The sequence below is a fragment of the Chiloscyllium punctatum genome, chromosome 30 (genome assembly GCF_047496795.1).
Source record: "Chiloscyllium punctatum isolate Juve2018m chromosome 30, sChiPun1.3, whole genome shotgun sequence".
In the NCBI taxonomy this organism is placed as follows: domain Eukaryota; kingdom Metazoa; phylum Chordata; class Chondrichthyes; order Orectolobiformes; family Hemiscylliidae; genus Chiloscyllium; species Chiloscyllium punctatum.
Window position 1 is genome coordinate 5,354,811 of NC_092768.1, and position 144,179 is coordinate 5,498,989.

Below are 144,179 nucleotides of genomic sequence, written 5' to 3' on the forward strand. Positions count from 1 at the left end.
TGTCTGTATTTTGTCTCTCCGTTATAAAGGAGACCACATTGTGAGCAGCCAATACGGTAGATTAGATTGAATGAAGTGCAGATAAATTGGGAGGTGTGAGATTGTATAGTCAAGGGAACTGTGAAACTTGGTGGATTTGTAATGGACATTGCCTTGTGTCCTGTGAATGTTTCTTGCCACTTGTCAACATAAGACTGCACGTTGTCCAGAAAGTCTTGGGCATGGACTGTTTCAGTATCTGAGGTAATGTGAATGGTGCTGAACGTTGTGCAATCATCAGCAAATACCTCCTTCTGACTTGATGATGGAGGGAAGGTCATTGATGATGCAGCTGAAGATGGTTGGGCCTAAAACTCGAGCCTGAGGTACTCCTGCCGAGATGTCCTGGACCTGAGATGACTGACCTCCAACAGCTCCAACCTTTGTGCCAGGAATGGTTCCAACTAGTTGGGAGTTTTCCCCGGATCCTATCGACTCTAGTTTTCCTAAAGCTCCTTCATGCTGTACCTCTTCAAGGGGACCGAAGGGTCTGTTTCTATGCTGTACATCTCTATGACTCTAAGACTCACGTCTGAAATTCAGCTTTTTTGTCCACATTTGAACCAAAGCCAAAATGAGGTCAGGAGCTGAATGGTGCTGGCAGAACTAAAACTGAGGGTCAGCATGTTAAATCCACCAAGTTTCACAGTTCCCTTGACTATACAATCTCACACCTCCCAATTTATCTGCACTTCATTCAATCTAATCTACTATATTGGCTGCTCACAATGTGGTCTCCTTTATAACAGAGAGACAAAATACAGACAGGGTGACTGCTTTGCCCAATACCTACACTCTGTCTGTAAAAATGACTCCAAAATGACATCAATAGTTAATGACACCTTCTATCACTTGACTGATGACTGGGAATATTGTGATGAAGACGGTAATTATGTACATTAGATTTTCCCTGAATTCTGTGAACAGGAAATATCTGGGGAAGTTTTCACATTATCCAGTGGTTGTAACTGCGATGGGGTGGCTCAGCTCGTAGTGTAGCAGGTTCAGGTTCTCTCTCCCTGTCAAGACCCAGAGTTTTGCAGTCACCAGCGCCTTCCAGTTGAATTGGCTGAAGACCAGGAACTGTGAAGCTGGGAAACTCAGGAGGAGATGGAGTAGATCATCCACTCAGCATTTCTGGTTGAAGATTGTTGCGCATATACATCAGCCTTCTCTTCTGCACTGATCTAGTGGATATTTATAGGCCCCCTCTTCCAGTAAGTTACTTAATTCAACTAGATATGGTAGAACTGCAGGGCTTAATTTAGATCTGTTGGTTACAGAGCCTCTGGCAAGATGGCGGCAGAGTAAGGCAATCCAGTCGGAGCTCCTCTGCTCCACCCACTCTTTTTCTTTCTTTTTCGCTCTTTTTTTCCCCAAACTTCTAACTTCAATTTACTGGAAGCAAATGGAGGAGACTGGAGGTCCTGGTGAGTTCTGGAGATAAGTCCGGAGGGTTAGCAAGCCCAGGTGAGTCTTGGAGGTGAGTCTGTGGGAGCAGACAGCCCAGGTGAGTCTTGGAGGTGAGTATGTGGGAGCAGAGAGCCCGGGCAAGTCCTGGAGGTGAGTCTCTGGCCAGGCCAGTGTGCCAGTCCCAAGGACTTGGTGTACCGACTAAAAATTGAGGGCTTTTAAAAAGAAAACATCTCTATTCTTGGTTCTAATGGTGAATGTTTATTTACGATTCTCTGTGCAACTCTGTAACAAACACTTCAATATTCTGTACCCAAGGTGGTGCTAAAGTGGCAACATTACAAACTTTTCACTGCACTCATTCTATTCTGATTTGGAGATGCCGGTGTTGGACTGGGGTGTACAAAGTTAAAAATCATACAACACCAGGTTATAGTCCAACAGGTTTAATTGGAAGCACTAGCTTTCGGAACGACACTCCTTCATCAGGTGATTGTGGAGAACACAATTGTAAGACACAGAATTTATAGCAAAAGTTTACAGTGTGGTGTAACTGAAATTATACATTGAAAAATACCTTGATTGTTTGTTAAATCTCTCATCTGTTAGAATGACCAAGTTAGTTTCACTTCTTTCATATGTAAACCACAAAAATCTTTTTAAAAAGTTACATTCTCAGGTTAACTCTAACAATTGGTGTCAGCAATAAGGTGTTACGCTGTTGAAGGTGTTAGCCCCCTGTGTTCCCTGTCTGTGCCATAATGTTTAGACTGATTCTAATCTAAAAAGTGAGTTAACAGAGTCTTACATGGATTCATGCAGTTTTTCAGCAAAGTACAATGTAACTCTGCAAGTACAAATTCACCTTACAAATGTATATGTGTGTTTGTGTGTGTCTGGGGTGGGGGTTTGTGAGTGTCTGTGAGAGAGAGTGTATGTGTGTCTGTGTGGTGTAAAGTGGTCTAAGCCTGTGAGAGAGTGCATGTGTGAGTGTGTGTCAGTGTAGGAGTGTGTGTGTCCAAAAGCTAGTGCTTCCAATTAAACCTGTTGGACTATAACCTGGTGTTATGTGATTTTTAACATTCTATTCTGAATCACTTAGCTCTGTCTTTCAATTGTTGTTTATGCAGCTTGTCATGCAAGTGGTCCCATATTCTGCTTTCTGCAGTTTGACACTATATTCTTAAGTTTGCTTGGCATGTCCTCCTGTACTCTTCATTGAAACAGGGTTGATTTCCTGGATTGATGGTGATAATAGAATATGGGATATACTGGGCCATAAGATGATGTAAATTCTGCTGATGATAATGGCCCAATAGTGTCTGATGGATGCCTAGGTTTGATCAAGGCTTATCCTATTTAGCATGGAGGTAGTGCCACACAACCCACAATGAGCAATATCCTCAATGTGAAGATGGGACTTAATTCCCAATAGGCTTGTGCAGTGGTTACCCTTACTAGTGCTGTTACGGACAGTTGCACTGCAGGGGGCAGATGAATGAGGATGAGATCAACTAAGTTTCTCATTTTTGTTGGTTCCCTCATCACCTGCTGCAGACTCAGTCTAACAGTCTAGGGCCCAACCAGTTCAGTCAGTCGTGATGTTATTGAGCTGCTCTTTAAACAAGCAGTCAAGTTCCCCACCAAGAGTACATTCTGCGCCCTTGCTACCCTCAGTACTTCCTCCAGGCTGTGTTCAACATGAAGGAGTGATGTGTAAACCTGGGGAGATGATATATTATAATCAGCTGGCAATGTCCTTCCCATGTTTAACCCAGTGCTATGAGACCGCATGGGTTTCCGAGTCAATGTTGGGGATTTCCAAGGCAACCCCCTCCCAACTGTACAACCATTGTGCTACCATCTCTGCTGGGCCTGTCCTGTTGATGGAACACGGCATACCCATAAAATGGAGAGTGTTGTGTCTGGGACAGTATCTGTAAGGTATGATTCCATGAGTCTGACTTTGCCAGTCTTTTGTTTGACTAATTTCTGACTCAGATCTCTCAATTTCAACACTAACCTCCAGAGTTGAGTAAGGAGAGCTTTGCAGGATTGACATTTTCAGTTTGCTATTCATGTTTCTGATGCCCAGGTCAAGATCTAGTAGTCTATCCAATGACATTTTTTTTTCAGATTTCTCTGTATTTTTGTAACTGAGCACCTTGCTAGGCCACTTCAAAAAGCAGGTAATAGACAACCATGTTGCAGTAGATGTCAATTCAGATGTAGACCAGACCAGGTAAGGACAGCAGATTGCCTTCTCTAAAGGTAAAAACAATGACTGCAGATGCTGGAAACCAGATTCTGGATTAGTGGTGCTGGAAGAGCACAGCAGTTCAGGCAGCATCCAAATAGCTTCGAAATCGACGTTTCGGGCAAAAGCCCTAAATCAGGAATAAAGGCAGTGAGCCTGAAGCGTGGAGAGATAAGCTAGAGGAGGGTGGGGGTGGGGAGAAAGCAGCATAGAGTACAATGGGTGAGTGGGGGAGGAGATGAAGGTGATAGGTCAAGGAGGAGAGGGTGGAGTGGATAGGTGGAAAAGAAGATAGGCAGGTAGGACAAGTCCGGAGAAGTTATGGGGACAGTTACTAAGCTGGAAGTTTAGAACTAGGGTGAGGTGGGGGAAGGGGAAATGAGGAAACTGTTGAAGTCTACATTGATGCCCTGGGGTTGAAGTGTTCCGAGGCAGAAGATGAGGCGTTCTTCCTCCAGGCGTCTGGTGATGAGGGAGCGGTGGTGAAGGAGGCCCACGGCCTCCATGTCCTCGGCAGAGTGGGAGGGGGAGTTGAAATGTTAGGCCACGGGGCGGTGTGGTTGATTGGTGCGGGTGTCCCGGAGATGTTGTGAACTGGGTGGGCTTTGATAACAACTGACATTAGTTTCACAGTCTTTTTTTTTCTTTTCTTTTTTGTGAGACACAGTGAAAGACACAAGGTGTGCGAATCTTTAATCAATTTCCACCACCAGGAAGATAGGAAAATACCTGAGTGGTCAGTGACAAGCACTACCCTTCACATCAAAGGGCAATGCTGTGTGAGCAAAACAGTGAAGGGGAGGGAAGGGACTAAATCAAAATAGAGTTGGAGGGGGGGTTTCACAGTCTTTTTTTTTCTTTTTTTCTCACAGTCATACTGATCTAATTCTCAAAAGGGAAAACACCTGAGTGGGCAGTGACAAGCAATGACCCTTCACATCAAAAGGGGCACTCCTGTTCTTTTTTTAAAAATTTAACCCCCCCACTCCCGCCTAACTGCGGTAGTGCTTATTTTTCCCCAGCACCCATGGTGTGTGTGTGTATAGATGTGAGACACAGTGAAAGACACAAAGTGCACAAATCTTTATTCAATTGCCACCACCAGGAAGATATAAAAAACACCCGAGTGGCCAGTGACAAGCACTGCCCTTCACATCAAAGGGCAATGCTGTGTGAGCAAAACAGTGAAGGGGTGGGTAGGGATTAAATCAAAATAGAGTTGGAGGGAGGAATAATACACTCCACTCCCTGCAGCGCCCACCTCTCCCTGAACAACTCCAGAGTGTTGGTGGACACCGCGTGCTCCTTCTCCAGAGACACCCGGGCTCGAACGTAACCCCGGAAGAGGGGCAGGCAGTCGGCCCTAACGACCCCCTCCACAGCCCGCTGCCTGGACCTGTTGATGGCCAGTTTGGCCAGGCCCAGGACCAGACCCACGAGGAGGTCCTCGGACCTGCCCTCCCTCCTCCGTACCGAATGCCCAAAGATCAGGAGCGTGGGACTGAAGTGCAGCCAGAAACAGAGGAGAAGGTTTTTGAGAAAACCAATAAGGGAGTGCAAATGCCCACACCCAATATATACATGGTCCACGGACTCCACAGTGCCACAGAACAAGCAGTTGGGCTGGGAGTCCGTGAACCACCGCAATCTGTGGTTGCAGGGGACTGCTGTGTGCAGCACCCTCCACCCCAGATCCCAGAAAGGGGGAGGACTCCCGCGTAGAGAGCCCTCCACTGGGGATCCCCACCGCCCGGTGGCAAATGGGCACGCCAAGGCGTGTCCGGATGGTGGATGAGGGAGAAGAGGTGGACGGTGTGCAGCAGCAGTCGATACAGGGCCCGCCTTTTTAAAAACCCCATGAAAGGGAACAAAATTAAAATTCCGGAGGCGGCTCAGGTTGTGGGGCACAGGCTCCCGCGGGAAGTACGGGACCTTGGGGCCAATGTGAAATTCCGTCCGGGCCGGGGTGAGCGCAGACGGGATCCCACCGCACACCTGAGCATCCTCCAACTGGTGCACTACGTCGGGTCCGAGCACCGCCGTTTTAAGGCGTCGGATGGTGGTGGCCACGTACCGGACGTCTACCGCTGCCCTGCTAGCTATGTCCTGCGGCAGCGTCCAGCCCAGGCCCCCGGCACCCAGCACGTCCCCGACCCTGGTCGCCCTCGCCGCCACGGCCCTCCCCTCCGACAGCCACTCGAACCCGCGAGTACGGAGGTGCGGATTCCTTAGCAACGGCTCCCTGACGACAGCCGCTACTCCAGCCGGAGGATAGGCGCGACGCGATTCGACCATGTTCCAGACAGTGATCAGGTCCTGGTAAAAGACAGGCAGCACCTTGAGGGCGACCTCCAAACCGTCACGGTCGACGAACAAGAGCTGCGTGTCGTAGTTGAGGTTACGCACCTGGCGGAAAAAATACGTCGCCAGGGCGCACCACCTAGGAAGAGGCTCGATGTAAAGGTATCGCCGCAAGGTCTGAAGGCGGAACGTCGCGACCTGGGTGCGGACGCACACCAGCGACTGACCGCCCTCCTCAATAGGGAGACTCAGAACCTGCGCGGCGACCCAGTGCATCTTTTTGTCCCAGAAGAAGTCGACCAACGTTCTCTGGATGTCAGCGACAAAGCCAGGAGGAGGGACCAAAGTGACCAGCCGGTACCACAGCATGGCGGCCACCAGCTGGTTTATGACCAGCACTCGACTCCTGTAAGATAGCACTCGGAGCAGTCCTGTCCAGCGGCCTAGGCGAGCCGAGACTTTGGCCTCCAGCTCCTGCCAGTTGGCCGGCCAGGATTCCTCAGCCGGGCTGAGGTAGACCCCCAGGTGGAGGAGATGGGTGGTACTCCAGCTGAACCCCCGTAACTCCTCCGGCAGAGAGTCCACCCGCCATGGACCGACCAGTAGTCCGGAACACTTGGCCCAGTTGATCCTGGCGGAAGACGCCGCCGAGTACACGGCCTGGCACTCGCGCATCCTCCCCAGGTCAGCCGGGTCAGTGAAAGTGAGGAGCACGTCGTCAGCGTAGGCAGAGAGGACCACCCCCGTGCCCGCGCCGCGCAGAACCAGCCCCGACAACCTCCTCCGCAAGAGGCGCAGGAAAGGCTCCACGCACAGGGAATACAGCTGGCCGGACAGGGGGCAGCCCTGACGCACTCCTCTCCCGAAGCGAAGGGGCGCCGTCAGGGACCCGTTAACTTTAACCAGACACTCTGCGGCGGCGTACAAAAGTCGGATCCGGGCAACGAACCGCGTCCCGAACCCGAACGCCCGCAGAGTCCCGAGCAGGTACTCGTGATCGACCCTGTCGAACGCCTTCTCCTGGTCGAAAGACAGGAAGGCGCTCGGCAGACCAGCCCGTCGACAGAAATGGATCAGGTCCCGGACCAGGTGGACGTTGTCGTGTATCCTCCGGCCCGGGACCGTGTAGGACTGGTCCGGGTGAATCATGTGGGCCAGCACGGAAGCCAGGCGAGAAGACAACACCTTGGCGAAGATTTTGTAGTCCGTGCTGAGGAGGGAGACCGGACGCCACTTCTTCAAAGAACGAAGGTCCCCCTTCTTCGGCAGCAGGACGATGACCGCCCTCCGCCAAGAAAGGGGCAGCTGTCCGGCATTTAGACACTCCCCCAGGACCTGTGCGTAGTCGTTCCCCAGGACGTCCCAGAATGCCCTGAAGAACTCCACAGTCAGCCCATCCGGCCCCGGGGTTTTGCCCCTCGAGTGCCGGTCGAGGGCGCCGGTCAGCTCCTCTAAAGTGACGGGAGCGTTGAGCCTTCCGGCGTCCTCCGGGCTGAGCTGCGGCAGGTCCTCCCACAGAACTCTGCGAGCATCCTCGCTGGACGGATCCGGAGAGAACAGAGCCATGTAATAGTTTCGGACGTGGGCCCGGATGCCCTCCGGATCAGAGACGAGGGACCCGTCGTCGGCCAGCAGCACAAGGAACTGCTGACGGGTGCCACGCCTTTTTTCCAAGCGAGTAGAAGGGGGAGCCGCGGTCCAGGTCCTGCAGGAGCTGGATCCGCGACCTCACGTACGCACCCCGAGCCCCGACGAGCTGCAGGTCCCGGAGCGCGGCCTTCTTCTCTTCGTACACCCCGCGCAGGGCCGGGTCCGCGTCGGGCTGACCGAGGCGTGACTCCAGGTCGAGCAACACCCTCTCCAACTCCACGATCCTGGATCTCCGCCTCTTGGTCGACCCCCTCGCGTACTCCTGACAGAAGACGCGGACGTGAGCCTTGCCCACGTCCCACCATAGCCTCAGGGAGGGGAAGCTTCCCCGCTTCCTTCTCCAGCCGGCCCAGAAACGACGAAACGAGTCCCGGAACCACTCGTCCTCCAGCAGCAGGTTGTTAAAGTGCCAGTACGCGGAGCCGAGCCTGGCGCCGAACGGAAGGAGTTCCGCCCACACCAGGTGATGGTCCGTGCACGACACCTGCCGCGTGGAGGCCTTCGGAAAACAGGAGGCGTACGCCCGCGAAACATACAGGCGGTCGATTCTGGACGCTCCAACCCCAGGCCTCACGAAGGTGAAGGCGATGGAGTCGGGATGGAGATTCACCAGGTCGAAGGACTTGACCAAGTCCCCCAACCTCTTCCCCGACGCACAGCCAGTGCGGGCACCGCCGTGGTCTTGCCCTCGAGGACGCAGTTAAAATCTCCCCCGAGGACGACACACTGGCTCTCGTCGATGGAAGCGAGATGAGCGGACAGTTCTTCGAAGAAGCTCACTTGCCTCGGCCCGGCCAGGGGAGCATATACGTTCACCAAGTGAAGCACCGCGCCCCCCAGCCGAACCGTCAGGTGAAGCAAACGGCCTGGCACCGGCTCCCTGACCCCCAAGATCTCCGGCTGAAAATGCGGGGCCAACAGGATAGCCACCCCGCCAGATCTGCGGGTGAGGTGACTCATGTAGACCCCCCCTCGCCACTCCAGGAGCCAGGTGGCTTCGTCTCCCGGGGTAGTGTGGGTTTCTTGCAGGAAGCACACCGCATACCTCCCGTCCCGAAGGACCGAGAGGGTCTGGAATCTGCGCTGTGACTCCCTGCTGCCGTTGATGTTGAGGCTGGCTATAGTTGTCTCCATGCCGGAAGCGTTGTGCTACCACCACCAGTACAGTTAAAAACAAATACAATTACTGGGAGGACGAGGGAGGGGCACAGGAGTCCCTTGCCCTCACCAGGAGTGCCCCCAGGAAGTTCCTGACTCGCTTTCGCTCATTGGAATTGAGCCCAGGCGCCTGGCGAGCAGCGTGGGCCGACCAATAAACTTGTTCGAAAGAGCTCCAGCGGTCGAGCGCCAGTTGGGCTCTATCCCGGCGACCTCGAGTTTCCTCGACAAATTCCCGGAGTTCCTCGAGGGGGATGAGGGGGAGATCGGCGAGGGGGAGATCGGCGAGGGGCACCTGGGACTCAAAAGTGTCGCTACAGACAGAGTCCACGTCATCCCCGGTGTCCGCCACCGATCCCGAACCCTCCTCCGGGAGGTCGCCGACCCCTCCCCCACCGAGAGGATGGGGGCTGGTCCGACGCTGCCAACAGGCCTCGAACCCCCGGCGACCCCACCCCCAGGGTCACCGGCGGTACCTTCCTCGGCGCACCCCGTCCCGGAACGCCCCGAGTTCAGGTCGTCGGGCGGCAGAGGTTTGGGGCCCCGCTCTCCTCCCAACACCGGGACGCCTGGCTCCTCGGGGAAAAGATCGTCCCCCAGCGCCAAGGCCCCCGGAAAAACAGTCTGGGAGGGAGGAGCGGGGATAACACCTACCTCCCCTCCGCCGCTCGGCGACCCAGTAAAGGGTCCTGTGTCGACGCCCGCACCGCGGCCCTCGTCGTTGTTATTGGGCAGGTCAGGCCGCGGTGCGGGATCGTTGGGGGGTACTGTGGGCCTGTCCCCTGGAGAGGAGCAGCGCGCTGCAGGACTGTCTCTCCCCTCCAAGGGCCAGCCCCTCTTCCCCAGAGAGACGGGGGGGGATTTATGGGCCCTTCCCCCCCCGCCCGCCCTGGTGGTCATGGGGCCTGAGGCCCCCCCCCCCCCCCCCCCCCCACCAGCCTTTCCCAGAATACGATTGGCTGGGGGAAGGCAGGGGGGCATGGCCAAGGTGGGGAGGGTCAGCCGTGTCACTTCCTGCCCCGCCCCTGGTTTATCAGGTGACGGCGGGCGGGGCAGGGGCCCAGTTCCCTCTCCGGGGCCCGGAGACACGGTCGCTGCGGGAGGTCGGGCAGCGGTGGTCCCCCCGAGGTTAGTGCCAGGGTGGGGCGGGGCTCGGGCTCCCCCGGGCCAGGTGTTGCAGTGCCCGGGGTGGGCGTCGCAGCCCCAGGGGTTTCTCCATCGGGGTGGGGGGTAGATGTGGGGTCTGTGGGGTCAGGGTCAGGTACGGGTTCAGGGGTTTGGGGGTCAGGGTTCCCGTGCCGGGGCGACACTGGCACGGCCGCAGGGGCATTGTCGTGCCGGGGCGGGGCAGGGCAGGTCGTGGGCTGGGTGTCGGGGAAGGGGATAGGGTGGTCTCCCCGCGGGCGGACTTGACGCGTCGCGTCTTCCTGAGCGCCTTCCGGCCGGCTGGACGCTCACCCCCCTCCCTGCCGGAGGCTGGAGGATCGGAAGCCTCCGGCTCAGGCTCCGGTGCCGGGGCCTGCGGTGTTGACTTTGGGGGAGGGGGAGTGGGTGCGGCGGCACCACCGTCAGCTGTTGGCGAGGGCTGGGCGGCCTTCTGGGTGGGGCAGTTTCTTCTAATGTGCCCCACCTCGCGGCACAGGTGGCACCGCACGCCGTCCAGAAGGCGCGGTAGGCCGCGCCCTCGTGGAGGAGGGTGAATGAGCCCTCAGTGATCTCCTCCCGGGCCAGGCAAATAAACACCTGGCGTCGGAAGGAGTAGATGTGCCGGAGGGCGGGGTCCTTCAGACCGAGCAGGAGCGGTTGGATCCCTGACCGGATCTCCCCCAAGGTGGTGAGGTGGGGGAGAAGGAGCTCACTGGCAATGAAGGGCAGGACGTTGGAGATCACAACCCTCTGGGCCGTAACCTCCAGAGGGTCGACGGGCAAATGTGTCCCGTCCACAGTGAGCCCCCTCTCCACGGCCAGGTGGACCGCCTGCTCGGTCTTCAGGAAGAATACGGCCTTTCCGTACATTCGGGCCGCAGCGACGATGGCCAGTGGGACGACCACACCGGCCATGGCCTTGCTGCAGGCCTCGATGGTCATGTTAGGATGGGGATAGGCCTTTACCCCCAGGAGTTTGGTCAGGTGCCTGAAGGGGGTTTCGGTTGCGGCCGGGGTTGGGACAGCCGAGCCTAAGGCAGCGGCTACCCCGGCATAAGAGCGGCTGGGCCCCACGACCTTCGGGCTCGCCATACTCTGCTGCTGGACATTGAGTTGGGCCTCTGGCAAGTCCTGGGCAGGCCATTGGTTGCAGTAGTGGGGGGCAGACCTGTTTGGGAGGGTCCCCAAGGCAAGTCCCAGGCAGCTGTAGTGGAGGTGGGCCTCCAGCGGCGGCAGTGGTGGAGGGGACAAGGCGAGTCTCGGGCAGCGGCGGTGGAGGCAGGCCTCTGACAAGTCCTAAGCCGCAGTGGTGGGGGCTGACCTGTTGGGGAGGGTCCCCAAGGAAAGTCCCAGGCAGCCCCGAAATTGAGTCCCAGGCAGCAGAAGTAGCAGTAGTGGTGGTGGAGGAGCTCAAGGAGAGTCCCAGGCAGCGGTGGTGGAAGGCAGGCCTCAGGCAACAGCAGTGGTGGAAAGCAGGCCTCTGGCAGGTCCTGGGCAGTTCCTTGGTAGCAGGAGTTGGGGGCAGACCTGTTGGGGAGGGTCCCCAAGGCAGGCCCCAGGCAGCAGTAGTGGTGGAGGTTGTAGGGAGGGGCCCAAGGCGAGTCCCAGGCAGTGGTGGTGGAGGAGGCAGGCCTCAGGCAGCAGTAGCAGTGGAGGCAGGCCTCTGCCAAGTCCTAGGCCGCAGCAGTGGGGGCAGACCTGTTGGGGAGAGTCCCCAAGGCAAGTCCCAGGCAGCCCCGAAATAGAGTCCCAGTCAGCAGCGGCAGTAGTGGTGGAGGTTGTGGGGAGGGGCCCAACGCAAGTCCCAGGCAGCGGTAGTGGAGGCAGGCCTCAGGCAGCAGCGGCAGTGGAGGCAGGCCTCTGGCAAGTCCTGGGTAGTTCCTCAGTCGAAGCAGTGGTGGGGGGCAGGCCTGTTGGGGAGGGTCCCCAAGGCGAGTCCCAGGCAGCAGCAGTGGAGGTGGGCCTCAGGCAACAGCAGCAGCAGTAGTGGAGGTCCTGGGGAGGGGCCCCAAGGCGAGTCCCAGGCAGCGATGGTGGAGGCAGGCCTCTCCTCAGGCAACAGCAGCAGTGGTGAAGGACCTGGGGAGGGACCCCAAGGCAAGTCCCAAACAGCAGCAGTGAGGCAGGCCCCAAGCTGCAACAGGAACAGTCCTTGCACGTGCATGCACACACACAGTCACACACTGATCCGATCTCCAAAAGGAAGGAAACACCTGAGTGGACAGTGACAAGCAGTGGCCCTTCACATCAAAGGGCAATGCTGTGTGATCAGTTTTTAAGATTTATTTATTTTTCTTTTTTTTTTATTTCCCTTTTTTTTGGCCCTTCACATCAAAGGGCAAGAATCTTCTGTTTTATTTTCTTTTTAAAATTTTTTTTTCCTTTTTTTTCGAGCACCCATGGCGTGTGTGTGTGTGTAGATGTGAGACACGGTGAAAGACGCAAAGTGCTCGAATCTTTATTCAATTTCCACCACCAGGAAGATATGAAAAACAAGTTTCACAGTCTTTTTTTTATTAAAGTTTCACAGTCTTCTTTGTTGACTGTAGCAATGGTATTGGCCACATCTAAAGCATGTGATTGTTGTTAGTTAACTACCAATTCACACCATCTGCAAGTTCCTCTGCCAGCCACTTACTACTTTGCAACTGTATAATGGAGAGCCAGTGGATGCAAAACGTCCATATTACAGAGGAGGAAGTGCTGGATGTGAAACGGGTAAAGGTGGATAAATCCCCAGGACCTGATCAGGTGTACCCCAGGACTCTGTGGGAAGCTAGAGAAGTGATTGCTGGGCCTCTCGCTAAGATATTTGTATCATCAATAGTCACAGGTGAGGTGCTGACAGACTGGAGGTTGGCAAACGTGGTGCCGCTGTTTAAGAAAGATGGTAAGGACAAGCCAGGGAACTATAGACCAGTGAGCCTGACGTCAGTGGTGGGCAAGATGTTGAAGGGAATCCTGAGGAACAGGATGTGCATGTATTTGGAAAAGCAAGGACTGATTAGGGATAGTCAACATGGTTTTGTGCATGGGAAATCGTGTCTCACAAACTTGATTGAGTTTTTTGAAGAAGTAACAAAGAGGATTGATGAGGGCAGAGTGGTAGATGTGATCTATATAAACTTCAGTAAGGCATTCGACAAGGTTCCCCATGGGAGACTGATTAGCAAGGTTAGATCTCATGGAATACAGGGAGAACTAGCCATTTGGATACAGAACTAGCTCAAAGGTAGAAGACAGAGGGTGGTGGTGGAGGGTTGTTTTTCAGACTGGAGGCCTGTGACCAGTGGAGTGCCACAAGGATCGGTGCTGGGCCCTCTCCTTTTTATCATTTACATAAATGATTTGGATGTGAGCATAAGAGGTACAGTTAGTAAGTGTGCAGATGACACCAAAATTGGAGGTGTAGTGGACAGCGAAGAGGGTTACCTCAGATTACAACAGTATCTGGACCAGATGGGCCAATGGGCTGAGAAGTGCCAGATGGAGTTAATTCAGATAAATGCAAGGTGCTGTATTTTGGGAAAGCAAATCAGTGCAGGACTTATACACTTAATGGTGAGGTCCTAGGGAGTGTTGCTGAACAAAGAGACCTTGGAGTGCAGGTTCATAGCTCCTTGAAAGTGGAGTCGCAGGTAGATTGGATAGTGAATAAGTCGTTTGGTATGCTTTCCTTTATTGGTCAGAGTATTGAGTACAGGAGTTGGGAGGTCATGTTGCGACTGTACAGGTCATTGGTTAGGCCACTGTTGGAATATTGCGTGCAATTCTGGTCTCCTTCCTATTGGAAAGATGTTGTGAAACTTGAAAGGTTTCAGAAAAGATTTACAAGGATGTTGCCAGTGTTGGAGGATCTGAACTACAGGGAGAGGCTGAAGAGGCTGAGGCTGTTTTCCTTGGAGTGTCGAGACTGAGGGGTGACCTTATAGAAGTTTGCAAAATTATGAGGGGCATGAATAGGATAAATAGACAAAGTCTTTTCCCTGGGGTCGGGGAGTCCAGAACCTAGAGGGCATAGGTTTAGGGTGAGAGGGTCAATATATAAAAGGGACTTTTTATCTCAGAGGGTGGTACGTTTATGGAATGAGCTCCCAGAGGATGTGGTGGAGGCTGGTACAATTGCAACATTTAAGAGGTGTTTGGATGGGTATATGAATAGGAAGGGTTTGGAGGGATATGGGCTGGTTGCTGGCAGGTGGGACTAGATTGGGTTGGGATATCTGGTCGGCATGGATGGGTTGGACCGAAGGGTCTATTTCCATGCTGTATATCTCTATGACTCTATGTGATTGACTTGGAATTTCAGAAGGTTTTAATAATACACATAAGAGATTAGTATGTAAAAATAAAGCACATAAAATCGGGGTCGTGTATTGACATTGATAGATAACTAGTTGGTCGACAGGAAACAGAATGTAGGAATAAATGGACCAACATTTAACACTATTTGGAATAGGTCATGAGATTATAGCACTTTGAATCACATCTGAAACATCAATTGAGTAGATCCTGCATATTTAGAGTCATAGAGCTGTACAGAATGGAAACAGACCCTTCGGTCCATCTCGCCCATGCTGATCAGCTATCCTAAATCAATCTAGTCTCATTTGTCATTGTTTGTTCTGGTGTTTCTCCTTTTGTTGTTTTTGTACCAATCCTCTTCACCTTTCAAATTTGTGAAAAGTATTTTTGTCCTTATCTCTCTGAGTATGAAAGACTTTGCATGTCATCTGTGCTCTATTACAGTTTGCCAGTTGCTAACATTGTATCTACAATTTTCAGTCATGCAGGGTGTGGCGATGTTGCTTCTTTAGCAAGGATATGTTGTCCAAAAGGGGTTGTAAGAGGCAGAGATTCCGATTTGTCTGGGTTTTGGCCACTTTGATGATAGCTAACAGATGCTGCCTTAGACAGTAATGATGGAAAAGAGATTTTAGAGTTTTTTTAAAAAATACTTGTACAATGAAACGGGAGTGGCCAGTTCTCCCAGTTCAGGTAGATTTCTAGTTTGGTTTAGTTTTAACTGGGGACCCAGAGAAGCTGCTCGGGAAGACAAGTTTCCATGTTTCAGCCATTGCTCCCTGGCTGATCCTCTCTGCCATCCCAGTGGTTAGCACCGCTGCCTCACAGCACCAGGGCCCTGGGTTCGATTTCTGCCTGTCTGTGTGGAGTTTGCACATTCTCCCCATATCTGCGTGGGTTTCCTCCAGGTGCTCCGGTTTCCTCCCACAGTCCAAAGATGTGCAGGTCAGGTGAATTAGCTGTGCTAAATTGCCCACTGTGTTAGTCGGGGTAAATATAGGGTAGGGGAATGGGTCTGGGTGGGCTTCTCTTTGGAGGGGGGTGTGGGGACTTGATGGGCCGAAAGGCCTGTTTCCACACTGTAGAGAATCTAATCTAATCTAAATTCTTGCATTGATTTCATTCAGTTTGGGCATCACACTCAGGGCCTAGATACTTTCTTACTAGGAGTTGAGAGTGTGACGCTGGAAAAGAACAGCAAGTCAGACAGCATCCGAGGAGCAGGAGAGTCGATGTTTCAGGCATAAGCCTTTCATCAGGAATGAGGGTGAGCCATGAGCATCGAATGAGTCGATTCTCCTGCTCCTCGGACGCTGCCTGACCTGCTGTGCTTTTCCAGCGCCACTCTCACCACTCTGACCTCCAGCATCTGCAGTCCTCACTTTCTCCTATTTCCTTCCTGGGTCTATTTCTTCTCGGATCATGTTAATACTTGTGCTTTGGTACCATTTTCTGACTTTGGTTGAGACTCTCTAAAGGGTAAATGGATATGGAGTGGGATATTGAAATTGCATGATCAGTCACGATCAAATAAAATGCTGAGACGGGCTTGAAGGGCCGAATGACCTACACTTACACCTATTTTCTGTGTTTCTATATTTCTGTTCACATGTTCAGTGCACGCTGAAAATCATAAATAGAAGTCTCAGTTTAATGATTTTCAATCTATTAACTTTAATAGAGTTAAAAAGTGGATCGGTCTGACAGTTTTTAACTTTTAACTTTATACTTTCTGGAGTGTGCTGGGAGGTGAAAGTCAGAGATGTATGAATAAATGATAAGGCATGAAGCTTATGAAGGAGAGAGGCTGAATTCTAATCAATAACATGTCAGTTATCTATTGGAAATAGAGGAAGCGATGACCAAATCGTATCAACACTATTAATCCAGAAAGTCAGTTGGAAAGTGGACCCAGCAGAAGTGGCGGCACAGTGATATACAGTTGGTGGGAGTTCCCTGGGAGTCCTTAACGTTGAATCCTTACCCCATGAAGTCTTGTGGCTTCAGGTTATACATGGGCAATGAAACCTCCTGCTGATTACCACGTACCATCCTTCCTCAGCTGATGGATTGGTACTCCGCCACATTGAATAGCACTTAGAGGAAGAACTGAAAGGCAGAAAATGTATGTTGGATGGGGGATTTCAATGTCCACCACCAAGAGTGATCACGTTGGCCAGGTCCTAAAGGATGTCGCTGCTAGACTGGTGAGAGAACCAACATGAGGAAAGACAATAGAAGGACATACTGGCAGTGGAACACGTCCAGCACAGACTTACATGGATGATCCCTGGAATGGTTGGCCTAACATATGATGATTGGCTGAGGATCCTGGGATTGTGTTCATTAGAGTTTAGAAGGTTGAGAGGAGATCTAATAGAACTTACAAGATAATGCATGGCTTAGAAAGGGTGGATGCTGGGAATTTGTTTCTGTTAGGTGGGGAGACTAGGACCTGTGGGCACAGCCTTAAAATTAGAGGGGGTCAATTTAGAACAGAAATATTGAACTGCAGAACATGATCAAAGGGGGGAGTGGGCCTACTCCTGCATCTGTTTTTTGTGTGTCTATGACTCTTTCCTTCTCATCCTTGACTTCACGGTTTCCTTTTCTGGGAGTAGGCTATCCGCCAATATACATGACAGACCCGACTCCTCCAGTCACCTTGGTGATGAGGCAGGGCCATTGTAACCTTGGACAGTGAGGGGAAGTGAATGGGCAACTGTTTGGCAATTGCATGAGAAAAGTTCCAATGTCCAATCTCCACTGCCTTCTGAGTCAGAGTGTTTCAAAGTCACACGACTTGCAAAGAAAAATATATTCCCTTATTTCTGACCTAAAAGGCCAACCCCTAATGTAAAACTACGTTCCCCAAGTTCTGGGCTCACCCCTAGTAGTAAGTGATTGGCTCAACAGTTGTTATCTATTGTAGCAAGAAGGTAACTAACAAATTATCAGAAGCTGTGTATGAAACATCATTTTCAAAAAAACACCAAATAATGTGATATACAGATGGTGAGCACAGCACACTTCAAAAGGGCAGCAGAGTAAGGGTTTTAAGCCTGGAGCTTGTCCACTTTTCTCTTTTCTTGTTGATTTTTTTCTTCTTTTTACTCAACCCTTAGCTCTTGTGAAGAGGTAAGCAGCGACGGCATTGGCTGTGAAGAGGGTAGTCCAGCACAGATTCCCATCAGCTACCAGGTGGGCCCACCACCAACTCAAGGCTGCTGTGGTGGAGGCAGGTTTGGGTTCCCCATGACATTCTGCATCCAGCGACAACTCATGGGGCCCAGCACAGGATATGGCAGCGTTGGCAAGGAGACTCATAGATGCCAGTGTCAGTGGAAGCGAGATGGCATTGGACAATGGCAACTCTTGTTCCCATACCAAGGGGACTCATGAATGGCCGCTGCACGCCTATGACTGAGCACTTAACCAGGAAGACTGCAATGTTGAACCTGATTTCTTCATTTTTTCCTGCTTTTATATTCTGTGTATTTTTTGTTTATTTTTGTGTATTTTAGGATGGAACAAAACAATGGCGATACTATACAAAATGTTTCACTGTATTTTGTACCAAAATACATTTGACAATAAATAAACAGAATCAATCATAGTACAGTTGGAAACTTTATTCATGAGAGAACTAGGTGCAGAGGGGAGTGAGACAAACTCATTTTGTTAGCTTTTCACCTAAATTAGAAGACACAAGTTGTCCGGAAGCGAAGAAGGTAACTGAAAGATAGGGGGAATGGTGGCTCAGTGGTTCGCACTGTTGCCTCTCAGTGCCAGGGACCCGGGTTCAATTCCAACCTCAGGTGACTGTCTGTGTGGAGTTTGCACGTTCTCCCCGTGTCTGCGTGGGTCCCCTCCGGGTGCTCTGGTTTCCTCCCACAGTCCAAAGATGTGCAGGTCAATGTGAATTGTCCAAGTTAAATTGCAAACGTCCTCGACTGTTCTTCATCCACAGAAGAATCCATACACTAAACATTCTGAGCCATATTGGAAATTAAAGACAGTAAGTACCAAAAACTTTCATGTACTTACCCCACACTCTGGGTTCCTTAACTGTTCCAGAATCTTCCATCGCCCTACAAACTCACTCAGGCGCCATTAACCACGCGGCCGCCGCCGTGAACAATGACGTCACTTCCGCCCCTGCCGACCATGCAGCCTCCGCGATCGCCAGGAAGACCATCGCCGACAGATTCGCGGCCTCCGCGGGTTCCACGTCTATCGGGAACAACACCGTTTCTGCCGTCGCCACAGACACTTCCACCCCCGGGGTTGCCGTTGACGCAGCCACTTCAGCCCCCAGTGACATCACTCACCTGCACAACGACCACGCCGCATGCGTCTCCGCCCCCACGCCGATCTCCATCCGCACGCCTAATCCCGCCCCCACGCCGATATCCGACACCACACCTAACCCCGCCCCCACGCCGATCTCCGACACCACACCTAACCCCGCCCCCACGCCGATATCCGACACCACACCTAACCCCGCCCCCACGCCGATCTCCGACACCACACCTAACCCCGCCCCCACGCCGATATCCGACACCACACCTAACCCCGCCCCCACGCCGATCTCCGACACCACACCTAACCCCGCCCCCACGCCGATATCCGACACCACACCTAACCCCGCCCCCACGCCGATCTCCGACACCACACCTAACCCCGCCCCCACGCCGATATCCGACACCACACCTAACCCCGCCCCCACGCCGATCTCCGACACCACACCTAACCCCGCCCCCACGCCGATATCCGACACCACACCTAACCCCGCCCCCACGCCGATCTCCGACACCACACCTAACCCCGCCCCCACGCCGATCTCCGACACCACACCTAACCCCGCCCCCACGCCGATCTCCGACACCACACCTAACCCCGCCCCCACGCCGATCTCCGACCCCACACCTAACCCCGCCCCCACGCCGATCTCCGACCCCACACCTAAGCCCGCCCCCACGCCGATCTCCGACCCCACACCTAACCCCGCCCCCACGCCGATCTCCGACACCACACCTAACCCCGCCCCCACGCCGATCTCCGACACCACACCTAACCCCGCCCCCACGCCGATCTCCGACACCACACCTAACCCCGCCCCCACGCCGATATCCGACACCACACCTAACCCCGCCCCCACGCCGATCTCCATCCGCACGCCTAATCCCGCCCCCACGCCGATATCCGACACCACACCTAACCCCGCCCCCACGCCGATCTCCGACACCACACCTAACCCCGCCCCCACGCCGATATCCGACACCACACCTAACCCCGCCCCCACGCCGGTCTCCGACACACCTAACCCCGCCCCCACGCCGATATCCGACACCGCACCTAACCCCGCCCCCACGCCGATCTCCGACACCACACCTAACCCCGCCCCCACGCCGATCTCCGACACCACACCTAACCCCGCCCCCACGCCGATATCCGACACCACACCTAACCCCGCCCCCACGCCGATCGCCAACACCACGCCTAACCCCGCCCCCACGCCGATATCCGACACCACACCTAATCCCGCCCCCACGCCGATCTCCGACACCACACCTAACCCCGCCCCCACGCCGATATCCGACACCACACCTAACCCCGCCCCCACGCCGATCTCCGACACCACACCTAACCCCGCCCCCACGCCGATCTCCGACACCACACCTAACCCCGCCCCCACGCCGATCTCCGACACCACACCTAACCCCGCCCCCACGCCGATCTCTGTCCGCATGCCTAACCCCGCCCCCCTGCCGATCACCGTCCGCACGCCTAACCCCGCCCCCACGCCGATTGCCGACACCACGCCTAACCCCGCCCCCACGCCGATATCCGACACCACACCTAATCCCGCCCCCACGCCGATCTCCGACACCACACCTAACCCCGCCCCCACGCCGATATCCGACACCACACCTAACCCCGCCCCCACGCCGATATCCGACACCACACCTAATCCCGCCCCCACGCCGATCTCCGACACCACACCTAACCCCGCCCCCACGCCGATATCCGACACCACACCTAACCCCGCCCCCACGCCGATCTCCGACACCACACCTAACCCCGCCCCCACGCCGATCTCCGACACCACACCTAACCCCGCCCCCACGCCGATATCCGACACCACACCTAACCCCGCCCCCACGCCGATCGCCAACACCACGCCTAACCCCGCCCCCACGCCGATATCCGACACCACACCTAATCCCGCCCCCACGCCGATATCCGACACCACACCTAACCCCGCCCCCACGCCGATCTCCGACACCACACCTAACCCCGCCCCCACGCCGATCTCCGACACCACACCTAACCCCGCCCCCACGCCGATATCCGACACCACACCTAACCCCGCCCCCACGCCGATCGCCAACACCACGCCTAACCCCGCCCCCACGCCGATATCCGACACCACACCTAATCCCGCCCCCACGCCGATCTCCGACACCACACCTAACCCCGCCCCCACGCCGATATCCGACACCACACCTAACCCCGCCCCCACGCCGATCTCCGACACCACACCTAACCCCGCCCCCACGCCGATATCCGACACCACGCCTAGCCCCGCCCCCACGCCGATCTCGGTCCGCAAGCCTAACCCCGCCCCCCCGCCGATCTCCGTCTGCACGCCTAACCCCGCCCCCACGCCGATGACCGACACCACGCCTAACCCCGCCCCCACGCCGATCTCCGACACCACACCTTAACCCCGCCCCCAAGCCGATCTCTGTCCGCATGCCTAACCCCGCCCCCCTGCCGATCACCGTCCGCACGCCTAACCCCGCCCCCACGCCGATTGCCGACACCACGCCTAACCCCGCCCCCACGCCGATCTCCGTCCGCACGCCTAACCCCGCCCCCCCCGCCGATCTCCGTCCGCACGCCTAACCCCGCCCCCAAGCCGATCGCTGAAACTAGAGCTAACTCCGCCCCCACGCCGATCTCCGGCGCCACACCTAAACCCCGCCCCCAAGCCGATCTCAGTCCGCATGCCTAACCCCGGCCCCAAGCCGAACTCCGTCCGCATGCCTAACCCCGCCCCCACACCGAACCCCGCCCACACGCCAAACTCCACCCCCACTCCCAGCTCCAGCCCCAACACCAGGTCCTAGGTCCCAGCTCTGCTGAGTTTTCACCATCCCTCCAGAACTCCCCCTCTCTGAGGATGAAAGATCAGTCCTCAGCAGAGGCCTCACCTTCATTCCCCTACGCTCTCGGATTAACAAGTTCAACACGCGGCGAGACATCAAACAATTCTTGCGCCGCCTTCGCCTCCGCGCCTACTTCTTCAACCAGGATTCTCGCCCACCCTCTGACGACCCCTTCTCCCGCCTCCAACACACCCCATCCCCCCCATGCTGGCCTCTTACCCGCCCTCGATCTCTTCATAGCCAACTGCTGCCGCGACATTAACCGCCTCAACCTCTCCACCCCTCTCACCCACTCCAACCTCTCACCCTCAGAACGTGCAGCCCTCCACTCCCTCCGTTACAACCCCAACCTCACTATCAAACCAGCAGACAAGGGAGGCGCGGTAGTAGTTTGGCGCACCGACGTTTACACCACTGAGGCTAAACACCAGCTCGAGGTCACCTCCTCCTACTGCCCCCTTGACCATGACCCCACCTCCCACCACTAAACCATCATCTCCCAGACCATCCATAACCTCATCACCTCAGGGGATCTCCCATCCACCGCCTCCAACCTCATAGTCCCACAACCCCGCACCGCTCGTTTCTACCTCCTGCCCAAAATCCAGAAACCCATTGTCTCAGCCTGCTCCTGCCCCACCGAACTCATCTCTGCATACCTCGACACGGTCCTGTCCCCCTTAGTCCAAGAACTCCCCACCTACATTCAGGACACTACCCACGCCCTCCACCTCCTCCATGATTTTCGCTTCCCTGGTCCCCAACGCCTTATCTTCACCATGGATATCCAGTCCCTGTACACCTCCATCCACCATCACGAAGAATTCAAAGCCCTCCGCTTCTTCCATTCCCGCCGTACCAACCAGTACCCTTCCATTGACATCCTCCTTCGACTGACTGAACTGGTCCTCACCCTGAACAACTTCTCCTTCCAATCCTCCCACTTCCTCCAAACCAAAGGAGTAGCCATGGGCACCCGCATGGGCCCCAGCTATGCCTGCCTCTTCATAGGATATGTGGAACAGTCCATCTTCCGCAGTTACACTGGCACCACACCCCACCTTTTTCGCCGCTACATTGATGACTGTATCGGCGCTGCCTCGTGCTCCCACGAGGAGGTTGAACAGTTCATCCACTTTACCAACACCTTCCACCCCGACCTCAAATTTACCTGGACCGTCTCAGACTCCTCCCTCCCCTTCTAGACCTCTCCATTTCTATCTCGGACAACCGAATCAACACGGACATTTACTATAAACCGACTGATTCCCACATCTACCTAGACTACATCTCCTCCCACCCTGCCCCCTGTAAAAACGCTATCCTATATTCCCAATTCCTTCGTCTCCGCCGCATCTGCTCCCAGGAGGACCAGTTCCAAAACCGAACAACCCAGATGACCTCCTTCTTCAAAGACCGCAATTTTTCCCCCTAGACGTGATTGACGATGCTCTCCACCGCATCTCCTCCACTTCCCACTCCTCCGACCTTGAGCCCTGCCCCTCCAATCGCCACCAGGACAGAACCTCACTGGTCCTCACCTACCACCCTACCAACCTCTATATACATCGTATCATCCGTCGTCAATTTCGCCACCTCCAAACGGACCCCACCACCAAGGATATATTTTCCTCCCCTCCTCTATCACCATTCCAAAAAGACCACTTCCCCCGTGACTCCCTTGTCAGGACCACACCCCCCACCAACCCAACCTCCACTCCCGGCACCTTCCCCTGCAACCGCAAGAAATGCAAAACGTGCGCCCACACCTCTCCCTCCTTACTTCCCTCCAAGGCCCCAAGGGATCCTTCCATATCCGCCACAAATTCACCTGCACCTCCACACACATCATTCACTGCATCCGCTGCACCCGATGTGACCTCCTCTATGTTGGGGAGACAGACCGCCTACTTGCGGAATGTTTCAGAGAACACCTCTGGGACACCCGGACCAACCAACCCAACCACCCTGTGGCTCAACACTTCAACTCCCCCTCCCACTCCACCAAGGACATGCAGGTCCTTGGACTCCTCCATCGCCAGACCATAGCAACACGACGGCTGGAGGAAGAGTGCCTCCTCTTCTGCCTAGGAACCCTCCAACCACAAGGGATGGACTCAGATTTCTCCAGTTTCCTCATTTCCCCTCCCCCCCAACCTTGTCTCAGTCAAATCCCTCGAACTCAGCACCACCTTCCTAACCTGCAATCTTCTTCCTGACCTCTCCGACCCACCCTCACTCCGGCCTATCACCCTCACCTTGATCTCCTTCCACCTATCGCATTTCCAACGCCCCTCCCCCAAGTTCCTCCTCCCTACCTTTTATCTTAGCCTGCTGGACACACTTTCCTCATTCCTGAAGAAGGGCTCATGCCCGAAACGTCGATTCTGCTGCCCCTTGGATGCTGCCCGACCTGTTGCGCTTTTCCAGCAACACATTTTTCAGCTCTGATCTCCAGTATCTGCAGTCCTCACCTTTTTCCTTCAGATTGGTGTGACAGGTCGGCGCAACATCGAGGGCTGAAGGGCCTGTACTGCGCTGTAATGTTCTATGTTCTATAACGGGCAACAGAAATGAAACAATTTGAATTATGATTAAAAGCAGAAAAGCAAAAAAGGAAAGCAAGAGAGAAGAGAGAGAACAAGAGAGAGAGGAAAGGAAGAAGGAGCGAGAAATTGGCATTTAGATTCGAGTTCAAAAATTCACTTCCTGACATAGTGAGAACTCATGTGGAAGAGCAGAGAGTTAAAACGGCTAGATTAGTTGTTGAAATGCCTGATGCTTATAATTTGGTCCATAAAGCAACGTTTGGCTTCCAAAATTAATTTCAATCCATAAGGAAAAAAACTGGGGAAAAGAGAAATCCTCAAGTGGAAAAGAAAGACAGAGCTTGGTGAAAATCATAAAGGATAACTTACCACAGGGTGAACAGGAAACCCTTGAAGAGGACAGAGATGTTAAAAGCTCCATTGTTTTCACTGCAGTAAATTAAAAATCACACACAACACCAGATTATAGTCCAACAGGTTTATTTGGAAGTACTAGCTTTTGGAGTGCCGCTCCTTCATCAGATGGTTGTGAAGTGATGCTCCGAAAGCTAGTGTTTCCAAATAAACCTGTTGGACTATAACCTGGTATTGTGTGACGTTTAACTTTGTACACCCCCATTCAAAACCGGCGCCTTCAAGTCACTACAATAAAATAGGCCACATGAAACCACAGTGTTGGTGGGTTAGGAAAAGCACTGGGAAGCCAGATGTAGGAGAACAGAGTAAGCCAGCGAATTTTGTTGGAGTGGTAACAGAAAACACAGTGGAGGCTAGAAAGCTGGACCAGAATGTACAAGCTGATGGGAGATTGGTTAAGGAGGAAGTGCCAGATCTTCTTAAACCATATGCCTGCAAAGGTAAAGTTTATTCGCATAGGCCAGGAGCAGCAGGCAAAGAGGTTACAATATTAAGAGACACAGGATCCTCTCAATCTGTGATGCTGAAAATTGAGGAGATATGTACACGTTGCCAGGAAAGGTACGAGTAATGGGAATTCACAGTGAGACAAGAAGCGCTCAATTAGAGTGAAGTTAGTGTCCAGAGAAGCGTGGGGAGATTGTGCTAGGAGTACTGGACAAACACTCAGCTCCATGAATACAATCTGCCCTTACTAATGATATAGCTGGTTCACAGGTAGGAGTGCTGCCCACTGTGGTTGAAAAGCCAGTGGAAACTCAGGCAACTGAGCAATTGCAGGACAAATTTCCTGGGATTTTTCCTGACTCTGTGGTAAATGAGATCACAAAGTCACCAGTTGAAACAGGAGAGATCAAAGAGTACAGATAAGAAAGTTGAAGTGGAATTAGCAGACACCCTGTTTGATCGGATGGTTGCGACAAAACAGGAGCAGCTGGATGACAATGCAGACATCTTTAGCCCAGATACACTAACTGAGTTACAGCAGAAAGATGAAAGCAGTTGTATCAAACGGCATACATGGAAAAACAATCCAAATGTATTCCTGAACATTACTATCTTAAAAATGATGTTTTAGTGAGGAAGTGGAGACCATCACATATTCAGCAGATGAAAACTGGACAGAAGATCATCAAATTGTATTAGCAGTTGGTTATAGAATGGAGGTGTAGCAAGTGGTGCATAAGCTACCCCTCGTGGCTCATTTAGAAGTGAGAAAAAAATCAAGCTAAAATACAAAAACATTTTTCCTGGCCTGGACTGCACAAGGTAGTAGTGGACTTTTGCCAGACATGTCATCCATGTCAGGTAATTGGAAAACCACAGGCAGTAATAAAACCTGCATCTTTAATAGGTATTCCTTTACAAGAGTCTTAATTGATTGCACAAGACCCCAACCTCAAACAAAAGGTGGGAATCTGTATTTGTTAACAATAATGGATGTGTTTCCAGACGGCATCCCATTATGCAATATCACAGCGAAAGGGTTGGAGAGGAGTTACTCAAATTCTTCACTAGATACGGACTACCCACAGAGATACAATCAGATCAAGGGTCAAACTTTACATCCAAATTATTCAAGGAAGTTATGGGCAGTTTAGGAACAAAACAATCTACACATACCATCCAGAATCTCAGGGAGCACTAGAAATGTGGCATTAGACATTAAAGACCATGGTGAGGGCTTACAGTCAATACTAGCCAGAAGACTGGGATAAGGGAATTCTGTTTGTACTTTTTGCGATCAGATATGCACCAAATGAATCGATCAAATTCAGTCTATTTGAATTAATTTTTGGGCATGAAGTGAGAGGACCATTAAAAAAAGAAATTGGCAAACCAGAATTCAGAGACCACATAGTCAGACAATGTGTCAAAGTTTAGCGAATGATTAAGTAGAGCTGGGGAGTTTGCTAGACAACGGGAAGCAGACAAAAAACATCAAAACTTCACAATTTTGTATCGAAGATCAGGCGTTAATATTACTTCCAATGATAGGTGAACCTTTAAAAGCAAGGTTTAGTGGACCTTATCAAGTCAAAAGGAAATTGAGTGAGGTGAACTATTTGATAAGGACTCCAGACAGAAAGAAATTTCACAGAACGTGTCATGTGAATATTCTTAAAAGGTACTTTGAAAGGGAAAAAAAGCCAAAGGAGACTGTGTGATTGGTGACAACACAGAGTGAAGAACCAAGTTCAGAGGAATCTGAATTGGACATTCCTTGTATTAAATTGGACGATGAGCAAGTTGTGAAAAATTGGGATAAATTATTGAGTTATTTTCCAGAGGAACATTGAAATGACCTGAAAGACTTATCACCATCACATGGGGAGATATGTGGAAATAAGCTGGGAAGTACTAACCTAATTGTGCATGATGTAGATATAGGAGATGCTGTTCTGATTAAGCAACATCCTTATGGACATAACTCTCTAAAGTTGGCAAAGGTTCAAAAGGAGATTGGATGCACACTCCAAGACAATATAATCAAAGTGAGTTATGGTGCCAAAACCAGGCGGGACCCAAAAGTTATGGACTATCGCAAAGTCAATGCAGTCACAAAAACCAATGCATGTCCGCTTCTGTGTTTGGAAGACTATGTTGAGAATGTGTGACAAGCGATTTATATTTCTAAGTTGGACTTGCTTATAGGATACTGACAGCTACCTTTGTCAGTAAGAACAAAGGCAATGTCTGCTTTGGTAATGCCAAATGGACTGTATTTGTTTAAAGTCATGCTATTTAGTATGAAAAGTGCACCAACCACGTTTCAATAAGGTCAATGCCAGATTACCCAGTTGTGTCCTATATATAGATGACCTGGTGATTTTAATCACATATGGAATGAATATCTGCCACATTTATCAGACTTGTTCGATCGACTTCGGAAGGTAGGTTTGGTGAGTTTGTGAATTTGCCAAAGCCCAAGTCACCTTCCTGGACCATGTTATTGGACATGGACAAATAGCCCCATGCAAAAACAAAGGTAATTGGGGAGTTTCCCATACCATCGACAAAAACAGCGGTACGATGGTTCCTGGGATTGGGTGGATTTTATCGAAAATTCCTACCAAACTTGAGCAGTGTGGCTGTTCACTGAATTGCTAAAGAAAGGCAAGTAGTTTCAGTGGACAGCTGACTGTCAGAAGGCATTTGACAGCCTCAAAGCTGTGTCAACCACTGCCCTGGTATGAGCCTAATTTATGCTAAGACATTCAAGGTGGCTATAGATGCGAGTGATCTGGGCATCAGTGCTGTGCTTTTACAGAAAGGTGACGAGATGATAGAAAGACCTAGCGGGTATTTCTCCAGGACATTGAACATTATTCAGCAGAAATATTCAACATTTGAAAAGGTCTCTCTGAGCTTGGTGTTGGTGTTACAACATTTCAATGTTTATGTTACCAGTAATGTATCTGAGACAATCATATATACTGATCCTAACGCATTGAAGTGTGTGGAGAAATTTAAGGACAAAAATGCCAGTCTGTTTAGATGGAGCTTGTTGTTACAGCCATTCAATTTGAAAACTGTGCCTGTGGCAGGATGAGAAAACGTGATTGCCGACACATTGTCAAGACTTGGATGAGAAACAGAAGTGTTCAGTGGCAGGAGTACAACAGACTGAAACAGAATGTAGTTGTGCATGTTTGCATGTTTATAGTCAGTGTAATGTATGTGCGTGTTATAGAGTACAAACATTTTAAGATTAAGGAGTTTTGAAATGAAGCCATCTTTGGATATGGATGGTTCTTTTTTTTAAGGGGGAGGAGTTATGATGATGCTGCTCGTTTAACAAGGTTATGGTGTCCTTGGCTTTTTTTCAGACAGGTCATAAAAGACACAGATGCTGGAAAGTCTACATTTGAAGGGCTTTAGGGCCAGTTTGATTATAGCTAACAGATACTGCCTCGAGCAAAAGGCAGATGTTTCCTCCTGTAAGATTTTTCCTCTTGTGCCAAGGGGTGTTTATGGGGATTGTTGCAAATATTTGACCAGCGTCATTAAGTTGGGATAATCTGTTGGGTTTTTGGATAGGTTAAGTTATACAGTATTCTGTTCTCTCTTGTTTGTGCTTCATTCGGTAATCTTGTAAATAAATTGTTTTGTTTAACCTAAGTGGTTTGACCAGCTGAATCCCTCCTCCAATATCCATGTTACACCTGCTCAAAACAACTAGCAAATTTAGAGTCGGGACCACTTTCTTGAAATATTTTGAGGGGGTCCATAACAGAATCTTAGATGACCATGAATCATCTGTCGGAAATACCCATCTGGTTCCCTAATGCCCCTTAGGGAAGGAAACTGCCATCCTCATCTGATAGGCATCCATGTGACTCCCAACCAACAGCAATGTGGTTGACTCTTAACTTTCCTCAGGGCAATTTGGATAGGCAATAAATGCTTGCTACCCTGCATTCTGTGAACGTGTAAGTATAAAAATTGCAATCGCTAATACCTATAACCTATTACTAGAGGAGAAGAATATAAAAGGTAGGATGACTATGCTTCAAATATACAGGGCAATGGCGAGACCAGATCTTGAATACTGTGTGCAGTTTGGTCTCCCTATTGAACACGCAAATGCATATAATGCAGTCCAGAAGAAGTTTACCAGACCAATACCTGATATAAGACCATAAGTGGTTTATATTAACAGGAAAGTATGGACAAGCTAAGTCTGTCTTCACTGGAGTTTAGAAAATTGGGGGATGACTTAATTAAAAAGTGTACATGATCCTCAATGATGTTGACGAGATATACATGCAAAGGATGTTCACAGAGATGGTCAGCTTAATGAGAAAGTGAGGATTGCAGATGCTGGAAAGTCAGAGTCGAGAAGTGCAGACGCTGGAAAAGCACAGCAGGCCAGGCAGCATCCGAGGAGCCGGAGAGTCGACGTTTCGGGCATGAGTCCTTCATCAGGAATGTGGGTCAGCAGTGTAACCGTCCAAAATTCAGGGATCAGCTTTGAGAGATGAGGACGTTTCTTTTTCCCTCAGAGAGACTTTGAAACTCCTAAGGAAATGTATCAGGTGGAGGGTGATGGATTGTTGGGAATTGGTTATGAGGGGACAAATGGGAATGTGGAAATTGGACTAGATGAGGGACAATGCAAATCTCACTGTTTATGTGTTTAAGGGAAATTCTGAAATTTTGCCGTGATGCCTGGAATTTGTTTTTTTTTCTCTCTCACCGTCAATGGTGGAGTAAAGCTGAATGCCCCCATTTCTACGTTGGAAAGTTGATATAGGAAACGATGTTTTGCATCCTCGAGGAAAGGGAGGACTCTATCTAAATCTCCTTCTCCGGACCCAACCCTGAATGTAAAGCCCCCTCCTGTCGCCAAGATTTATTTCATTTCTCCTTCCAGCCACATGCCAGGCTCACTGAAATCTCCGACAGTGCCCATAGGCAACTTCTACCAGTGTCGCCTTCCCCTCAGTATTCCTTATCTTCATCCATACGGATGTTTTGTTTACGTATTATTTACCATCTATGCCTCCAAACTATTTTATCTGCCTGTGTGGCTTGCAAGACAAAGCTTTTCACTCGGCACACGTGACAATCAATGCAATTCACTTCCCAAATTTTTGTGTTGTACTTATTTCATCTCATTCTAACAAAGTTCTTAGCTACCCTCCTTTCCTGCCTGCCTGTCCTTTCAAAAAGTCACAGAGCCCTGAATACATGTCTTTGTAAATGTTTCATGAATGATTATAATGTCAAAACCATGAACCTTTAGATTAGGTCCTTCGGCCCAACAAGTCCACACCGCTCCGCCGAAGCGCAACCCACCCATACCCCTACATTTACCCCTTACCTAACACTACGGGCAATTTAGCATGAATTAACATCTTTGGACTGTGAGAGGAAACCCACGCAGACACGGGGAGAATGTGCAAACTCCACACAGTCAGTCGCCTGAGGTGGGAATTGAACCCGGGTCCCTGTGAGGCAGCAGTGCTAACCACTGTGCCACCCACACGGTGCCATAAATTGTGCCATAAATTATTCTGTCTGCTTTGTGCATTCAAGAAATAGATCAGGGAAGAAACATGAGAACGGATAAGGGAAGGGAACAGAGAATGTAACTGCAAGGCAGAGTGCAAAAGCTTTAGTTAGTAAGTGAAAGAGGAAAGACTTAACGAGGAAGTCATTCGCTCAAGGCGTGTTTTCTGATGTTTAACTTCCTGTATATTTGGCCTGTGATCGTTGCAGCTTGTCGTTTGATTATTTCCATTTGAAGACTCAGCGGGGATTTCCTGCTCCCTCCCTCTACATTGCCACAGGATGGAGAACTAAATATGTTTTTTTAAAAAAGAAGTGTTTGCACTGAATTTAGATGGAGCGTGGATTCGAACTCCTTACTCTGCTCTTGATGCTCCACTCCCGGGTTCTGCAGACACAAGGTGGGTGACTGAGTTACTGGGGGGGAACAGAGTTCAAACGGTGTGGAGGAGCCTGGGCAAAGTTTTTTTTAAACACCAAGTCAAAGTCCAAGGTTTGTCTGGAAGTAACAGGGTTAAAATGGAGAGAGGACAGAGAGTGAAGCAGGGGGTGTGAGGCTTGCGGTCTGGGCTGAGGATTGGAGCCTGGAGCTCAGTTTTGACTTGGGGTCTGGATTCTCCACTGCTGCTGGGAGTGTCCGTTGCCTTCTGCGTCAAGGTACTGGGCCCTTTTGGTTTGGAGACCCGGGGTTTGAATGGCAACAACTGGCTAATAGTTTGTACACTCAGTCTAAACAAAGAAAAAAAAATCAGAAGATTTGAGAAAGTGAGGACTGCAGGTGCTGTAGGGATCAGAGTTGAAGAGCGTGGTGCTGGAAAAGCACAGCGTAGAACATAGAACAGTACAACAGATGTTGCGCCGACCCGTGAACTAATCTAAGCAGGTCGGGCAGCATCCAAGGAGCGGGACGATAGATGTTTCAGGCAAGAGCCCTTGATCAGGAATGAGGCTTGTGGGCCAAGGGAGCTGGGAGATAAGTGGGAGGGAGATGGGGTTAGGGGGAAGGTAGCTGAGAGGGCATTAGGTAGACGGAGGTGGGGCTGTGATGGTGATAGGTTGGAGAGGAGGGTGGAGCAGATAGGTGGGATGGAAGATGGACAGGTCACGAGAGCAGTGCCCAGTTGGAAGGTTGGATCTGGGATAAGGTGGGGCGAGAGGGAATGAGGAAACTGGTGAAATCCACATTGATGCCATGTGGTTAGAAGGTCCCAAAGCAGAAGGTGAGGTGTCCTTCCTCCTGGCATCAGATGGGGAAAGCCTAGGACCTGCATGTCATAGTCAGAGTGGGAGGGGGAGTTGAAATGTTTGGCGGTGGGGTTGGTTGGTGCAGATGTCCTGGAGATGTTCTCTGAAGCGCTCCGCAAGTAGGCGTCCTGCCTCCCCAATGTAGATTAGAATCCCTACAGTATGGCGATAGGCCCTTAGGCCCAAGAAGTTCACACCAACCCTCCGAAGAGTAACCCACCCAAACCCCCTACCCTATATTTACCCGTGACTAATGCACCTGACACTAAGGGCAATTTAGCACGGACAATCCACCTGAATCTACACATGTTTAGATTGTGGGAGGAAACCGGAGCACCCAGAGGAAACCAACACAGACATGGGGAGAATGTGCAAACTCCACACACACAGTCATCCAAGGCAGGAATTGAACCTGTGTCCCTGGTGCTGTGAAGCAGCAGTGCTAACCACTGTGCTGCCCAACATGCCAACTTGTAGATGAGACCTCATCAGGAGCAACAGAACAGTAAATGACATGGGTGGAAGTGCATCTGATGGATGTGGAAGGCTCCTTTCGGGCCTTGACGGAGGTGAGGGGGGAGGTGTGAGCATAGGTTTTGCAATTCCTGTGGTGGCAGGGGAAGGTGCCGGGAGATGAGGGTGAGTTGTTGGGGGGCATGGACCTGTCAAGGGATTCGCGAAGGGAATAGTTAAAAATCACACAACGCCAGGTTATAGACAAACCGGTTTGTTTGGAAGCACTAGCTTTCGGAGCGCTGCTCCTTCATCAGGTGGTTGTGAAGCAGGACCTACCATAAGACAGAAATATATCAGCAAAAGATTACAGTGTCGTGCAAGTAAAATGATATTTAACAAACCTAGATTGTTGTTAAGTCTTTCATCTTTTAGAATGGGTTACAGGTTTCGGTTCATTAATATGTAAATCCCAGAACTTCCTTTAAGTCACATTCTCAAGACAACAAGGCTTTATTTAAAAAAAAGTGACATCTCAGCTCAGACAATGCCTTAAAGGTGTAAGGCCAGAGTCTGTCTGTATCCCAATTTCGAGTCAGGCTAGTTCTATTTCCAAAGTGGAATTTACAAAATATTATATGGATTGACTGACTGGCTGCATTGACTGCCTATAGGTTGTGCATTTTCTGAGCAAAATAAAATGTATCTGCAAATATAATTCTGCAAGTCCAAATTCACCCCATAGACTTAGGTATGCGTGTGTGAGAGAGAGAGAGAGTGTGTGTGTGCATGTGAGAGAGTGTGTGCATGCTTGGTAAAGTGTGTGTGTGTGTGTGTGTGTGTGTCTCAGACAGAGAGAGAGAGAGAGAGAGAGAGAGAGAGTATAGTGCAGCAGGGTCACCTGCAGTGTGACATGAACTCAAGGACCCGATCGAGACCATCCCCATGGATACCGAACTTGGTTATCAGCCTCTGCTCGGCCACTTTGCATTGTTGCCTGTCCCAAAGTCCACCTTGGAGGATGATCACCCGAAGACCCAAGACCAAGTATCCCTGACTGCAGAGGTGTTCCCTGACTAGGAGTGAACATCCCTGTCTGGTGATTGTTGTGCGGTATCTGTTCATCTATTGTCATCGTGTCTGCTTGGTCTCACCAACGTATTGTGTCTCGGGGCAAACTTAGCTGGGGCATGTAAGATAGACAACACTGGCTGAGTCACCTGAGTACCTGCCGTGTGTATGCTCAGTGCTGTACCCATGTGGTATCTGTGTCGACACTCTGACAAGTCTTGCAGTGGTTGCCATGACAGGATTGTATGGTATTGTGGTCGATGTTATCCTGAAGGCTGGTCAGTTTGCTGCGAACAATGATCTGTTTCAGGTTTGTGTGACTGAGGGTGGTGTTGTCTGAAGAGCGAGTCTGGTGTGCAATGCTGAAAATACTTTGATTATTGCTCTTTGTAAAAGAAGTGGTGATCCTTTGTGGCCAAGGCAAACAGCAGGGCCATCAACAACATTTGTCAGGGGGGGGTGCAACTGCCACACCTCCTACTGCTCCTGTACCTCCTTGGGCCTTACTGCCTTTCTGCCATTTAACAAATGTAGCTCAGGGTGAAACATCACATCGACCCCCCCTCCCCCCCCCCCCACTTCCCCAGGCCCTTCACGAGATCTCAAACCTGTGGGGGTTGAACTAAAGGGAAAAGAACTATTGAAAAGGAAGGCTTGAGGCTGGGAAGTGAAGAGGTGGATGTTTGCCTCGATCCCCGCCATCCCAGACAAGGCACCATTACTCAGGCTCAGGAGATCCCGGAAATGTTGAAAGCCACAGTGGTGAAGAAGTGGTAGCCCCTCCTGAAAACCCCTGCCTCTGCCCCATTAGGGAGGAGGATCGGAATCCAAATCTGCCACGTCAGTCCCTCCTCAGGTGACTGGGCTGGCCACCTTGGAGACTGAGCTAGGCAAGGCTGCCGAGACCTGTCCCACACCTCGAAGACTTTGACCTTACTGCGGACTGCGGTGGGGAGAGTCAACCTGAGGGGTCCCTTATTGGTGGTACGGGAGGAGCAGGCCAGGCTCCCTCCCAGACTTTGTGCCTGTCATCTCTGACCTGACCGGGGATCTTTTCCCTGACATGGAGGGTGACCTGATCCTGGGTGGGGAGCAGGCTTCCAGTCCACTGTAAACCAGTGGGCCCAATGTTTTAATCAAATATCAGAAGTCCCTACAGAGGATCTTCCTGCTGCCTTGAGTGCGGTCAAGGCAGGGGTATGTTTGACCGGTGGCCTCAGGCCACCCTACATTCTGTGGAGGACGACAAAGACGACAAACCAGAAGAGGACTGATCATTGGTCATGAATACCACAGAATTAGACAAGGTCCTTGGGGATGGGATTCCCCTTGACTTGGTCACCGATAGAGAATCAGGTTGGTGTTGGACCAGTGAGATCCCTTACTGCTGCTGAACCTCATTGTTTGGTGGACTTGCGTCGTCCTGGGAGTGGACAGGAACACGCTGCAGCATTCTCGGGGAGTGGGGAGGGAGTTGTAGGAGCTTTAAAACCTCCCCCCCCCCCCGACCGGGGACAAAGACTCAGGACGAAGGTAGGATTCAGGCAAGAGATAGGAGAGGGCAGGCAGTCTCCCCCTCTTCCCCAGGCCCTTCACAAGATTTCAAACTTGTAGGGGTTCAACTGAAGGGAAGAACTAGTCAATGAAGTAAGAGGGCCAAAGACCTTCACCCAGTCTGACCTCAACATGACAACACAACTTTTCTGTTAATCTTTGGCTCAGATCAGATGAGAGATCAATGACACACTCTGATCGTTGCAGTGAAATCCAGCATTTTCAATCATTTTATGCTACGATAATCAGACAGTGTGGTCGCTGTGTCCTTTCCCCTCAATCCATATACACAATCTTGTGAAACACCTAATCAATGATGGGCAGTCATATGAATGGCTCCAGATTCCTATGATCCGCTGGTGTTTAACAGACATCTGGGGCTTTGGATCTTTCTATGTATCCTATTAATTTAGTATTCCAAAGTTATTGGTTCCAAACCTTCTGTCTGTCCCAGATTCGCTTAACTCTGAGGACTGTTTGAATTCTGTTATTCATTGTATTCCATGTGCTATCTCTATCAAGTGCGTTATTCCTCTTATACTATCCATTGTCCTAGTTAAGTATATAAAAAGACAGAAGACAGTTGGTTTTGACTAACCGCTATAACATTCATAATATTAATTTCTGTTATAAAATGCAGAGTTATACAGCTGCCTCTACTGTTAGCACTTTGTGATTAATAAGTTGCGACTAATCTGTTTCAGTGCATACGAGGCATCATCTTAACAATATGAGAAAACATTTCTTGAGACTAATTAAGTTTCATATCTATGTTTATAATGTTTTTCTCCTAATGCTTCTATTATACTTCAATTATACGTATATCTATACTTACGTTGAAATCTTCCTCCAGCATTATTTGAAGGATCTTTAGCGAGAGCCTATTTCTTAATGTTGTCAATACCTTCAAAGAAACAACCAATTACTACAAAATAACTTCACAGATGCTTAATGTGTTAGGCTGGCTAGTCCATGCTGGGAACTGCACCCCTTACTCTAACTGGTGCCGTTAACTCAATGGAACAACCTCCTTTCATTACTGAGGCTGTAATTAATCACTTGTCAATCCTTAGGCATTCTGTTACCAAACTGTCTTGGATGGTAGTTCCACGCCCCTCATGAGCATTGAAGTAGCCCTGTTCCAAGGTTTCACTTAAATGCTAGAGCAGGCTGTTCATTTTGTTTACCTCTCATTTACCTCATGTGTCTTAGTGCATGGAGCAGGCTGTCTCATTCTGTCTAACCCTTGTCGGCCATTTTGTGTCTTTCAAACAAAGGCCGCCTTACAGGGGTGAAGAAGGTTTCATTCCCCCCTGCCTCCCGTCAATAAGTTCTTTGCTGATGATGGTAGCATCTGTTTGTCACCATGAAGACATCCAAAACCAGTCTCAATGTCAACAGCAGCAGAGAGGCTAGTGCAGATTTCACATCCTCTCAATCCTCAGGAGACAGGATTACACAGTGAGTCTTCTGCAAGAAAACCACACCATTTCAGTCAACAATGTTATGTGGCTCCTGGAGTAGTAGGGAAGGGTCTACATGAGTCATCTGGATCCCAATTGCGGCGGGATGGCTATCTTGCTGGTCCCGTTTTTCTCACTGGAGATCTCGAGGGTCAAGGAGCATGTGCCGCGCCATCACACGATCAGGTTTGGGGGCATGGTGCTTCACTTTGTGAATGTAGATGCACATCACCTGGACCTGAGCAGACATGCTTCTTCCGGGAAGTGTCAACATCAATGAGAGTGAATCTCTTCCTCTCAGAGGCGGGAACGTGGCTGTGCCTGGATGAGCTCAGAGGAAGTTGAGGGACTTGTTTCTGACCTTTGTTTCTGTAAAGATGTGGCCAAAATCTCGATCTCGATTCCGTTGCCTTTGCCTTTCCGAGACCTGGCGTCGGAGCATCCAGAATTGATCACCTCTGCGTTTCCAAGGTGTATAAATTCCAATTGCCTCCATGCAGCCGGTGCTGTTCTCCAGTCGCAAGGTGGTGTGGGCAGAGTGCATTCTGCTGGGCACCAGAGTGAGATCCGTGTACTGACACTTCAACGACCTGCTGCTGGAGGATGAGCGGTTCTGGCATTTGTTTCGTCACTTCCGTTCCAGCCGGAGAAGGAAGCAAGAGGGCTTCCCCTCGAGTCTACTCTGGGACGTGGGCAAGACTCGCACCTGGGTCTTCTGTCGCCAATATGCTTGGAGGTTGACAAAGACAGAAATCCAGGATTGAAGGGTTGGAGAAGGAGGTAGTTGACCTGGAGTCATGTCTTGGTCATCCCAATGTGGGACCTGGGGGACGTACTTGAGATCGCAGGCCCAGTTCCTCTGGGATCTCATCTGGCTACCCTTATGCTGCTAGCCGGCAACAAATCCCTTGTCTCTGTCTCTGATTCAGAGGACATCCGGGCACAAGTTCAGGATTACTTTGCAGTTGTCTTCTCTCTCCAGATTAGTCCGGCAAAGAAGCTCACAGCTCAATGAGAGGACCTGCCACAGGTCAGCCGAGAGAGTGCCAAGAGGCTCAGAGCCCCCCTGAGCCTGAAGGAGGTGAGTGGCGCCCTCGATCTGCTCTCCAGAGGCAAGTTCCCAGGGCTAACCGTGGAATTCTTCAGTGCGTTCTGGGATGGCCTGGATGGGCAGCTATGCAGAGGTTCTTGGGAAATATATCGTGACCAGGGAGATGCCTCTCCTTTTGACTCAGGTTAATCATCACTCTGCCTCAGAAGCGGCTCTCCCTTTGGCGAAGGACTGTTGTTCGGTCGCCTTGCTCAGCACCGATTACAGAATCTTTGCCAGGGCGTTTCTCAACTTGCCTCTGCAATGTGCTGCACCACCTGATCCACCTAGACCAGTCCCAGGCTGGATCCGTCCACCTGGTCCGGGATGCGATCCATTGGTTCCCAGAGGGCTGGCCAATTGATCGCCCTTCTCTTCTTTTGATCAGGAAAAGGTGTTTGACAGCGTGGATCATGAGTATTTGCTTGGGATTCTGTGAGGTTTATGCGTTCAGGGCACAATTTGTTGCTTGGATCCGACCTCTGTAACCCGCCATGGAGTACCCAGTAAAGGTAACGGGTTCCTGATGGCGCTCCTATGCTTTGGGAGGGAAATGCGTCAGAGTTGCCCCATGTCTGGCCAGCTTCATTCTGCGTGGAGCTATTCCTGCGCCTCTTGCCTTAGCAGCTGTCGGTTTTGGCTTTGCGCGAGCTAGGGGTTGTTCTTTCATCATGTGCCAATGTTCACGGACCCAGCCATCTTGCAGAAGATGCGTGAGCGCTAGGAAGTCCAACCCACAGGGTCCCCGTGACGACTGGAGTGCATGTTTGGGACAGAGTTCTTCACCTGGAGTACCACTCAACACCTCTGCTTGGGAGTCCGTCTTTGCCCCGCCAAGGGAGCCTGACCAGCAAAGTGACGTGCGATGGAAACCAAGGTGACCGCTCGCTGGCCAGGATGGTTCTGAGTGCGGGGCCGACAGGGCGCGAGTACTGGTCCTAAACCAGCTGGTCCCATCGGTCCTTCCACCCCCCCCGGGTCTGTCACCGCCATCCAGAGAGTGCTCGTCGGGCCTAACTGGGCAAGAAGCAACACTGGGTCATCTGGCACCTGAGGAACATGCAAAATTGGGGCGGCTCAGGCACGTGGTGGGCACCCATCCAGAACTCCATGACGACATCCTCCTCATCATGGAGCACTCCAGAATGTGAGCCATCTTGGAGAGTTGCTCCCTGTACTCTTTCAGGCAGCACAGAGACCTCTCCTCTACAGGCTGCTGCTGTGTGCTCTCCACCTCTGCACTTCCAATCCACTTTTGCACTTGTGTTTGGTTTAACGCAGTGGCCCTGCAGGGCTGTTTGACTACAATGTTTTTGGAGTCCCTGGAACAATCGGGGGACTTCCTTTCAGTTTTTCCAACCCGTTGTGGTCCCTGCCCCGGGTGTGCTCGATGGGGGTGGTGTCAAGGGACCTCGTCTTCTTGTTTAAAAGGGTTGCGGACAAATTGAGCTTCTCCGAGCATAAAGCTAATTTTAAACTGGAATTGAAAAGTAAAGTTCATACTATTTCCAAACTTAATTTCTGCAGCAAACCAATTTTGAATCCAGGTAAACAATACCCTAATATTAGAATTGTGCTGGAAAAGCACAGGCAGCAGCCGAGGAGCAGGCAAATCGACGTTTTGGGCAAAAGCCCTTCATCAGGACATCAGGAATTGACTCTAATCTGCAGGACCCACTTCAGCCTAAGACCCTAATATTCGCTGGGCCTCAGTGTTTTCTATCCATAAATCCAGATCCCATGAAGGACGAAAACGAGTTTTTTTATTTACACATGGTACTGTGTAGCACAGCAGCATTTTACAGCAAGCCACCACTTTTTTTCTTTGCATATTATTTACTAACTCCCAGAACTCTTTATTTTCCTTTTATCCAGCTATAAAGCAAACAGATGTGCAGTGGAGATTAAATTATTCTGATCTGTTTTGAATGTTCCTTTAGAGATATCTTGAAAGCCTATTAAGGACATGCTCCCTCAAAGTGTCCACGACACATATTTCCGTTGCAACCCCCATGCTACTACCTTTTCTGTTAAATGCCAAACAGCTGCACTTTAAAGTGACTGCAGTTACTGATACAAGCATGTGTACTCAATGCAGCAGTCTGAACTGTGCATGTATAGTTAAACACTTCTGTAGAGTGAGGAGAGGATCAGAACGTGAGGTTCTTGAGGGTGACTTCTCTCTTCAATTCATTATTTTCCCCACCCCCCCATTCCTTGCTTCCCATCTCTTCTCCCCCCCAACAATGTTGTCCTCCACCCCTCCCCCATATCTTTCCTTTTCTCCCCCTCTCTCCCATCTCACTTCTCTCCTTCTGCCTCCCATCTCTCTGTCTGTCTGTCTGTCTGTCTCTCTCTGTCTGTCTGTCTGTCTGTCTCTCTGTCTGTCTGTCTGTCTGTCTCTCTGTCTGTCTGTCTGTCTCTCTGTCTCTCTGTCTGTCTGTCTGTCTGTCCCACTCTCTCTCTGTCTGTCTGTCTGTCTCTCTGTCTGTCTGTCTGTCTGTCTGTCTGTCTCTCTCTCTGTCTGTCTGTCCCACTCTCTCTCTGTCTGTCTGTCTGTCTCTCTGTCTATCTGTCCCACTCTCTCTCTGTCTGTCTGTCTGTCTGTCTGTCTGTCTGTCTGTCTCTCTGTCTGTCTGTCCCACTCTCTCTCTGTCTGTCTGTCTGTCTGTCCCACTCTCTCTCTGTCTGTCTGTCTCTCTGTCTGTCTGTCCGTCCCACTCTCTCTCTGTCTGTCCGTCCCACTCTCTCTCTGTCTGTCTGTCCCACTCTCTCTCTGTCTCTGTCTGTCTCTCTGTCTCTCTTTCTCACTCTCTCTCTGTCTCTGTCTGTCTCTCTGTTTTTCTCTCTGTTTTTCTCTCTCTCTCACACACACACACTCACTCTCTCTCTCTCTCTCTCTTGTCTTTGTCTGTCTGTCTGTCTGTCTCTCTGTCCCACTCTCTCTCTGTCTCTGTCTGTCTGTCTCTCTGTCCCACTCTCTCTCTGTCTCTGTCTGTCTCTCTGTTTTTCTCTCTGTTTTTCTCTCTCTCTCTCACACACACACACTCACTCTCTCTCTCTCTCTCTCTTGTCTTTGTCTGTCTGTCTGTCTCTGTCTTTGTCTGTCTCTTCCCCCCACCCCCTTCCCCCTTTCCTCATTCACTTTGTCCCCCTCATTCATTATGCTCCCACCTCCTCTTTTGGATTCATCTGGGATTTTTCCACAGTCTAAGCATTCCTAGAAGATTGCTACCAGTGCATCCACTTTTTCTCTAGTTGCTTCTTATAATATCATCGGTGTCCTGGATCTAATGGGATATGTTAGTATTTGACTCCATTATTTTTCCTGGCGCTTTTTCTCGAGTGCTAGTTATCATCTTCTTCCTTTCTTCCTTTATCCTCACTGATTAATTTTCTTTTTGGAATGCTGTTAGCAGCATTTCATGTGAAGACTGATCAAAAGTTTTTATTCAATCCAATGCCACTTCCTGTTTCCCTGTTGTTATCTCTCCAACCTTGTTTTATAAGGGGTCTGTGTTCACTGTGTCCCCTTCTTTGTTTTAATGTTTGAAAAAGCTCTTGCTGTTCATCTTATTTTTACTTGCAAGTTTACTTTCAAAGTTTATTTTCTCTCCTTTTTTTTAAAACTTGCCCTACCTGAGACTTACCAGTAATCCTGGCCACATTGTTGTTTGTAATTTCAATTTGATTCTATCCTTAACTTGGCTGGTTACCGTGATTGGCTTATCTCCTTCCGAGATTAGAGTGGTGCTGGAAAAGCACAGCGGGTCAGATCTGCTTTTCCAGCACCACTCTAATCTTGATTCTAATCTCCAGCGTCTGCAGTGCCTACTATAGAAAATAAAGAACATAAAAGCATGGGAAGGGTTAAAGCATGAAGACCACTGGCAATCTGTGTTCTGTAGAAGGCAAGATGGGATAACCGCAGTGGAACGCTCTTACAGCCATTAACAGAGTAAGGTTAAGGCTGAAAGGTCACTATGGCGAGATGAGATAACACAAGTAATAAAGCACATTTCTCTGTGAAGTGTTATTATGACAGGGTTGGGACAATAAATACTTGGGACGTGACATTAAAATATCAAATTAATAGTTACTAGAATCAGCTTGAGACAGGAGACTATTGTAACAGATGGAATAGCTAAATATCTATCATGACCGGTTGGTCTAGAATTGAAGATCACTGTAGCACAGTTAGCAATAAATATCTAACCATGATATTAGAATAACATTTAAGTAGAATGGACAACTAAAGAGATAATGGGAACTAACATCAGTGGTTTATTGTGTAGCTAGAGTGAGGTCCTTTAATTAATATAGTTGGACATGCTGATAAGCTAACAGAAACATGGTTAAAAAAAATATAAAAACCCACGGACCCTGAGGTTCGTGGGCATTCGAGAATCAGCTTTCTCAGTGTCACGGTTTTTTGTTTGCAAATAAAAGGCCTACTTCTTGAAGAACTCCCTGCGTCTCCTGGTGGTTCTCTATATTTACTCCACACCAAATTCTTTTGCCCTTCCGAGCATCTTCCTTTCACATGAAGATTGTTGTGAGCCACGAGCTATTTTCTTCAACATCTGCCATTGTTCTTCAACCATCTTTGCTGCTAAAATCCTGTCCAACTCTAGTTAGCTCTCCCCTCATTCCATTACGATTGTACGTAAGTTTCCTACTGTTGCTTCTGACCCAAGTTTCTCACTCTCAAGTAGTCATGCCATGCATCGGGTCAATTCAGCTTCACTTTTTTTTTAATGGAACCTTTTGGTTACTGTTTCCTCGGGGATCTTTTACTTTGAGATCATTCATTAAACCTGCCTCATTTCACATCTCGGGGATCTGGTTATCCACTTTGGTGGCAAGAACAGGAAGGCAGATTACTACCTCAATGGTATCAAATTAGGTAAAGGGGCTGTTCAGAGAGATCTGGGTGTTCTTGTCCACCAGTCAATGAAGGCAAGCATGCAGGTACAGCAGGTTGTGAAGAAGGCTAATAGCATACTGGCCTTCATAACAAGAGGAATTGAGTATAGAAGCAAAGAGGTGCTTCTGCAGCTGTACAGGGCCCTGGTGAGACCACACCTGGAGTACTGTGTACAGTTCTGGTCTCCAAATTTGAGGAAAGACATTCTGGCTATTGAGGGAGTGCAGCGTAGGTTCACGAGGTCAATTCCTGGAATGGCAGGATTGCCTTACACGGAAAGACTGAAGCGACTGGGCTTGTATACCCTTGAGTTTAGAAGACTGAGAGGGGATCTGATTGAAACGTATAGGATTATGAAAGGACTGGACACTCTGGCAGGAGGAAACATATTTCCGCTGATGGGGGAGTGCCGAACCAGAGGACACAACTTAAAAATACGGGGTAGACCATTTAGGACAGAGATGAGGAGAAACTACTTCACCCAGAGAGTGGTGGCTGTGTGGAATGCTCTGCCCCAGAGGGCAGTGGAGGCCCAGTCTCTGGATTCATTTAAGAAAGAATTGGATAGAGCTCTTAAAGATAGTGGAGTCAAGGGTTATGGAGATAAGGCTGGAACAGGATACTGATTGGGAATGATCAGCCATGATCATATTGAATGGCGGTGCAGGCTCGAAGGGCTGAATGGCCTACTCCTGCATCTATTGTCTATTGTCTATTATCTAACCAGAGATCTTAACAAAACATTGTTCAATAAAATTGATTCAAATCCACTCAAGAAATGTTATCAGGTATTGAAGTCCAACCCCACGGAAAATGCAGAGACAGCATTAACTTTAACGGTGATGACAACTGGGCTGTTCAGTCTCACCAGTTACGTTTTGATCAGCTAAACGATTTAACTTCCCACGTTGGACAGCTATTTGTATATTACATTAGAAAATAGTGATTTTTTTTTGCCTGAAAAAAGTCGTCATTTTAATCATGATTAACGGACTGAATTTTAAGATTTTCATCCTGCAGCTTCACTTTTATTTAATGGAACCCTTTGGTTACGGTTTCCTAGGCGATCTTTTACTTTGAGATCATTCATTAAACCTGCCTCATTACACATCTTGGGGCTATAACCAGGGATCTTAACAACACATTGTTCAAGAAAATTGATGCAAATCCACTCTAGAAATTCTACCTTGTGGCTACGTCTGCCAGTTTGACTTTTCCAACCGAAGCAAAGATTGAAGTCATCAATGATTTAGTGTATTGACTTTGACTGCGTGTTTTTACTATCTCCTGATTTGTTCTGAGGTCTAGCATATAGCTACTGACAGTGCCTATAGGCAGCTTCTGCCAGTGTCTCCTTCCCCTCACTGTTCCTTACCTTCACCCACATGGATTCTACATCTTCCCATCCAGATCTTTTCGTGTTATTGTACTTATTCCATCCCATTCTAACAAAGCTGTACACCACTATCCCTTTCTTCTTGGCTAACCTTTCAAAACATCACAAAGCCCTGGCAAGCTGTGTAAATGTTTCATTAATGACTATGATATCAAACCCATGAACCTTTATTTGTGCCGTAAATTAATGTATTTTATCCTGTCTACTAGGTACATTCAAGAAATAGATAAGATAAGGAAAGGGAATCGAGAATGTAGTTCCAAGCCAGTGGTGAACATCACGACAGGCTGTAAAAGCTTTAATCAATAAGTGAAAAAGGAAAGACTCATGAGAATAAATATGGCTTGTTATTGATCAGGACAGGAGACTTTATAGTGCAGAACAAAGTGTTCTGTGTTACTTAACACAAGCTACCTTTAATCTGGCTATTTATTAAGAAACTTCACAGATCATCAAATACTGAAGTAATTGCCTAAACTTTATTGCATGTAGTAACCAAAACACAACCCCACAAATAAACAAGTTAAATCTCAGAACTTAGCTTAGCCATTGTTCAATTAATGATGGAATTTAGCTGAGATTCTAACCGACTACTTCTGTCGCTAGACAGCAAGGGTTCGGTCTTTGTGCAGTGTTGTTCTTAGGTTCTGCTACTGAATAATCCTAAAGAGCACATTCTTACGAGAATGTGTCTCCTGTGTGAAGTTTCTGATGTGACATTGATGATCCTTTAGATCATTGACTTGCACTTTTGGAGTCATCAAGTCTGTAGCTTGCCACCTTATCACCTGTTCCTTGTTACATTCACCTTAACTGTCTGTTCAAAGCACAAATGTTCCTGAAATTAACCACTTCAGGACATTTCCTTCTGCAGGCAGTCTTAGTAGTTAATGTGTCCCACGGTAGCAGGTTATCAAACTGTGTGATCTCTCTTGCTGTCCAGGAAACAGCTCGTTTATGTTGCTTCGACAAGTCTTTCCCAGGGATGGGTAATTTGCATGTTGCTTTGAATTCCTTTATAACAGTTTCTCCTTGACCCTTTCATCTCAGGAAACCGTTTATTCCAAAGCGTTTATTCAATCCCTTAACAATTATTAAAATTTTGAAGTGTATAGTAGCACAAAGGAAATAGAGAAACAAAACAGTTAACTTAGGTCAGACATCATGAAAGGCTTTACAGAGAAGCACTCAGAAATACGAAGTTAAAAATCACACAACATCAGGTTATAGTCCAACAGGTTTAATTGGAAGCACTAGTTTTCAGAGTGCTGCTCCTTCATCAGGTGGTTGTGCAGTGTTCCAAAAGCTAGTGCTTCCAAATAAACCTGTTGGACTATAACCTGGTGTTGTGTGATTTTTAACTTTGTACACTCCAGTCCAACACCAGCATCTCCAAATCAGAAATACGAGGTGATGAAGGGACTTGTAGAATTAGAGTGTAAAAGTAATTATTATTCGTAAAGCAGTAGCACTTGAAAAATCAGTTAGGTGAGGATGATAAATTTTCTGAACTGTATCACAGCAATAGAGATAATGGATGCTTTGGTGAGTCTCTTTCACAATTCTATAGATTCTCAAAGGCTTCTGCTGTCTGGAAGTTATCAAATGCAACCAAATAAGAATGGAGGAACAGGGAGAGTGGGGATGTAACGATCAGTTAGCTTGACATTACTAATGCAAGTTATAAAGGATGTCATGACTGACCATTTAGAAAAGTAACAAAATTTGACAGTTAGCATCTATTTACGAAATGGAAGATATATTTAGAAAACTTGTTGGGAGGTTTTGAGGATCTTACTAACAGCAGAGACAAAAGCAAACCAGTGGATGGGTAATATTTGGATTTTCGGAATGCTTTTGATCGAGTCCGATACAGGAGAAAAATCATAAAATTAGATGGGATTGTGGGGAATATACTATTATAGTTTGAGCGTTACTGATAGACAAAGCAGGAATGCATGGATTCTTCTCAGGATGGCAGGCATTACTCGTGGGTAAGGGTTTACGCTGGGTCCACAGTTGTTCCCTGTAAATGATTTGAATGTGACGACTATTTGTAGTATTTCTAAATTTATGATAGCGTCAAACTGAATGAGAATGTAAGCTGGGGAAAGATGCAAGGAGGCTTCCAGAGAGCTTGGTCATGCTCAGTGAATAGGCTGTAACATGGTAAGTGGAATATTATATAAAAATGTGTGAAGTTAATCACTTTTGTAGAAAAATAGGCAGAATATTTCTTAAATTTCTTGGGAAGTATGGATGTCCAATCGTGGGAGTTCTGAATCACTAAAGGTTTGAGTGCAGAGCAGTAAGTGATATGAAGTGAAAATGGTGTGTTGCTATTCATTTCAAAAAGGTTTGAGTACAATAGTAAGTTGTCTTGCTGGGGTTGTATACAGGTTTAGTGAGACCTCACCTGGAAAATTGAGCACAGTTTTGAGCTCCTTAAAGGTAAGCTAAAAGGAAGACTGTACTTGACATTTAAGGGATTGAAATAGAGGTTCACCAAATTAATTCTAGGGTCGTAGGGTTGTCTGATAAGGAGAGATTGCGGAGAATGAGTCTGTATTTTCTAGAATTTTGAAGATTAAAAAATTATCAAAACTCATGCAAGGCATGACAAGGATAACGTAGGTTCAATATTTCCCCAGATTGATGAGTGTATAACCAGGAAAATAATAGACAGATAAGGGGCAGGCCACCGAAGACTGAGACAAGGAAGAAATCCGTCATTTGGAGGGTAGTGAATGGATGGAATTTGCGTTCATTCCTTTGCTCACACCAGATTCTAGACAGAACCTAATAGTCCCATTGGTATCCTGAAAGCTACAGGATCTGGAGATAATATGTGAAAGTGGCATTTGGAGATGATCAGTCATCATTTAGAATAGCAGGGCTCTTCCTACATTCTTATTACTTTGAAGGATGTACAGAGGACATCCCCAGCAACCCAACATTAAATCAACACTTAGAACACTGCAGGAACTGTTGTGGAGAAAATATAGAGAACCACCAGGAGACACAGAGAGTTCTTCAAGACGTAGGTCTTTTATTTGCAAATAAAAAACTGTGACACTGAGAAAGCAGATTCTTGAATGCGCACAAACCTCAAGGTCTGTGGATTTTTATATTTTTTTTATCATGTTTCTGTTTGCTTATCAGCATGTCCAACTATATTAATCAAAGTACCTTGCTCTAGCTACACAATAAACCAGTGATGTTAGTTCCCATTATCTCTTTAGTTGTCCATTCTATTTAATGTTATTCTAATGTCACGTTTAGATATTTATCGCTAACTCTGCTGCAGTGATCTTCCATTCCAGACTAACCTGTCATGATAGATATTTAGCTATTTCATCTATTACAATAGTCTCCTGTTTCAAGCTGACTCTACTATTAATTAGATATTTTAATGTCATGTCCCAAATATTTATTGTCCCAATCTTGTCACAATGATACTTAACAGAGAAACTTGCTTTATTACTTGTATTATCTCATCTTGCCATAGTGACCTTTCAGCCTTAACCTTACTCTGTTAATTGGTGTAAGAATGTTCCACTGCGGTTATCCCATCTAGCCTTCTACAGAACACAGATTGCCAGTGGTCTTCAGGCTTTCACCCTTCCCATGCTTTTATGTTCTTTATTTTCCATAGAAACTCAGTGTGATCGACGACTTGTCGATGTACAGTGAGCCGCCAGTGATTCTGAGGGCCATTTGACTTGATGCTTTGGGCATCGCCAAATGTTGGGACAGGGATCAGTGTGGTGTGCAGGTATTTCACATCCTCTTTTCGAGGATGTGGTCTGCAATTATTTCACTTGTGTCATTGTGATGAATGTTTATAATATCATCAGTATGTAAGAATTGGGATTTTAAATTGGCCATAAATGGGTGTTTGGTTTGAGTTCTGCGACTGTGACCTATTTTTAAAAAGGTCAGCAAATTATTTTGAGTAGTGTTGAAAGCAGCATTTCCAAGACTGCGTGTGTTTGAAGCTAAACGAACAGTTAAGGTGCCTTGCTGAAGGGTTAACAAAGTTGAACTTTGATAATGTACAGAAAGGGGAGACAAAATGTAGCAAGCAGGTTCTGTTCAGAAGGAGGGAAAACCCATACCAGCAGAGGGTCCGTTTTGATTTGTTTGGCAATCTTTAGGCTATTAAAGTTGAAAGGTGGTTGTAAGCTGTTAGAACAGCTGACGCAGACAGGGCTGTATCGCTGTGGAAAAGGTTGAATCTTTTTCTGTTTTTGATAAGATCATTCCAAATTGTCTTCCACACATATAGTTTTGTTTCTTCTCATTGTTTATGCACAGCAAACTTTTGTCCTTTTTGGAAGTACATTGGCAGACTCTTATGAATATGTGCAGTTAATGACTACTGTAATAAACAAATTGGAAGAATAAAACTTGTAGTGTCTCCAGCCAGATTTCAGACTGCATTCTGCCTTGTCTAGAATTACCATCGGCTGGGATTATAACACCATCGTCAGGCAGGAGCAGAAAGAAATATTTGTTTTCATTTCTGCCCAAGGCATGAGAACGCCTTGATAAGGATTTGTTTGAATTCAAGGAAATGGTTTTCATCTTAGTGGTCAACCACTACTCCAGTTGGGTCAAAGTTTAAAGAGCATGCAGACTTGCTTCAGAAGCAGTCATCTGTTTAAAAATCTTCTTATGCACACACATGGAATCTGGACGTTCTAGTTTCAGACAAAGGGCCACATTTGCAAATGAGGACTTCAAACCTTTTGCAAAAGTAAGAATTTGTTCACATGAGTTCACAGCATTATCTCCAGTCATTTAGAAGTATTATGAGAGAGGTACAAATAATTAAAGACCTGCAGAATATTTCAGTGACATGTGAATCACTGATGGACTGAGATTATGAACTGAACTTGAATCTCACGAAATCCTAACAATCAATGCTAATGATGAAATCAGACTATATGACGATGAGTATTTAGGAGACTATACTCAAACTTTTTAAATAAATATTGCCAGGAGCACGCCTGGTCTGTACTTACTCCCAGGAGGAGGAAATTAGCAAAAGGGGAAGGAAAGATGATTTAGAGGCAGCTGAGGTCATGTATGGTTGAAACAGATTGTAGAATTGTCTGAAATGGAAGGGCTTCAACATGTTTGAATAGAAGTCTAGTGGAAACCTGGTTCTGCTACTCAGACAATTAAGTGGAGGACAAGACCACAGAACCTACCATTGCCTATGAATAACTCTGAAGCCAATGGAATGAACGTCATATATCTTAGAGTGAGCTTAGAACCCAAGGAGAGGAATGGGTGAGATCAACACAGAGCCAAACCCCGTTGGTGGAGGGGGGAGTGGGGGTTAGGTGGTGGCAGGACATATTATAACTTTATAAATAGAACATAGAATAGTACAGCACAGAGCAGGCCCTTCAGCCCACGATGTTGTGCCGACCATTGATCCTCACGTATGCACCCTCAAATTTCTGTGACCATATGCATGTCCAGCAGTCTCTTCAATGTCCCCAATGAACTTGCTTCCACAACTGCTGCTGGCAATGCATTCCATGCTCTCACAACTCTCTGTGTAAAGAACTCTGACATCCCATCTATACTTTCCTCCACCCAGCTTAAAACTATGACCCCTCGTGTTAGCCATTTCTGCCCTGGGAAATAGTCTCTGGCTATCCACTCTATCTATGCCTTTCATTATCTTGTATACCTCAATTAGGTCCCCTCTCCTCCTCCTTTTCTCCAATGAAAGAAGTCCGAGCTCAGTCAACCTCTCCTCATAAGATAAGCCCTCCAGTCCAGGCAGCATCCTGGTAAACCTCCTCTGAATCCTCTCCAAAGCATCCACATCTTTCCTATAATAGGGCGACCAGAACTGGACGCAGTATTCCAAGTGCGGTCTAACCAAAGTTTTATAGAGCTGCAACAAGATCTCACAACTCTTAAACTCAATCCCCCTGTTAATGAAAGCTAAAACACATATGCTTTCTTAACAACTCTGTCCACTTGGGTGGCCATTTTAAGGGATCTATGTACCTGCACACCAAGATCCCTCTGTTGCTCCACACTGCCAAGAATCCTATTCTTAATCCTGTACTCAGCTTTCAAATTCGACCTTCCAAAATGCATCACCTCGCATTTATCCAGGTTGAACTCCATCTGCCACCTCAGCCCATCTCTGCATCCTGTCAATGTCCCACTGCAGCCTACAACAGCCCTCTATACTGTCAACGACACCTGCAACCTTTGTGTCGTCTGCAAACTTGCTAACCCATCCTTCAATCCCCTCATCCAAGTTATTAATAAAAATTACAAACAGTAGAGGCCCAAGGACAGAGCCCTGTGGAACACCACTCACCACTGACTTCCAGGCAGAATATTTTCTTTCTACTACCACTCGCTGTCTCCTGTTGGCCAGCCAATTCTGTATCCAGACAGCTAATTTCCCCTGTATCCCATTCCTCCTGACCTTCTGAATGAGCCTACCATGGGGAACCTTATCAAACGCCTTGCTGAAGTCCATATACACCACATCCACAGCTCGACCCTCATCAACTTTCCTAGTCACATCCTCAAAGAACTCAATAAGGTTGTGAGGCATGACCTGCCCCTCACAAAGCCATGTTTACTGCATTTAATCAAGCCATGCTCTACCAGATGGTCATGCATCCTATTCCTTAGAACCCTTTCTAACACCTTGCAGATGATAGATGTGAGACTAACTGGTCTGTAATTGCCAGGGATTTCCCTATTTCCTTTCTTCAAGAGAGGAATTACATTTGCCTCTCTCCAGTCCTCAGGTACGACTCCAGTGGAGAGCGAGGATGCAAAGATCTTTTTGCAAGTGGCGAAAATGAAACAAAGGCTTCAGGGAGATGTTCCATAGAGGATTAGTAACAATTGTGGATGAGCAATAAATGCTGGCCGAGCCAGAGATGACCACTTCCTGTGAGTCAATTTAAATAAAACAAACAATACATAGGGAAGTGTGCAATAATGATGTGCTCGCCATGAAAATCTAAACTTGTCTCCAAAACAACTAGATAACAACAGAGGGAGATTGGAGAGAAATGAATGTGCAAGTACGTGCTTACTAATGCATGAAGGAGCATTAGAGAAAGTTTGAGAAGGTGGCGTATGGGAAGAAGAGACCCTGGAGAACATGCTGACTGCATGCAGTTGATCTTGATGACAAAGAGGTCCAAAAGCACCATATAGTCTTGAACGTGAGGGTGAAAGGGAGAGGGATTTAAGAAGACTATTCAAATGTTACCATTGTATTCCAGCATGACTATGAAATGATAAGTTGTCATAGCAAGTTAGCAAATGAGAGTAGTAGCCAATAGTGTTTCAACTCACAGCACCAGGGACCCAGGATCGATTCCAGCCTCGGGCGACTGGCTGTGTGGAGTTTGCTCATTCTCCCCGTGTCTGCATGGGTTTCCTCCGGGTGCTCTGGTTTCCTCCCACAGTCCAAACCCAGCATCAACCAGCCTGCATGGCGCAGCAGCCCATTGGAACTGCCTACTGATTTGGCATAAATCTGAGTATTTTCATCACTGGATTATTGTTGCACACTAACTTCCTAAGGACCTGACATCACAACTGGTTGCCTGTCATTTTGTTGGATTTGACTGACAGCCCAAAAGTAATTCTACACTTTGTTTTGTGGGACTGTGAATTGCAATACTCATTGCATTTGAATGAAATGTTTATTTTTATAATGTTTTAGTGAGGTGAAGGAATTTAAATGCTGTAGAACTGCTTGATAATTGATAGCATTTTCTCTGTTAGAAGATGTGCAATGCACACTTAGGACTTTATTTTAGAAAATTTTATTTTTTTCACCTGTCTGAGTACTGCCCATGTTGACAGCTCGGTGAGTTGACATAGTAGTTAAAGGGGCATAAGTTGGCAATAAGCTGGGGGGGGATGGGAGAGGACTTGGGTGACATGGGTTGGAACGGATGATGGGAGAGTTCGAGCTTTGGGGGATAGTGAGGGTTGGAGTGCTATTTTATGTTTTGATTTTCTTTTTAATTAAACTTCAGTCCAGTCTGAGTGTACAGAGGCAGCCTATACCCAGTCTGCAGCTTTACCCAGCAGGCTCTGCTCTTCATCCACTCTTGCCCAGAGTAACAATGAGGGAACCCTGCTACTGTCTAATGAAAAGTCTGACCATCTGGGATAGCTTTTCCCCGGGTCTTGGACAAAGTCCCATCTCTGACCCCGAGGTTTATGTTCGCTCTATTCTCTTAACATGTCTCAGTGACATGAAGTAGAGGTGATGTGTGGGAAAATGTTTTTATGTCATAAATGATTAGGATTTAGAAGGCATTGCTTCACAGGATGTTGAAATAAATTCAGTACTAGCTTTCAAAAGGAATTTGATTTAAAAACTTGAAAGCGAAAATGTTTGTAGGGATATGTTGAAAGAGTAGGCCAAAATGCTGGAGAAACTCAACAGGTCTGGCATCATTTGTGACAAGAGAGAAAAACAGAAGTGACCCTTCTTCAGAGGTTGTGCGTCTAACTGGATGGTTCTTTCAAAGAGTCTTGCTGTCTACATTTTGAGACTCTCGGCTGCAATTTGAATCCAAAATAAAACAGGGGTGCTCAAGTTCCCACTCTGTCCTACAGTAGGACAGTTGTACTAGAAATTGTGTTGGTTCAGTTTAGTTCAATTTTTCACTAAAATACAATTGATTTATAATCACAGTGCAAAATCTTCAATGGGTTAGTTCAATTGTGTAGCATTAAAGAATGTAATAGTTTTACATTTCACTCAAAATATTCCTTCATGTAATAGTAATCTGTTGTGATGTTAAGAATATAGCTAAAAATATCTTCAATCTGTAAAAAAATGAAACGTTTCAGTCAGTGTTCAATTCTCCATCTGTGAGTAACCTAATTTGTGAAAAGCTAAAAATGATAAAACTATGCTACACGTTAAAGTTTATTGATGTAGGAAAGTCACTTGCTCAATAAATTAGAACATTTTTAGTATGTTGAACCTCAAATGTGTTTATTGTGCCTGTGTACCGCATTTTGTTGTCTCATTGTTATAGTTTTAATGACTAACTTTGCTCTTTTCTGTCAATCAGCTGAAAGAAAAGAAATATTTGGTGCTGTTGGTTCATCAGTTTTATTGGATCCTGAAATTGGAGCTGATCTCCACAATAGTGAAATCATCTGGAAGTTCACTGGCAAAAACACAATCTCGGGAATAATTTTGGATTACCTCCCAAGCTACCATAAGGTGAAACCAAACAAACAGTTCAAATATCGTTTAGATTTTAATGGATTTAATGGCTCGCTGACATTAACCGATGTAAAGCCTGATGATCAAGGGAACTACACCATCCATGTAAATGAAACGTTAACAAGAAGAATAGAACTGTTTGTCTTTGGTGAGTACTTCCAATTATTTGTCCATGTTGTAACTGATGCAGCACATGAATAAAAGTTTTCTTAAGAACTCTGTCAGAGAAGTTATGATTTGGAGACACCGGTGTTGGACTGGGGTGTACAAAGGATAAAAATGACACAATACCGAGTTCTCCACGGTCACCTGATGAAGGAGCAGTGCTCCAACAGCTAGTGCTTCCAAATAAACCTGTTGGACTATAACCTGGTGTGCGACTTTTGTAACTCGGTGAAGTTGTGATTGTTGTCTTTATTGAAACGTACCCCTTACCCAAGAGAAAAACAAATGAAATGATAGAAATTGAATGGAGATATTCAGTCAGCCTCCCCTGTAGTGATAGGCTGATGGAGAGATTGATGAAGTCTCCCCTTTATAAACTGAAGCTGACAAAATGGCCCTTCCCCCTCCGTCCCCCTCAAAGTGTGTGCTGCCATTTGTATTTGTTTAATCAGCACAGTATACAAATAGGCTCCCCTTTTTTCCCCTGAGTTCTCGGTGTTGAGGGTCAGTCTGGAAATGTTGGAAGCAGAGCAGAGGAGGATTGAAAGAATGAGATGCCAGTGCTTAGGAGGTTGTTTCTGTTAAATACCAACAGACACTCTGGAACACCAACTTCTTGTTTGAGGGTTTAATGTGCAGTAACGTGAGCAGGGAGAAACAGACCAGGGGCCTGGATGATAAAATTGCTAATGAGGCTGAGGACATTCTCTGAGATAACGTAATACAAGACAAATGTAACCGGTTGAGGGATCGAAGTGTCACATTCCTGCTGGAGATGGATTCCCACGAAAGGGATCCGAACGTCTACATGAACCAATGGAAGGAATACTTCCACAACCTGCTGAACTGGAATTCATACCACCATCAAAACCAATTCCCCCCCCCCCCCCCCACCTCCCCGCTCCCCCAACGAGTTACCGACATGTGCGTGGGGATTTAGAGAGGAGGAGACCAGTCAGCTCCTTATTGGTACCTGCTGTACCATTCCATAAGACCATGACTGATCTGATTGTAACCTCAAATCCACATTCCTGGTAACCGTTCACTTACTTTCTCAACAACAATCGATTTCTACCTTGGCCATAATAAGAATTCAAGAATCAGCTCCCACCACCTTTTCAAGAAGAGAGACTTACCACCTTCTGAGAGTGAACAATAGCTTAATCTCTGATTGAAATGGGTGTCTCCTGATATTTTAAATAGACACTCATGCTATCACAGGGCTCCGCCCTTCCCTGTTAATTTTTCACTGCTTCTGGGATATTACCTCTGTAGTGAATCCTGATAATAAAATACAAATTTGGGTTAATCTGCCATTTTCTTTCTTTATTAATTGTCCAGAATCTTTCTAATGCAATAGACAGGGTCTTTTCCCTGCGGTGGTGGTGGTGGTGGTGGTGGTGGGTGGGGGGTGGGTCCAGAACTGGAGGGCATAGATTTAGGGTGAGAGGGGAAAGATATAACAGAGACCTAAGGGGCAACTTTTAATGCAGAGGGTGGTGCTTGTGTGGAATGGGCTGCCAGCGAAAGTGGTGGAGGCTGGTACAATTGCAGTAAAAGGCACCTGGATGGCCATATGAATAGGAAGAGTTTGGAGGGATATGGGCCGGGTGCTGGCAGGTGGGACTAGATTGGGTTGGGATATCTGGTCGGCATGGACGGGTTGGACTTGAAGGGTGCTGTACATCTCTATGACTCTATGATATTTTTCTTTGTTGAATGTTTATTGAAACTATTACTACAGGTAGAACATCCAAAAACCGCAAGTTCTGAAATCTGAAGTTTTTTTGTGAAGTCTTTTTTTCCTCATTAACAAGGTTGTTTGGCATGCAAACAGTTAACCCAGGTCACCACCCACTCGATGTGTGTCACTCAGATGTGACGTGAGGGGGCGTGGCCAAGCAGCAACAGTCTATTCTTACTTAGAAGTCTGCTCCTCTGGTAAGATTTTTAAAAATGTCACCATTAAACTGTCACTTATTCTGAAAACCGAAAAATTCCGAATTAAAAAAAAACATCTGGTTCCAAGCATTTCGGATAAAGGATAGTCTATCTGTGTCTCTGTTTTTACATTTCTGCTTGACTTTCTCTTGTACTCTGTGCATTGAGCTGTTAGATATCTGCAGTGATAAGTCATATTGAAATGCATGAGATAAATGATGCAGAGCTGCATTGATAAAGCAAAGATATTAGGCTTGGAAAAGAATATGATCATGGCATCTCCTCCTTCTGTTACAGTACTTGTTCATTCACATTTTTGTTGTGAATATATATATATAGAAGGTGTGGACTACAGTGGGAGCTGATTGGGTCGGTTAACACAGCAGACCACTGATGATTGTGCTTAGTTTAGTGATGTGACCAATAACCTGGTCAGAAAAAGCTGCTGAAACTTCCCTGAGTCACAATAGCAGAAGAGCTTTTATTATTTGTTGAGCAAGTGATTAGACTTGGCTTCCTTTTGAGTCTGTCCCATAGAATTTCTTCACAAGAAAACACCAAGAAACTCCGGGCTGTACGTCTGTGAACACAGCGATCTTTTGTGTTTTGAGGAGGGGAAAGGACTGTGAATGATAGAAACTCCTGATCCATCATTTTGTTTCATTAACATTCAATAAAACCAAACAAAAAACAGTTGCAATTTTTTTTCAAATGGATTTTTTTTGAACAAACTTTTCAGGGTCTACAGTGAACAGCTGAGGTTTATTAAAATTCTGAATTCAGGCATTAAAAAAGACTGTATTTTAGAGTTTATTTTTAATATTGCAAAAGTATTTTTTTTTGAAAAACCGAACAGTTTATTTTAAAGTAAGGATTTATGTTTTTGGGATTTGGGGATTCATAGGCGTGGTCAGCTGTGGAGAAGATTTTGTTTCTTTTCAGGAATTTACTGTCAAGGAACGATTTTTTAAAAATTCAGTTAATCAGCTAAGTGACTAGATTAGATTAGATTAGATTAGATTCCCCTACAGTGTGGAAACAGGCCCTTCTGCCCAACAAGTCCGCACCAACCCTCCGAAGAGTAACCCACCCAGACCCATTTCCCTCGAATTAATGCACATTACACTATGGGCAATTTAGCGTGACCAATTCACCTGACCAGCACATCTTTGGACTGTGGGAGGAAACCGGAACACCTGGAGGAAACCCACGCAGACAAGGGGAGAACGTGCAAACTCTACTCAGACAGGAATCGAACCTGAATCACTGGCTCTGTGAGGCAGCAGTGCTAACCACTGTGGTTGATTTTATTTAAGTGATACATGTTTGGTTTTTTTTTCCATTTGAACATTTTTCCTGCAGATAATGAAAGTTTAACTCCTTATAATTAAACTATTGAAAGTCCTTTCTTTATGCTTTAATGTTATTAAGGCCATAATGAGGTACAGGGTGAGATAGCAAGTAGATTTAGAAAAGTTATTCCACAGCAGGATCATTCAGATAGATGGGTGACTGTCGAGAATGGTAAGGAGACAGTTCAAAAGTCTTTGGTTATTTCTCTCTCTCTCTCAAATAGATATTCAGTTTTTGGAACTGGAGAAGGTGATAGTCTCCCTGAGGAAAATGGAAGGGGCAGTCAGTTATTGGACCCTTGGAATGATTGTTATGTTAGGCAGCTTTTCATGAAATCTGAAGGAATAATTATTATTCCTGTCAGGTGTCTAGACAGGAGATTCTGTGTTAGTGAGTGTGAATTTAGGATCGTACGTTGCTTTCCTGATGTTATGATAAATGATTTTTCTCAACATTTCAAGCATATTGTTAAAGGTGAGATTGAGAAGCCAGAAATTATTGTACACATTGGTTGGAATGACATTGTTAGGGAAAAGGTTAAAGCAGGACAGAGTGAATTTAAGAGGTTGAGTAGAAGATTAAATAATAGAACCTTTTACAAGTAGTAATCTCTAGTTTACGCCTACTGAGTCTAGAGAATGCAGAGAAATAAGTTTTAAAACCGTTCACATTACAGAAGAGGAAGCTCAAAAGGTGTTAAAGAAGAAAAAGGTAGATGAATTTCCGGGGCCTGATCTAACGTACCCTAGAACATTGTGGGAAGTAAGGGAGGAAATTGTGAGATCCCTTGCAGAAATATTTGCATCATCTATAACTACTGATGACAGGAAGGTGGCTAATGTTGTACCTTTGTTTAAGAAAAGCTGTGAGGAGAAACCAGGGAATCTATAGACCATTGGGTCTGACTTTGGTTGTGGGTAAATTGATGGAGGTGATTAAAGAAAGATAGGAATTATGGACATTTAGAGAGGCAAAAATTGATTGGGGATAGTCAGCATGGTTTTGTGTGAGGAAAAACATATCTCACCAACTTGATTGAGTTTTTTTTGAGGAAGCTACGGAAAAGATTGGCAGAGCAGTATACGTTGTTTATTTGGATTGTAGTAAAGCCTTCACCAAGGTTCCCCTTGGTAGACTAATTAGTAAAGTAAGGTCACATGGGATTCAGGGTGAGCTTGCCAGTTGGATACATTACTTGGCTTAACGGCAGGAGACAGAGTAATGATGGAGGGTTGCTTTTCGTACTGGAGGCCTGTGACCAGCGGTGTGCCTCAGGGATTGGTTCTGGGTCCTCTTCTGTCTGTCATTTATATAAATGATCTGGATGAGAATATAGTAGGCAGAGTTAGTAAGTTTGCAGACAACACCAACATTGGTGGCATAGTAGAGAGTGAGGGAGATTTTCTCAGATTAAAAAGAGATCTTGATCAAATGGGTCAATGGGCTGAAAAATGGCAGATGGAGTTCAATCTGGATAAATGTGCGGTATGACATGTTGATACAACAACCGAGGGTAAGGCTTATGCAGTTAATGGTAGGATCTTGGGTAGCATTGTAGAACAGAGAGACTTAGGAGTTCAGGTACATAATTCTTTGAAGTTTGTGTTACATATAACAGGATGGTTAAAAAGGCATTTGGTGCACTTGCCTTCGATGCTCAGTCCTTTGAGAATAAGAGTTGGGAAGTCATGCTGAGGTTGTACAGGACACTGGTGAGACCTCTCTGGAATACATATCCAGTTCTGGTCACCCAGTTGTAGGAAGGATATTATCAAGCTGAAGTGGGTTCAGAAGAAATTTACCGGGATGTTGCCAAATGTGGACGGTTTGCGTTCTCAAGAAAGCCTGGTTAGACTGGGATTTTTCTCACTGGAGCATGGGAGGTTGAGAGGCGACCTGATCGGACCTTATATAATAATAACAAGAGTTAATGGTCGATGTCTTTTCCTTGGGATGGGGGATTTTGGCACACTTTTAAGGTGAGGGAAGAGAGATTTAAAAAAAGACATGAGGCAATTTTTTTTTTACACAGGTGGTGGTTTACATATGGAATGAACTTCCCGAGGAAGTGGTGGATGCAGGTTTAAACATTACAATGTTTAAAAGAAATGGGAATAAATACGTGAAGAGGAAAGGTTTGGATGGATATGGGCCAGGAGTAGGCAGGTGGGACTAGTTTAGTTTGGGATTATGTTCGGCATGGACTGGTTGGACCAAAAGGGTCTGTTTCTATGCTGTATGAATCGATGGCTCTATTAGACATGATCCTGAAGGAACACACCATAATGATGAACACACACAATCTGCATGTGCTGAACGTATGACTCCACACTGTGGCTGTGTGAGAGACCCAAATAACATAGAATCCCCACAGTGTGGAAACAGGCCATTCGGCCCAACAAATTCACACCAACCCTCCAAAGAGCATCCTACCCAGACCCATCCCCCCCATTGAAAACACAACTCTAACATGCCGAAAATACCTCTGAGCAGTCTGCCCTGGAGTTTCTGTCAGCAACCTTCCAGACACTCAACCACTTTGACCTGGAAGGACATGGGCAGCAGGCACATGGGAGCACCATCACCTGAAAGTTCTCTGCCTAGTCGCTTACCATCCTGACTTGGAAGTATATTGCCATTCCTTCAGTATTGTTGGATTAAAATCCTGGAACTTCCTGCCTAACATCAGTGCGGTTGACCGAAACTGAGACCAAGAAGACAGGTCACCCCCACCTTCATGAGTGTTGACGTTTCACAGGCTCTGGTGGGTGCAGGTTCGGTGGATTGACTATGCAAAATTTCCCATAGTGCCCAGGGCTTTACAGGCTAGGTGGGCTAACCATGGGAAGTGTGTGTGTGTGTGTGTGTGTGTGTGTGTGTGTGTGTGTGTGTGTGTCCCCAATCCCATCCTCGGTCTGTGTGGAGTTTGCACATTCTCCCCGTGTCTGCATGCGTTGCCTCCGGAGTGCTCTGTTTTTGTTTTTCCCACAGTCCGAAGATGTACGGGTTAGGGTGGATTGGCCATGCTGAATTACCCAGGGATGTGAAGGCTAGGCGCATTAGCAGGGTAACGGATGCGGTAAGAGGGGGTGGGTCCGGGCAGGATGTTCTTTGGAGGGTCCGTGTAAATTTGGTGGGCCGAATGGCCTGTTTCCACACTGTAGGGATTCTATGTTATTCTATGTTACACAGCTGACAGATGGTCAGTAAGCCACAAGTGGGCTGCCCATGAGTTTCTGTCCATTGGCTGCAGTTGTTGGGAAATTCTAGAGTATCTGGCTGGCATTTTCCAGCCCCGTTCCTGCTGCTTGTGAAGCTAAGCCCACGGGTTCAGCACCAGGGCAAGTTTAACTTGAACAACTCCGGGTAATTACACAGCAGCAGTGGGAGCTGGCAATGGGTATGTTCCCCTCAATGTCCGAACAAGTCGTCCTGACACTGCATCCCTGTGCATTCATCAGCTGGTTTACCACCAGGAAACAGTGCTGGTGATTTCTGATAAGCAAACTATACTCCCAGTGCGCAGATAAACTACCAACCCCTCACTCCACACTGTACAGACCCTGCAATAATGATTGTTTCTAATATTTTTCACAGAGCATGTCAAAATGGATGTTTATCGTACTCCTCAGAGCTCGATGTTTTTCCCTGGAGTGTTTGAAAATCTCCAGGAGTTGGTAAAAGTTTTGCAATGGCGAGTGTACCGTGGAAATACAGAGAATGGAACGGAAATGCAAGTGCTGCAGTTTGACACAGGGGCTACGGAGCCTTCCCTTGCACAAGAGTACCACGGTCGCCTTGAATCTTTCCAAGCTAACGGATCATTTGTCCTTCTTAATTTAATCTCATCAGATGACGGTCTTTATACACTTTTCATCAATCAACAAAATGTCCCTGTTCGAAGTATTCAGCTCTGGATGATAGGTACGTTTGCCTCCTGTGTTTGAGTAGCAATAATTTACATAATGACAAAATGCATCTTCTACCCCCCCCCCCACCAGCTGATCAGTCCTGTAGGTTTTTAACTAGCCGTCCCAACTTCTTCTGGAAAGACCCGTCAAAATGCAACAGGCTAACCTGTAGTTCGGTGAGTAGGTGAAAGAATTTATATGGACAGAATAACGGAAGGAGTTGAACATAAAGGGGCAGCAAGGTGGCTCAGGGTCCCAGGTTCGATTGTCAGCCTTGGGTGACTGTCTGTCTATGTGGTGTTTGCACGTTCTCCCTGTGTCTGCGTGGGTTTCCTCCGGGTGCTCCGGTTTCCTCCCACAGTCCAAAGATGTGCAGGTCAGGTGAATTGGCCATGCTAAATTGCCCATAGTGCTAGGTGCATTAGTCTGATGGAAATGGGTCTGGGTGGGTTACTCTTCAGAGGGTCAGTGTGGACTTGTTGGGCCAAAGGGCCTGTTTCCACACTGTAGGGAATCTAATCTAATCTAAAAAATCATAATATAACAGATATTATGGGGTATTACTCAGAGTGCTGTATTGTTGAAGGTGTAATTTTTCTCAAGATTCCACACTAGCTGAGACCCTGATTGCCTTTCCCAACGGTTCAGGCAGAGACTGAAGAACCAATCACACTTTCAAAGGACAGCAGATTCTTTCCTTTGTTCTATGTCAACTCCCTTAAAAACCACATTAACTGATCATTCATCAAACTGCTGTTTGTCACAAGTCTCTGAACAAATTCGTTACCACAATCCACTTGCAATTGCACCTGAAGAATGCCAGTGAAGTGCCTTGTATCTAATGAATTGCTGTGTTAACCGCAGGCTGTAGAGATTAGAACAATGTCAGCCAAGTGGATCTCAAAGTAGAGCGGCAGGAGGCTGGAAGAACACAGCAAGCCAGGCAGCGTCAGGAGGTGGAGGGGTCGACTTAACCAGTGTAACCCTTCTTCAGTGTCAACTTCTGCACCTCCTGATGCTGCCTGGCTTGCTGTGTTCTTCCAGCCTCCTGCCTGTCTACTTTGGATTCCAGCATCTGTAGTTTCCTTTGTCTCTAAGTGGATCTCATAGAACATGAGTTCCCTGTTTGGGGCTGCTAATCTGGTCCAATCGGTGAGGCCTGGCTGATAGATGTAAACAGGAATATCAGAGGCTGTGTTCACTCAGAGCTCACTGGGTCAGTGTCAGGTAAATAAAGGGTGAACGTGGTGACAGGATAAAAGCCTTCGTGGAATTATTTGAGTGACGATGAGAGGGAATAAAACACGCCCTTGCAGCGGGTTGCTTGCACTGGTAATCTTTGAGTTGGGGTAAGCATTTCCAGCATTGTGTTGTTATTTGGGAAGCTTGATTCATTTGATCCCACCGTTGAAGACTGGACCCAGTATGTGAGAAGAACATGTTATCGTTCCTGGGCAAATGACATCGGGCAGACAAAAAAACAACAAGTAATTCTTCTAAAAGCATGTGGACCCGCAGTTTTCTCGGATGTTTGGACCCTAATTTTCCCTGAGACACCAGACAGTAAAACCTTTCAAGAATTGATGGATTTACCTCAGGAGTATTTCAACCCCAACCCTCCTGTAATTCTGAGACGCAATCAAATTTTCTGATGAGGTTAAGATGACCTGACACAGGCATGTGGTTTGGTTTAAGCCAGAGTGAGATGCTGAGAGACCGATTTGTTATGTGGGATTAATGATGTAACCATGCAAAAGCACCTACGAGCTGAAGCCTAACCAGACTTCAAACAGGCACCACAACTGGCTGTGTCATTGGAAAATGTGGCGAGTGGAGATTGAGCTTAAGGGTTTTCTGATGGAAGTGAGAAGCCTCACCAGTCAGACTGAGCTTGGGGAAACATCACTTCAGTGAAGGCAATTGCATAACCTCACTCAGGACATAAACTGAACAAAGGAATTCTTGATCAGCCCACAGCAAAACTCCAAAACGCCCAAATGCTTAAAATTTTCTCAAGGACCTGGGCTGGCAAGCCATTGTAGTTGCTGCCGGTATGTGGACTTGAGACAGTAAATGTGTCCCTTTACGCCTGAATTGAGTAAGAGGACTCATAGGTCAGTATCCAGGAGAGTGCACGCCCCAATAACCCACCTACATCTGGCTTGGAACACTTGCATTGCTTAGCAACATTCAAATCAGAACCAGTTAAAACAAATGTCTGGTTAAATGGTCACCCAGTCCTAATGGAGGTTGATACTGGTGTAGCTGTATCAGTGATTGTGATTAGATTAGATTTCCTGCAGTGTGGAAACAGGCCCTTCAGCCCAACAAGTCCACACCAACCCTCTGAAGAGTAACCCACCCAGACCCATTTCCCTCTGACTAATGCACCTAACGCTATGGGCAATTTAGCATGGCCTATCCACCCTAACCTGGACATCTTTGGACTGTGAGAGGAAACCCACGCAGACATGGGGAGAATGTGCAAACTCCACACAGACAGTTGCCTGAGGCTGGAATTGAACCTGGGACCCTGCTGCTGTGAGGCAGCAGTGCTAACCACTGAGCCACCGTGCGAATTGTGGAACCAGTCTTCACCATGATTTGCTCTGCACTCGACTAGACTGAGAACCCATACTGTGGACCTTCCACAGATTAATGGTATAACTTTGGTGTTGGTTTCTTTATAAGAAGCGACTAGTTCAGTTAACAGTGATTGTAGTAAATGGCTCAGGCCCAAGCTTGACGGGGTGAAATTGGTTGAGAAAGATTCAACTTGCTTGGTTCAACATGCTTCAATCAGAAAATGGCTGCCTGAGTTAAGTTTTAATTAAGTACTCAAGCGTTTTTCAGCGAGGTGCAGGGACTATCAAAATGGCTAAGACAACCTTGCATTGTTGCAAGCAATTCCTGATTTGGCAAGGCCCACTCAGGACCATCTGCCTCATGGACAAAAGCAGAGGCAGAAATCAGGAGGCTGGAAAGTGAAGGAATCATCAAGCCAGCACAGTTTGCAGAATGGGCAGGACCGGTCATACCAATTGTGAAGCCTGGCGGGGGTTGGTTTGCCTTTTGTAGGGATTTCAAACAAAGTGTAAACTGCTTTTCGCAGCTGGATAAATATCTAATCCCTCGCAGCGAGGAGGTTGACGCAAAACTAGAGGGGGGGAGGGGTTGGAGGAGGCATGGTGCTGTCTTTCACAAAGCTAGACATGAGTCTTGTGTACCTGTAATTGTGATGAGGTGAAGTTTCCCAAAGTATGCTGCCGCTCGTACCAGTATACAAGACTGCCATTTGGGGTACCGTCCGCCTGTGCCATTTTCCAGTGCGCCATGGTGAAAGGTCGACCCCTAGGTTGTCATTTTTCTAGATGACTAATAATAGGGAAGACCAATAAAGAACATTTGGAGAACTTTCTCCCAGGTGTATGCCTGAGATGGGGAAGATGTGTTCCAGACATTCCAAGTGACGTACTTGGGTGACAGAAACAACGAGGTCTGATGACACTGGTTGGAAGATATAGTGAAGGTGTTCAAAGGTGCCCCTCATCTGTACTGGAGCTTAGGGATTTCCTTGGGCTGGTGAATTATTGTGGAAAATTTATTTGTAACCTGGCCTCAATTGTGACAACCTCACATTCGCTATTGAATGCAGGTCAAACTTGGAAATTGGGACCTCAATATTCAAAAATATACATCCTATCAAAAGAAAGGCAGAAATGCAATTGAATCAACAGTAAGAAACGACGTAGGGTCAGATGCACAGAATCTGTGTAGGTAGAATTGAGGAATTGCAAAGGTTAAAAAAAGCCATCGTTGGATTTATGTGCAGACCTCCAAACAGTAATCAGGAGCTCAGGCACAAGATTTAAACTATTAAGGGTGGGGGGTTGGGACACAGGGAGATAGTGAGGAAAGCAATCAATCTGAGACTGGTACAGTTGAGAACAGAAGTGAGTCAAACAGTCAGGGCGGGCAGGGACAAAGCAGAGAACAAGGTAGGACTGATAAATTAAGTTGCATTTATTTCAACGCCAGGGGCCTAACAGGGAAGGCAGATGAACTCAGGGCATGGTTAGGAACATGGGACTGGGATATCATAGCAATTACAGAAAGATGGCTCAAGGATGGACAGGACTGGCAGCTTAATGTTCCAGGATACAAATGCTACAGGAAGGATAGAAAGGGAGGCAAGAGAGAAAGGGGAGTGGCATTTTTGATCAGGGATAGCATTACAGCTGTACTGAGGGAAGATATTCCCGGAAATACATCCAGAGAAGTTATTTGGGTGGAACTGAGAAATAAGAAAGGGATGATCACCTTATTGGGATTGTATTATAGACCCCCTAATAGTCAGAGGGAAATTGAGAAACGAATTTGGAAGGAGATCTCTGCTATCTGTAAGAGTAGTAGGGTGGTTATGGTAGGGGATTTTAACTTTCCAAATATAAACTGGGACTGCCATAATGTGTGTGCAAGGCAATTTTCTGATCCATTATGTGGATGTACCTACTAGAGAAGGTGCAAAACCTGACCTACACTTGGGAAATAAGGCAGGGCAGGTGACTGAGGTGTCAGTGGGGGAGCACTTTGGGGCCAGCGACCATAATTCTATTAGATTTAAAATAGTGATGGAAAATGATAGACCAGATCTAAAAGTTGAAGTCCTAAATTGGAAGAAGGCTAATTTTGATGATATTAGGCAAGAACTTTCAAAAGCTGATTGGGGGCAGATATTCACAGATAAAGAGACAGCTGGAAAATGGGAAGCCTTCAGAAATGAGATAATGAGAGTCCAGAGACAGTGTATTCCTATCAGGGTGAAAGGGAAGGCTGGTAGGTATAGGGAATGTTGGATGACTAAAGAAATTGAGGGTTTGGTTCAGAAAAAGAAGGAAGCGTATGTCAGATATAGACAGGATAGATCTAGTGAATCCTTTGAAGAGTATAAAGGAAATGGGAGTATACTTAAGAGGGAAATCAGGAGGGGAGAAAGGGGACATGAGACAGCTTTGGCAAATACAATCAAAGAGAATCCAAAGGATTTTTACAAATATATTAAGGACAAAAGGGTAACTAGGGAGAGAATAGGGCCCCTCAAAGATCAACAAGGCGGCCTTTGTGTGGAGCCACAGAAAATGGGGGAGATATTAAATGAATATTTTGCATCAGTATTTACTGTGGAAAAGAATATGGAAGATATCCATGCTGCATATCTCTATGACTCTCAAGATACAAGTATGAATCATGCAAAGATTCTCCCTGCAATCAAGGTCGGAATCGTTTGCAAAACATGGGCTCCTGGAAGTGGTGGTCACAGATATAAGGCCAATGTTTACCAGCTGGATCTACAAATGCTTCCTGAAGTTGAAGGGCATTTGTCTTATAAAGACAGCTCCATACCATTCACAGTCCGATGGTCTGGCGGAAAAAAACAGTCCAAATTTTGAAGGCAGGCGCAAAGAAACCGCCGACAACGTCACTCGATACCAAACTGTCTTGGTTCATGTTTGATTATAGGACCACCCCACACACAACGACAGGGCCAGCTGCAGCAGATTTGCTCACAGGAAGAAGAATCCGCACCAGGTTCATCCTGATCTCCCTGGGCTGGAGGATGGGGGAGGTGAGACACCATCAGGAATGTCAACGCCATACACAAGACTCCTCTCAGCAAGCAAGGCAGTTTACTTCTGAGGACAAAATTTGCTGTCCAAACCACCAGAATGGCCCTGCGTGCGTAAGAGGCGTGGTCGACGCGAGGTCAGGTCCCGTGATGTACAAAGTTCAGGTAGGAGAGGCAGTGCTGAATAAGCACGTGGACCACGTGAAAGTTGTAACCTAGCAAATGGGACAGGAGCAAAACGTAATGGACATGGCAGATGACGCAGCATCGATGCCATTAACACCTGAAGATGATGGTGAATTTCGTTCAAGACGGTCCGAGTGCAAGAGGTGGGCTATGGTCCAGTACACGCTGCTAATGTCTGAGGCAGAGTTGGAGTAACTGGACCACTGTGATAATGATTGTAATAAGATCAGCCAAATGGATCCCATAGAATGAGGCCCTGATTGGATCAAGTTAACAGCCCCTATTAGGGAGCCCTGGCTGACAGATATAAATAGGAGTGTCAGAGGTTCTGCTCACACTGAGAGATGGCTCTGAATTTGTTAGGTCAATGTCTTGTGTTATGCACATGGAAACAAAGGGTGACATGGTGACCAGATACTAACCTTCGTGGAGTTATTCGTGGACGTGGAACAGTCCATCTTCCACAGCTACACTGGCATCATCTCCTTTCTCCACCCCCACGTTTTCCTCCGTTACATCGATGACAGTGTTGGCACTACCTCGTGTTCCCATGAGGGGGTTAAACAGTTCATCAACTTCACTAACACCTTTTCATCTCGACCTCAAATTCACCTGGACCACCTCGGACACCTCCCTCCCCTTTCTGGACCTCTCCATCTCTGGTAACCGACTAACCATAGACATCTACGACTAATCCACCGACTCCCACAGCTATCCGGACGACAAATCCTCCCACCCCACCTCCTGTGAAAACGCCATCCCTTATTCCCAATTCCTCTGCCTCTGCTGCATCTATTCCCAGGAGGACCAATTCCACCTCAGATAGTCCCAGATTGCAATTTTCTCCCTCAAATGGTCGACGATGCCCTTACAGCGCACCTCCTCCACATCCTGCACCTCCCACTTGAATCCCACCCCTCCCAATACAACAAGGATAGAATCCCCTGGTCCTCACCTTCCACCCCACTGACCTCTGCAGACATTGCATCATCCTCCGCCACTTCCGCCACCTACAAACAAACCTCACCACTAGGGAAATATTTCCCTCCCCATCCCTATCAGCATTCCGAGAGACCATTCCCTTTGTGACTCCCTCATCAGATCAATGCCTCCCACCAGCCCCCACCCCATACCCGGCACCTTCCCTTGCCACCGCAGGAAGTGTGAAACCTGAGCCCACACCTCCCTCCTCACCTCCGTCCAAGGCCCCAAAAATTCCTTCCAGATCCGACAGGAATTTACCTGTACTTTCACACACTTCACCTACTGTATCCATTGCACCCAATGTGATCTCCTCTACATCGGGGAAACTGGACACCAACTTGCGGATCGTTTTAGAGAACATCTCTTGTACACCCGCACCAACCAGCCCCACCGCCCCGTGGCTGAACACTTCATCTCCCCCTCTCGCTCCATGCAGGTCCTGGGCCGCCTCCACTGGCAAACACTAACCACCCGACGCCTGGAGGAAGAACACCTCATCTTCCACCTTGGGACCCTGCAACCTCACGGAATTAATGTGGATTTCAGTAAGTTCCCCCCCCCCCCCCCGCCACACACACACACACACACACACACACACACACACACACACACACACACACACACACTATCCCAGTCCCAAGCCTCCAGTTCTGCACCGCCCTCTTGACCTGTCCATCGCTTTTCCCATTTACCCGCTCAACCTTCCTCTCCATTCTGTCACCTTCTCTCCCACCTTCATCCACCTATCGCATTCCCAGCTACCTTCCCCCTCCCATGTATCTCTCAGCCCTCTGGCTCACAAGCCTTATTCCTGATTAAGGGCTCATGCCCCAAATGTCGATTCTCCTGCTCCTCGGATGCTGCCTGACCGGCTGTGCTTTTCCAGCGTCACACTCCGACTCTGATCTCCAGCATCTGCAGTCCTTACTTTCTCCTGGAGTTACTTCATGGGCCATTTATTCTACACACATCTTCCTACAGTGTTTTACAATGAGATTTTGTTGCAAAGAAAGATTTTAATATCACAATTCTTAATTAGTACTTTTCCCTTTCAGATGACCTACCAAAACCTTTAATACTCAGCAGCTCCAGTGTCGTTGGTTCTACCATCATGCTGCTCTGTCGTGTCTCTGGACAGTCTCATGAGTATCAATGGCAGAAGGATGGAGGGAACATCTCTGAACATCACCAGCTAATAGATGGGGGCAAAAGTCTCATCATCCCCAGAGCTACAAAAGAATACTGTGGGACGTATACCTGCACCGTAATCAACCCCATCAGCTCTAACCAGGCTGAATACACATTAATTATTTATGGTAAGCTGGATTTCTGGAACTACACTTCGAACGAAACATCTTGTGTTCCTAGTGAACCTTCGGAATCGGTCAGTGCAAATCAGCACTGCGGATGAGAATGTTTGAGCAAATATTCAAACATTAATAAATATCGAAGCAAATGATCAATGGTTTTGGTAACAGTGAGGAAATGAAGATTATTTTCTCTGGCTGAGGGGTTAATGTGAATTATAATTCATCACACCGTGTGGAGAGTCAGGTTTGGAGGAATTCCGTTACTCCAGATATTGTGAATGTTTTGTTAAGTGTAACATATTACAGAGAAATGAATATCGTAGTGAGGATGATGTAACTGCTGATACAGCTCTGACATCACCGCAAACATTGAAATATGGAATGGAGACACGAACAGAAACCCTCAGTTTGAGAGTTCAGGTATACGTTTTACCAATATCGTTTGTGGGATTTGAGTATCGCTGACTGGGCCAGTGTTGATTACCTGTTCTTGATTGCCCTCAATAAGGTGGTGGTGGTGAGCTGCCTTATTGAACCATTGCAGTCCTTAATCTGTGGGGCCACCCAAAATGTTATTATGAAGGGGATTCTGGGACTTTAGCCCCGTGACGGGGAAGGGTTAGTTCCAAATGGGGATAATGAATGTCTTGTAGATAGGGGTGTTCCAGTCCATCTGCAATTGTCTCTCTAGATATTCGAGGTTGTGTGTTTGGAAAGTTCTGTCAGAGGAGCCTTGGTGAATTTGCTGTTACTGAGTGTTGGTGGTAGAGGGAGTGGATGCTTCAGCATATGTGGTGCCAAGCCAGCGGGCTGCTTTGTCCTGAACAATGTCAAATTTCTCAAGTGTTGTTGGAACTGTACTCACCCAGACAACAGAGGTATATTCCATCACATTGTAAATGGTGGGAAGGCTTTGGGGAGTCCGGAATTGAGTTACCCTGTGCAGGATTCTGAGGCTCTTCCTCCCTTCTGAAATAATGGAGTTACATTGGTGACATTGAGTCAATATAAACCTTTCAAGAATCTATAGAAGCAGTTATAGAAATGTACAACATGGAAACAGACCCTTCAGTCCAACCTGTCCATGTTGACCAGATATCCCAACCCAATCTAGTCCCACCTGCCAGCACCCAGCCCATATCCCTCCAAACCCTTCCTATTCATATACCCATCCAGATGCCTTTTCAATGTTGCAATTGTACCATCCTCCACCACATCCTCTGGCAGCTCATTCCATCCTCTGCATGAAAAAGTTGCCCTTTAGGTTTCTCTTATATCTTTCCCCTTTCAGCCTAAAACTATGCCCTCTAGATCTGGACTCCCCCACCCCAAGGAAAAGACTTTGTCTATTTATCCTATCCACGCCCCTAATGATTTTATAAACCTCTATAAGCCTCCAATGCTCCAGGGGAAACAGCCCCAGCCTATTCAGTCTCTCCCTGTAGCTCAAATCCTCCAACCCTGGCAACATCCTTGTAAATTTTTTCCGAACCCTTTCAAGTTTCACAACATCTTTCCTATAGGAAAGAGACCAGAATTGCACGCAATATTCCAACAGTGGCCTAACCAATGTCCTGTACAGCCGCAACATGACCTCCCAACTCCTGTACTCAACACTCTTATTGAAGATAATCATTAAAGCATCTCTACCTCTATTTCTACTTCCTTCAATTCATCCGGTTCAGGAGATTTATCAACCTCAATTTACCTACTTCCTTGAGTACTCCCTCTTTACTAATATTATTGTTTTAGATCTTGTCCTTTGGTCACCTTGTATTTCTGGGGGAATCTTCTGTACTTTCTTCCATGCTGATAGACACAACACAACTGTTTAGTTTCTCTGCTATTTCCCTGTTCTCCACCACAAATTCTAGCGCCCTTTCATGACCTTGCGTCTATCTTTCGTAATGTTTTATCTTTCAGCCTTTGGTAGTGCCAGTGTAAGGGAGACTGCATTGCGAGCTGTGAATGCGTTTTGTGTATTCGCTATTCTGTCTGCAGGACTGACCCCAACCTTCGGTGTTGCAGTTCAAGAAGGCAGCACACCACCACTTTTTCAAGGGCAGCGAGGGACACGCAATAAACACTGGCTCAGCCAGCGATGCGCGCGCCTCAGAAATGAAAAAAAAGCAGGGAAAGTGGAGAACCTCAGACCTGTTCGCTTGATATCTCTTATTAAGGACTTCTGAACTTGAACGTTCAGAAGAGAGTGACAGAATTGGACCGAGTGATCACAAAATTACTGAAGGCAAATCACATTTGACAAACTAGTTGGCGATTTATAAGGATGTCTCTTGTAGTGCAAACAAAGGAGAAACAGTAGATGTCGTGTATTAGGATTTTCAGACGTTTTTGATCAGGTTCCACACAGGAGGTTAGATTGTAAAATTGGAATACAAAGGATGAGGAGAGGATATCCGTATGTATTGAGAATTGGTTGATAGATAGAAAGCAGAAATACTCAGGATGGCAGAGTGTTACCATTAGACTAGTTCAGGAGTTCAGTATTCACAGTCTATATAAATGATGTGGGACCAATTGAAATATTTCCAGATTTGCTGATGACACCAAACTAGGTGAGGCAGATACATAGAGACTTCAAGAGGGCTTGGACAAGTGAAGTGAGTGGGATAGAAGTATTCCCATCCTCAGGTAAACTGGGATAATTATCCAACTTTAACCCCTGCTGAGATCGGCTAACTGAGGACAGAATCCGGATTTATGATCAAATAGACTGACAGCATCCACTGCACGGGAGAAAGTGAGGACTGCAAATGCTGGAGATATCAGAGTCGAGAGTGTGGTGCTGGAAAAACACAGCAGGTCAGGCAGCATCCGAGGAGCAGGAGATTCGACGTTGAAACATCGATTCTCTTGTTCGTCAGATGCTGCCTGACCTACTGTGCTTTTCCAGCACCACACTCTCGACTCGGCATCCACTGCCCAGGGTCACACCTGGAAGAAAAATGTTGGACAACCTTGTGGTCAAAGGTGACAGAGGTGAGGCATTAATCGGGGATGAAAATACTAAGGAAGAGATACCAGATGGGTTGGTTACACCTTAAAACAGATAAGGCAGCAGGATAAGAAGGAAATTAGAGGTAGAAATTGCAGGCGCACTGACTATAGCGCTCTAATATTCCTTTGTTATATAGCGACGGTGTCAGGGGATTGGGAATTTACATATTATTGCATTTTCAAAAATCAGGTTTTTAAACATTCAGTACTACAGTCCATTTCAGTATATTTATTCCGGGCACCGAGCTCCTCCATCTTTCTTCATCTGACAACACGTCAATAATTTCATTCTCTTCCCCCTGCCATGTGTATAATTTTCAAATTGAATAGTTCCAAAAACAAGTTCCATCTAAACAGTCTGGAAATCTTATCCTTAAATTTCTCTAAAAGCTTCCACAACTATGATCAGTACATACAATGGTCTTCGACACAGTACTGGCAAAGTAAATGTTGTAACGCCAACACCAAACCTCGGTCTCCTCAGTCATGTTCACATTTCTGTAAAAATACCCGATCGGTATTTCTACCCTCTCATCATCTTTTTGGAAGAATGCAGCACCAGCACCGACATCAGTAGCATTGGTAACCATCTTCAGTGGCTTTGCGTAATTAGGTGTGGCTAATACTGGGGCAGTGTCAAATGCTTTCTGACAGTCCGCTGAAATTCTCTGCACATCTTCAGTAAGTCAATCAGTGGAGCATGCACACTGCTAAAATTCGGAACGAACTTCCAAGAAAATCCACTCAATCCCAGGGATCGTACGACTGCTGTCTTAGTTGATGGAATGGGAAACCCCTGAATAACCTTTGAGGCCATTTCTCCATGGCCCAGGAACATGGCCCAGGAACATGACTCAGGCTCTAAGCCAGGTTGATCACCAAGCCCACCTCCCAAAGTTGATCGAATAATTCCAATAGATGTTACAAATGCTCTTTCCACGTGTGACTAAAAATCACCAGGTCGTTGATGTACCCCACACAACTGGGTAATCCAAAAATGGCTTTATTGGTTAGTCTCTGAAATATGACTAGCGCATTTTTCACATCAAATGGCATGACTTATATTTTCATAGTCCATTCAATGTCCGGAAAGCCAAAATTGTCTTCGCTCTTTCAGATAAAGGTACTTGAGAAAGTCCAACTTGGAAATATAATTTGCTTGTCCAACCTTCTCATATACAGACTTCCAAACATGGAATAGGATATGAACCAGACTTTGCAACTGCATTAACTTTTGAAAGTCCACTCATAATCATTGGGTACCATTACTATGGGTGAGCTCCAGACAATGTAACGCACTTTGATAATGTACTTCCAATCTTTAGAAGGTTAAATCTATAAGGATATTGCTTAATTGGAACAGCATTTCCTTTATGTACATCATGCGTAATTCGATTAGCATGCCCCAGCTTATTCCCACATATCACCCCTTGTGATTCTAATAACTCTTTCAGGTATTTCGATTTTCCCCTGGAAGGTAACTCAATAATTTAGCCCAATTTTTGAGATCTTCCTCTTTGTCCACTTTAGTTTGAAGAATGTCAGTTCAGAATCCCCTGAACTTGGTTCTTCACTGGTTGTAACTAGTAACAAACTCTCCTTTTGCTTTCCTTCCCTATCAAGATACCTTTTGAGCATGTTTACAAAACATGGTTTGTGAGATGTCTTTCTATCCGATGTTCTTAGGAAATAATTTACTTTACTCAATCTTGTTTTGATTTAATAAGGTCCACTAAACCTTGCTTTTAAAGATTCACCGACTACTGCTTCTACTGGTCGTGACAATTTACCTCCACTAGCGAAACTATGATTTAAAAAATTTTTTTGTCTGCTTCCTGTTTCATTACAAGCTATGTTACCTTTAAATGCTGTCTAACCAACTCACCCACTCCATTTAACTGCTCCCTAAAATTTAACAAATAGACCAAATATGTGATCTCTGAACTCTGGCTCACCAATTTCTCAATTAATTTCAGTGGTTCTCTTACCTCATGTCCAGAAACGAATTCAAATGGACTGAATTTTGTACGTTCATTTGGTGCATCCCTATTTGCAAAAAAGTACAAATGGAATTCCTTTATCCTGATTCTCTGGATGCTCTTGACTATAAGTCCTCAACATGATCTTCAAAATTTGATGCCATTGTTCAAAATGCTCCCTGCAGTTCTGGATGGTACACTGTGGATTTGAGTTATTTTATTCCAAAGCGAACCATAACTTCCTGAATAATTTTGGTGTAAAGTTTGACCCTTGATCTGATTGTAACTCTGTGAGTAATCTGTATCTCGTGAAAGTTTGAGTAACTCTTTCCACAATCCTTTTAGCTGTGTTAGTGTGATGGAATGGCCTGTGGAAATCCAGTGGACACATCCATTATGGTCAACAGATATTGATTCCCACTTTGTGTTGGGGTCCTATGCAATTAAGATCCTTGTAAAATGCAAGAATTGGTATTAAAGGTGCTAGCTTTATCACTGCGTGAGGGTTTCCAATTAGCTGACACACATATGACATGTCCGTCAAAATACAAATGTGTCCTTATGCAGTCCAGGCTAGTAAAACTATTTTTATATTTTGGCTTGAATTTTCCAATTGGTATTTCATGTGCTACCACAACACTCCCTTTCTATATCCCTCCAGTAATGCAACTTGATGAACTTCTGTCCATTTCTCATCTGCATGAATATGTGATGGGGTCTCCATTTCCTCCTCCAGATATCATTTTTAAGAAAATAATATTCAGGCAGAGATTCTTCTTCTATGTACGCTTTTCAGTACAATTACTTCAATTTTTCATCTTTCAATCGCAACTCAGTTAATATCCCCCCGGTGGCTCAGTGGTTAGCACTGCTGCCTCACAGCACCAGGGTCCCAGGTTCGATTCCAGCCCCGGGCAGCTGTCTGTGTGGAGTTTGCACATTCTCCCTGTGTGTGTGCCGGTTTCCTCTGGGTGCTCCGGTTTCCTCCCACAGTCCAACAATGTGCAGGTCAGGTGAATTGGCCGTGTTAAATTACCCACAGTGTTAGATGCATCAGTCAGAGGGAAATGGGTCTGGGTGGGTTACTCTTCGGAGGGTCGGTGTGGACCTGTTGGGCCGAAGTGCCTGTTACCACACTGTAGGGAATCTGATCTAGTTTTTCGGACGAAAACATATCCACTTTGTCGTCCACCTGTTCTTGTGTTTTTTCTCTCAACCATTTTATCAAATGTGGCCTCTGATAATTCTACCTCAATTCCCTTATTTGTATTCTTTAATTTCTTCTCCTGCTTCAACCTGTGGCTTTGTGACCTTGTTATCACAATGTCGGAAAAATCCCAGGATATACTTCCGGCAATACCTCAGTTGGTTGATTTTCCATTGGCTTTTCAACCACAGTAAGCATTACTCCTACCTGTGATCCAGCTATATCATTACCAAGAGCAAAGTGTACTCCTGGAGCTGAGAGTTTCACTCGTACCTCTATCAGCACTTCTCCACTCTTCACTGGCCGCTCCAACCTCACTCGTCTCACCATCAGTTCCACATATTGCCACTTTGTTGTGGCAGTGCTCCTTCTGAATTATGTATCTCCTCATCTCTTTCCATCAAAAATTGAAATGCTCCCATACCTCTTAAAATTGTCATTTCTTTACTTGCTCCTCGTGGCCTATGCATGTATATCTTACCCTCGCAAGTAAATTGTTTGAGGAGATCTGGCACTTTCTTTTCAACCAACCCCTGACCAGGTTGTACATTCTGGTGCAGTTTTTTTTTTCGCTTCCTCTGTGCTTTCCTTTACCACTTCAACAAAATTCGTTGACTCATCCTGTTTTTCCACATCCGTCTTCCAAATACTTTTTCTAAACACTGCAACTTCATGTGGCCTACTTTATTGCAGTGAAAACACCTGAACTTCTCCTTTCCCTCTCACAGCTTTCCTTTTACCCTGTGGTAGGGTATCTTTATTATCTACAATAAGATCTCCTTTTCCCTCACCACCTGAAGATTTCTCATTTCCTCAGTTTCTATCCCTCACTGATTGAAATTGAAGTCTGAAGCCAAACTTTGATTTATGAACTAACTCATAACTTCTCTGCCATTTCCACTGATAACCTTGCAGCTCTAAGTCTCTACTGTTCCACAAGAGTTCTCACTACTTCAAGAAGTCAATTTATGAACTCCTACAAAATAATAGTCTTTCTAAGAGCGGTGTAGGTTTGCTCTATTTTTAATGACTTTACCTACCTAAAAACATTACTTTGCTTGATCCTTTCAAACTCAATGTATGTTTGACCAGGATCCCCCCCTCTTAGATCCCTAAACCGTTGTCTTGTAGGCTACTACCACAAGCTCATATGCACTTAAAATGCCTTTCTTCACCTCCTCATATTCATCGGATACCTCCTCTGATAGTGATGCAAATAACTCACTCACTCTACCTTTGTTGTTTGGATCAACCAAACCTGCATGGTCATCAGCTGCTCGATTTGTTTCGCCGCTTTCTCAAATGAAATGGAAAAAACTTTTACATCCTTCTGGCTGAATTTGGGCAATGCTTGGCCCTTGTTAAACAGTTGAGTTAAACAGGGCGTGCCTCAGGTAGTAATGGCTTTCAGTCACGAAGAGTTTTCTTGGGCTGGAGTAGTCACTGGGGGAGATTTACAAGAAGTGAGCAAGGCAAAGCTGTTAGAATTGGCTGACCAGCTCGAGTTGGGTTGCCTTTATCTGTGTAAAAAGGGGAAGTAATTGCAGCAATAACTTGACATTTATGACTGCCGGAAATGCCATTGCAATCTTTGGGAATGGCTAGAATTCAATTGCAAATGAAGTATCTTGAACGTGAGGCAGAGAAACAGAAAGAATAGCCCCTGGGCAGAAAAACAAGAAAGAGAAAAGGAAATGAAACAGTTTGAACTATGCTGAAAAACAGAAAACGAAAAGGAGAGGAAGGCTCTAGCAGAAGAAAAGCAGAAGGAGAAAGAAGGAAATGAGAAAGAGAGCGAGTTTGAACTTCAGAACTTGGCAATTAGAGAGGAAAGGGTGGAGGTGAAGGTGGAAGGTAGGCTTAGTGAGGAAGGTAGTGATGATGAGTAAACACATTGTAACCAAAGGGCTGGCTCTTCATGACTGAGAGCCATGACTACATGAGGCATGTCCTGTTTAAACCAACTGTTTCATTCAACATCCAAACCAAGAGGCACTGACATGGACCATCCACCGCCTTTGAGTCCAAAAATCCTAAACCCAACCTGGAATTAGAGATTTTCATTCCAACAAGAGTTATAAATTTGTTATGGACCAGACTCGACCCTCCCCCCCCCCAAAAAAACATTGTAAGAAGGTAGCCCAGACCCGAACTTTTTCTTATTTTAAAGGCGAGTGTAAAGTGATGTGTTCCCGATGCGATGCGACTGGTCAAACTAGTTGATGTTAAATGAAGCACAGTTTACTTAAACGCCGACAGTGAGGTCTATCTCAATGGCCTGGTGCCCCACCCATTCATGTGTCTGTCTAGATGCATCTTAAATGACGCTATCGTGCCCACCTCTACCACCTCTGCTGACAATGCGTTCCAGGTACCCACCACACTCTGCATTAAAAAAACACTTTCCACACATATCTCCCCTAAACCTTTCCCCCCTTACCTTGAAATCTTCCCGTTTGTGGTGCTACGGGTATTTCTCGCATCCTGGAGGGACCCAGGCAGTATCATCACCAATCCTCACGCTGCAGATCTGAGGCAGTGGCGCAGTTTGTCCATGGGAGCCCAAGTCAGTAGGCCTCAAGCAGTAGTACAGCCTGCGGGGTTCTGGGTGATAGCTGCAAGCATCATCAACAGTCTGGGGGATGGAGGCCTCAGGCACCTGCACCCGTGCGAGCACACAGTCGGAAGCCCTAGGTGCAGCCCAGACAGCAGCAGCACAGTCAGGAACAGCACCTAGTCACGGTTAAAGTCTTGTTAGCAGCAACTGCACCCTGTACACTGGCTCTGACCAGTCCACTCCAAGCCAGTCCCTACACTGAGGAGACCTTCTGATACTGCAGGGCTCCCAGATTAGTCCAGGTTAACAACCCCAAGCGGGGAACTCGTCCATTGCAGCCTGGTTCCAAGCACCAGAGTGACCAATACTCTGAGAATGTTCAACTCTTTGACAACAGAAAATAACCTCTCAGCAACGACCCTGTCAAGCCCACTAAGAATTTTGTTTATTACAATAAGATCATGTCTCATTTTTCTCTAAAATGCACCGGCCCCATCTACCCAACCTCTCCTTCATATCAGGAGTGAATCTGGTGACCTTTCTCTGGACTGCCTCCAATGTCACACTTTTCTGAGTTAAGGGGAGGAGGACTATTCACAGATGTAGGCTCCTGGGCGCATTGTATAGTTTCAGAAAAACTTCCTATTTTTACCCTCCACCCTCTTGGAAATGAAAGCCAACATTCCATTTGCCTCCCCTATTACCTGCTGAACTTGTATATTAGCTTCTTCTGGTTTATGTATGAATTTGATCATGACTAGTTGCTGTTGTCTGGGCAGTGCCCTGGGCTCCTGACTGTGTGCTTGTGCGAGTGCGGTAACGTAGGGTGGCACAGTGGTTCGTGGATGGCACTATTGCCTCACAGCACCAGGGACCCGGGTTCGATTCCTGCGTCGGGCAACACTCTGTATGGAGTTTGTGCATTCTCCCGGTGTCTGCGTAGGTTTCCTCTGGGTACTCTGGTTTCCTCCCACAGTCCAAAGGTGTGCAGGTCAGGTGAATTGGCCATGCTAAATTGCCCATTGTATTAGGTGCATTAGTCAGGGGTAAATATAGGGTAGAGGAATGGGTCTGGGTGGGTTAATATTCGGAGGGTCATTGTGGACTTGTTGGGCCGAAGGGCCTGTTTCCATACTGTAGGGAATCTAATCTAATCAAACTCCCAAACCCATCTGTGCCGTAGCTTTTTTGTAATCTTTCACAATTTAAATAATATTTTCCTTCTTCCTGCCAAAGTGTATGACCTCGCGTTGTACCTTGAAGTTAAAGCTAAATGTGTGGCACTTGTGAAACTAGATCCAGAGTTGAAAAATATTTGTGTCTGCATTTCTCCAAAGCAGGCCATTTCAAACAGGTATGCTGTTTTGGAAAATGTAAGGGGTGATGGACTCTCAGGGGAACGTAGCACAAACAGTTAAGCTTCTGGTACCGAGACTGGCTCTAATGCAACAAGGGGTACATCGGGTTCCAAGAGATCAATTGTGTTAGGGGACTCTCTAGTCCAAGGCACGGACAGACGTTTCTGTGGCCAGCAGCGAAAAATCAGAATGGTATGTTGCCTCCCAGGTGCCAGCATCAAGGATGTCTCACAGAGGGTGCAGAATGTTCTCAAGGGGGAGAGGGACCAGCAGGAGGTCATTGTACACATTGGAACCAATGACATAGGAAGGGAAAAGGATGAGATTCTGAAGGGAGAACATAGGAATTTAGACAGGAATTTAAAAGGAGGTCCTCGAGAGTAATAATGTCTGATCACTCCTAGTGCTACAGGCTAGTGAGAGCAGGAATAGGAGGATAGAGCAGATGAATGCATGGCTGAGGAGCTGGTGTATGGGAGAAGGATTCACATTTTTGGATCATTGGAATCTCTTCTGGGATAGAAGTGAACTGTTCAAGAAGAGCGGATTGCACCTGAATTGGAAGGGGACTAATATATGGCAGGGAGATTTGCTAGAGCTGCTCAAGAGGATTTAAACTAGTAAGGTGGGGGGATGGGACCCAGGGAGATAGGCCAATCTGAGACTGGTAGAGTTGGGAAAGGGAGCAAGTCAAACAGTCAGGGCAGGCAGGGACAAAACAGAAAACAAAGTAGGACTGATAAATTAAATTGCATTTATTTCAATGCAAGAGGCCTAACAGGGCAGGCAGATGAACTCAGGGCATGGTTAGGAACATGGGACCGGGATATCATAGCAATTACAGAGACATGGCTCAGGGATGGGCAGGACTGGCAACTTAATGTTCCAGGATACAAATGCTACAGGAAGGATAGAAAGGGAGGTAAGAGAGGAAGGGGAGTGACGTTTTTGATAAGGGATAGCATTACAGCTGTACTGAGGGAGGATGTTCCTGGAAATACATCCAGGGAGGTTATTAGGGTGGAACTGAGAAATAAGAAAGGAATGATCACCTTATTGGGATTGTATAATAGACCCCCTAATAGTCAGAGGGAAATTGAGAAAAATAGTTGTAAGGAGATCTCAGCTATCTGTAAGAATAATAGGGTGGTTATGGTAGGGGGTTTAACTTTCCAAACATAAACTGGGACTGCCATAGTGTTAAGGGTTTAAATGGGGAGGAATTTCTTTAGTGTGTACAAAAAAATACCTATTGGAGATGGTGCAAAACTTGACCTACTCTTGGGAAAAAAGACAGGGCAGGTGACTGAGGTGTCAGTGGGGGAGCATTTTGGGGCCAGCAATCAAATGGAAAAGGATAGACCGGATCGAAAAGTTGAAGTTCCAAGTTGGAGAAAGGCCAATTTTGACGGTATTAGACTAGAACTTTCACAAGCTGATTGGGGGCAGATGTTCGCAGGTAAAGGGACGGCTGGAAAATGGGAAACCTTCAGGAATGAGATAACAAGAGTCCAGGGGAAGTATATTCCTGTCAGGGTGAAAGGAAAGGCTGGTAGAATTAGGGAATGTTGGATGGCTAGAGAAGTCGAGGTTTTGGTTAAGAAAAGAAGGAAGCATATGTTAGGTATAAACAGGAGAGAACAAGTGAATTCTTCGAGTACAAAGGCAGTAGGAGTATACTTAAGAGGGAAATCAGGAGGGCAGAAAGGGGATATGAGATAGCTTTGGCAAATAGGGTTAAGGAAAATCCAAAGGGTTTTTAGAAATACATTAAGGACAAAAGGGTAACTAGGGAGAGAATAGGGCCTCTCAAAGATCAGCAAGGTTGCCTTTGTATGGAGCCGCAGGAGATTGGGGGTGTACTAAATGAGTATTTTGCATCAATGTTTACTGTGGAAAAGGACATGGAAGATATAGAATGTAAATAAATAGATGGTGAAATCTTGAAAAATGCCATATTACAGAGGAGGAGGTGCTGGATGCCTTGAAACGAATAAAAGTGGATAAATCCCCAGGACCTGATCAGGTGTACCTGAGAACTCTGTGGGAAGCTAGAGAAGTGATTGCTGGGCCTCTTGCTGAGATATTTGTATCATCGATACTCACAGGTGAGGTGCCGGAAGACTGGAGATTGGCACATGTGGTGCCACTGTTTAAGCAGGGTGGTAAAGACAAGCCAGGGAACTATAGACCAGTGAGCCTGACCTCAGTGGTGGGCAAGTTGTTGGAGGGAATCCTGAAGGACAGGATATACATTAGATTACATTACAGTGTGGAAACAGGCCCTTCGGCCCAACAAGTCCACACCGACCCGCCGAAGCACAACCCACCCAGACCCCTACATTTACCCCTTACCTAACACTACGGGCAATTTAGCATGGCCAATTCACCTGACCTGCACATCTTTGGACTGTGGGAGGAAACCGGAGCACCCGGAGGAAACCCACGCAGACACGGGGAGAAAGTGCAAGCTCCACACAGTCAATCGCCTGAGGCGGGAATTGAACCCAGATCGCTGGCGCTGTGAGGCAGCAGTGCAAACCACTGTGCCACCGTGCCGTCCATGTATTTGGAAAGGCAAGGACTGATTAGGGATAGTCAGCATGGCTTTGTGCGTGGGAAATGATGTCTCACAAACTTGATTTGAGTTTTTTGAAGAAGTAACAGAGGATTGATGAGGGCAGAGCAATAGATGTGACCTATATGGACTTCAGTAAGGCGTTCAACAAGGTTTCCCATGGGAGGCTGGTTAGCAGGGTTATATCTCATGGAATACAGGGAGAACTAGCCATTTGGGATGCAGAACTGTCTCTAAAGGTAGAAGACAGAGGGTGGTGGTGGAGGGTTGTTTTCCAGACTGGAGGCCTGTGACCAGTGGAGTGCCACAAGGATCGGTGCTGGGTCCACTCTTTTCATAATTTATATAAATGATTTGGATGTGAACATATGAGGTGTAGTTAATAAGTTTGCAGATGACACCAAAATTGGAGGTATAGTGCACAGCGAAGAAGGTTACCTCAGATTACAACAGGATCTTGATCAGATGGGCCAATGGGCTGAGAAGTGGCAGATGGAATTTAATTCTGATAAATGCGAGGTGCTGCATTTTTGAAAAGCAGATCAGAGCAGGACCTATATAGTTAATGGTAAGGTTCTGGGGAGTGTTGCTGAACAAAGAAACTTTGGAGTGCAGGTTCATAGCTCCTTGAAAGTGGAGCTGCAGGTAGATAGGATAGTGAAGAAGGCGTTTGGTATGCTTTCCTTTATTGGTCAGAGTATTGAGTACAGGAGTTGGGAAGTCATGTTGCAGCTGTACAGGACATTGGTTAGGCCACTTTTGGAATACTGCATGCAGTCCTGATCTCCCCGCTATAGGAAAGATGTTGTGGAACTTGAAAGGGTTCAGAAAAGATTTACAAGCATGTTGCCAGGGTTGGGGGGGTTTGAGCTTCAAGGAGAGGCTGAACAGGCTGGGGCTGTATTCCTGGAGTGTTGGAGGCTGAGGGATGACCTTACAGAGGTTTATAAAATCATGAGGGGCATGGATAGGATAAACAGACAAAAGTCTTTTCCCTGAGGTCGGGGAGTCCAGAACTAGAGGGCATAGGTTTAGGGTGAGAGGGGAAAGATATAAAAGAGACCTAAGGGTTGGTACAGGTTTGGAATGAGCTGCCAGAGGAAGTGGTGGAGGCTGGCACAATTACAACATTACCAGCCATCTGGATGGGTACATGAATAGGAAGGGTTTAGAGGGGTGTGGACCAATTGCTGGCAAATGGGATTACATTAGGTTAGGATATCTGTTCGGCATGGACAGGTTGGCCTGAAGGGTCTGTTTCCATGTTGTACATTTGAATCTGTGACTATCTGAAGTTGTGAAGGGTGCTTATATGAATGTAAATTATTTATTTTTGTCTTTAGATAAGTTCACTGAGCCGTTTTTCAAGTTCATCTTTATTGTCTATTTTAATTTGTGAAAATAAGACTCATTTTTACTTGCAACGACAACTCAGTGGTTTCAAACAGCATGAAGAGCCGATACAGTCTGATTGGACCAGAAGCTATTTCTGGATCAGATGTTTGTGTGATACGTTCAGGGTGTTGTGATAATTGACTGCCTTTATGTTATTTTACTTCTAGTTCCATGTGTTCTGTTCTGTTAATTGTAACATTTTTATTTGTACATAATTATTGCTGCAGCCATCGTAGGATTGGTATTCTCTGCGGTCTCTCTTATTAGATTAATGCTGCAGTGCTGTTTGAATGAACAACTCGGTGGTGAAGGTATCTGTCAGTAAATCTGAACCTGCATTCAATATTTCAGTTATTTTTTGACTACACTTTTAACCAAAATGAGTTACTTATGTAAAGAGACTGATCAATGTCCCACTATCCCTTTGCCCTATCATTGTGATTATCATCCATGTTTACTTTGTTCTGAGGTGGTGTTCACCTTGTATTTACAGTGAAGCCTCAGATTAATTCCAGTATCTCTCCTGAGCCCAAAGGGGAGGACTGGGAGGGAACACCCAGTCGGTGGGCAGTTTCAATTCCCTTGTGTACACAAGTACATGCAATCAGAATCCAGAGGATTGCCAAGTGGATTCACAGGATATTGGGTCACGGTCTCCTTTGATCTTTCTCCTGCTAGTGATGGCAGGGAATTCCAAGGATCCCAGGTTTGGCAGGAGTCTCCCTTGGACCAGGGGCAGACTTCTCCATTGCACCCATGGGGTGGGAGCAGTTTCTCTTGGACCTGGTGTCAGAGGTTTGTTTGAAGTTAGCTCAGGGTTCGAGTTAAAACAGAAAGTACAGGGCAGGCTTAGCAGCTCTGACCATATCCGTGGAGACGGAAACAGAGTTAAATGGGTGGAAGTTTCTGTTAATAATTCACTTCAGGATTTGGGGCAGTTTTCTGCGTCTCAACTCCACGTAATTCCGCATTCCGGTCTGACCCTCCAGGAAACTGCTTTTAATTTCCATCTCTGCCAATCAATCAAGGGCAGTGGCAGGGGTGTGGATACTGTTCGAGTTTCTTTTCCCTGGATGACCACTCCTGGTACTCTGTGGTATTTTCCACTCTGGCTGTGTGTGTGTGTGGTACTGGATAAGGGTCATGTGAGGGAGTTTGGTGCCTCTTTTGCCTTTATTTTGCCTTGAACCCAGATCATCATGATGACCCTCAAACCCTCTTGTAGTGAAGACCAACATAACATCAGCCTTCCTCATTGTTTGCTGCACGAGTGCGCTTGCTTTCAGCGATCCCTGCACAACGATACCCAGGACCCTTTTGTACTTCAGCATTCCCCAATCTATCACCATTTCAATCTGTCTTTCCTGCCGAACATAAGAATGAGGAGCAGCAGTAGGAAATTGAGCCCCTCAAGCCTGCTTCACTCTTCAATGCCATCGTGGCTGATCTCATCTCAGCCTCTACTCCCCTTTCCTGCTTACTCTCCATAGAAGACAACTTCACACTTACCCACAATACACTGCGCCTGCCATATCCTTGCCCTCTGACTCAACTTGTCTGAATCACCCTGAAAGCTTATGTCCTGCTATCCACTTCACTCCCACCTAGGCTTGTGTCATCAACGAACTTCGAATTGTTCTGGAGTCTGATTCCGATCTCAGTGTGTTGGATGGTGAAATTTCACCATCAATTAAAATGCTGTGATTAAAACTAGCCTGATGCCAACTACATAACTACTGCTGATTGTTGTTAAAGCTAAATTGGTTCACTAACCTCCTTTTGTGGAAGGAAAGCTGTAATTCTGACCTGATACTACCCTCCATGTGACTACAGATCCACAGTGATGTTGGTGATTCTTAACTGACCTTTGGACAGTAAATGCCCACTTCACCAGTAAAGCCCATGCTCTTCAAAAACAAAACAATAACCTTTTGTTTAGGACTTTGTCAAAAGCTTTCTGAAAATCCAAATACTGTACACCACATGCACTCGTCCTCCCTTGTCTATTCAATTAATGTTCTCATAAAAAACACCAAAAGCTTATCAAATCTGATTACTGTTTCTGAAATCTTTATTGTTAGTGAGTTTTGAGAAGACTTGTAGCTCAGGTTGAGGTTCTGGATGTAGGTTTGCTCACTGAGCTGGGAGGTTCATTTCCAGATGTTTTGTCACCCTATGAGGTAACATCTTCAGTGGGCCTCAAGCGTTTACATGATTCCTACTTTCTATTTATGTTTCTTTGGGTTGGTGATGTCATTTCCTGTGGCGATGTCACTTCCTGTCCTTTTTTGTCCGGGAATGGTAGATGGGATCTAACTCAATGTTGATAGAGTTAGTCCTGTTATATCACTTGAAGGTTCTCAAGACTTGAAATTTATTTTGTCATTAATAATCTGAGGCGAGTGTCCACAGATTCTGTGTAACTGTACGCGGTTTCGATGTTTCTTATCCCAAGTGAGAGTGAGCTAATTGAACTTTGTCACTCTCCTATCCTGGGCTGTGGTTGTTAACAAGTGTTTGGTTTTCCCATCGACAGCCCAGTATCACCTGTTATCTGTCCAACTGAGAGATCATCATTGTTCCCAGTTAGACTCTGCGTCTATTAATATACGTGTCATTCACCCTCCCAAAGGTAGACCTGTTGTAAAGTGGACTTCAAATATCGCTAATGTTCTTTTTCTTTTCCCATAGCACAACTGAAGTTTTTCCTGACCTTATTCGCTGGTAATAATATTTCTCTTATTGCCATTCTCATTGCCCTCATTTGCTGGCTTTGTATTCAAGGTAGGTCTGTGTGTAATATTCGAAACGTTATTCAGTGATCCACAACTTGAGTATGTCTGGGAAAAAATGCATTTTGTCAAAGCTTTCAGTTTTCACCTGTACAAGACCTCCCAGTGAAGGGGAAAGCCAACATTTCTGATACTTAAATGATCAGAGTGCAGTATTTGAACCTGCAACTGCATGTCAGATTTCTCGCTGTCTCACTGGGGTCATTCCTGCATCAAATTTACATTTGCAACGGAACAGTTTTGGTTTCCTTAATATATTTGAGTAAAGAAATTGGCGTGGGGTAAACTTTTTGTCACATGTCAGCTGACCTATTGGGAATCCTGCGGTTTCTCGCGCTGTAAGATTGGCCTGAACAATGCAGTCAGAGACACCTTTTCACTGTGTAAGCTGGATGCTGAGCTAAGGTGCATTCAAAACCACCCTGCAGGATAACGGCTGCCCCAATCAGATCATTTCTCACGATATGTCACACAAACTCATGTAAATCCTAAAGGTGATCATTCTGGGCCTTAAAGTGCCTTGTCGACCACAAATGACCCTGGAGGTATCTCAAACCTATCAGCAACAGGCAAAGCTAGCTGTTTCACGGGGCTAATATGCAGAAAAAACACAACTGATGTTTACCACCAACAGGATGCTGCCATCAAACCAATAAGACATTCTGCCTGCCATACACGAGTAATGTGGTCTCTGAATTTCAGTGCTGGTGTGATGGCAACTGGAGGCTGTATGTCAGATACTGGGGGATCATGTCAAACAGCTTATCCTTTCGGCTGTTCATGACAAGTGAGGTACTGACTGTACCCAACAGCTCATGTTTCCAAAACTCTCAACACCGTGTCTGATGTTAGATGTGATTCTGAAACTGGACAAAGTTCACTGGATAATCCTGAGTGCTTGAAAAATTACATTGGCCACCAAGTTAGGATTGTCAGACTGGCTTCACTGTGTGGAGTACTTGATGTATTAGAAGTTTCATATAGGAATGCTTAGAGTCCTTTTCTTTGCAGACCTAAAGACCCTGTACATGCACAGCACCTGTTTTAACTCCACCAAATAGGTGACAGCCAGTGACTGGCTATTTTCCCAGCACAGTTGTCTGATCACTCACAGTCAATCGTTCTTGCATACAATATAAAGAGAGCCTGGCAGTTAACAATCATCATAAACTGCTGCATTGTCCATGGCAGCATGGCTACCAGTCAGAATCAACATGCAAGCAATCAGAACTTTCCTCTTGTATAGGACAACTATTGGTTTGTTGGTGTTCTTGCAAATTGCTGAGTACAAGATAAAAAAAATTCAGGTCAGTATGTACTCACGAGTAACATTGACATCTTCGTGACAGCATACAATGTCAGATTTACTTGCAGCTATCAAATGATTATATCAGTGGTCTGTATAAAGCAATTTAGTTAATCTATGCCTATAACTAATTTCACTGACGTGGAGAGACCAAAGGGAGTATTCCCACTATTTTTATAATGTCACTTACAGAGAAAGAGACTAGACAAAATCTTCTTGGGGTTATACAGAATGGAAATAGATCCTTCAGTCCAATGAATCCACACCAACCATGTTCCCAAACTAAACTAGTCCCGCCTGCCTGCATTTGACCCGTATCCCTCCAATTCTTTCTTTCATGTATTAACTGTGTTTATAGCAAAGTAATAACTTCACTCCTTTGTCTTTTACAGGATACTCTGGTGAATTTTGCTGCAACTCATCTTAATTGATTGATTATTTTTCTGTCAATAAAGATCATAATTTATCATTGAAAAATGTCACGCTTTGTTGACCAACATGTATCTTTCTCAAGACGAATGAAACTGAGAAATAATTGCAACTATGCTAATGCAGCCCCAAAAGACTTATGTAAAATATGTGGCCCAGTGTAGGTTAACACAGTCGTGTGTCTGACTTGTTTAATCTGATGGTTTGAATGAGATGTTTGTCCATAACCGTAACCACTTGGATCATTGCTGTAGGTGTTACGATTGTGCCTCTGGTGACGTTACTGTTTGTTTCCATCATTTTGGTGTTTGCTGTGATTGCCATGGTCAATGTTTGGAACATGGACTATCTGTGCATGAGGAAATTCCTACACAAACCAGGTAAAGTATAATTTCTTTATGGTAAAATCTTTTTCGTATTAAAAACAAACACCGCCTAATTCATCATAACATCTATATTTCACAGGTTTTCGAGGTTTACTTGATGGAAGTCCCCTCCTGATTTCTTTAACTGTGATTGCCATCTCAATCACCATCCTGGTGGAGGAGATTCGTCAGAACGGTGAGTTTACTGTCAGCTCTTCATTACTGTTCAGAATATTTCATATAGATTGACTCCTGCCGTATCTTCATTGGCCTGTCCAGATTCGGGAGAATAAGATTGGCTGGATTCCCATTGCTAATGGCCAATCACTGACCTCCTGAGGAGACTATGTTAATATCACCAGCACTGCAGCCAATGGAGAGCAGCCTTACGAAGGTTATCAATCTGACCTCTCACCTGATCCCAGGGGTTTCCCACCCATTGGATTGGGCTGTTCTCCCTCACAGCTTGGACATGAAGTGAGAATGGGGTGGGAGAGTGGGATTCTGAGACACTGGACTGGACCTTACCTGTATGTGGCTGAGTGAGGGTCCTGTTGGGATTTTCACTGCGAGGTGTAATGAGACCTTACCAAACTCACCTCATTAACTCCCCAGCTCGGCCCCTGTGGCACACCTTCCACCTACTTTCCGTCCCCTTTGACTACTCACTGCTCCCAGAGCAACTCAGTTACACAGCAATTCCAGAGTATCCTCCCGAGACATTCTTTAAAAGGCTATAATGCACCCATACAGGTTTGGCATTGTGGCACTGTACCCTCACTGGCACTGCCCCTCACTGGCAGTATCCATCACTGACACTGGTGCACATCACTGCTCCTCACTGGCACTGCCCCTCACTGACACAGCAATGGCACAGTTGCCATTAAGCCCATGGGAGTGTGGCTGGCTCTCCCTTATACCCCCAGTTGCTCACCCTTATTATTGTTTGACCACAGTGCCACACACCAGACTTCCCCTCAGCTATTTCCAGTCTCAGCCCCCTCTCAGGGTCACCGCAGCACTGTGCCCAGTGTCCACTGGAGACTAGAGCTTCACATTGCTTGTCTCTGAGTGATGATCCCTGACTGTACAATCAGACATTTCCAAACATGAGCTTTTATTTAGAGCCGGCTAATCCGAGTGCAGTAAAAATGACTCAGGGCCGCACTTTACCTCACAGTGCCAACAAAACGCTGGCATCATCACCAACCTCACCTTCCATGATGGTCTGTTGCACCCAGTTCTCATCGACAGGAACTGGGGCTCAGACAGGTCCTGTCAGGCTTATAGCACCCAATGCAACCTAGCTGTCATGGAGAAGGAGAGCACGGTTTCCTCCGCCCATCCCCCCCTCCCACCGCCCAAGTCACCCACCCACAACCCCAATCACTTTCGTCCTCCTAATCATGGTATCCCTGTCTCCCTCCCCACCCCACCCCCAAAATTTCCACACCTGCTGTCCCTGTCTCTCCCTCCTCTCCCCGGTGTCCCTGTCTCCCTCCCCCCGAAAGCTGCTCCCGTACTCCCAGGTCCTCAGCTTCAGGCACATCCCCATTTGGTGAGCTCTTATTGGGTGGCATGCCAGGATGGAGCAGCATGCTGGGACAGTGCTGCATGCTGGGACGATGTTCCTACTACCCAGGCAGCAGCACTGATTCCATCATGGGTTGAAATACCTAACCATTCGGAGCTTGTTCAGATGACAAAGGTCACTGTGTTAATATGTTTGTGGGTACATGACCAGGATTGTACACTGAGACATCATTCACTCCCTGGAAGGAGCCAATCATATGGAGATTCAGAACTGCTGTCAACCTCACAGCCATGAGGAGAGCATGGCATCTTCCTGGGACTTCGGGAGCCCATGTTGATACAGTGACCAATATCCCTGCAGTGGCTGGGTGCAGGGCACTCGGGGAATGAGCTCTGATGGAACCAGAAGACAAGCATGTGTGAGGGATCCAAACAGTCAGTGCATGCCCTGCAGAGGAGGGCTATACACTAATCCAGACAGAGAGCCACCCCAATTAATGAGGGCCACGTCTCCATCACTCACTCAGCCTCAGCACGGGCACCAACTTGGTGAAAGGGGCAGGGCTGGTGGAGTGAACAACTCTTCACATCCCAGACGCACATCATTCATTCATCTTCACAATGCCCTCACCACAGCTTCGGGAACAGGAGGTGAAGTGATGGTCTCGGTCTGTCGCACAGCTTTAGAAATCTCACAAGTACAAGTTCGCCTGTGCCCACCCTTGGCCTTTGTGGCCTCTCACTGGTGCCAAGGTTAGCAATAAACAACAGGAACTAATGTTCAGTTTGAATGGCGCTGGTACAAATTGCCTTTGGCCATGGGCAGTGCCTGCTGAGGGAACGTGCTTCAGGGTCAGACGCTGGTCAGTGAAATAATTCCCATTGCATGTTGTTGAAGCGTACAAACACCTGCTTCCTGTATGGCTCTGCTATGTCCTAGTGTGGTGCTGACAGGGATCCTGGGCATTCTCCCACCAAGTTGATATTGGTCACACCCACTTTGCCATTTCCCAGTTGCATTGTGAACCATTAGGAAAGCAGGGAATGCAGCTCACGGTGAGCGGAGCTGTGCCTAATCACCAGGTTAACACCCTCCCCCGCCCCCCCCCCTCTCCCCGAGTCAGCCACAGCCCCGTTTCCACACATTCCAACCCCCCTCCCCGCCTACTGCCAAGTCCAGTGGGGCGACCCACCACATTGAACTTTGCCCCCACCTTCCTTGCCCGTTGCTTGAGGCCCGATGTTGCACCCTAACAGTGTGGCACAGCAAGGGCACAGATGCTGTCAGCAGGCAGATAGGCGCAATGTGTGTGAGGGAGCAGCCCTGAGGTGTGGCCTGGTCTAATCCAGAAACTGGGCACATGTCCCTGCACATAGTGTCCTTGCAGTAGACTTTCCATGCAGTTACCGGTGCTGTGTAAATGCCCATTGGATAAGTGGTGATTAGTGTGAACTAACTCGATGTGTTCACTGTTGTACACTTTCAGATCAAGGTTGCAGTGTTACCTCATTAACATGGAGCATGGTGGGCACAATATTGGGCATCGGACTTCTCATCTTTGCGGTTTACGTCACAATGTGGCACTGTAAGTATGAACTGGACCCAATATTCAGTGGTCTGCCCACTTTCTAAGGTGTGCAGTGATAGGGAAATCCCAAAGGTTCCTGCCACCACGTTAATGTTTAAACTGGGAAGAGGGACAAGGAAATCTCACCACTACATGAACCATCCCACCCCTTGATGTTCACACAACGTCACTGTGTGGGAGCTAAGGGCACATCGTTCTGACCTGATGGTGGTGGTGTGGGCAGAACCTGAAGAAGAAATAGCAGAGAGGGGACCTCATGGAAGTGAAAGAGATACTTTGTTTGTTCCACAACTCTCAACCATGGCAGGGGGTATCCCACTGCAGTGTCTGGGACTGGTCTAGACCAGCAGGTAGAGACTGACACGGTGGTGAGTCTGTAACTCCACCGGCATTGGATCGCAGCACTGACCGTACAGTAGGAGGTTATTCAGATAGACCAGCTATCCTTAGTAGCCACACACTCAGATGACAAGCAACATGAGATCAAATGGGACAACACTACTATTATAGGACAAGCCAAACAGAGAACAGCCAGGGAATTCCTATAGGCATGGTACTCACCACAGATTCAATCAATAAGCACATCGACCTGGACCCAATATACCAGCCACTGCAACGGACAGCTGGAACTGACAACCAGAAGCGGCAGATTCAAACCACTACAAATGCCGGAGGAAAGATCACAGAAGCGCTTCACAGGAGGCTCCCAAGCACTGAGGATGTCACCTAGACAGGGGATGAAACGTCTGCAACACAAATTCCCAGCTCGGCAAACAGAACCACAACAACGAGCACCCGAGCTACAAATCTTCTCTCAAACTTTGATAGAACATAACCTATATTTATAAATTTTTATGTTCCAAGCAGGTAACCTATAGCAGGGATTTAAGGTATGGGTTCCGGGATGTGAAGGGACGATTTAGAAAACAAATATCAGGAAGTATTTCAGACCCTGGGTATATACAGCCAGCTGGGATCATTATGAAGGTCTGAGCAGGAAGCTGGGTACTGGGGGAAACAGAAAGCAGGATGTGACAATGGGGAAGCAATTGGGATGGGGAATTATGATAGACTGAGGTCAACAACAGGCCTGCAATGTTATTCTGTATCCAGTGACTGGGAATGACAAATGATCTTTGTTTTATTACAGACTCAAATAAGAAGAGAAGGAGAAAACCAATACCTGGTGGTGCATGGCAGGTATTTTATTATTAATACAAATCTCGATTTCTGCAGGGTTTTCGATTGAAAGACACTGCCTGCTCAGCATGGATCAGTATTCTGTAGACATGTACACAGACAGGCCAGAGGGAATCTTCCTGCTGTGGTTATAATGTCACTGACACAGAGAGAGAGAGAGAGAGAGACAGGCCAGAGGGAATCTTCCTGCTGTGGTTATAAGGTCACTGACACAGAGAGAGAGAGAGAGAGAGACCAGAGGGAATCTTCCTGCTGTGATTATAATGTCACTGACACAGAGAGAGAGAGACCAGAGGGAATCTTCCTGCTGTGTTTATAATGTCACTGACACAGAGAGAGAGAGACCAGAGGGAATCTTCCTGCTGTGTTTATAATGTCACTGACACAGAGAGAGAGAGAGAGACCAGAGGGAATCTTCCTGACCTAACCTTCCTCCTCTAACCTAATAATAAGACCTGTTGTGGTAAGTCGGTAAGTGCTGCATTTTGCTTGTACTATTCTTTAGACCTAGTAACCTTTACTTTTAGAGGGATGTTAGTGAAGGCAGTGCAATGTTCCTCTTGCAACATGTTTGAGGTGAGGGATGCCATGGTCGTCCCTGCTGATTACACTTGCAGGAAGAGCACCCCATCTCCAGCTCCTCCAAGACCGTGTTAGGGAACTGGAGCTGGAGTTGGATGAACTTAGGATCATTCGGGAGGCAGAGGAGGTCATAAATCGAAGCTTTAGGGAAGTAGTAACTCCAAAGATTGCAGACAGATGGGTGACAGTGAGGGGGACTGGGCGGAAGCAGCCAGTGCAGGGACCCCCTGCGGCCGTTCCCCTCAAGAACAAGTATACCGTTTTGGATACTTGTGGGGGGGGATGACTTACCAGTGGTAAGCAATGGGGTTCAGGCCTCTGGCACGGAGCCTGTCCCCGTTGCTCAGAAGGGAAGGGTGGAGAAGAGCAGAGCAATAGTTATGGGGGACTCGATAGTTTGGGGCACAGATAGGCAGTTTTTGGGGGCGAGAGAGACTCACGTTTGGTATGTTGCCTCCCATGTGCAAGGGTACGTGACGTCTCTGATCGTGTTTTCCGGGTCCTTAAGGGGGAGGGGGAGCAGCCCGAAGTCGTGGTCCACATTGGCACCAACGACATAGGTAGGAGGAGGGCTGAGGATGTTAGGCAGGCTTTCAGGGAGCTAGGTTGGAAGCTCAGAGTTAGAACGAACAGAGTTGTTGTCTCTGGTTTGTTACCCGTGCCACGTGATAGAGAGTCGAGGAATAGGGAGAGAGAACAGTTAAATGCGTGGCTACAGGGATAGTGCAGGAGGGAGGGACTCCGGTATCTGGATAACTGGGGTTCTTTCTGGGGAAGGTGGGACCTCTATAAACAGGATGGTCTACACCTGAACCTGAGGGGCACCAGTATCCTTGGGGGGAGGTTTGCTAGTCCTCTTGGGGTGGGGGGTTTAAACTAACTCTGCAAGGGCATGGGAACCCAGACTGTAGCTTTAGGGTGCAGGACCTGGAGTGTAGGGAGGTTAGGATCATGGCCTCAATCTCAAAGGAGGGGGCCTGTAAACAGGAAAGTGGCTTGAAGTGTGTATACTTCAATGCAAGAAGTATACGAAATAAGGTAGGTGAACTTGCAGCGTGGGTTGGTACCTGGGATTTCAATGTGGCTATTACGGAGACATGGGTAGAACAGGGACAGGATTGGCTGTTGCAGGTTCCAGGGTTTAAATGTTTTAGTAGGGTCAGAGGTGGGGGTAAAAGAGGGGGAGGTGTGGCATGGCTTGTCAAAGATAGTATTACAGCGGTGGAAAGGACGATGGATGAAGACTCGCCATCTGAGGTAGTTTGGGCTGAGGTTAGGAATAGGAAAGGTGAGGTCACCCTGTTAGGAGTCTTTTACAGGCCTCCTAATAATCCTAGAAACATAGAAGAAAGGATTGCGAGGATGATTCAGGAGAAGAGTGAAAGTAATAGGGTGGTTGTTATGGGGGCTTTAACTTTCCTGATATTGATTGGGAAAGCTATAGCTCGAGTTCGTTAGATGGGTCGGTGTTTGTCCAATGTGTGCAGGAGGGTTTCCTGACACAATATGTAGACAGGCCAATAAGAGGTGAGGCCATACTGGATTTGGTTCTAGGTAATGAACCAGGCCAGGTGTTAGATTTAGAGGTAGGTGAGCACTTTGGGGACAGTGACCACAATTCGGTGACTTTTACTCTAGTGATGGAGAGGGATAAGTGTGCATTGCAGGGTAAGAGTTATAGCTGGGGGCAGGGAAATTATGATGTGGTGAGACACGACTTCGGATGCGTGGCTTGGAGAAATAGGCTTCTCAAGGCAAGGGCGCAATTGATATGTGGAGCTTGTTCAAGGAGCAACTATTGAGTGTCCTTGATAATTATGTACCTGTCAGACAGGGAGGAAAGGGTCGTGTGAGGGAGCTATGGTTTAATAAGGAATTGGAATCCTTTGTTAAAGGGAAGAGGGCAGCCTATGTAAAGATGAGGCGTGAAGGTTCAATTGGGGCGATTGAGAGTTATAAGGTAGCCAGGAAGGATCTGAAGAGAGAGCTAAGAGCAGCAAGGAGGGGACATGAAAAGTCCTTAGTTGGTAGGATTAGGGAAAACCCAAAGGTTTTCTAAAGGTATGTCAGGATTAAAAGAATGACTAGGGTAGGAATAGGTCCAGTCAAGGATAGTAGTGGGAAGTTGCGTGTGGAGGTTGAAGAGATTGGGGAGACACTGAATGAATACTTTTTGTCAGTATTCATTCAGGAACAGGATATTGTTGCCGATGAGAATACTGAGTCACAATTAATTAGAATGGACGGCTTTGAGGTATGTAAGGAAGAGGTGTTGGAAATTCTGGAAAGGGTGAAAATAGATAAGTCCCCTGGGCCCAATGGCATTTATCCTAGGATTCTCTGGGAAGCAAGGGAGGAGATTGCAGAGCCATTGGCCTTGATTTTTATGTCCTCGTTGTCTACAGGAATAGTGCCAGAAGACTGGAGGATAGCAAATGTGGTTCCACTGTTCAAGAAGGGGAGTAGGGATAACCCTAGTAACTATAGGCCGGTGAGCCTCACTTCTGTTGTGGGCAAAGTCTTAGAGAGAATTGTAAGGGATAGGATTTATGAACATCTGGATAGGAACAATGTGATCGAGGATAGTCAGCATGGTTTTGTGAAGGGCAGATCATGCCTCACAAACCTTATTGAATTCTTTGAGAAGGTGACTAAGGAGGTGGGCGAGGGTAAAGCGGTAGATGTGGTGTATATGAATTTTAGTAAGGCGTTTGATAAGATTCCCCATGGTAGGCTACTGCAAAAAATATGGAGGTATGGCATTGGGGGTGAGTTGGAGGTTTGGATTAGGAATTGGCTGGCTGGAAGAAGACAGAGGGTAGTAGTTGGTGGTAAAGATTCATCTTGGAGTGCAGTTACTAGTGGTGTTCCGCAAGGATCTGTTTTGGGACCATTGCTGTTTGTCATTTTTATAAATGACCTGGAGGAGGGGCTAGAAGGTTGGGTGAGCAAGTTTGCGGATGATACGAAAGTTGGTGGAGTTGTTGACAGTGAGGAAGGAAATGTCAGGTTACAGCAGGATATAGATAAGCTGCAGAGCTGGGCAGAAAGGTGGCAAATGGAGTTCAATGTGGGTAAGTGTGAGGTGATTCACTTTGGTATGAGTAACAAAAAGATGGGATACTGGGCTAATGGTTGTCTGGGATATAGGTGAATTAATGTTACTTCTGCAATTCTGCAATTCCATTTTACAAAGTAAATGAGCTCACACCAGTGTGTAATTGTTTTGGCCAAGAGCTGAGTCAACAAGAATGGAAACGATGTGGAGGAAATATATAATTGTTTTTGTATTAGCTAAAAATGTATGCAAGAAAGAAATGGGACTGCAAGACAACGGTAGATATTCCGGGCAAATAGATAAGATGTTGTGAGGGGATGAAGTTAAGCTAGATACGCCTGTACAAACAGTAGGTATAAACATCTGTTTGCCACTTTTACAGAAACATAGGAACAAACTCCAATTAAAAGGGCTTAGTGATAAGATGCTGTGAGGGAAAGGTACAGATGGAGGAGGTAGATAATGATGAAGAAAGAATATGCCCAACAATGACCTACAGCGGGATGAGGTCAAACGGCCTTGTGAGGTCAGAAATAAGCATTTTGTCACAGACAAGGCTGGATAAGGCAAGAGATAATGGGGCCAGTCTTAGGGAAGTGGGAGATGTAAACAGGGGAGGAGCAATGTAGAACAAAAGAAACCAAATTATATAAATATTGTGTATGAATTGAATTTGGTGTGTGTATGTCCTCTGCCTTATAGACACTGGACATCACACCCACTTGCAAGTGTAAAATCAATGACACTACTGATTCAGATCTTGTCTCGGACTGAAATTATTGAAGTGAGTGAGCTTTGTTTCTCACAATTGGGGGCTCGTCCGGGATGTTCTTCCATCGCCAGGGGGGAGTGGCTGGCCCTGGACACTGGGAAGACGCGTCCCGTTCCCCATTGAGGAGCGGTCTCGTGTCCCGGTTTGGTCCGCTCCCTTGGGCGACTTGTACGAATCGCACAAGAGAGACATCTGAATCAGACAGTGAAAGGAGATCGATAGAAAATACGGCACAAAGGGGCCAGGCAACTCTGTGCACAGACCAGGGTAAGAAGTTTTACCTCGGTGGCCGGGATTGAGTTTTAGTAGTTAATAAGGGACTAACGAAGGAACTCAATATGGGTTGTGCCGTGGGTAAGGAAAAAGCCTCCGGGAAAACAAAAGAAGAAAAAAGCAATGGAAATGGAGGTGGGGTCTCTTACAACATATCTCCAGAAAGTCCTTTGGGCAGGATGTTGTGGAATTGGCAAAATAATACTTGTACAAGGGAAAAAATGATTAAATATTGTTGCTTCGTATCGACTAGGGAATCCATTCTTCGTCCTGCCGTTTTCTGGCCAAAATACAGGTCAGACGAAGACTGGGTTTGTAAATATCTGAATTTATTTGTCAATGAGTGAGAGAGAGAGAATGAAGAGAGCTGTACAGCTGGTAGAAAGTTTAACCCTTTGTGATTTGGTTTGAATGCACATTTGTTTGTTGGCGATTGAATGTTTGTGCTTTATTCCCTGGAGCTTGAGTTCCAGGACTGTTTTGAATCTGATTTTTATTATGGAAACTTAACATGATTTCTTTAAAGGTTAAGGATTCTATAGAGGTTATGAAAAAAAGAATGATAACTCCTGTTCTTTTTACAGAGAAAGATACAGAAGATGGAAGGGTGGAGCGAAAAACCATTAGAAGACTTGTTAAGAGAGGCACAGAAAGTGTTTGTAAAGAGAGAGGATGAGAGACAAAAACAGAAGGTGAAAATGATGGTAGCTACGGTTGATGAGGTAGTTAAGAAAAGAATGGAACCAATATTGAGCAACCGGAGCGGCGGGTGGCAGCATGTAGGACAGAGAGGAAGAGGACAAGGGGGAGCATTTGATAGAGGGTTTGAGCGACAGGGGCAGAGATGGAGGTCTCCACAGGCAGGATGCTAGTATTGTGGAAAGATAGGGCACTTTAGGCGGGAGTGTCCTGATCTACAAAGGGAAGAAAGGGCAATTCCTCTTATGAATTTTGATGAAGAATAGGGGTGTCAGGGGTTCCTGCCCTCGGGGGCCCACCAGGAACCCTTGATAAACCTGAAGGTGGGACCCTATAGGGAAGAGGTAGTCTTCCTAGTAGGTATGGGGGCAGCACGGTCATCGCTGAATTTTTAACCAAAGAAAGTAGGAATGTCGACATGCTCAATAACTGCTTCCGGGGTAAAAGGGGAGGGATTTACTGTTCCAGTATTTGAACCTATGATGATAGAAGGTCCTAAGGATAGGGTCACAGGGGAACTGTTGTATATCCCTGATATAGGAAGTAACTTACTCGGGAGAGACTTAATTATCCTCTTAGGACTGGAGATTGGAATTCAGGAAAAAGAAATAGTTGTACAAATGGCAATGTTGACAGAGGATATGGAGAGAGAGATAGACTACAGATCCCTCCCCTTGAAGAAAATTTAAAAAGGAAAGGGGACATTGTCTGTGAGCGACAATATCCCATTTCCATAAAAGGTAAATGAGGACTGTAGCCAGTAATTGAGGGACTGATTAGAGATTAAGTAAGGTCCCCCATGACCACAAATGGCTTAGTGTGATAGATTTAAAGGATGCCTTTTGGGCTTGTCCCTTGGTGGAGGAAAGACTTGGGACTATCCCCCTATGAAATCTTATTTGGGTTACCTTACTTGGGAACGAATGGAGAATTGCCAATTCCCGAAACTAAAGATTTGTTTTTAAAGAAGTACATACTGGGCTTATCCTCCTCTTTGTCTTTCCTCAGGGAACAGAGTTTATTGGCACAAAATCCACCCCTGGAATTCACCGTTCATCCCATCCGGCCGGGCGATTGGATCTTAGTAAAAGCATGGACAGAGACTATATTGCTGCCGGACTGGGAAGGGCCGTACCAGGCTCTTTTGACCGAAACGGCAATAAGGACAACGGAGAAAGGTTGGACTCACTACACTCGGATCAAAGGTCCAGTGGAATCTCCAGTTGAGGAAGAAGTCTGGACAGCCAAATCAACGCAAGATCCGCTGAAACTCAGACTAAAGAGACTTTGAGTAACTGATTATACAGTGGCGACACGAGCGCGGGATTATTTCTGTAAGGTTGTATATGAAGTCTTTTTGTGCTTCAGCATGATGTTTAGAATACTGGGAGTGCTTAGAGTTATGATGCTAGCCCTCTTAGTATTGGGATTTTGTCAAATATCATTTTCATATGTATTATTAACATTCCTGAGTCTGATAATCCACAAGTAATAGACGCTGATGCATGCAACTTAGTGAATTGTCGGGATGTAAATAATCACAGACAGTACCGCAGCTCAGAAATACATCTTAAGTCCTATGGGGATGGCCTTGGGGATGGTACTTGGTATAATGGTCTCATCACAGTACACCAGGCCCCCTTCCGATCAGCTCGCGATTGTCCCGATAAAAAGTGTAACCCAATATACCTAACTATAAGGAAAACCACATGGCATGAAACAATCCTGGGGGGGGGCACCTATGAGATACAATGAAATGAAACATTTGGGATAGAAATGAAAGCAAATGGGAAGGATTTCTTGTGCTGTTGTTTTCAAATTAGCGTAGGACAGGGAAAACAGGTAGAACTACTGGGTAATAAGATACAACCTTTCACCCCTCCCGCTGATCCTAAAGTAGTAAACATTATAGAGGTAATGGACTTGAAACAGACTATCGAAATAGAAACTGGATACGGGGATGCAAATGCCTGGGTTGAATGGGTAAAGTACACTGTAAAAAGTCTGAACAAAAGCAATTGCTATGCATGTGCCTCCGGTAGGCCAGTGGCCCAGGTGGTTTCCTTTACGCTCGGGTAGAAGCGAGACAGGAAGGGCATGAAATGTATGATAGCCCTGTACCAGGATGAGACTGCATGGAATGATAGGAATTGTACCTCCCTATCTCTGATGTTCCCTCCCTTGAAGAAGAAAGTTGCAAAAGTCCCCCCCACATTTTCCGCCGCAGTTGGAAATCACACCTCGTGTGTGCGTAGACGAGGTACAAGTCGGTCGAGAGATTTGGGGGAGCTGAAATTATGTACAGAGATTAAGAATATTACCGAAACAGAGAAGGGAGGGAACTACTCAGCACTGAAGGTTCCCCGAGCGGATCTGTGGTGGGACTGTGGAGGCAAAATATTGAGACCCACCCTGCCTCCGGATTGGAGAGGGATATGTGCAATTGTACAATTGGCAATTCCATTTACCCTGGCATTTGAGAACGAAAAGATAGTGAGGAAAAAGGGAAGGAGTAAGAGATTACTGTTAGACACTTCTTTCGATGACAGGATTTATCTTGATTTGGTAGGAGTCCCGAGGGGAGTACCTGATGAATTCAAGGCTCGTAACCAGATTGCAGCAGGCTTTGAGTCAGCTCTCTTTTGGTGGGTAACAATTAATAAAAATGTAGATTGGATAAATTACATTTTCTATAATCAGCAGCGATTTATAAATTATATAAGAGATGAGGTTAAAGGAATATCAGAACAGCTTGATGCGACAAGTAGGATGGCATGGGAAAACAGAATGGCCCTTGATATGATTTTAGCAGAAAAAGGGTGTGTGTGTGTTGTTAGGAGGAAGTTGTTGTACCTTTATTCCTAATAACACTGCATCTGATGGTTAAATTACTCAGGCCTTAAGGGGATTGACTACCGTAGCAGAGGAACTGGCTGAGAATCCAGGAGTAGACACATCTCTCACAGGGTGGCTTGATTCCTGGTTTGGAAGGTAGAAGGGGATGTATCTGTCCTTACTTCCCTGATAGTAGTAGTCGGGGTATTGGTGGCCATTGGCTGTTGTATCATACCCTGTATACAAGGGCTCACCCAAAGACTGATTGAAACAGCCTTGATGAAACAGGTGCCCCTAAAAGAAAAAGGCAGAAGAACTTTATCGACTAAATAATGACGGGATGAGTGAGACCAAGATGGATGAAATCTCCGGAATGAGGCTTGCGAATTTCGGGGCGATGCTTAAAAGAGAAATGCAGAAGGTAACAAATGGTAATTAAATAAAAAAGGGGAAATTGTGGGATAAAGGTAAATTAATGTTGCTTCTGCAATTCTGCAATTCCATTTTACAAAGTAAATGAACTCACACCAGTGTTTAATTGTTTTGGCCAAGAGCTGAGTCAACAAGAATGGAAACGATGTGGAAGAAATATATAATTGTTTTGGTATTAGCTAAAAATGTATGCAAGAAAGAAACGGGACTGCAAGACAATCTGCAAGACAATGGTAAATATTCCGGGCAAATAGATAAGATGTTGTGAGGGGATGAAGTTAAGCTAGATACGCCTGTACAAACAGTAGGTATAAACATCTGTTTGCCACTTTTACAGAAACACAGGAACAAACTCCAATTAAAAGGGCTTAGTGATAAGATGCTGTGAGGGAAAGGTACAGATGGAGGGGGTAGATAATGATGAAGAAAGAATATGTCCAACAATGACCTACAGCGGGATGAGGTCAAACGGTCTTGTGAGGCCAGAAATAAGCATTTTGTCACAGACAAGGCTGGATAAGGCAAGAGATAAACAGGAGTAATGGGGCCAGTCTTAGGGAAGTGGAGGATGTAAACAGGAGAGGAGCAATGTAAAACAAAAGAAACCAAATTATATAAATATTGTGTATGAATTGAATTTGGTGTGTGTATGTCCTCTGCCTTATAGACACTGGGCATCACACCCACTTGCAAGTGTGAAATAACTGACACTACTGATTCAGATCTTGTCTCGGACTGAAATTATTGAAGTGAGTGAGCTTTGTTTCTCACAGTCGGATACTTGGTAGTGTGGATGAGCAGAGGGATCTTGGTGTCCATGTACACAGATCTCTGAAAGTTGCCACCCAGGTAAATAGTGCGGTGAAGAAGGCATATGGCGTACTGGCTTTTATTGGTAGAGGAATTGAGTTCCGGAGTCCTGAGGTCATGTTGCAGTTGTATAAGACTCTGGTGTGGCCGCATCTGGAGTATTGTGTGCAGTTTTGGTCGTCATACTATAGGAAGGATGTGGAGGCACTGGAACGGGTGCAGAGGAGGTTTACCAGGATGTTGCCTGGTATGGTAGGAAGATCGTATGAGGAAAGGCTGAGGCACTTGGGGCTGTTTTCATTGGAGAAAAGAAGGTTTAGGGGTGACTTGATAGAGGTGTACAAGATGATTAGGGGTTTAGATAGGGTTGACCATGAGAACCTTTTTCCACGTATGGAGTCAGCTATTACGAGGGGGCATAGCTTTAACTTAAGGGGTGGTAGGTATAGGACAGATGTTAGGGGTAGGTTCTTTACTCAACGAGTCGTGAGTTCATGGAATGCCCTGCCAGTAGCAGTGGTGGACTCTCCCTCTTTATGGGCATTTAAACGGGCATTGGATAGGCATATGGAGGATAGTGGGCTAGTGTAGGTTAGGTAGGCTTGGATTGGCGCAACATTGAGGGCCAAAGGGCCTGCACTGCGCTGTATTTTTCTATGTTCTATGGTCTATGTTCCTGTTGTGTTTATAATGTCACTGATACACAGAGAGAGAGAGGGAGAGACCAGAGGGAATCTTCCTGCTGTGTTTATAATGTCACTGACACCGAGAGAGACCAGAGGGAATCTTTCTGCTGTGTTTATAATGTCACTGATACAGAGATGGAGGCCAGAGGGAATCTTCCTGCTGTGTTTATAATGTCACTGATACAGAGAGAGAGAGACCAGAGGGAATCTTCCTGTTGTGTTTATAATGTAACTGACACAGAGAGGGAGAGAGTGACCAGAGGGACTATTCCTGCAGGGTTTATAATGTCACTGACACAGAGAGTGAGTGAGACCGGAGTGAATCTTCCTGCTTTGTTTATAATGTCACTGACACAGAAAGAGAGAGAAAGAGACCAGAGGGAATCTTCCTGCTGTGTTTATAGGGTCACTGACACAGAGAGAGACCAGGAGGAATCTTCCTGCTGTGTTTATAATGTCACTGACACAGAGAGAGAGAGTCCAGAGGGAATCTTCCTCCTGTGTTTATAATGTCACTGACACAAAGAGAGAGTGACCAGCGGGAATATTCCTGCTGTTTATATCACTGACACAGAGGGAGAGAGAGAGAGACCAGAGGGAATCTTCCTGCTGTTTTTATAATTTCACTGACACCGAGAGAGAGAGAGAAACCAGAGGGAATCTTCCTGCTGTGTTTATAATTTCACTGACACCGAGAGAGAGAGAGAAACCAGAGGGAATCTTGCTGCTGTGTTTATAATTTCACTGACACCGAGAGAGAGAGAGAAACCGGAGGGAATCTTCCTACTGTGTTTATAATGTCAGTAACTCAGACAGAGAGAGAGAGAGACCAGAAGAAATCTTCCTATTGTATTCATAATGTCACTGACACAGCGAGAGATCAGAGGGAATCTTCCTTCTGTGTTTGGATTGTCACTGACACAGAGAGAGAGAGAGAGAGAGACCCGAGGGAATCTTCCTGCTGTGTTTATAGTGTTACTGACACAAAGAGAGAGTGACCAGCGGGAATATTCCTGCTGTTTACATCACTGACGCAGAGGGAGAGAGAGAGAGACCAGAGGGAATCTTCCTCCTGTGTTTATAATGTCACTGACACAGAGAGAGAGAGAGAGAGACCAGAGGGAATCTTCCTCCTGTGTTTATAATGTCACTGACACAGGGATAGACCAGAGGGAATCTTCCTGCTGTGTTTATAATGTCACTGACACAGGGATAGACCAGAGGGAATCTTTCTGCTGTGTTTATAATGTCACTGACAGAGAGAGAGAGTCCAGAGGGAATCTTCCTGCTGTGTTTATAATGTCACTGATACAGAGAGGGATAGACCAGAGGGAATCTTCCTGCTTTGTTTATAATGTCACTGACACAGACAGAGAGAGAGACCAGAGGGAATTTTCCTCCTGTGTTTATAATGTCACTGACAGAGAGGCAGAGAGAGTCCAGAGGGAATCTTCCTGCTGTATTTATAATGTCACTGATACAGAGAGCGAGAGAGAGAGTGACCAGAGGGAATCTTCTTTCAGTGTTTGTAATGTCACTGACACAGAGAGAGAGAGAGACCAGAGGGAATCTTCCTGCTGTGTTTATAATGTCACTGATACAGAGGGAGAGACCGGAAGAAATCTTCCTACTGTAATCATAATGTCACTGACACAGAGAGAGATCAGAGGGAATCTTCCTTCTGTGTTGGTAATGTCACTGATACAGAGAGAGAGAGCAGACGAAATCTTCCTACTGTATTCATAATGTCACTGACACAGAGAGCGAGAGAGAGAGTGACCAGAGGGAATCTTCCTTCAGTGTTTGTAATGTCATTGACGCAGAGAGAGAGAGAGAGACCAGAAGGAATCTTCCTGCTGTGTTTATCAGGTCACTGACACAGAGACAGAGAGACACCCGAGGGAATCTTCCTGCTGTGTTTATAGTGTTACTGACACAAAGAGACAGTGACCAACGGGAATATTCTTGCTGTTTATATCACTGACGCAGAGAGAGAGAGAGAGAGAGACCAGAGGGAATCTTCCTGCTGTGTTTATAATGTCACTGACCGAGAGAGAGAGAGACCTGAGGGAATCTTCCTACTGTGTTTATAATATCACTGACACCGAGAGAGAGAGAAACCAGAGGGAATCTTCCTGCTGTGTTTATAATGTCACTGACACAGACACAGAGAGAGAAACCAGAGGGAATCTTCCTGCTGCGATTATAATTTCTTTGATACCGAGAGAGAAAAACCAGAGGGAATGTTCCTTCTGTTTTTATAATGTCACTGACACAGACAGAGAGATAGAGAGACCAGAGGGAATCTTTCTACTCTGTTTATAATGTCACTAACAGAGAGAGAGAGACCAGAGGAAATCTTTTTGCTGTGTTTATAATATCACTGACACAGACAGAGAGGGAGAGAGACCAGAGGGAATATTCCTACTGTGTTTATAATGTCACTGACAGAGAGAGACCAGAGGGAACCTACTTGATGTGTTTGTAATTTCACTGACACCGTGAGAGAGAGAGAGAAACCAGAGGGAATTTTCCTGCTGTGTTTATAATGTCACTGACAGACAGAGAGAGAGGGAGACCAGACGGAATCTTCCTCCTGTGTTTATCATGTCACTGACACAGAGAGAGAGAGAGATGACCAGAGGGACTCATTTTGCTGTGTGTATAATGTCACTGACAGAGAGACAGAGACCAGAGGGAATTTTCCTGCTGTGTTTATAATGTCACTGACACAGACAGAGAGGGAGAGAGACCAGTGGAAATATTCCTGTTGTTTATGTCACTGACACAGAGAGAGAGAGAGAGAGAGACCCGAGGGAATCTTCCTGCTGTGTTTATAGTGTTACTGACACAAAGAGAGAGTGACCAGCGGGAATATTCCTGCTGTTTACATCACTGACGCAGAGGGAGAGAGAGAGAGACCAGAGGGAATCTTCCTCCTGTGTTTATAATGTCACTGACACAGAGAGAGAGAGAGAGAGACCAGAGGGAATCTTCCTCCTGTGTTTATAATGTCACTGACACAGGGATAGACCAGAGGGAATCTTCCTGCTGTGTTTATAATGTCACTGACACAGGGATAGACCAGAGGGAATCTTTCTGCTGTGTTTATAATGTCACTGACAGAGAGAGAGAGTCCAGAGGGAATCTTCCTGCTGTGTTTATAATGTCACTGATACAGAGAGGGATAGACCAGAGGGAATCTTCCTGCTTTGTTTATAATGTCACTGACACAGACAGAGAGAGAGACCAGAGGGAATTTTCCTCCTGTGTTTATAATGTCACTGACAGAGAGGCAGAGAGAGTCCAGAGGGAATCTTCCTGCTGTATTTATAATGTCACTGATACAGAGAGCGAGAGAGAGAGTGACCAGAGGGAATCTTCTTTCAGTGTTTGTAATGTCACTGACACAGAGAGAGAGAGAGACCAGAGGGAATCTTCCTGCTGTGTTTATAATGTCACTGATACAGAGGGAGAGACCGGAAGAAATCTTCCTACTGTAATCATAATGTCACTGACACAGAGAGAGATCAGAGGGAATCTTCCTTCTGTGTTGGTAATGTCACTGATACAGAGAGAGAGAGCAGACGAAATCTTCCTACTGTATTCATAATGTCACTGACACAGAGAGCGAGAGAGAGAGTGACCAGAGGGAATCTTCCTTCAGTGTTTGTAATGTCATTGACGCAGAGAGAGAGAGAGAGAGAGACCAGAAGGAATCTTCCTGCTGTGTTTATCAGGTCACTGACACAGAGACAGAGAGACACCCGAGGGAATCTTCCTGCTGTGTTTATAGTGTTACTGACACAAAGAGACAGTGACCAACGGGAATATTCTTGCTGTTTATATCATTGACGCAGAGAGAGAGAGAGAGAGAGACCAGAGGGAATCTTCCTGCTGTGTTTATAATGTCACTGACCGAGAGAGAGAGAGACCTGAGGGAATCTTCCTACTGTGTTTATAATATCACTGACACCGAGAGAGAGAGAAACCAGAGGGAATCTTCCTGCTGTGTTTATAATGTCACTGACACAGACACAGAGAGAGAAACCAGAGGGAATCTTCCTGCTGCGATTATAATTTCTTTGATACCGAGAGAGAAAAACCAGAGGGAATGTTCCTTCTGTTTTTATAATGTCACTGACACAGACAGAGAGATAGAGAGACCAGAGGGAATCTTTCTACTCGGTTTATAATGTCACTAACAGAGAGAGAGAGACCAGAGGAAATCTTTTTGCTGTGTTTATAATATCACTGACACAGACAGAGAGGGAGAGAGACCAGAGGGAATATTCCTACTGTGTTTATAATGTCACTGACAGAGAGAGACCAGAGGGAACCTACCTGATGTGTTTGTAATTTCACTGACACCGTGAGAGAGAGAGAGAAACGAGAGGGAATTTTCCTGCTGTGTTTATAATGTCACTGACAGACAGAGAGAGAGGGAGACCAGACGGAATCTTCCTACTGTGTTTATAATGTCACTGACACAGAGAGAGATCAGAGGGAATCTTCCTCCTGTGTTTATCATGTCACTGACAGAGAGAGAGAGAGAGATGACCAGAGGGACTCTTTTTGCTGTGTGTATAATGTCACTGACACAGACAGAGAGAGAGAGAGACCAGAGGGAATCTTCCTCCTGTGTTTATAATGTCACTAACAGAGAGAGAGAGACCAGAGGGAATCTTCCTGCTGTGTTTATAATGTCACAGACACAGAGAGAGTCCAGAGGGAATCTTCCTGCTGTGTTTATAATGTCACTGACACAGACAGAGACCAGAGGGAATCTTCCTGCTGTGTTTATAATTTCACTGACACAGACACACAGAGAGAAACCAGAAGGGATCTACCTGCTGTGTTTATAATGTCACTGACACAGACACAGAGAGAGAAACCAGAGGGAATCTTCCTGCTGTGTTTATAAGGTCACTGACAGAGAGAGAGAGAGAGACCAGAGGGAATCATCCTGCTGCGATTATAATTTCATTGATACCGAGAGAGAAAAACCAGAGGGAATCTTCCTTCTGTTTTTATAATATCACTGACACAGAGAGAAACAGACCAGAGAGAATCTTCCTGCTGTGTTTATAATGTCACTGACAGAGAGAGACTGACCAGAGGGAATCTTCCTGCTGTGTTTATAATGTCACTGACACAGACAGAGAGGGAGAGAGACCAGTGGAAATATTCCTGTTGTTTATGTCACTGACACAGAGAGAGACAGAGAGGGAGAGACCCGAGGGAATCGTCCTGCTGTGGTTATAATGTCACTGACACAGAGAGAGAGAGAGAGTCCAGAGGGAATCTTCCTCCTGTGTTTATAATGTCACTGACACAGAGAGAGTGACCAGAAGGGATCTACCTGCTGTGTGTATAATGTCACTGACAGAGAGAGAGAGAGAGACCAGAGGGAATCTTTCTACTCTGTTTATAATGTCACTAACAGAGAGAGAGAGACCAGAGGGAATCTTCCTGGTGTTTATGTCACTGACACAGAGAGACATCAGAGGGAATCTTCCTCCTGTGTTTATCATGTCACTGACACAGAGAGAGAGAGAGATGACCAGAGGGATTCATTTTGCTAATTGTTTGTAATTTCACTGACACCGTGAGAGATAGAGGGAGACCAGAGGGAATCTTCCTACTGTGTTTATAATGTCACTAACCGAGAGAGAGAGACTAGAAAGAGTCTTCCTGCTGTGTTTGTAATGTCACTGACACAAAGAGGGAGAGAGACGAGAGGGAATCTTCCTCCTGTGTTTATAATGTCACTAACAGAGAGAATCCAGAGGGAATCTTCCTGCTGTGTTTATAATGTCACTGACACAGAGAGAGTCCAGAGGGAATCTTCCTGCTGTGTTTATAATTTCACTGACACTGAGAGAGAGAGACAGAGACCAGAGGGAATCTTCCTGCTGTGTTTATAATGTCACTGACACAGACACAGAGAGAGAAACCAGAGGGAATCTTCCTGCTGTGTTTATAATGTCACTAACATAGAGAGACCAGAGGGAATCTTTCTACTCTGTTTATAGTGTCACTTACAGAGAGAGAGAAAGAGACCAGAGGGAATCGTCCTGCTGTGTTTATAATGTCACTGACACAGAGAGAGAGAGAGTCCAGAAGGAATCTTCCTACTGTGTTTATAATGTCACTGACAGAGAGAGACCAGAGGGAATCGTCCTGCTGTGTTTATAATGTCACTGACAGAGAGAGACCAGAGGGAATCTTCCTGATGTGTTTGTAATGTCACTGACACCGAGAAAGAGAGAGAGAGAAATCAGAGGGAATCTTCCTGCTGTGTTTATAATGTCACTGACACAGAGAGAGAGAGAGAGACCAGAGGGAATCTTCCTGCTGTGTTTATAATGTCACTGCCACAGGCACAGAGAGAGAAACCAGAGGGAATCTTCCTGCTGTGTTTATAATGTCACTGACACAGACACAGAGAGAGAAACCAGAGGGAATTTTCCTGCTGTGTTTGTAATGTCACTGACACAGAGAGAGAGAGAGTCCAGAGGGAATCTTCCTACTGTGTTTATAATGTCACTGACAGAGAGAGACCAGAGGGAATCTTCCTGATGTGTTTGTAATTTCACTGACACCGAGAGAGAGAGAGAGAGAGAGAGAAACCAGAGGGAATTTTCCTGCTGTGTTTATAATGTCACTGACACAGACAGAGAGAGAGAGAGAGAGAGACCAGAGGGAATCTTCCTACTGTGTTTATAATGTCACTGACACAGAGAGAGATCAGAGGGAATCTTCCTCCTGTGTTTATCATGTCACTGACACAAAGAGAGAGAGAGATGACCAGAGGGACTCATTTTGCTGTGTGTATAATGTCACTGACAGAGAGAGAGAGAGAGAGACCAGAGGGAATTTCCCTGCTGTGTTTATAACGTCACTGACACAGAGAGGGAGAGAGTGACCTGAGGGAATATTCCTGCTGGGTTTATAATGTCCCTGACACAGAGAGAGAGAGAGATGACCAGAGGGACTCTTTTTGCTGTGTGTATAATGTCACTGACAGAGAGAGAGAGAGAGAGATCAGAGGGAATCTTCCTGCTGTGTTTATAAGGTCACAGACACAGAGAGAGTGACCAGAAGGGATCTACCTGCTGTGTTTATAATGTCACTGACACAGACAGAGAGAAATAGAGACCAGAGAGAATCTTCCTGCTGTGATTATAATGTCACTGACACAGACAGAGAGAGAGAGAGACCAGAGGGAATCTTTCTACTGTGTTTATAATGTCACTAACCGAGAGAGAGAGAGACTAGAAAGAGTCTTCCTGCTGTGTTTGTAATGTCACTGACACAGAGAGGGAGAGAGACGAGAGGGAATCTTCCTCCTGTGTTTATAATGTCACTAACAGAGAGAGAGAGACCAGAGGGAATCTTCCTGCTGTGTTTATAATGTCACTGACACAGACAGAGACCAGAGGGAATCTTCCTGCTGTGTTTATAATTTCACTGACACCGAGAGAGAGAGCGAAACCAGAGGGAATCTTCCTGCTGTGTTTATAATGTCACTGATACAGACAGAGAGAGGGAGAGACCAGAGGGAATCTTCCTGCTGTGTTCATAATGTCACTGACACAGAGAGAGAGAGAGAGAGACCAGAGGGAATCTTCCTGCTGTATTTATAATGTCACTGACAGAGAGAGAGACCAGAGGGAATCTTCCTGCTGTGTTTATAATGTCACTGACACAGAGAGAGAGAGAGAGTGAGACCAGAGGGAATCTTCCTGCTGTGTTTATAATGTCACTGACACAGAGAGTGAGTGAGACCGGAGGGAATCTTCCTGCTGTGTTTATAATGTCACTGACACAGAGAGAGACCAGAGGGAATCTTCCTGCTGTGTTTATAATGTCACTGATACAGAGAGAGAGTCCAGAGGGAATCTTCCTCCTGTGTTTATAATGTCACTGATACAGAGAGAGAGAGAGACCAGAGGGAATCTTCCTGCTGTGTTTATAATGTCACTGACAGAGAGGGAGAGTCCAGAGGGAATCTTCCTGCTGTGTTTATAGTGTTACTGACACAAAGAGAGAGTGACCAGCGGGAATATTCCTGCTGTTTATATCACTGACACAGAGGGAGAGAGAGAGAGAGAGAGACCGGAGCGAATCTTCCTGCTGTGTTTATAATGTCAGTAACTCAGACAGAAAGAGAGAGAGACCAGAAGAAATCTTCCTATTGTATTCATAATGTCACTGACACAGCGAGAGATCAGAGGGAATCTTCCTTCTGTGTTTGGATTGTCACTGACACAGAGAGAGAGAGAGAGAGAGAGAGAGACCCGAGGGAATCTTCCTGCTGTGTTTATAGTGTTACTGACACAAAGAGAGAGTGACCAGCGGGAATATTCCTGCTGTTTACATCACTGACGCAGAGGGAGAGAGAGAGAGACCAGAGGGAATCTTCCTCCTGTGTTTATAATGTCACTGACACAGGGATAGACCAGAGGGAATCTTTCTGCTGTGTTTATAATGTCACTGACAGAGAGAGAGAGAGAGACCAGAGGGAATTTTCCTCCTGTGTTTATAATGTCACTGACAGAGAGGCAGAGAGAGTCCAGAGGGAATCTTCCTGCTGTATTTATAATGTCACTGATACAGAGAGCGAGAGAGAGAGTGACCAGAGGGAATCTTCTTTCAGTGTTTGTAATGTCACTGACACAGAGAGAGAGAGAGACCAGAGGGAATCTTCCTGCTGTGTTTATAATGTCACTGATACAGAGGGAGAGACCGGAAGAAATCTTCCTACTGTAATCATAATGTCACTGACACAGAGAGAGATCAGAGGGAATCTTCCTTCTGTGTTGGTAATGTCACTGATACAGAGAGAGAGAGCAGACGAAATCTTCCTACTGTATTCATAATGTCACTGACACAGAGAGCGAGAGAGAGAGTGACCAGAGGGAATCTTCCTTCAGTGTTTGTAATGTCATTGACGCAGAGAGAGAGAGAGAGAGAGACCAGAAGGAATCTTCCTGCTGTGTTTATCAGGTCACTGACACAGAGACAGAGAGACACCCGAGGGAATCTTCCTGCTGTGTTTATAGTGTTACTGACACAAAGAGACAGTGACCAACGGGAATATTCTTGCTGTTTATATCACTGACGCAGAGAGAGAGAGAGAGAGAGACCAGAGGGAATCTTCCTGCTGTGTTTATAATGTCACTGACCGAGAGAGAGAGAGACCTGAGGGAATCTTCCTACTGTGTTTATAATATCACTGACACCGAGAGAGAGAGAAACCAGAGGGAATCTTCCTGCTGTGTTTATAATGTCACTGACACAGACACAGAGAGAGAAACCAGAGGGAATCTTCCTGCTGCGATTATAATTTCTTTGATACCGAGAGAGAAAAACCAGAGGGAATGTTCCTTCTGTTTTTATAATGTCACTGACACAGACAGAGAGATAGAGAGACCAGAGGGAATCTTTCTACTCTGTTTATAATGTCACTAACAGAGAGAGAGAGACCAGAGGAAATCTTTTTGCTGTGTTTATAATATCACTGACACAGACAGAGAGGGAGAGAGACCAGAGGGAATATTCCTACTGTGTTTATAATGTCACTGACAGAGAGAGACCAGAGGGAACCTACTTGATGTGTTTGTAATTTCACTGACACCGTGAGAGAGAGAGAGAAACCAGAGGGAATTTTCCTGCTGTGTTTATAATGTCACTGACAGACAGAGAGAGAGGGAGACCAGACGGAATCTTCCTCCTGTGTTTATCATGTCACTGACACAGAGAGAGAGAGAGATGACCAGAGGGACTCATTTTGCTGTGTGTATAATGTCACTGACAGAGAGACAGAGACCAGAGGGAATTTTCCTGCTGTGTTTATAATGTCACTGACACAGACAGAGAGGGAGAGAGACCAGTGGAAATATTCCTGTTGTTTATGTCACTGACACAGAGAGAGAGAGAGAGAGAGACCCGAGGGAATCTTCCTGCTGTGTTTATAGTGTTACTGACACAAAGAGAGAGTGACCAGCGGGAATATTCCTGCTGTTTACATCACTGACGCAGAGGGAGAGAGAGAGAGACCAGAGGGAATCTTCCTCCTGTGTTTATAATGTCACTGACACAGAGAGAGAGAGAGAGAGACCAGAGGGAATCTTCCTCCTGTGTTTATAATGTCACTGACACAGGGATAGACCAGAGGGAATCTTCCTGCTGTGTTTATAATGTCACTGACACAGGGATAGACCAGAGGGAATCTTTCTGCTGTGTTTATAATGTCACTGACAGAGAGAGAGAGTCCAGAGGGAATCTTCCTGCTGTGTTTATAATGTCACTGATACAGAGAGGGATAGACCAGAGGGAATCTTCCTGCTTTGTTTATAATGTCACTGACACAGACAGAGAGAGAGACCAGAGGGAATTTTCCTCCTGTGTTTATAATGTCACTGACAGAGAGGCAGAGAGAGTCCAGAGGGAATCTTCCTGCTGTATTTATAATGTCACTGATACAGAGAGCGAGAGAGAGAGTGACCAGAGGGAATCTTCTTTCAGTGTTTGTAATGTCACTGACACAGAGAGAGAGAGAGACCAGAGGGAATCTTCCTGCTGTGTTTATAATGTCACTGATACAGAGGGAGAGACCGGAAGAAATCTTCCTACTGTAATCATAATGTCACTGACACAGAGAGAGATCAGAGGGAATCTTCCTTCTGTGTTGGTAATGTCACTGATACAGAGAGAGAGAGCAGACGAAATCTTCCTACTGTATTCATAATGTCACTGACACAGAGAGCGAGAGAGAGAGTGACCAGAGGGAATCTTCCTTCAGTGTTTGTAATGTCATTGACGCAGAGAGAGAGAGAGAGAGAGACCAGAAGGAATCTTCCTGCTGTGTTTATCAGGTCACTGACACAGAGACAGAGAGACACCCGAGGGAATCTTCCTGCTGTGTTTATAGTGTTACTGACACAAAGAGACAGTGACCAACGGGAATATTCTTGCTGTTTATATCATTGACGCAGAGAGAGAGAGAGAGAGAGACCAGAGGGAATCTTCCTGCTGTGTTTATAATGTCACTGACCGAGAGAGAGAGAGACCTGAGGGAATCTTCCTACTGTGTTTATAATATCACTGACACCGAGAGAGAGAGAAACCAGAGGGAATCTTCCTGCTGTGTTTATAATGTCACTGACACAGACACAGAGAGAGAAACCAGAGGGAATCTTCCTGCTGCGATTATAATTTCTTTGATACCGAGAGAGAAAAACCAGAGGGAATGTTCCTTCTGTTTTTATAATGTCACTGACACAGACAGAGAGATAGAGAGACCAGAGGGAATCTTTCTACTCGGTTTATAATGTCACTAACAGAGAGAGAGAGACCAGAGGAAATCTTTTTGCTGTGTTTATAATATCACTGACACAGACAGAGAGGGAGAGAGACCAGAGGGAATATTCCTACTGTGTTTATAATGTCACTGACAGAGAGAGACCAGAGGGAACCTACCTGATGTGTTTGTAATTTCACTGACACCGTGAGAGAGAGAGAGAAACGAGAGGGAATTTTCCTGCTGTGTTTATAATGTCACTGACAGACAGAGAGAGAGGGAGACCAGACGGAATCTTCCTACTGTGTTTATAATGTCACTGACACAGAGAGAGATCAGAGGGAATCTTCCTCCTGTGTTTATCATGTCACTGACAGAGAGAGAGAGAGAGATGACCAGAGGGACTCTTTTTGCTGTGTGTATAATGTCACTGACACAGACAGAGAGAGAGAGAGACCAGAGGGAATCTTCCTCCTGTGTTTATAATGTCACTAACAGAGAGAGAGAGACCAGAGGGAATCTTCCTGCTGTGTTTATAATGTCACAGACACAGAGAGAGTCCAGAGGGAATCTTCCTGCTGTGTTTATAATGTCACTGACACAGACAGAGACCAGAGGGAATCTTCCTGCTGTGTTTATAATTTCACTGACACAGACACACAGAGAGAAACCAGAAGGGATCTACCTGCTGTGTTTATAATGTCACTGACACAGACACAGAGAGAGAAACCAGAGGGAATCTTCCTGCTGTGTTTATAAGGTCACTGACAGAGAGAGAGAGAGAGACCAGAGGGAATCATCCTGCTGCGATTATAATTTCATTGATACCGAGAGAGAAAAACCAGAGGGAATCTTCCTTCTGTTTTTATAATATCACTGACACAGAGAGAAACAGACCAGAGAGAATCTTCCTGCTGTGTTTATAATGTCACTGACAGAGAGAGACTGACCAGAGGGAATCTTCCTGCTGTGTTTATAATGTCACTGACACAGACAGAGAGGGAGAGAGACCAGTGGAAATATTCCTGTTGTTTATGTCACTGACACAGAGAGAGACAGAGAGGGAGAGACCCGAGGGAATCGTCCTGCTGTGGTTATAATGTCACTGACACAGAGAGAGAGAGAGAGTCCAGAGGGAATCTTCCTCCTGTGTTTATAATGTCACTGACACAGAGAGAGTGACCAGAAGGGATCTACCTGCTGTGTGTATAATGTCACTGACAGAGAGAGAGAGAGAGACCAGAGGGAATCTTTCTACTCTGTTTATAATGTCACTAACAGAGAGAGAGAGACCAGAGGGAATCTTCCTGGTGTTTATGTCACTGACACAGAGAGACATCAGAGGGAATCTTCCTCCTGTGTTTATCATGTCACTGACACAGAGAGAGAGAGAGATGACCAGAGGGATTCATTTTGCTAATTGTTTGTAATTTCACTGACACCGTGAGAGATAGAGGGAGACCAGAGGGAATCTTCCTACTGTGTTTATAATGTCACTAACCGAGAGAGAGAGACTAGAAAGAGTCTTCCTGCTGTGTTTGTAATGTCACTGACACAAAGAGGGAGAGAGACGAGAGGGAATCTTCCTCCTGTGTTTATAATGTCACTAACAGAGAGAATCCAGAGGGAATCTTCCTGCTGTGTTTATAATGTCACTGACACAGAGAGAGTCCAGAGGGAATCTTCCTGCTGTGTTTATAATTTCACTGACACTGAGAGAGAGAGACAGAGACCAGAGGGAATCTTCCTGCTGTGTTTATAATGTCACTGACACAGACACAGAGAGAGAAACCAGAGGGAATCTTCCTGCTGTGTTTATAATGTCACTAACATAGAGAGACCAGAGGGAATCTTTCTACTCTGTTTATAGTGTCACTTACAGAGAGAGAGAAAGAGACCAGAGGGAATCGTCCTGCTGTGTTTATAATGTCACTGACACAGAGAGAGAGAGAGTCCAGAAGGAATCTTCCTACTGTGTTTATAATGTCACTGACAGAGAGAGACCAGAGGGAATCGTCCTGCTGTGTTTATAATGTCACTGACAGAGAGAGACCAGAGGGAATCTTCCTGATGTGTTTGTAATGTCACTGACACCGAGAAAGAGAGAGAGAGAAATCAGAGGGAATCTTCCTGCTGTGTTTATAATGTCACTGACACAGAGAGAGAGAGAGAGACCAGAGGGAATCTTCCTGCTGTGTTTATAATGTCACTGCCACAGGCACAGAGAGAGAAACCAGAGGGAATCTTCCTGCTGTGTTTATAATGTCACTGACACAGACACAGAGAGAGAAACCAGAGGGAATTTTCCTGCTGTGTTTGTAATGTCACTGACACAGAGAGAGAGAGAGTCCAGAGGGAATCTTCCTACTGTGTTTATAATGTCACTGACAGAGAGAGACCAGAGGGAATCTTCCTGATGTGTTTGTAATTTCACTGACACCGAGAGAGAGAGAGAGAGAGAGAGAAACCAGAGGGAATTTTCCTGCTGTGTTTATAATGTCACTGACACAGACAGAGAGAGAGAGAGAGAGAGACCAGAGGGAATCTTCCTACTGTGTTTATAATGTCACTGACACAGAGAGAGATCAGAGGGAATCTTCCTCCTGTGTTTATCATGTCACTGACACAAAGAGAGAGAGAGATGACCAGAGGGACTCATTTTGCTGTGTGTATAATGTCACTGACAGAGAGAGAGAGAGAGAGACCAGAGGGAATTTCCCTGCTGTGTTTATAACGTCACTGACACAGAGAGGGAGAGAGTGACCTGAGGGAATATTCCTGCTGGGTTTATAATGTCCCTGACACAGAGAGAGAGAGAGATGACCAGAGGGACTCTTTTTGCTGTGTGTATAATGTCACTGACAGAGAGAGAGAGAGAGAGATCAGAGGGAATCTTCCTGCTGTGTTTATAAGGTCACAGACACAGAGAGAGTGACCAGAAGGGATCTACCTGCTGTGTTTATAATGTCACTGACACAGACAGAGAGAAATAGAGACCAGAGAGAATCTTCCTGCTGTGATTATAATGTCACTGACACAGACAGAGAGAGAGAGAGACCAGAGGGAATCTTTCTACTGTGTTTATAATGTCACTAACCGAGAGAGAGAGAGACTAGAAAGAGTCTTCCTGCTGTGTTTGTAATGTCACTGACACAGAGAGGGAGAGAGACGAGAGGGAATCTTCCTCCTGTGTTTATAATGTCACTAACAGAGAGAGAGAGACCAGAGGGAATCTTCCTGCTGTGTTTATAATGTCACTGACACAGACAGAGACCAGAGGGAATCTTCCTGCTGTGTTTATAATTTCACTGACACCGAGAGAGAGAGCGAAACCAGAGGGAATCTTCCTGCTGTGTTTATAATGTCACTGATACAGACAGAGAGAGGGAGAGACCAGAGGGAATCTTCCTGCTGTGTTCATAATGTCACTGACACAGAGAGAGAGAGAGAGAGACCAGAGGGAATCTTCCTGCTGTATTTATAATGTCACTGACAGAGAGAGAGACCAGAGGGAATCTTCCTGCTGTGTTTATAATGTCACTGACACAGAGAGAGAGAGAGAGTGAGACCAGAGGGAATCTTCCTGCTGTGTTTATAATGTCACTGACACAGAGAGTGAGTGAGACCGGAGGGAATCTTCCTGCTGTGTTTATAATGTCACTGACACAGAGAGAGACCAGAGGGAATCTTCCTGCTGTGTTTATAATGTCACTGATACAGAGAGAGAGTCCAGAGGGAATCTTCCTCCTGTGTTTATAATGTCACTGATACAGAGAGAGAGAGAGACCAGAGGGAATCTTCCTGCTGTGTTTATAATGTCACTGACAGAGAGGGAGAGTCCAGAGGGAATCTTCCTGCTGTGTTTATAGTGTTACTGACACAAAGAGAGAGTGACCAGCGGGAATATTCCTGCTGTTTATATCACTGACACAGAGGGAGAGAGAGAGAGAGAGAGACCGGAGCGAATCTTCCTGCTGTGTTTATAATGTCAGTAACTCAGACAGAAAGAGAGAGAGACCAGAAGAAATCTTCCTATTGTATTCATAATGTCACTGACACAGCGAGAGATCAGAGGGAATCTTCCTTCTGTGTTTGGATTGTCACTGACACAGAGAGAGAGAGAGAGAGAGAGAGAGACCCGAGGGAATCTTCCTGCTGTGTTTATAGTGTTACTGACACAAAGAGAGAGTGACCAGCGGGAATATTCCTGCTGTTTACATCACTGACGCAGAGGGAGAGAGAGAGAGACCAGAGGGAATCTTCCTCCTGTGTTTATAATGTCACTGACACAGGGATAGACCAGAGGGAATCTTTCTGCTGTGTTTATAATGTCACTGACAGAGAGAGAGAGAGAGACCAGAGGGAATTTTCCTCCTGTGTTTATAATGTCACTGACAGAGAGGCAGAGAGAGTCCAGAGGGAATCTTCCTGCTGTATTTATAATGTCACTGATACAGAGAGCGAGAGAGAGAGTGACCAGAGGGAATCTTCTTTCAGTGTTTGTAATGTCACTGACACAGAGAGAGAGAGAGACCAGAGGGAATCTTCCTGCTGTGTTTATAATGTCACTGATACAGAGGGAGAGACCGGAAGAAATCTTCCTACTGTAATCATAATGTCACTGACACAGAGAGAGATCAGAGGGAATCTTCCTTCTGTGTTGGTAATGTCACTGATACAGAGAGAGAGAGCAGACGAAATCTTCCTACTGTATTCATAATGTCACTGACACAGAGAGCGAGAGAGAGAGTGACCAGAGGGAATCTTCCTTCAGTGTTTGTAATGTCATTGACGCAGAGAGAGAGAGAGAGAGAGACCAGAAGGAATCTTCCTGCTGTGTTTATCAGGTCACTGACACAGAGACAGAGAGACACCCGAGGGAATCTTCCTGCTGTGTTTATAGTGTTACTGACACAAAGAGACAGTGACCAACGGGAATATTCTTGCTGTTTATATCACTGACGCAGAGAGAGAGAGAGAGAGAGACCAGAGGGAATCTTCCTGCTGTGTTTATAATGTCACTGACCGAGAGAGAGAGAGACCTGAGGGAATCTTCCTACTGTGTTTATAATATCACTGACACCGAGAGAGAGAGAAACCAGAGGGAATCTTCCTGCTGTGTTTATAATGTCACTGACACAGACACAGAGAGAGAAACCAGAGGGAATCTTCCTGCTGCGATTATAATTTCTTTGATACCGAGAGAGAAAAACCAGAGGGAATGTTCCTTCTGTTTTTATAATGTCACTGACACAGACAGAGAGATAGAGAGACCAGAGGGAATCTTTCTACTCTGTTTATAATGTCACTAACAGAGAGAGAGAGACCAGAGGAAATCTTTTTGCTGTGTTTATAATATCACTGACACAGACAGAGAGGGAGAGAGACCAGAGGGAATATTCCTACTGTGTTTATAATGTCACTGACAGAGAGAGACCAGAGGGAACCTACTTGATGTGTTTGTAATTTCACTGACACCGTGAGAGAGAGAGAGAAACCAGAGGGAATTTTCCTGCTGTGTTTATAATGTCACTGACAGACAGAGAGAGAGGGAGACCAGACGGAATCTTCCTCCTGTGTTTATCATGTCACTGACACAGAGAGAGAGAGAGATGACCAGAGGGACTCATTTTGCTGTGTGTATAATGTCACTGACAGAGAGACAGAGACCAGAGGGAATTTTCCTGCTGTGTTTATAATGTCACTGACACAGAGAGAGAGAGAGATGACCAGAGGGACTCTTTTTGCTGTGTGTATAATGTCACTGACACAGACAGAGAGAGAGAGAGACCAGAGGGAATCTTCCTCCTGTGTTTATAATGTCACTAACAGAGAGAGAGAGACCAGAGGGAATCTTCCTGCTGTGTTTATAATGTCACAGACACAGAGAGAGTCCAGAGGGAATCTTCCTGCTGTGTTTATAATGTCACTGACACAGACACACAGAGAGAAACCAGAAGGGATCTACCTGCTGTGTTTATAATGTCACTGACACAGACACAGAGAGAGAAACCAGAGGGAATTTTCCTGCTGTGTTTATAATGTCACTGACACAGAGAGAGAGAGAGATGACCAGAGGGACTCTTTTTGCTGTGTGTTTAATGTCACTGACACAGACAGAGAGAGAGAGAGACCAGAGGGAATCTTCCTCCTGTGTTTATAATGTCACTAACAGAGAGAGAGAGACCAGAGGGAATCTTCCTGCTGTGTTTATAATGTCACAGACACAGAGAGTCCAGAGGGAATCTTCCTGCTGTGTTTATAATGTCACTGACACAGACACACAGAGAGAAACCAGAAGGGATCTACCTGCTGTGTTTATAATGTCACTGACACAGACACAGAGAGAGAAACCAGAGGGAATCTTCCTGCTGTGTTTATAAGGTCACTGACAGAGAGAGAGAGAGACCAGAGGGAATCATCCTGCTGCGATTATAATTTCATTGATACCGAGAGAGAAAAACCAGAGGGAATCTTCCTTCTGTTTTTATAATATCACTGACACAGAGAGAAACAGACCAGAGAGAATCTTCCTGCTGTGTTTATAATGTCACTGACAGAGAGAGACTGACCAGAGGGAATCTTCCTGCTGTGTTTATAATGTCACAGACACAGAGAGAGTCCAGAGGGAATCTTCCTGCTGTGTTTATAATGTCACTGACACAGACACAGAGAGAAACCAGAAGGGATCTACCTGCTGTGTTTATAATGTCACTGACACAGACACAGAGAGAGAAACCAGAGGGAATCTTCCTGCTGTGTTTATAAGGTCACTGACAGAGAGAGAGAGAGAGACCAGAGGGAATCATCCTGCTGCGATTATAATTTCATTGATACCGAGAGAGAAAAACCAGAGGGAATCTTCCTTCTGTTTTTATAATATCACTGACACAGAGAGAAACAGACCAGAGAGAATCTTCCTGCTGTGCTTATAATGTCACTGACAGAGAGAGACTGACCAGAGGGAATCTTCCTGCTGTGTTTATAATGTCACAGACACAGAGAGAGTCCAGAGGGAATCTTCCTGCTGTGTTTATAATGTCACTGACACAGACACAGAGAGAAACCAGAAGGGATCTACCTGCTGTGTTTATAATGTCACTGACACAGACACAGAGAGAGAAACCAGAGGGAATCTTCCTGCTGTGTTTATAAGGTCACTGACAGAGAGAGAGAGAGAGACCAGAGGGAATCATCCTGCTGCGATTATAATTTCATTGATACCGAGAGAGAAAAACCAGAGGGAATCTTCCTTCTGTTTTTATAATATCACTGACACAGAGAGAAACAGACCAGAGAGAATCTTCCTGCTGTGTTTATAATGTCACTGACAGAGAGAGACTGACCAGAGGGAATCTTCCTGCTGTGTTTATAATGTCACTGACACAGACAGAGAGGGAGAGAGACCAGTGGAAATATTCCTGTTGTTTATGTCACTGACACAGAGAGAGACAGAGAGGGAGAGACCCGAGGGAATCGTCCTGCTGTGGTTATAATGTCACTGACACAGACAGAGACCCGAGGGAATCGTCCTGCTGTGGTTATAATGTCACTGACACAGAGAGAGAGAGAGTCCAGAGGGAATCTTCCTCCTGTGTTTATAATGTCACTGACACAGAGAGAGTGACCAGAAGGGATCTACCTGCTGTGTGTATAATGTCACTGACAGAGAGAGAGAGAGAGACCAGAGGGAATCTTTCTACTCTGTTTATAATGCCACTAACAGAGAGAGAGAGACCAGAGGGAATCTTCCTGGTGTTTATGTCACTGACACAGAGAGACATCAGAGGGAATCTTCCTCCTGTGTTTATCATGTCACTGACACAGACAGAGTCCAGAGGGAATCTTCCTGCTGTGTTTATAATGTCACTGACACAGACAGAGACCAGAGGGAATCTTCCTGCTGTGTTTATAATGTCACAGACACAGAGAGAATCCAGAGGGAATCTTCCTGCTGTGTTTATAATGTCACTGACACAGACAGAGACCAGAGGGAATCTTCCTGCTGTGCTTATAATTTCACTGACAGAGAGAGAGAGAGAGAGACCAGAGGGAATCTTCCTGCTGTGTTTATAATGTCACTGACACAGACACACAGAGAGAAACCAGAAGGGATCTACCTGCTGTGTTTGTAATGTCACTGACACAGACACAGAGAGAGAAACCAGAGGGAATCTTCCTGCTGTGTTTATAATGTCACTGACAGAGAGAGAGAGAGAGACCAGAGGAAATCATCCTGCTGCGATTATAATTTCATTGATACCGAGAGAGAAAAACCAGAGGGAATCTTCCTTCTGTTTTTATAATATCACTGACAGAGAGAGAAACAGACCAGAGAGAATCTTCCTGCTGTGTTTATAATGTCACTAACAGAGAGAGACTGACCAGAGGGAATCTTCCTGCTGTGTTTATAATGTCACTGACAGAGAGAGACCAGAGGGAATCTTCCTGATGTGTTTGTAATGTCACTGACACCGAGAAAGAGAGAGAGAGAAACCAGAGGGCATCTTCCTGCTGTGTTTATAATGTCACTGACACAGAGAGAGACCAGAGGGAATCTTCCTGCTGTGTTTATAATTCCGCTGACACCGAGAGAGAGAGAAACCAGAGGGAATCTTCCTGCTGTGTTTATAATGTCACTGACACAGAGAGAGAGAGAGAGAGAGAGAGAGACCAGAGGGAATCTTCCTGCTGTGTTTATAATGTCACTGCCACAGACACAGAGAGAGAAACCAGAGAGAATCTTCCTGCTGTGTTTATAATGTCACTGACACAGACACAGAGAGAGAAACCAGAGGGAATTTTCCTGCTGTGTTTGTAATGTCACTGACACAGAGAGAGAGAGACCAGAAGGGATCTACCTGCTGTGTTTATAATGTCACTGACACAGACAGAGAGAGACAGAGACCAGAGGGAATCTTCCTGCTGTGTTTATAATGTCACTGACACAGAGAGAGAGAGAGAGAGAGAGAGACCAGAGGGAATCTTCCTGCTGTGTTTATAATGTCACTGACACCGAGAGAGAGAGAAACCAGAGGGAATCTTCCTGCTGTGTTTATAATGTCACTGACACCGACACAGAGAGAGAAACCAGAGGGAATCTTCCTGCTGTGTTTATAAGGTCACTGACAGAGAGAGAGAGAGAGACCAGAGGGAATCATCCTGCTGCGATTATAATTTCATTGATACCGAGAGAGAAAAACCAGAGGGAATCTTCCTTCTGTTTTTATAATGTCACTGACACAGAGAGAAACAGACCAGAGAGAATCTTCCTGCTGTGCTTATAATGTCACTGACAGAGAGAGACTGACCAGAGGGAATCTTCCTGCTGTGTTTATAATGTCACTGACAGAGAGAGACCAGAGGGAACCTTCCTGAATGAGTTTGTAATTTCACTGACACCGTGAGAGAGAGAGAGAAACCAGAGGGAATCTTCCTGCTGTGTTTATAATGTCACTGACACAGACAGAGACCAGAGGGAATCTTCCTGCTGTGTTTATAATGTCACAGACACAGAGAGAGTCCAGAGGGAATCTTCCTGCTGTGTTTATAATGTCACTGACACAGACAGAGACCAGAGGGAATCTTCCTGCTGTGTTTATAATTTCACTGACAGAGAGAGAGAGAGAGAGAGACCAGAGGGAATCTTCCTGCTGTGTTTATAATGTCACTGACACAGACACACAGAGAGAAACCAGAAGGGATCTACCTGCTGTGTTTGTAATGCCACTGACACAGACACAGAGAGAGAAACCAGAGGGAATCTTCCTGCTGTGTTTATAAGGTCACTGACAGAGAGAGAGAGACCAGAGGAAATCATCCTGCTGCGATTATAATTTCATTGATACCGAGAGAGAAAAACCAGAGGGAATCTTCCTTCTGTTTTTATAATATCACTGACAGAGAGAGAAACAGACCAGAGAGAATCTTCCTGCTGTGTTTATAATGTCACTAACAGAGAGAGACTGACCAGAGGGAATCTTCCTGCTGTGTTTATAATGTCACTGACAGAGAGAGACCAGAGGGAATCTTCCTGATGTGTTTGTAATGTCACTGACACCGAGAAAGAGAAAGAGAGAAACCAGAGGGAATCTTCCTGCTGTGTTTATAATGTCACTGACACAGAGAGAGACCAGAGGGAATCTTCCTGCTGTGTTTATAATTTCGCTGACACCGAGAGAGAGAGAAACCAGAGGGAATCTTCCTGCTGTGTTTATAATGTCACTGACACAGAGAGAGAGAGAGAGAGAGAGAGAGAGACCAGAGGGAATCTTCTTGCTGTGTTTATAATGTCACTGCCACAGACACAGAGAGAGAAACCAGAGAGAATCTTCCTGCTGTGTTTATAATGTCACTGACACAGACACAGAGAGAGAAACCAGAGGGAATTTTCCTGCTGTGTTTGTAATGTCACTGACACAGAGAGAGAGAGACCAGAAGGGATCTACCTGCTGTGTTTATAATGTCACTGACACAGACAGAGAGAGAGAGAGACCAGAGGGAATCTTTCTACTGTGTTTATAATGTCACTAACCGAGAGAGAGAGACTAGAAAGAGTCTTCCTGCTGTGTTTGTAATGTCACTGACACAAAGAGGGAGAGAGACGAGAGGGAATCTTCCTCCTGTGTTTATAATGTCACTAACAGAGAGAATCCAGAGGGAATCTTCCTGCTGTGTTTATAATGTCACTGACACAGAGAGAGTCCAGAGGGAATCTTCCTGCTGTGTGTATAATGTCACTGACACCGAGAGAGAGAGCGAAACCAGAGGGAATCTTCCTGCTGTGTTTATAATGTCACTGACACAGACAGAGAGAGGGAGAGACCAGAGGGAATATTCCTGCTGTGTTTTTAATGTCACTGACACAGAGCGAGAGAGAGAGAGAGAGAGAGACCAGAGGGAATCTTCCTGCTGTGTTTATAATGTCACTGATACAGACAGAGAGAGGGAGAGACCAGAGGGAATCTTCCTGCTGTGTTTATAAAGTCACTGACACAGACAGAGAGAGGGAGAGACCAGAGGGAATATTCCTGCTGTGTTTTTAATGTCACTGACATAGAGAGAGAGAGAGAGAGAGAGAGAGACCAGAGGGAATCTTCCTGCTGTGTGTATAATGTCACTGACAGAGAGAGAGAGAGAGAGAGAGAGAGAGAGACCAGAGGGAATCTTCCTCCTGTGTTTATAAGGTCACAGACACAGAGAGAGTGACCAGAAGGGATCTACCTGCTGTGTTTATAATGTCACTGACACAGACAGAGAGAAATAGAGACCAGAGGGAATCTTCCTGCTGTGTTTATAATGTCACTGACACAGACAGAGAGAGAGAGAGACCAGAGGGAATCTTTCTACTGTGTTTATAATGTCACTAACCGAGAGAGAGAGAGACTAGAAAGAGTCTTCCTGCTGTGTTTGTAATGTCACTGACACAGAGAGGGAGAGAGACGAGAGGGAATCTTCCTGCTGTGTTTATAATGTCACTGACACAGAGAGAGAGAGAGAGACCAGAGGGAATCTTCCTGCTGTGTTTATAATGTCACTGACACAGAGAGAGACCAGAGGGAATCTTCCTGCTGTGTTTATAATGTCACTGACACAGAGAGAGAGAGAGAGACCAGAGGGAATCTTCCTGCTGTGTTTATAATGTCACTGACACAGACAGAGACCAGAGGGAATCTTCCTGTTTTGTGTATAATGTCACTGACACAGACAGAGACCAGAGGGAATCTTCCTGCTTTGTTTATAATGTCACTGACACAGAGAGCGAGAGAGAGACTAGAGGGAATCTTCCTGCTGTGTTTATAAGGTCACAGACACAGAGAGAGAGACCAGAAGGGATCTACATGCTGTGTTTATAATGTCACTGACACATACAGAGAGAGACAGAGAACCTGACGGAATATTCCTGCTGGGTTTATAACGTCACTGACACACACACAGACAGAGAGAGAGAGAGACCAGAGGGAATCCTCCTGCTGTGTTTATAAAGTCACTGACACAGAGAGGGAGAGAGAAACCAGAGGGAATCTTCTTGCTGTGTTTATAATGTCACTGACCCAGAGAGAGAGAGAGAGTGACCAGAGGGAATCTTCCTGCTGTGTTTATAATGTCACTGACAGAGAGAGAGAGAGAAACCAGAGGGAATCTTCCTGCTGTGTTTATAATGTCACTGACAGAGAGAGACCAGAGGGAATCTTCCTGCTGTATTTATAATGTCACTGACACAGACACAGAGAGAGAAACCAGAGGGAATCTTCCTGCTGTATTTATAATGTCACTGACACCGAGAGAGAGAGAAACCAGAGGGAATCTTCCTGCTGTGTTTATAATGTCACTGATACTGACACAGAGAGAGAAACCAGAGGGAATCTTCCTGCTGTGTTTATAATGTCACTGACACCGAGAGAGAGAGAAACCAGAGGGAATCTTCCTGCTGTGTTTATAATGTCACTGACACTGACACAGAGAGAGACCAGAGGGAATCATCCTGCTGCGATTATAATTTCATTGATACCGAGAGAGAAAAACCAGAGGGAATCTTCCTTCTGTTTTTATAATGTCACTGACACAGAGAGAAACAGACCAGAGAGAATCTTCCTGCTGTGTTTATAATGTCACTGACAGAGAGAGACTGACCAGAGGGAATCTTCCTGCTGTGTTTATAATGTCACTGACAGAGAGAGACCAGAGGGAACCTTCCTGATGTGTTTGTAATTTCACTGACACCGTGAGAGAGAGAGAGAAACCAGAGGGAATTTTCCTGCTGTGTTTATAATGTCACTGACACAGAGAGAGATCAGAGGGAATCTTCCTCCTGTGTTTATCATGTCACTGACACAGAGAGAGAGAGAGATGACCAGAGGGACTCATATTGCTGTGTGTATAATGTCACTGACAGAGAGAGAGAGAGAGAGAGACCAGAGGGAATCTTTCTACTCTGTTTATAGTGTCACTAACAGAGAGAGAGAGACCAGAGGAAATCTTCCTGCTGTGATTATAATGTCACTGACACAGACAGAGAGATAGAGAGACCAGAGGGAATCTTTCTACTCTGTTTATAATGTCACTGACACAGAGAGAGAGAGAGAGAGAGAGAGAGTCCAGAGGGAATCTTCCTGCTGTGTTTATAATGTCACAGACACACAGAGAGAAACCAGAAGGGATCTACCTGCTGTGTTTATAATGTCACTGACACAGACACAGAGAGAGAAACCAGAGGGAATTTTCCTGCTGTGTTTATAATGTCACTGACACAGAGAGAGAGAGAGATGACCAGAGGGACTCTTTTTGCTGTGTGTATAATGTCACTGACACAGACAGAGAGAGAGAGAGACCAGAGGGAATCTTCCTCCTGTGTTTATAATGTCACTAACAGAGAGAGAGAGACCAGAGGGAATCTTCCTGCTGTGTTTATAATGTCACAGACACAGAGAGAGTCCAGAGGGAATCTTCCTGCTGTGTTTATAATGTCACTGACACAGACACACAGAGAGAAACCAGAAGGGATCTACCTGCTGTGTTTATAATGTCACTGACACAGACACAGAGAGAGAAACCAGAGGGAATCTTCCTGCTGTGTTTATAAGGTCACTGACAGAGAGAGAGAGAGAGACCAGAGGGAATCATCCTGCTGCGATTATAATTTCATTGATACCGAGAGAGAAAAACCAGAGGGAATCTTCCTTCTGTTTTTATAATATCACTGACACAGAGAGAAACAGACCAGAGAGAATCTTCCTGCTGTGTTTATAATGTCACTGACAGAGAGAGACTGACCAGAGGGAATCTTCCTGCTGTGTTTATAATGTCACTGACACAGACAGAGAGGGAGAGAGACCAGTGGAAATATTCCTGTTGTTTATGTCACTGACACAGAGAGAGACAGAGAGGGAGAGACCCGAGGGAATCGTCCTGCTGTGGTTATAATGTCACTGACACAGAGAGAGAGAGAGTCCAGAGGGAATCTTCCTCCTGTGTTTATAATGTCACTGACACAGAGAGAGTGACCAGAAGGGATCTACCTGCTGTGTGTATAATGTCACTGACAGAGAGAGAGAGAGAGACCAGAGGGAATCTTTCTACTCTGTTTATAATGCCACTAACAGAGAGAGAGAGACCAGAGGGAATCTTCCTGGTGTTTATGTCACTGACACAGAGAGACATCAGAGGGAATCTTCCTGCTGTGTTTATCATGTCACAGACACAGAGAGAGTCCAGAGGGAATCTTCCTGCTGTGTTTATAATGTCACTGACACAGACAGAGACCAGAGGGAATCTTCCTGCTGTGTTTATAATTTCACTGACAGAGAGAGAGAGAGAGAGACCAGAGGGAATCTTCCTGCTGTGTTTATAATGTCACTGACACAGACACACAGAGAGAAACCAGAAGGGATCTACCTGCTGTGTTTGTAATGTCACTGACACAGACACAGAGAGAGAAACCAGAGGGAATCTTCCTGCTGTGTTTATAAGGTCACTGACAGAGAGAGAGAGAGAGACCAGAGGAAATCATCCTGCTGCGATTATAATTTCATTGATACCGAGAGAGAAAAACCAGAGGGAATCTTCCTTCTGTTTTTATAATATCACTGACAGAGAGAGAAACAGACCAGAGGGAATCTTCCTGCTGTGTTTATAATGTCACTGACAGAGAGAGACCAGAGGGAATCTTCCTGATGTGTTTGTAATGTCACTGACACCGAGAAAGAGAGAGAGAGAAACCAGAGGGAATCTTCCTGCTGTGTTTATAATGTCACTGACACAGAGAGAGACCAGAGGGAATCTTCCTGCTGTGTTTATAATTTCGCTGACACCGAGAGAGAGAGAAACCAGAGGGAATCTTCCTGCTGTGTTTATAATGTCACTGACACAGAGAGAGAGAGAGAGAGAGAGAGAGACCAGAGGGAATCTTCCTGCTGTGTTTATAATGTCACTGCCACAGACACAGAGAGAGAAACCAGAGAGAATCTTCCTGCTGTGTTTATAATGTCACTGACACAGACACAGAGAGAGAAACCAGAGGGAATTTTCCTGCTGTGTTTGTAATGTCACTGACACAGAGAGAGAGAGACCAGAAGGGATCTACCTGCTGTGTTTATAATGTCACTGACACAGACAGAGAGAGACAGAGACCAGAGGGAATCTTCCTGCTGTGTTTATAATGTCACTGACACAGAGAGAGAGAGAGAGAGAGAGAGACCAGAGGGAATCTTCCTGCTGTGTTTATAATGTCACTGACACCGAGAGAGAGAGAAACCAGAGGGAATCTTCCTGCTGTGTTTATAATGTCACTGACACCGACACAGAGAGAGAAACCAGAGGGAATCTTCCTGCTGTGTTTATAAGGTCACTGACAGAGAGAGAGAGAGAGACCAGAGGGAATCATCCTGCTGCGATTATAATTTCATTGATACCGAGAGAGAAAAACCAGAGGGAATCTTCCTTCTGTTTTTATAATGTCACTGACACAGAGAGAAACAGACCAGAGAGAATCTTCCTGCTGTGCTTATAATGTCACTGACAGAGAGAGACTGACCAGAGGGAATCTTCCTGCTGTGTTTATAATGTCACTGACAGAGAGAGACCAGAGGGAACCTTCCTGAATGAGTTTGTAATTTCACTGACACCGTGAGAGAGAGAGAGAAACCAGAGGGAATTTTCCTGCTGTGTTTATAATGTCACTGACACCGACAGAGAGAGAGGGAGACCAGAGGGAATCTTCCTACTGTGTTTATCATGTCACTGACACAGAGAGAGAGAGAGATGACCAGAGGGACTCATTTTGCTGTGTGTGTAATGTCACTGACAGAGAGAGAGAGAGAGAGACCAGAGGGAATCTTTCTACTCTGTTTATAGTGTCACTAACAGAGAGAGAGAGACCAGAGGAAATCTTCCTGCTGTGATTATAATGTCACTGACACAGACAGAGAGATAGAGAGGCCAGAGGGAATCTTTCTACTCTGTTTATAATGTCACTAACAGAGAGAGAGAGAGACCAGAGGGAATCTTCCTGGTGTTTATGTCACTGACACAGAGAGATATAAGAGGGAATCTTCCTCCTGTGTTTATCATGTCACTGACACAAAGAGAGAGAGAGAGATGACCAGAGGGACTCATTTTGCTAATTGTTTGTAATTTCACTGACACCGTGGGAGAGAGAGAGAAACCAGAGGGAATTTTCCTGCTGTGTTTATAATGTCACTGACACCGACAGAGAGTGAGGGAGACCAGAGGGAATCTTCCCACTGTGTTTATAATGTCACTAACCGAGAGAGAGAGACTAGAAAGAGTCTTCCTGCTGTGTTTGTAATGTCACTGACACAAAGAGGGAGAGAGACGAGAGGGAATCTTCCTCCTGTGTTTATAATGTCACTAACAGAGAGAATCCAGAGGGAATCTTCCTGCTGTGTTTATAATGTCACTGACACAGAGAGAGTCCAGAGGGAATCTTCCTGCTGTGTGTATAATGTCACTGACACCGAGAGAGAGAGCGAAACCAGAGGGAATCTTCCTGCTGTGTTTATAATGTCACTGACACAGACTAGAGAGAGGGAGAGACCAGAGGGAATATTCCTGCTGTGTTTTTAATGTCACTGACACAGAGCGAGAGAGAGAGAGAGAGAGAGACCAGAGGGAATCTTCCTGCTGTGTTTATAATGTCACTGATACAGACAGAGAGAGGGAGAGACCAGAGGGAATCTTCCTGCTGTGTTTATAAAGTCACTGACAGAGAGAGACCAGAGGGAACCTTCCTGAATGAGTTTGTAATTTCACTGACACCGTGAGAGAGAGAGAGAAACCAGAGGGAATTTTCCTGCTGTGTTTATAATGTCACTGACACCGACAGAGAGAGAGGGAGACCAGAGGGAATCTTCCTACTGTGTTTATCATGTCACTGACACAGAGAGAGAGAGAGATGACCAGAGGGACTCATTTTGCTGTGTGTATAATGTCACTGACAGAGAGAGAGAGAGAGAGACCAGAGGGAATCTTTCTACTCTGTTTATAGTGTCACTAACAGAGAGAGAGAGACCAGAGGAAATCTTCCTGCTGTGATTATAATGTCACTGACACAGACAGAGAGATAGAGAGACCAGAGGGAATCTTTCTACTCTGTTTATAATGTCACTAACAGAGAGAGAGAGAGACCAGAGGGAATCTTCCTGGTGTTTATGTCACTGACACAGAGAGATATAAGAGGGAATCTTCCTCCTGTGTTTATCATGTCACTGACACAGAGAGAGAGAGAGATGACCAGAGGGACTCATTTTGCTAATTGTTTGTAATTTCACTGACACCGTGAGAGAGAGAGAGAAACCAGAGGGAATTTTCCTGCTGTGTTTATAATGTCACTGACACCGACAGAGAGTGAGGGAGACCAGAGGGAATCTTCCCACTGTGTTTATAATGTCACTAACCGAGAGAGAGAGACTAGAAAGAGTCTTCCTGCTGTGTTTGTAATGTCACTGACACAAAGAGGGAGAGAGACGAGAGGGAATCTTCCTCCTGTGTTTATAATGTCACTAACAGAGAGAATCCAGAGGGAATCTTCCTGCTGTGTTTATAATGTCACTGACACAGAGAGAGTCCAGAGGGAATCTTCCTGCTGTGTGTATAATGTCACTGACACCGAGAGAGAGAGCGAAACCAGAGGGAATCTTCCTGCTGTGTTTATAATGTCACTGACACAGACTAGAGAGAGGGAGAGACCAGAGGGAATATTCCTGCTGTGTTTTTAATGTCACTGACACAGAGCGAGAGAGAGAGAGAGAGAGAGACCAGAGGGAATCTTCCTGCTGTGTTTATAATGTCACTGATACAGACAGAGAGAGGGAGAGACCAGAGGGAATCTTCCTGCTGTGTTTATAAAGTCACTGACACAGACAGAGAGAGGGAGAGACCAGAGGGAATATTCCTGCTGTGTTTTTAATGTCACTGACATAGAGAGAGAGAGAGAGAGAGAGAGAGACCAGAGGGAATCTTCCTGCTGTGTGTATAATGTCACTGACAGAGAGAGAGAGAGAGAGAGAGAGAGAGACCAGAGGGAATCTTCCTCCTGTGTTTATAAGGTCACAGACACAGAGAGAGTGACCAGAAGGGATCTACCTGCTGTGTTTATAATGTCACTGACACAGACAGAGAGAAATAGAGACCAGAGGGAATCTTCCTGCTGTGTTTATAATGTCACTGACACAGACAGAGAGAGAGAGAGACCAGAGGGAATCTTTCTACTGTGTTTATAATGTCACTAACCGAGAGAGAGAGAGACTAGAAAGAGTCTTCCTGCTGTGTTTGTAATGTCACTGACACAGAGAGGGAGAGAGACGAGAGGGAATCTTCCTCCTGTGTTGTAATGTCACTGACACAGAGAGAGTCCAGAGGGAATCTTCCTGCTGTGTTTATAATGTCACTGACACAGAGAGAGACCAGAGGGAATCTTCCTGCTGTTTTTATAATGTCACTGACACAGAGAGCGAGAGAGAGACCAGAGGGAATCTTCCTGCTGTGTTTATAATGTCACTGACACAGTCAGAGACCAGAGGGAATCTTCCTGCTGTTTTTATAATTTCCCTGACACCGAGAGAGAGAGCGAAACCAGAGGGAATCTTCCTGCTGTGTTTATAATGTCACTGACACAGACAGAGAGAGGGAGAGACCAGAGGGAATATTCCTGCTGTGTTTTTAATGTCACTGACACAGAGAGAGACCAGAGGGAATCTTCCTGCTGTGTTTATAATGTCACTGACACAGAGAGAGAGAGAGAGACCAGAGGGAATCTTCCTGCTGTGTTTATAATGTCACTGACACAGACAGAGACCAGAGGGAATCTTCCTGCTGTGTGTATAATGTCACTGACACAGACAGAGACCAGAGGGAATCTTCCTGCTTTGTTTATAATGTCACTGACACAGAGAGCGAGAGAGAGACTAGAGGGAATCTTCCTGCTGTGTTTATAAGGTCACAGACACAGAGAGAGAGACCAGAAGGGATCTACATGCTGTGTTTATAATGTCACTGACACATACAGAGAGAGACAGAGAACCTGACGGAATATTCCTGCTGGGTTTATAACGTCACTGACACACACACAGAGAGAGAGAGAGAGAGACCAGAGGGAATCCTCCTGCTGTGTTTATAAAGTCACTGACACAGAGAGGGAGAGAGAAACCAGAGGGAATCTTCTTGCTGTGTTTATAATGTCACTGACCCAGAGAGAGAGAGAGAGTGACCAGAGGGAATCTTCCTGCTGTGTTTATAATGTCACTGACAGAGAGAGAGAGAGAAACCAGAGGGAATCTTCCTGCTGTGTTTATAATGTCACTGACAGAGAGAGACCAGAGGGAATCATCCTGCTGTGTTTATAATGTCACTGACACAGACACAGAGAGAGAAACCAGAGGGAATCTTCCTGCTGTATTTATAATGTCACTGACACAGACACAGAGAGAGAAACCAGAGGGAATCTTCCTGCTGTATTTATAATGTCACTGACACCGAGAGAGAGAGAAACCAGAGGGAATCTTCCTGCTGTGTTTATAATGTCACTGATACTGACACAGAGAGAGAAACCAGAGGGAATCTTCCTGCTGTGTTTATAATGTCACTGACACCGAGAGAGAGAGAAACCAGAGGGAATCTTCCTGCTGTGTTTATAATGTCACTGACACTGACACAGAGAGAGACCAGAGGGAATCATCCTGCTGCGATTATAATTTCATTGATACCGAGAGAGAAAAACCAGAGGGAATCTTCCTTCTGTTTTTATAATGTCACTGACACAGAGAGAAACAGACCAGAGAGAATCTTCCTGCTGTGTTTATAATGTCACTGACAGAGAGAGACTGACCAGAGGGAATCTTCCTGCTGTGTTTATAATGTCACTGACAGAGAGAGACCAGAGGGAACCTTCCTGATGTGTTTGTAATTTCACTGACACCGTGAGAGAGAGAGAGAAACCAGAGGGAATTTTCCTGCTGTGTTTATAATGTCACTGACACAGAGAGAGATCAGAGGGAATCTTCCTCCTGTGTTTATCATGTCACTGACACAGAGAGAGAGAGAGAGTGACCAGAGGGAATCCTCCTGCTGTGTTTATAAAGTCACTGACACAGAGAGGGAGAGAGAAACCAGAGGGAATCTTCTTGCTGTGTTTATAATGTCACTGACCCAGAGAGAGAGAGAGAGTGACCAGAGGGAATCTTCCTGCTGTGTTTTTAATGTCACTGACACAGAGAGAGACCAGAGGGAATCTTCCTGCTGTGTTTATAATGTCACTGACACAGAGAGAGAGAGAGAGACCAGAGGGAATCTTCCTGCTGTGTTTATAATGTCACTGACACAGACAGAGACCAGAGGGAATCTTCCTGTTGTGTGTATAATGTCACTGACACAGACAGAGACCAGAGGGAATCTTCCTGCTTTGTTTATAATGTCACTGACACAGAGAGCGAGAGAGAGACTAGAGGGAATCTTCCTGCTGTGTTTATAAGGTCACAGACACAGAGAGAGAGACCAGAAGGGATCTACATGCTGTGTTTATAATGTCACTGACACATACAGAGAGAGACAGAGAACCTGACGGAATATTCCTGCTGGGTTTATAACGTCACTGACACACACACAGAGAGAGAGAGAGAGAGACCAGAGGGAATCCTCCTGCTGTGTTTATAAAGTCACTGACACAGAGAGGGAGAGAGAAACCAGAGGGAATCTTCTTGCTGTGTTTATAATGTCACTGACCCAGAGAGAGAGAGAGAGTGACCAGAGGGAATCTTCCTGCTGTGTTTATAATGTCACTGACAGAGAGAGAGAGAGAAACCAGAGGGAATCTTCCTGCTGTGTTTATAATGTCACTGACAGAGAGAGACCAGAGGGAATCATCCTGCTGTGTTTATAATGTCACTGACACAGACACAGAGAGAGAAACCAGAGGGAATCTTCCTGCTGTATTTATAATGTCACTGACACAGACACAGAGAGAGAAACCAGAGGGAATCTTCCTGCTGTATTTATAATGTCACTGACACCGAGAGAGAGAGAAACCAGAGGGAATCTTCCTGCTGTGTTTATAATGTCACTGATACTGACACAGAGAGAGAAACCAGAGGGAATCTTCCTGCTGTGTTTATAATGTCACTGACACCGAGAGAGAGAGAAACCAGAGGGAATCTTCCTGCTGTGTTTATAATGTCACTGACAGAGAGAGACCAGAGGGAACCTTCCTGATGTGTTTGTAATTTCACTGACACCGTGAGAGAGAGAGAGAAACCAGAGGGAATTTTCCTGCTGTGTTTATAATGTCACTGACACAGAGAGAGATCAGAGGGAATCTTCCTCCTGTGTTTATCATGTCACTGACACAGAGAGAGAGAGAGAGTGACCAGAGGGAATCCTCCTGCTGTGTTTATAAAGTCACTGACACAGAGAGGGAGAGAGAAACCAGAGGGAATCTTCTTGCTGTGTTTATAATGTCACTGACCCAGAGAGAGAGAGAGAGAGTGACCAGAGGGAATCTTCCTGCTGTGTTTTTAATGTCACTGACACAGAGAGAGACCAGAGGGAATCTTCCTGCTGTGTTTATAATGTCACTGACACAGAGAGAGAGAGAGAGACCAGAGGGAATCTTCCTGCTGTGTTTATAATGTCACTGACACAGACAGAGACCAGAGGGAATCTTCCTGCTGTGTGTATAATGTCACTGACACAGACAGAGACCAGAGGGAATCTTCCTGCTTTGTTTATAATGTCACTGACACAGAGAGCGAGAGAGAGACTAGAGGGAATCTTCCTGCTGTGTTTATAAGGTCACAGACACAGAGAGAGAGACCAGAAGGGATCTACATGCTGTGTTTATAATGTCACTGACACATACAGAGAGAGACAGAGAACCTGACGGAATATTCCTGCTGGGTTTATAACGTCACTGACACACACACAGAGAGAGAGAGAGAGAGACCAGAGGGAATCCTCCTGCTGTGTTTATAAAGTCACTGACACAGAGAGGGAGAGAGAAACCAGAGGGAATCTTCTTGCTGTGTTTATAATGTCACTGACCCAGAGAGAGAGAGAGAGTGACCAGAGGGAATCTTCCTGCTGTGTTTATAATGTCACTGACAGAGAGAGAGAGAGAAACCAGAGGGAATCTTCCTGCTGTGTTTATAATGTCACTGACAGAGAGAGACCAGAGGGAATCATCCTGCTGTGTTTATAATGTCACTGACACAGACACAGAGAGAGAAACCAGAGGGAATCTTCCTGCTGTATTTATAATGTCACTGACACAGACACAGAGAGAGAAACCAGAGGGAATCTTCCTGCTGTATTTATAATGTCACTGACACCGAGAGAGAGAGAAACCAGAGGGAATCTTCCTGCTGTGTTTATAATGTCACTGATACTGACACAGAGAGAGAAACCAGAGGGAATCTTCCTGCTGTGTTTATAATGTCACTGACACCGAGAGAGAGAGAAACCAGAGGGAATCTTCCTGCTGTGTTTATAATGTCACTGACACTGACACAGAGAGAGACCAGAGGGAATCATCCTGCTGCGATTATAATTTCATTGATACCGAGAGAGAAAAACCAGAGGGAATCTTCCTTCTGTTTTTATAATGTCACTGACACAGAGAGAAACAGACCAGAGAGAATCTTCCTGCTGTGTTTATAATGTCACTGACAGAGAGAGACTGACCAGAGGGAATCTTCCTGCTGTGTTTATAATGTCACTGACAGAGAGAGACCAGAGGGAACCTTCCTGATGTGTTTGTAATTTCACTGACACCGTGAGAGAGAGAGAGAAACCAGAGGGAATTTTCCTGCTGTGTTTATAATGTCACTGACACAGAGAGAGATCAGAGGGAATCTTCCTCCTGTGTTTATCATGTCACTGACACAGAGAGAGAGAGAGATGACCAGAGGGACTCATATTGCTGTGTGTATAATGTCACTGACAGAGAGAGAGAGAGAGAGAGACCAGAGGGAATCTTTCTACTCTGTTTATAGTGTCACTAACAGAGAGAGAGAGACCAGAGGAAATCTTCCTGCTGTGATTATAATGTCACTGACACAGACAGAGAGATAGAGAGACCAGAGGGAATCTTTCTACTCTGTTTATAATGTCACTAACAGAGAGAGAGAGAGACCAGAGGGAATCTTCCTGGTGTTTATGTCACTGACACAGAGAGACATCAGAGGGAAGCTTCCTCCTGTGTTTATCATGTCACTGACACAGAGAGAGAGAGAGATGACCAGAGGGACTCATTTTGCTAATTGTTTGTAATTTCACTGACACCGTGAGAGAGAGAGAGAAACCAGAGGGAATTTTCCTGCTGTGTTTATAATGTCACTGACACCGACAGAGAGAGAGGGAGACCAGAGGGAATCTTCCCACTGTGTTTATAATGTCACTAACCGAGAGAGAGAGAGAGAGACTAGAAAGAGTCTTCCTGCTGTGTTTGTAATGTCACTGACACAAAGAGGGAGAGAGACGAGAGGGAATCTTCCTCCTGTGTTTATAATGTCACTAACAGAGAGAATCCAGAGGGAATCTTCCTGCTGTGTTTATAATGTCACTGACACAGAGAGAGTCCAGAGGGAATCTTCCTGCTGTGTGTATAATGTCACTGACACCGAGAGAGAGAGCGAAACCAGAGGGAATCTTCCTGCTGTGTTTATAATGTCACTGACACAGAGCGAGAGAGAGAGAGAGAGAGAGAGACCAGAGGGAATATTCCTGCTGTATTTTTAATGTCACTGACACAGAGCGAGAGAGAGAGAGAGAGAGAGAGACCAGAGGGAATCTTCCTCCTGTGTTTATCATGTCACTGACACAGACAGAGAGAGGGAGAGACCAGAGGGAATATTCCTGCTGTGTTTTTAATGTCACTGACATAGAGAGAGAGAGAGAGAGAGAGAGAGAGAGACCAGAGGGAATCTTCCTGCTGTGTGTATAATTTCACTGACACCGAGAGAGAGAGAAACCAGAGGGAATCTTCCTGCTGTGTTTATAATGTCACTGACAGAGAGGGACCAGAGGGAATCTTCCTGCTGTGTTTATAAGGTCACAGACACAGAGAGAGTGACCAGAAGGGATCTACATGCTGTGTTTATAATGTCACTGACACATACAGAGAGAGACAGAGAACCTGACGGAATATTCCTGCTGGGTTTATAACGTCACTGACACACACACACGCACACACAGAGACCAGAGGGAATCCTCCTGCTGTGTTCATAAAGTCACTGACACAGAGAGGGAGAGAGAAACCAGAGGGACTCTTCTTGCTGTGATTATAATGTCACTGACCCAGAGAGAGAGAGAGAGTGACCAGAGGGAATCTTCCTGCTGTGTTTATAATGTCACTGACAGAGGGAGAGAGAGAAACCAGAGGGAATCTTCCTGCTGTGTTTATAATGTCACTGACAGAGAGATACCAGAGGGAATCATCCTGCTGTGTTTATAATTTCACTGACACTGAGAGAGAGAGAAACCAGAGGGAATCTTCCTGCTGTGTTTATAATGTCACTGACACAGACACAGAGAGAGAAACCAGAGGGAATCTTCCTGCTGTATTTATCATGTCACTGACACCGAGAGAGAGAGAAACCAGAGGAATCTTCCTGCTGTGTTTATAATGTCACTGACACAGACACAGAGAGAGAAACCAGAGGGAATCTTCCTGCTGTGTTTATAAGGTCACTGACAGAGAGAGAGAGAGACCAGAGGGAATCATCCTGCTGCGATTATAATTTCATTGGTACCGAGAGAGAAAAACCAGAGGGAATCTTCCTTCTGTTTTTATAATGTCACTGACACAGAGAGAGACTGACCAGAGGGAATCTTCCTGCTGTGTTTATAATGTCACTGACACAGACAGAGAGAAATACAGACCAGAGAGTATCTTCCTGCTGTGATTATAATGTCACTGACACAGGCAGAGAGAGAGAGAGACCAGAGGGAATCTTTCTACTGTGTTTATAATGTCACTAACCGAGAGAGAGAGACTAGAAAGAGTCTTCCTGCTGTGTTTGTAATGTCACTGACACAGAGAGGGAGAGAGACGAGAGGGAATCTTCCTCCTGTGTTTATAATGTCACTAACAGAGAGAGAGAGACCAGAGGGAATCTTCCTGCTGTGTTTATAATTTCACTGACAGAGAGAGAGAGAGAGAGACCAGAGGGAATCTTCCTGCTGTGTTTATAATGTCACTGACACAGAGAGAGTCCAGAGGGAATCTTCCTGCTGTGTTTATAATTTCACTGACACCGAGAGAGAGAGACAGAGACCAGAGGGAATCTTCCTGGTGTTTATGTCACTGACACAGAGAGACATCAGAGGGAATCTTCGTCCTGTGTTTATCATGTCACTGACACAGAGAGAGAGAGAGATGACCAGAGGGATTCATTTTGCTAATTGTTTGTAATTTCACTGACACCGTGAGAGATAGAGGGAGACCAGAGGGAATCTTCCCACTGTGTTTATAATGTCACTAACCGAGAGAGAGAGACTAGAAAGTGTCTTCCTGCTGTGTTTGTAATGTCACTGACACAGAGAGGGAGAGAGACGAGAGGGAATCTTCCTCCTGTGTTTATAATGTCACTGACAGAGAGAATCCAGAGGAAATCTTCCTGCTGTGTTTATAATGTCACTGACACAGAGAGAGTCCAGAGGGAATCTTCCTGCTGTGTTTATAATTTCACTGACACCGAGAGAGAGAGACAGAGACCAGAGGGAATCTTCCTGCTGTGTTTATAATGTCACTGACACAGACACAGAGAGAGAAACCAGAGGGAATTTTCCTGCTGTGTTTGTAATGTCACTGACACAGAGAGAGAGAGACCAGAAGGGATCTACCTGCTGTGTTTATAATGTCACTGACACAGACAGAGAGAGACAGAGACCAGAGGGAATCTTCCTGCTGTGTTTATAATGTCACTGACACAGAGAGAGAGAGAGAGAGAGAGAGAGAGACCAGAGGGAATCTTCCTGCTGTGTTTATAATGTCACTGACACCGAGAGAGAGAGAAACCAGAGGGAATCTTCCTGATGTGTTTATAATGTCACTGACACCGACACAGAGAGAGAAACCAGAGGGAATCTTCCTGCTGTGTTTATAAGGTCACTGACAGAGAGAGAGAGAGACCAGAGGGAATCATCCTGCTGCGATTATAATTTCATTGATACCGAGAGAGAAAAACCAGAGGGAATCTTCCTTCTGTTTTTATAATGTCACTGACACAGAGAGAAACAGACCAGAGAGAATCTTCCTGCTGTGCTTATAATGTCACTGACAGAGAGAGACTGACCAGAGGGAATCTTCCTGCTGTGTTTATAATGTCACTGACAGAGAGAGACCAGAGGGAACCTTCCTGAATGAGTTTGTAATTTCACTGACACCGTGAGAGAAAGAGAGAAACCAGAGGGAATTTTCCTGCTGTGATTATAATGTCACTGACACCGACAGAGAGAGAGGGAGACCAGAGGGAATCTTCCTACTGTGTTTATAATGTCACTGACACAGAGAGAGATCAGAGGGAATCTTCCTCCTGTGTTTATCATGTCACTGACACAGAGAGAGAGAGAGATGACCAGAGGGACTCATTTTGCTGTGTGTATAATGTCACTGACAGAGAGAGAGAGAGAGAGACCAGAGGGAATCTTTCTACTCTGTTTATAGTGTCACTAACAGAGAGAGAGAGACCAGAGGAAATCTTCCTGCTGTGATTATAATGTCACTGACACAGACAGAGAGATAGAGAGACCAGAGGGAATCTTTCTACTCTGTTTATAATGTCACTAACAGAGAGAGAGAGAGACCAGAGGGAATCTTCCTGGTGTTTATGTCACTGACACAGAGAGATATCAGAGGGAATCTTCCTCCTGTGTTTATCATGTCACTGACACAGAGAGAGAGAGAGATGACCAGAGGGACTCATTTTGCTAATTGTTTGTAATTTCACTGACACCATGAGAGAGAGAGAGAAACCAGAGGGAATTTTCCTGCTGTGTTTATAATGTCACTGACACCGACAGAGAGTGAGGGAGACCAGAGGGAATCTTCCCACTGTGTTTATAATGTCACTAACCGAGAGAGAGAGACTAGAAAGAGTCTTCCTGCTGTGTTTGTAATGTCACTGACACAAAGAGGGAGAGAGACGAGAGGGAATCTTCCTCCTGTGTTTATAATGTCACTAACAGAGAGAATCCAGAGGGAATCTTCCTGCTGTGTTTATAATGTCACTGACACAGAGAGAGTCCAGAGGGAATCTTCCTTCTGTGTGTATAATGTCACTGACACCGAGAGAGAGAGCGAAACCAGAGGGAATCTTCCTGCTGTGTTTATAATGTCACTGACACAGACAGAGAGAGGGAGAGACCAGAGGGAATATTCCTGCTGTGTTTTTAATGTCACTGACACAGAGCGAGAGAGAGAGAGAGAGAGAGACCAGAGGGAATCTTCCTGCTGTGTTTATAATGTCACTGATACAGACAGAGAGAGGGAGAGACCAGAGGGAATCTTCCTGCTGTGTTTATAAAGTCACTGACACAGACAGAGAGAGGGAGAGACCAGAGGGAATATTTCTGCTGTGTTTTTAATGTCACTGACATAGAGAGAGAGAGAGAGAGAGAGAGAGAGAGACCAGAGGGAATCTTCCTGCTGTGTGTATAATGTCACTGACAGAGAGAGAGAGAGAGACCAGAGGGAATCTTCCTCCTGTGTTTATAAGGTCACAGACACAGAGAGAGTGACCAGAAGGGATCTACCTGCTGTGTTTATAATGTCACTGACACAGACAGAGAGAAATAGAGACCAGAGGGAATCTTCCTGCTGTGTTAATAATGTCTCTGACACAGACAGAGAGAGAGAGAGACCAGAGGGAATCTTTCTACTGTGTTTATAATGTCACTAACCGAGAGAGAGAGAGACTAGAAAGAGTCTTCCTGCTGTGTTTGTAATGTCACTGACACAGAGAGGGAGAGAGACGAGAGGGAATCTTCCTCCTGTGTTTATAATGTCACTGACACAGAGAGAGTCCAGAGGGAATCTTCCTGCTGTGTGTATAATGTCACTGACACAAAGAGAGACCAGAGGGAATCTTCCTGCTGTGTTCATAATGTCACTGACACAGAGAGAGACCAGAGGGAATCTTCCTGCTGTGTTTATAATGTCACTGACACAGAGAGCGAGAGATAGACCAGAGGGAATCTTCCTGCTGTGTTTATAATGTCACTGACACAGTCAGAGACCAGAGGGAATCTTCCTGCTGTTTTTATAATTTCACTGACACCGAGAGAGAGAGCGAAACCAGAGGGAATCTTCCTGCTGTGTTTATAATGTCACTGACACAGACAGAGAGAGGGAGAGACCAGAGGGAATATTCCTGCTGTGTTTTTAATGTTACTGACACAGAGAGAGACCAGAAGGAATCTTCCTGCTGTGTTTATAATGTCACTGACACAGAGAGAGAGAGAGTGACCAGAGGAAATCTTCCTGCTGTGTTTATAATGTCACAGACAGAGAGAGAGAGTGACCAGAGGGAATCTTCCTGCTGTGTTTATAATGTCACTGACACAGACAGAGACCAGAGGGAATCTTCCTGCTGTGTGTATAATGTCACTGACACAGACAGAGACCAGAGGGAATCTTCCTGCTTTGTTTATAATGTCACTGACACAGAGAGCGAGAGAGAGACTAGAGGGAATCTTCCTGCTGTGTTTATAAGGTCACAGACACAGAGAGAGAGACCAGAAGGGATCTACATGCTGTGTTTATAATGTCACTGACACATACAGAGAGAGACAGAGAACCTGACGGAATATTCCTGCTGGGTTTATAACGTCACTGACACACACACACACACAGAGAGAGAGAGACCAGAGGGAATCCTCCTGCTGTGTTTATAAAGTCACTGACACAGAGAGGGAGAGAGAAACCAGAGGGAATCTTCTTGCTGTGTTTATAATGTCACTGACCCAGAGAGAGAGAGAGAGTGACCAGAGGGAATCTTCCTGCTGTGTTTATAATGTCACTGACAGAGAGAGAGAGAGAAACCAGAGGGAATCTTCCTGCTGTGTTTATAATGTCACTGACAGAGAGAGACCAGAGGGAATCATCCTGCTGTGTTTATAATGTCACTGACACAGACACAGAGAGAGAAACCAGAGGGAATCTTCCTGCTGTATTTATAATGTCACTGACACAGACACAGAGAGAGAAACCAGAGGGAATCTTCCTGCTGTATTTATAATGTCACTGACACCGAGAGAGAGAGAAACCAGAGGGAATCTTCCTGCTGTGTTTATAATGTCACTGATACTGACACAGAGAGAGAGACCAGAGGGAATCATCCTGCTGCGATTATAATTTCATTGATACCGAGAGAGAAAAACCAGAGGGAATCTTCCTTCTGTTTTTATAATGTCACTGACACAGAGAGAAACAGACCAGAGAGAATCTTCCTGCTGTGTTTATAATGTCACTGACAGAGAGAGACCAGAGGGAACCTTCCTGATGTGTTTGTAATTTCACTGACACCGTGAGAGAGAGAGAGAAACCAGAGGGAATTTTCCTGCTGTGTTTATAATGTCACTGACACAGAGAGAGATCAGAGGGAATCTTCCTCCTGTGTTTATCATGTCACTGACACAGAGAGAGAGAGAGACGACCAGAGGGACTCATATTGCTGTGTGTATAATGTCACTGACAGAGAGAGAGAGAGAGAGACCAGAGGGAATCTTTCTACTCTGTTTATAGTGTCACTAACAGAGAGAGAGAGACCAGAGGAAATCTTCCTGCTGTGATTATAATGTCACTGACACAGACAGAGAGATAGAGAGACCAGAGGGAATCTTTCTACTCTGTTTATAATGTCACTAACAGAGAGAGAGAGAGACCAGAGGGAATCTTCCTGGTGTTTATGTCACTGACACAGAGAGACATCAGAGGGAAGCTTCCTCCTGTGTTTATCATGTCACTGACACAGAGAGAGAGAGAGATGACCAGAGGGACTCATTTTGCTAATTGTTTGTAATTTCACTGACACCGTGAGAGAGAGAGAGAAACCAGAGGGAATTTTCCTGCTGTGTTTGTAATGTCACTGACACCGACAGAGAGAGAGGGAGACCAGAGGGAATCTTCCCACTGTGTTTATAATGTCACTAACCGAGAGAGAGAGAGAGAGACTAGAAAGAGTCTTCCTGCTGTGTTTGTAATGTCACTGACACAAAGAGGGAGAGAGACGAGAGGGAATCTTCCTCCTGTGTTTATAATGTCACTAACAGAGAGAATCCAGAGGGAATCTTCCTGCTGTGTTTATAATGTCACTGACACAGAGAGAGTCCAGAGGGAATCTTCCTGCTGTGTGTATAATGTCACTGACACCGAGAGAGAGAGCGAAACCAGAGGGAATCTTCCTGCTGTGTTTATAATGTCACTGACACAGACAGAGAGAGGGAGAGACCAGAGAGAATGTTCCTGCTGTATTTTTAATGTCACTGACACAGAGCGAGAGAGAGAGAGAGAGAGAGAGAGAGACCAGAGGGAATCTTCCTCCTGTGTTTATCATGTCACTGACACAGACAGAGAGAGGGAGAGACCAGAGGGAATATTCCTGCTGTGTTTTTAATGTCACTGACATAGAGAGAGAGAGAGAGAGAGAGACCAGAGGGAATCTTCCTGCTGTGTGTATAATTTCACTGACACCGAGAGAGAGAGAAACCAGAGGGAATCTTCCTGCTGTGTTTATAATGTCACTGACAGAGAGAGACCAGAGGGAATCTTCCTGCTGTGTTTATAAAGTCACAGACACAGAGAGAGTGACCAGACGGGATCTACATGCTGTGTTTATAATGTCACTGACACATACAGAGAGAGACAGAGAACCTGACGGAATATTCCTGCTGGGTTTATAACGTCACTGACACACACACACACACACACACACACACAGAGACCAGAGGGAATCCTCCTGCTGTGTACATAAAGTCACTGACACAGAGAGGGAGAGAGAAACCAGAGGGACTCTTCTTGCTGTGATTATAATGTCACTGACCCAGAGAGAG

General features: G+C 46.1%; 1 protein-coding gene across 2 annotated transcripts; it reads left to right on the plus strand.

Moving 5' to 3' along the window:
• The first annotated feature begins 30,405 nt into the window (after nucleotides 1-30,405).
• Nucleotides 30,406-98,560, plus strand: LOC140455144 (uncharacterized). 2 transcript variants are annotated; one of them, XM_072549822.1, is made up of 12 exons: nucleotides 30,406-30,538; nucleotides 30,636-30,826; nucleotides 52,726-53,031; nucleotides 59,940-60,266; nucleotides 68,105-68,365; nucleotides 85,143-85,235; nucleotides 87,233-87,358; nucleotides 87,444-87,539; nucleotides 90,364-90,462; nucleotides 91,616-91,665; nucleotides 96,935-97,072; nucleotides 98,058-98,560. In XM_072549822.1, the coding sequence occupies exons 2-12, from the start codon at nucleotides 30,760-30,762 to the stop codon at nucleotides 98,274-98,276; spliced, it is 1,782 nt and encodes a 593-aa protein (XP_072405923.1). In that variant the 5' UTR covers nucleotides 30,406-30,538; nucleotides 30,636-30,759; the 3' UTR covers nucleotides 98,277-98,560. The 2 variants fall into 2 exon arrangements, with proteins under 2 accessions (XP_072405923.1, XP_072405924.1); XM_072549823.1 differs by having other exon boundaries at nucleotides 30,406-30,826; nucleotides 96,935-97,042.
• The last annotated feature ends 45,619 nt before the right edge of the window (nucleotides 98,561-144,179 follow it).

What these genes read in the sequence shown, in the direction of transcription:
- LOC140455144 (XM_072549822.1), top strand. Translation starts at nt 30,760, where the DNA reads ATGGAGCGTGGATTCGAACTCCTTACTCTGCTCTTGATGCTCCACTCC. An exon ending in GAAATTCCTACACAAACCAG is followed by an intron (nt 87,359 to 87,443) that starts GTAAAGTATAAT and finishes TATATTTCACAG; the next exon opens with GTTTTCGAGGTTTACTTGAT. An exon ending in TTACGTCACAATGTGGCACT is followed by an intron (nt 90,463 to 91,615) that starts GTAAGTATGAAC and finishes GTTTTATTACAG; the next exon opens with ACTCAAATAAGAAGAGAAGG.